General features: G+C 40.6%; 1 protein-coding gene, 2 long non-coding RNA genes and 1 pseudogene across 6 annotated transcripts; 1 reads left to right on the forward strand and 3 right to left on the reverse strand.

The window, feature by feature from the left end:
* Window positions 1-41,987: 41,987 nt before the first annotated feature.
* Window positions 41,988-53,153, forward strand: LOC134735937 (uncharacterized). The gene is made up of 3 exons (XR_010119545.1): window positions 41,988-42,437; window positions 49,993-50,143; window positions 50,652-53,153. It is a non-coding gene; the product is annotated as an uncharacterized lncRNA (long non-coding RNA).
* LOC134735938 (uncharacterized) lies at window positions 44,764-48,361 on the reverse strand. The gene is made up of 2 exons (XR_010119546.1): window positions 47,027-48,361; window positions 44,764-46,556 (listed from the first exon to the last, which is right to left on the reverse strand). It is a non-coding gene; the product is annotated as an uncharacterized lncRNA (long non-coding RNA).
* Window positions 53,154-63,651: 10,498 nt separating the features above from the next.
* BTBD3 (BTB domain containing 3) lies at window positions 63,652-98,223 on the reverse strand. 4 transcript variants are annotated; one of them, XM_055265504.2, is made up of 5 exons: window positions 98,009-98,223; window positions 71,393-71,660; window positions 70,816-70,906; window positions 70,158-70,276; window positions 63,652-67,630 (listed from the first exon to the last, which is right to left on the reverse strand). In XM_055265504.2, the coding sequence occupies exons 1-5, from the start codon at window positions 98,193-98,195 to the stop codon at window positions 66,598-66,600; spliced, it is 1,698 nt and encodes a 565-aa protein (XP_055121479.2). In that variant the 5' UTR covers window positions 98,196-98,223; the 3' UTR covers window positions 63,652-66,597. The 4 variants fall into 4 exon arrangements, with proteins under 4 accessions (XP_055121479.2, XP_055121481.1, XP_055121482.1 ...); XM_055265506.2 differs by having other exon boundaries at window positions 71,393-72,133; window positions 98,009-98,136; XM_055265507.2 differs by lacking the exon at window positions 98,009-98,223 and adding an exon at window positions 71,983-87,780.
* A 41,986-nt stretch (window positions 98,224-140,209) lies between these two features.
* On the reverse strand, window positions 140,210-140,456 carry LOC129474507 (anaphase-promoting complex subunit 13-like; annotated as a pseudogene).
* Window positions 140,457-144,179: the final 3,723 nt, after the last annotated feature.

Below are 144,179 nucleotides of genomic sequence, written 5' to 3' on the forward strand. Positions count from 1 at the left end.
ACAGACATTTATTATTGGAAAAGAAAAGAAAATATTATGATTTGTGCTTATACTGTACAGAGAAGGAAGAAACGGGCTTTTAAATAAAATGGGGAAATATGAAAGCCTTGTTCTACAACAAGACAAACAGCAAAGTCACATCTACTGCTAATCTCTGACAGAGGCATATTTGAGCCAATAGCTGGATGTTCATTATTATATTAGAGGAGGCAGAAGACTGCTTGCCAGTCCTGAAATTCATCTCCACCCAAACTGGGAAATTCCTGTGAAGGTATAGATTTCATTTATACATTTGATCGTATTTACCAAACAGAGTGGAAATGAATTTGCTCTAGAGGAAATAAGTAGTCTGAGTCCTGAGAGTAAATTTCTTATTTTCTCTTCCCATCTTCCCCGGTTCCCTCTCAGTCCTATTGCCCAAGGCTTTGTCAAACCCAGGTCCAATATGTGGCTGCACTTAGGAATTACCTGGAGAGTAATTTAAAAATATGTTGCTCTGAGACCCACCTCCCACTTGCCGAATCAGAACTTGCAAAGGGTGAAACACAAGGCTTAATATTTTTCAGACATTCTTCAGGTAATTCTAGCTAATAGCCTGGTTTGAGAATCACTCCTCTAAAAATGACTCCGCCAAGCTCATGAATTACTTTAATACAAACCTACTCTTGTCTCCTTTAAATAAACAAGGGGGTGCAATGAGAGGAAGATTCTCCCTTGAATAAATAAGTAGAAAAGAGTTGAGGATCTTAATGCAAATACTCAATTGTCCTCATTTGTTACTTGTTAGATTACAGAAAATCATTCAGTCTCTGGGCTTTATCCTTCAGCTGTTAATTGGCAAACTTAGATTAGATGGCTTGAAAACTCTCTATGTATCTGTCATGCACCAGTCCCAGAACAAACTCTGAACTATTTATATCCATATATCTCTCAATTCTTAGCCAAAGCCCTGCCACTTTTAAAATACATTCCTTAAAGATGAATGAGCCATGTCTTCAACTCTCATCCCTATGGTTCAACTGTACCTTATAAAGGCAGGAAAAAAAAAAAATCAAAGAGGAAAAGGAGAGGAGGGCAGGTCATGAGTAGAATTTTCACTTCAGGTTCAAATTACTTCTTGAAAATCCTCTATCCTCAGTAACTCAAAGTTATTATGTTTTACACTGCACAGGTGTGTGGCACTCAAAAGGTATTCAGAGAAGTCTTGTATATAATATTTGTTTGACCAAAACTAGTAAACAACTACATTCAAATATGTCAAAGAATAACCAAAGCCCAAAAATGTTCTCCGTTGAGGCTGAATGCATATGTAAAGCAAGGAAAGCCATGCCTTTCTTTGGGGAGTTCAATAGGCCTCTCCAGTGGGCGGTGTGAGGGCTGGACAGAAGGCAAGGAGGAAGTCCTTCCAAATAAGAGAGGATTTGACAGGGACTTTGTGACTGATTGTAGAAGATGGAAAATTCTCTCCTGAGATCCTGAGATGGGTCATTGTCACTGTATGATGTCATCTAGATGGGCATTAAACTGGACTATAATTCCCATCTGGGTCTGAGATGAGCTGTTAAAGGCTCAGGCAAGCTTTGGGTTATGCAGGGGTCAGGGCTTTCACTGTATGTGCCAGGTCCAAGCAGAAATTTTCCTTAGCTACAAAACCAGATTGTACTGTATTTATGGCTTTATATCCTGCCTTTTGCACCAAACAATAGATGGTAAACATTTTCCTCTACCAGAATACAATCAATCATCTTCAATGTTATTTTTAATAACCACAAAGTATTCCATTATAAAAGTAGGCCATCGTTTTCACATGGCCCATTGTTGACATTCATAGCTGCAATGCAAAGTCTCAGAGCTCAATTTTGTATAGACCCTCATTTATTTTCTTTAAATACATTTCCAGAGATGCGATCACTTAGCCAAAGGTGATAAGCATTTTCAAATCTGTATTTACTGTCCAAATTGTCCTCTAGAAATGGATTATCATTTGATACTTCCACCAGCAAAAGACATGCTACATCATTCATGTGTGAGATCAAAGGTAAGGATAAGCAGGGAACTGGGAACACAGTGGGCTTGTGGGACTCTGGTCCTTCCCCAATTGGAAATGGCTGACCAGTGGGTAGCCTGATTAAGGCACTGTCGGTTACTGTCAGAGTTAGGGCTCCCCCAGAAGCAGACCCTGAGATAAGAATTCATCTATAAGTGGCTTACTTTAGAGAGTAATCTCAGAAAATGCTAATTGTGGGGTGGAGTGGAGAGGAGGAAATACATGAGACAGGGCATGAAGGGTAGTGAAGAAAGGGTGTGTTAACAAGCAAGTTACCGCTGTGAGCAACTGGAGGCTGATTTTTCTGGGTAAGTCTGGAAACAATGTAGAAGACACTCTGCAGAGTTATCTCCCTGAGGATGAAGTCGCTGGAGTGTTCATTCTCCAATTCCCACCAGTCAGTGGTTGAAGACTGCTCTGAAAGGAGTTGATTCTGCAGCACTTCCAGCCTGCCCTGAGCATAGCCAGGCAAAGTGATGCACAGCCAGCTGACTCTGAAATGGCATGGGTTGCAGTAACCATACGGGTGATGCATTTATAGCAGAGCTACGTGGCTCAGTTACACACTGCTCTGCAATTTCTAGCCAGTCTCCTCTGTTACTTTTTAGCCCCTCCACAACATGCAGAGTTTTACAAAATTATCCTCAGTGTCCAGGTTATGATGTAGCGTCGTGGAAGAGGGTGCATAATGATAGTTCACGATGAAGTATAACTTACATGCAGTGAAATGCACATATTTGGAACTTTTGCTTCCAGCCATAATGAGTAACAAGAACTAGATTTTTTTCTTTCACCATAAACTAAAAACACCAGAAAAAAATATATGAAACAATGGTTTTCACACACTGTACAACAGGCAGCACTGAACAGTGATTCTCGAGGGAGTGAAAGAAGGTAAACCTTGTGATTGTCCCAGCTTACTGCTAGGAGAGGGTTTTCAGGCTTCAGTACAGGGAGGGGAACCTACACAGAGCCAGGGGCAGGTAAAACCAAGAAAGTGAGAGTTTGCAAGGTAGAATGTGGGAGAAGAGAAAGAGGCACAGAGTGTTCCAGAGTTCTGCAGGCAGTTCCCACTGTATCTCTAGCTGAGTGCTGATTAGCCTATGTATGTGAGGAAACCACCCAAAGCTAGAAAAAGAACCACTGGAAAGAAGTAAATGGAACACTTCTCAGAGCTCCTTCAGAATCATAAATAGCTTCCATTTTAATAGCAAAATGAAGAAACTTCATGATACATGGGGCATCTGTCTGAGTACTGAGAAGGATATTGCCTCAGCAGTAGAATCAAATTAGCCCTAGAATAAAGGTTCTGGTATTGCCTAATAAAGCTTAAGGCAAGCCTCGAAAGAACCCAACTATTTCTAAGTATAACATTCAAGTATATTTAAAGGAAGACCAAAATAATCCAACAGTGTGTCTGACATCCAGTTAAAAATTACCAGGTATGCAAACAAGTATAGAAATAGAACCCATAATAAGGAGAAAAATCAACCTATAGAAATAGAGAAATGGGCCGGGCCTGATGGCTCATGCCTGTAATCCCAGCACTTTGGGAGGCCAAGGCGGGCAGATCACCTGAGGTCAGGAGTTCAAGACCAGCCTGGCCAACATTGTGAAAGTCTACCTCTACTAAAAATACAAAAATTTAGCTGGCATGGTGGCTTGCGCCTATAATCCCAGCTACTCAAGAGGCTGAGGCAGGAGAATCACTTGAACCAGGAGACGGAGGTTGCAGTGACTCAAGATCACGCCACTGCACCTCAGCCTGGACAACAGAGCAAGACTCTGTCTCAAAAACAAAAAAAAAAGAAATAGAGAAATGACACAGATTAACATCCTTAATATACAAGGACATTTAAAAAACTATCGTAAATATACCTCATGAATACCTAAAATGTATCTCTTGAATAAGAAGGTAGAGAAAAGCATGCAAAGCGACATACGAGGTAAAAGAAGACTCAAATATAACTTCTAGAGACCAAAAACACAGTGGAGGCTGGGCGTGGTGGCTCATGTCTGTAATACCAGCACTTTGGGAGGCCAAGGCTGAAGGACTGCTTGAGCCCAGGAGCTTAGGCAGCACAGAAAGACCCTCTCTCTACAATATTTTTTAAAAAATAGCTGAGTGTGGTGGTGCACACCCATAGTCTCAGCTACTCTGGGAGCTATTCTGGGAAGCTGAGGCAGGATGATCACTTAAGCCCTGGAGTTCGAGGCAGCAGTGAGCTATGATTGTGCCACTGCACTCTAGCCTGGGCAACAGAGCAAGACCCTATCTCAAAAAAAAAAAAAAAAAGAAAGAAAGAAAAAAAGAAAGAAGGAAGGAAGGAAAGGAAAGGAAAAGAAAGCAAAACAAAAGAAAAGAAAGAAAAAGAGAAAAACACAACAGAGAACAATGTCTGCAATAAAATAATTATACTGAGTAATATTAACAGAAGAAAAGATAAGTAAACTTTAAAATATAGTAATGTTGCCGGGTGCGGTGGCTCACACCTGTAATCCCAGCACTTTGGGAGGCCAAGGCGATCGGATCACAAGGTCAGGAGTTCAAGACCAGCCTGGCCAATATGGTGAAACCCCCATCTCTACTAAAAATACAAAAATTAGCTGGGCGTGGTGGTGTGTGCCTATAATCCCAGCTACTCAGGAAGCTAAGGCAGGAGAATTGCTTGAACCGGTACCCGAGAAGGGGAAGTTGCAGTGAGCCGAGATCATGCCACTGCACTCCAGTCTGGGCTACAGTGGGAGACCCTGTCTCAAAAAAACAAAAAACAAAAAACAACCAAACAAAAAAAAAACCTCAAATATACAAGATAAAACCCATAGAGAAAAATGCAAACCATTTTATTTGTACATTTTTGACTATAATATTCTTTCACAAAGTGTCTATTCAAATATTTTACCCATTTTTAAATCAGACGTTTTCTCTTATTATTGAGATATAAGAGGTTTTTTTAATATACATATTCTAGATACAAATCCTTTTTCAGATATGTTTGGGAAATATTTTCCCCCAGTTTGTGGCTTGCCTTTTTTGCTATTTTTCCTTAATGGTGTCTTTCAAAGAATAGATGTTTTGTTTTTTAGACTCACAATTTAATTTTACTCTCAAAACAGTCTTATTAACAAGATGAGTCTGGCATTGTTTTAATATTTTAGAAATAAGGAAGCCCATAGGTTCATCGCCTTGTTCAAAGCCACAGTTGGCCAGAGACAATGTCAGCATGAGAACTTCCGTTTTATGATTCCAGGTCTGTGGGAAATTTGAGTTTGTCAATTGAGCAGTTCTGGGATTTACAGTCTTGAATGGCATCTAAGGGAGTCCCACTTTCGGTGGTGATCTGCTTCTTCATAGGTGGAGGGGTTCACAGCTGTAGTTATAAATCTGTGTTCCAGCTGTGGCTGTCTTCCCACCCACGAAGGAGATGTGAAGAACGGACAGGAGCCACCAGCCGTTTCAAATTCTTTCAAGCTGAAAGTAATTTATGAAAGCTGACAGATAATGGTAGAGCAAGGTTGTGTGCCCTCTAACCTCCTCTGACCCCCCCAGCAACTTCCATTCCCTTTTCGGACTTCTAAAAAATCTCTTTTTAATGATATCCATAATTCATGAAAAGAAATGATAAAATCGAAACATGTTACCACTGGCTTATAAATGCCAGTGCTATTAATTATTAACAGACCAAGAAGGAAGTCAGAAATGATCCTAAAGGTGAGAGAGATAAAGGCAAGCATGTACACACACATACACACACACACATATACACACACACATACACACACACACAAGTTGACTGGAAACCTTTGTACTCAAAGGTTTCCAATTTGTACTGTGCATATTAAATGAAGATTTAATTCCTTTTTGCAAGCAGTTTAACTAAAATAGTGACCTTAGCAATTATCTAATGAAAAGCCCTCATGCCACAGATGAAAAACTGAAGCCCAAAGCAGGGCCTGCCCTGTGTTACAAGACAGCTAGTGACACAGCCAGCAGCGAGGCACGTTTCTGTTTACTGCCGGTTCTGTTCTCTAAGTAACACTGCCTCTTTTAGTGTTATTAGTGAGTAGTGCCATACTTGACACCATCGGAGCATGGCAAGTGCTTGCCAAAATAAAGAAAGTTGTCATTGTTTGCAAAGCCAGGGAATCCATCCCTACTTGGTTGGTTCCACTTACCCCATCTAAGCAGGTGGCTCCCTCCCCCAGGAGAGATGGCCAGTGTAGAATCAGACTTCACACGTCAGCCGGTCCTAACAGCGATTTACCCTAAAGAACTACCACATCCTCAACCTCTCCTAGCAACTAGTATTTCTCAAATGGAGATATATTTCTTAGGGATGTAGGGGTTGCTCAGAGCTTCAGAAATGCCTGACTAGAATGTGAATACTAGGGGAACTTGGCACACTTCTCTAGGGCTCACTTTCTTCATTTGTAAAATGGAACAAACAATTTGACCTTCCTCTTCAGGTTGTTCTAAAAAGTAAATGAGGGGCCAGGTGTGGTGGCTTATGCCTGTAATCCTAGCATTTTGGGAGGCTGAGGCAGGTGGATCACTTGAGGTAAGGAGTTTGAGATCAGCCTGGCCAACATGGTGAAACCCTGTCTCTACTTAAAATATAAAAATTAGCCTGGCGTCATGGCACATAGCTATGATCCCAGCTACTCGGGAGACTGAGGCAGGAGAATCATTTGAAACCCAGGAGGCGGAGGTTGCAGTGAGCTGAGATTGCACCACTGCACTCCAGCCTGGGCGACAAAGGGAGACTCAGTCTGAAAGAAAAAGAAAAGGAAAGAGGAAAGGAAAGGAAAGGGAAGGGAAGGGGAGGGGAGGGGAGGGGAGGGGAGGGGAGCGAAGGGAAATGAAAGGAAAGGGGAAAGGGAAAGGCAAGGGAGGGAAGGGGAGGGGAGGGGAGGGAAGAGGGAGAGAAGGAAAGGAAAGAGGGAGGGAAGGGAAGGAAAGGAAAGAGGGAGGGAAAGAAAGAAGGAAGAAAATGAGGTGATCCACTAAAGTTCCCAACACAGGTAGTTAGTTGAGGATGCTGGGAACCTCATGAAAGGCAAGAAGAGAGGAGAAACACTCAAGACAGTTGGAGAGGGCAGGGGTGCATGAGTAGCCCCAAATTCACTAGAGCCTCCTATACAGTTTTGTAGAGGTCCATGGTCCACACAGTTTTGTAGAGGTCCACACACACACACACACACACACACACACACACACACACACAGAACCTGGTTAAAAGACAATCCTTGGTTGGATGCAGTGGCTCATGCCTGTAATCTTAGCACTTTGGGAGGCTGAAGTGGGTGGATCTCTTGAGTCCAGGAGTTCAAGACCAGCCTGGGCAACGTAGCAAAATGCCATCTCTACTAAAAATACGAAAATTCGCTAGGCATCGTGTTCCGTGCCTGCAGTTCCAGCTACTTGAGAGGCTGAGGTGGGAGGGTCAATTGAGCCCAGAAGGCTGAGACTAGGTTGCAGTGAGCCGAGATCACACTACTGCACTACAGCGTGGGCAACAAGAGTGAGACCCTGTCTCAAAACAACAACAACAGCAAAACAAAACAAAAAAAAAACAGTCCTTCTAAGGAAAGAATTGCTCCTGCTCCCAGGGAGGTCGGTGAGGGTCACCTGAGCTATGCTTCCTTTGCTACTGGAAGTACGGGATTGAATCAGGTGGGCAGCTTTCAGTGATGAAGAGGACACTGGTTATTCTCCTCTCTGGAACCTTCTGGTTTAGCCAAACAAGGCAAGTTATTCTCTTATTTTTAAAATACAATGTCATGGTGTTTCTATCATATGTTCCCCTCAACATTTGAATTCTCCCAAAATTCTACAGAAGTACATATTATTCAACCTAAGGAATTTGTTTTCCTTTAAGGACAAAAACAGAAGTTTCAGAGAAGCCAGACATTAATGGCTCTTTTAGTCCGTGAGAAAAGATCATTTGAGGAAAACACTTGGTCTCCACAGAAAGCTGATGTTGTCCCCATTACCTTCTCCAACCCTCCCCAGCAACATAAGGAACCGTGTTTACACCTGGTCTTCTTCTCCCCCAAATCCTCCTCTAGAAGTGACCACTAGAGGCTGGTATTCTGCTTAGATGTCTTTCAACTGTAGAAAGAATAGGAAACATTAGCCTGCAGGCCCAGCAGCATCTACCTTCTCCTTTCTTCACTTCCAACCCAAAGGCCAGATTTACCCCAGGACTCTAACAGAATTTCAGCTCTCAGAGACAGAAAATAGAGATGTCAGAACTTTCAAGCAGCCTTTTAACTGGGCTTTTACTTTTAGCCATGCTATGATACCCCCCTGTATTTTCCTTTTAAAAATTCAAAATGTACTTGCTTTCTTCTCTTCATTGGCTCTATTTTGATTTTGAAAAGTACATGAATATGTAATACGACTTTCTTCTTATTACTCTCCAGCATAGTTTATATTTGAGGAAGAGAAGAGACGCTAACCAAAACTAATCACCGGTAAATAGACAACAGTGTGTCCATTTGGGACTGGATCCCCCAGCTCCACCTCACCCTGGTTTCCATGGGAAGTCTGGCATTAGGGAGAAAAATGCTTAGACTCTGGGGCAGGGGGGCGGGGCTTATGTGCTGGGCTTTGGCCCTCAGTGATTTCTACAGTAACTCCGGGGTGGATTGTGCCTTCTAGTTTTGGATTCACACTGGGAAGCCAATTAAATTAAAAGTCTATTCATTTCACTATATTTGTCTCCAGGCTGCTCAAATAGAAATGCAAATGATTCCTATTGAGTGGGTTTTCTACCTCAAAGAGAATGAGATTGTAACACCAAGCCCTGTGTGCTTCACAGAATCCGATCTGCCTTGAGAAGAAGAAACAGAAACCTCACCCTTAGGCTATTTATAGGCTTCTTTTGCAAATGTATTGAAAGTCACCCTAAATGGAGTAGTCGGCTTCTCTCGCTACTCACAGTTTCTCAATTCAGTTGTTGAAAATGGGTCTGCATTTACTAACATGGACACTACTGAGAGGGAGAAGAAAATTTTTCCCCCAAGCTTACCTCAGAAGAATGGGGAAAGGCTACAGCCTAAGTATGACAAATGCTGCTTCCTCGATATTGTTTCCTTGCACAACAGGCTGTGTGGCCTTGCAGGGAAGAAGGCTGCAAGGAGCCCCGAGCTGGGTGATTGCATTTTCAAATCCTGCAAAATGCAGACATTTTGCTATCCCAATAACACAAACCAAAGCGACAAAAGTGAATGCACTGGTCAGATTGGCCTGACTTACAACATGTGGCCAATGATGACCAGATCACAGAGGCTAAAGTGCAGTTGGCTTAACCAGTTGGGGCCAACTTTGATGCTGGGGGTGGGGTCCCACCTGACTCGGACATGAAAGGTCAAAGGGGAGTGAACATCAGGGAGCTGAACTCACATGTCTACCTTGAAGTCCACAGGTAGAATGACCTTTCAAAAATAGATTAACTGGTAGTTTGTCCAAGAAAAGAACTAGAAGCAACTAGAACGTGTAGTTTTTTTCCTGAATACATGTGTGGCATGTAGAGCATAAGGATTGTCCTCCACTAGTCCTTGTACAGTAGTAATTTCAATTTTGAACAGGTGAGCTTCCCTAGATGGAACAGGACTTTCAAACTAGCCTGTAGTCTACAAAATAATAGCCTGCAACCTGCCATTTGTAGATCATTTTGTGGTCTGTGCAGCCCAAATTGAAACTTGCCCACCATCAACGGCAGATGAAATGGTAGGTTGCCTGTAATGGCAGGGCTAGCAGTCTCAGGAATGGAGAGGATGTGGGTTATGATGGCTGCCCTGGCCTTCTTTATGGCTTATGGAGACCCATCTGGCAGGATGTAATAAACAGAATGAAATTTGAGACAACAAAAATGTCTCAGTGTTTACAAAAACTGAAAGCTATTTGCCAGGAAAATAAAACATTTAGAGCAAATTGAAAACCTTTTGACTTTATCTTCATTTTCATGAAAAAAAAAAAAAACCCACCTGAGGATTATCCAACTCAGTTTTTAAAATTTATATCCATCTACAAATGATTGGAAGGAAGAGAGAGAGGGAAAAGGAAAAAGGAGGGAGGGAGGGAAGAAGGGTTGGTACTCCAGAGACTAGAATGTGAATACTATTTGACCATCTTGGTAACCTGCCTCTCAAATTTCAAAATACACTCTTTATTTTTATTTTTATTTTTATTTTTTTCATAAAATAGAGCAAATATAAACCTGAGACCTAATCTTCTATCAGGCAAAATCGCCTCTGAAATTTCTGTTCTTTTCTGGCAAGTGCCCAAAATAGCAAATTGGATCAAAAATGAATGAGCAACTTTTTATTCTGTTTCTACTATCCCCTAACAAAAGCAAAGTCACCAAAGAATGCAAGCAAACATGTACCAGGATGTTCATGGCGGTTCTATTCATAATAGCCCCACACTGGAAACAACCAAATGTTTCTCAGGAGTAAAATGAATAAATACATTGTTAAATATTCAGACAGTGGGATATTAGACAGCAGTGAGAATAAACTATTATACAATTACATGCAACAATATGAAATAATCTCACAAGCATATTATTTAACAAAAGATACAATTGAATACTTATAATATGATTCTATTTATATTAAAGTTCACAATCAGGCAACCAGCCTACGGTGACTTAAATTAGTGATTACCACTTGGGAAAGGGGACATGTGAGAACCCTTGGAGTTTCTGTATGTTCTATTTCTTGATTGGGATAACGGATACACTTGGTGAAAATTCATCAAGCTGCACACCTATAGCTTATGCTTTTTTTTGCACGTATGTTTTACTTCAATAATAAGTTCACTTTAAGGTGCACATGATACAAACAAACTTTGGGGGTTGATGGCCATGTGCTATATTTTGATTATGGTAATGACTACAGGACTATATGCATTCATTAAAACTCACCAGACTGTATACTTAAAATTAGTGAATTGTATTATATGTAAACTAGGATTAATCAAAGTGATTTTTTAAATCTCAAAAAGTCTAGGAAAAATAATTCCACTCTTCATACCCCAAAGCAGTTTGTGAACAACTCAGAATAAAAGCAAATGCATGCATTTATTCCGGAGCTTTATTTTGCAAGAGAAACAAATGAGTGGCCCAAATGCTTAAATGTATATAAATGATTAGAATATAAATCCCTAAAAGTAGAGATCCTATTTATTTATGAATCTTAGCATTAGCTAATTGGAAAACCAAGGCTAGGGATTCTTGTAATTCTAATTCATAGTCCTATAAAATTTCTTCCAGTGTCGCTAATGTGCTGTATCAGCACATTTTCATAGCTGCGTATAAGAATGCTGCTAAACAAACAACCACAAAACCTTGCTTATTGTTTACACATCTGGAGCCAGCTGGGGTTGCCTAGGCAGCTTGCTCTGCTAAGCTCCCAGGGCTAATGTCTGGCATTAGGCTAGATACTGGCTGATCTAAGCTGGCCTCAACTGGAATGACTCAGGCAACTCTGTGTAGTTGTGATCCTCCAAGATGGTCCTCAGTGACTTTTCCCTGCTGATATTCATGCCCCTATGTAGTCCCTTCCCACATAAAATGGAGCTGTCCTGTGTAACTAATACAATATTCCAAAAACAACAGAGTCATTTTAAGGATTAGTCACAAAAGACGTTGTAGCCTCTACCTTGTTCTCTTGGATCATTTAGTCTCATGGAAGCCAGATGCTATCTTATGAAGACACATAATCAGCCCTATGGAGAAATTCACATGGCAAGAAACCAAGCCTTCCACATCCAGCACCAACTTGACATTCACATGAATGTTTTGGAAATGGGTCCTCCAGCCTCAGTCAAGCCTTCAGATGACTGCAACCCCTGAGCCAGAACTGGCCAGCTAAGCTGCTGCTGAGTTCCTGAACCACAGGAATCCTGAAAGACAAGTATTTATTGTTTTAGGCTGCTAAGTTTGGAGATAAATTGTTATGTGGTCATAGATAACCAATATATCAGACTCTGTACCACACAACTCTCATCCTTTAATTGGCTGCCCTGGATACATTCTGTGGTGATAGCAGAGATGCAAGAGAACAAGTGAAGACATGAAGCACTTTTCAAATCTCTCCTTGCATCATGTCTTCTAAGATCCCTTTGGCCAAATCAAGTCAGATGACTGAGTCCAGAGTTATGAGGCAGGGCAGATTAGCTCATCTATTGTAGGAAGATACTGCAAAGTTACATGGCAAATGGCATGGTTGGTGGTCTTAAAATGTGTCCACAAATTCTTTGACACTGCCACATTCAAAAGGTAGTGCTATTCTCCTCCTCTTGAAGGTGGGCTGGACTTAAGACTCACTTCTTTTTTTTTTTTTTAGAGACAGATTCTCACTCTATCACCAGGCTGGAGTGCAGTGGCACAGTCTCGGCTCACTGCAACCTCCACCTCCCAGGTTCAAGCGATGCTCCTGCCTCAGCCTCCCAAGTAGCTGGGACTATAGGCACGCATCACCATGCCCAGCTAATTTTTGTTTTGTTTTTGTTTGTTTTTGTTTTTGTTAGTAGAGACAGGGTTTCACCATGTTGGCCAGGATGGTCTCGATCTCTTGACCTCATGATCCGCCCACCTCGGCCTCACAAAGTGCAGAGATTACAGGCGTGGACCACCATGCCCGGCCAGTGACTCACTTCTAATGAATAAAAAGTGGTAGACGTGATGGTGTTGGACTGCCCAGGCTAGAAATAGACTGCCTGTTTCTCTCACCATGGACTTCTTGCTCTGCAGAAAGCCCTGCAGCCACTTGCCATGAGAACAGTGGAGCAGACCTGTAGAGAAGTCTACATGGAGAGAAACTGAAGTCAAATACTAACAATCAGCTCCAACTTGCCAGCCATGCTGGAAATGAATCCTCCAGCCCGAGTCCAACCTTCAGATGATTGCCACCCCTGCACACATAGCCATTGCAAAAGCCTAAGTGAAGCCATTCCTGAATATTCCTAACCCACAGAATCTGTGAGAGATAATGTAGTTTTATTATTGTCGTAAGCCACTAAATCATGGGATAATATATTAGGCAGTAATCGATAACACATGTAAGGAAGGATGAAGAATTAGAGATTTTTTTTTAACTACAGAATCAGGATTCTTAGTTGCAAACAACAGGATCCACTCCAGCTAGTTTAATCAGAAAAGAAACAGTAAAGAGTATTTAAAAATCTCTAGGAGAATTAGAGCATCAGGTCTAGAGGCTACAAAGGCAACAACAATTCAGAAAGCACCTCTGGTACTTCTGCTTCAGCCAGGACCTAATTTCTGCTGCAGTTGGATAAAGATACTTCAGCTCATACCACTGAAGTTGGTAGCCAGGTGCCAGAATTTCCACCATTAATGACTTAGAAAGCTAGATTCCTGCACCATCCCCTTTATTCAAATATGGATTCTGTGAAGCACCAGCTTCATTATGCTGCTGTCTTTCAATCAGAAGTCTTGCATAGGTGCATCTGCAAGGGAGGATGGGAAGAAATGAGTTGTGGGCTCCGTTCTTAGGGAAGTGTTATTTTTAAGGTAGAAAATATCCCAGTCATAGAAAAGGTGTTTCAAACAGTGGAAAATTCACAAATGCTCATGTCTTGTCCTCATACAAGATCATTGTTACATTACTAAAATGTAAGTAGTTGGAGAAAATATTGACATGTCTTTCTATCTCCTGGAACCTAAAGTTGTTAAATGAATTTCATTTCCAAAGCCATTTCCAATTAATTGCTAATGACTGCCTAGGGTTACATGTTAAGACATACTCTGAGGTTACACCTGGGCTCAGCTGGAAAGAGATCTGAAATCCAGATGTGATGAAGCCATGGGTGCTGCATGGTTGGTGTTAAATAGCAGGTACCTGCAAAAGTAAACATCTTTAGGCTCTGTGTTTCACTCATTTCAAAAAGGGAGAATCTGAACATACCTCATGATCTATTGTAATTGTTTAGGTTAAAACTGTTCCCACTGATCAAACCGTCTTTTCTTAATCTCACTGAAATGTCACACAAACCAATTCATGTTCTTTTTCTTCGTTCCAGTAATTGGCAGAACCCACACCTTCAAAACAGAGACTTTGGCTGGATCTGGCCTCCTGCTCTATCTTCCTCTCACCTCCTCCACCTCCATGTCACCTACTGAGGGATCGCTTGAGAACACCAGAATTTCAGAAGACAGAGTCTGAACATCACTGACCTTTACCATTGGTATAACCAACTCTTTACCTCCCAAGGCTCGCTCATTTGTACTTATTTTTTCTCATGTCTCTCAAATTTAGCCAACTGGTATGAATAAACTGGAAGTAAATGGTTCCACACTGTAGGCTTTCCATTTCTCTGTGTGGATGATGTGATGTTTCCCTGTGGGAGTCAATAAGATTCATAGCGCTAGAACTTGGCTTGACTTGTTGGCTCTCAGTCACATCACACATACCAGCTTCAGGAATGGCCATGATGAGGTTCCATTACATTGTTTCACCTTCTTCCTTGTACTAATAGTAGACTTCCCTGTCTAAGACTGAATATCACACCTATTGTGTGAAGGGTTCAGTAGGACAGACTCCCACATTTTCCTCCATCCTTGGCCACTGTTGTTCTGAGTGTCCTCAGCAGTGGCCTCTTCCTCCTTCCGCCTTCTTCCTCCCCTTCTTCCTTAGAAGCAGGGTATTTGCTTGTGCAGTAGAGCAGTGCGTCTCAGACTGTAATGTGCCCATCAATCACCTAGACATCTGTTTAAATGCAGATTCTATTTTAGCAAGTGTGGCCAAGATCCTTCATGCCCATAAAGCTCCCAGGAGATGCTAATATTCCTAGTCCAGGGACTGTAATTTATGCACCCATGTTGTAGAGGACCCAGTCTTACCCCCAATGGAAGGAACTTACTTGCTTTGCCTAAATCTGTATTTGTACAGAGTTTCTTCTTACCTCTTTCTTCTAGATCATATTCCTTCACCATCCATCCCCTAGACTTGAGTGTTCATTTCCTGTTCCACCTTCAATGACACTAATTTTATTCCCTCACTGAACCAATAATCCTTGAGCACCTATCATGAGCTAGATGCTGTGCTGGGCACTAGGGATATATCCACACACACGACAATACCCTGAGTATCTTTGCTCACATGGAACTGATAGTCTAAAGAGAAAGACAATAAATAAATAATTACTCAATGTCTAATTGTAATTGTAAGGAGTGCTAAGAATGAAAATTACAAGATGCTTTGCTTTGAGAGGGAATTTAACCAAGGCTCCTGGGTCCTTGGGGTTTCCACTTCACATGATTTCCTCTGGTTTTGTATAAACTCAGCCTTCTCTATGATGAGGCAGTGCTAGAAGTTTCCCTCATGACCTTGTGTCTTCCCCTTGACCATGGCCACGAGTATGAATTTGGTGTTGCATGACTGCACTCGCATTTGGCAGAAAGATAAGCATGGCATAGTGCTTATGATTGGGAGGTGAGTCCTGGGTTTCCAGAGCTCTAAATTAGTATTGTGTTACCTTGTGTAATTCTTGCCCCTCGGCACCCCTGAGTAATGGACCCGGCCATCTGTAATGGCAAGCTGTTCCCTCCAAGTTCTGGAAAAAAGTCCCCTTCCCTCTAAAATGACAGTATTTGCAATATTCCAATTTTCTCCCTCTCATGACCTCTTTTGCTGATGTGCTACCTAAAACCATAACTCAGCTATTGCCAGCAAATTACCACTGATTTCCACCAGAGTCTTAACTTTCATGCATTAAGAATGACAAGGTCCACATCCATTTGCCTATGAGAGAGTCTGACCTCATCGGGCTCAGGCTCAGGCGCTGTAGCTGCAGCAGCTGTTCTTTCCAGATGCATGGGGTGTCAGTGGGGAAGAAAGGGAGAAAGGGCATGGAAATTGCAGAGCCATTGTAATCTGTATACAATGATGCCTTCCATGGCTTCTCCCCGAAAGTTCATTCCTGTATAGTGTTATTTTCAAAGAAATAATGATCCATCAGCTAAACATACCTAAAATGCCAGTTGAATCTTTCCTGAAGTCTTTTGAGAGGGGATTCTATTTGTCCACTTTAAATTTAAAGACAACTGAAAATCGTATTTCCTGATATTTATATTTTTTTAACATTTCACATCTACAGAAGCTACCCCAATGTCCTCTCCTTCTTCTCTCTTAAACTCTCCTAACTCTCCAACAAACCAGAGCCAATTGTACTTCCAGACGCCTCATTCCCACTCTTTTCCATCCCTGGATCTCTTCTGCCAACCTCTTGAGACACTGGCTTTCCTCTTTCTCCAGTGTGGGTAAGCACAGCAGAACCTGGCCCTCTCAGGCCTGTTGCTCTGCCCAGTGGCCTGATTCAGTCCAGATCTAGTGACAGACCTAGAATTCTCCCAACCAGGAGGAAGAGAGCACGGGTGTTCATTCTCTCACATCATCTGAGCTTGGTTTCATTACTTACTGCCACATCATTAATACAAGGATTTCATTCCTTTTTATTTCAAGGAAAAGGGGCAGGGCATTTATTATTAAAATTCTAATGTTTGCTGATTAAGAAAATAGAATGTGGCAAAAAGACTGGTGTGAAATCTGTAAAGTTTTTATTCAACTGATTAGCACCTACTATATATATATATGACAGACAGAGAGAGAGAGTCCATATACAATATGTGATATACAGTTGACTCTTGAACCATGTGAAGGATAGGAATGCTGACACCCTACACAGTCAAAAATCCATATATAGCTTTGTTTTGGTTTTTGTTTGTTCGTTTTGTGAGACAGGTCTGTCTCTGTCACCCAGGCTGGAATGTCATGGCACAGTCTTGGCTCACTGCAGCCTCGACCTCCTGAGCTCAAGTGATTCTCCTGCCTCAGCCTCCCACATAGCTGGGACTGCAGGTATGCACCATCATGCCTGGCTAATTTTGCTTATTTCTTGTGGAGGCAAGGTCTCTCTATGTTGCCCAGGCTGGTCTGAAACTCCTAGTCTCAAGCAATCCACCCACCTCAGCCTCCCAAAGTGCTGAGATGACAGGCATGAGCCACGGCAGTTGTCATCCACATATAACTTTTGACTCCCGCAAACTTAACTACTAACAGCCTACTGTTGACCAGAAGCCTTACTGATAACATGAACAGTCGATTAACACATATTGTATATATTATATGTATATATTATACACTGTACCACTACAATGAAGTGAGCCAGAGAAAAGATTATTAAGAAAATAATGAGGATAAAATATATTTACTATTCATTATGTGGACATGGATCTTCATACAGGTCTTCACCCTCACTGTCTTCATGGTGAATAGGTTGAGAAGGAGGGGAGAGAGGAGGGGTTAACCTTGCTGTCTGTCTCAAGGGTGGCAGAGGTAAAAGAATCCACATATAAGTGGCCTTGCACAGTTCAGATCCATGTTGTTCAAGAGCCGATTGTACATCCAGATTCAGACTCCCCGTAATAGATCCTGAAAAGAATCCTCCCATGGCCGCCTCACCACCATCACCTCTCCACAACCCACAGGCTGAGAATTAACTTAGCTAATACTTATCACATATCACCAGCGTTTTAAAATTTTACCTTAGCATATGACTTTTCATGAAATCTCCAAATAGTTTGAAATTCGGAGCAAATACAACTCTTACTCCTAATATTTCATAATTTTAGAAATATTAAAGGGATAGAATTTAATCAGGTGTCTTTGACATGCATTTGACTTTTCTGTTTCTATAGAAAGCCCCATAAAACTTTACACTGGCAGTCAGCTCTGAGCCATTACTCGTGCATGCTAATTGTGCACAACATGAATGGAGAATGTGGATGGCACTGGCCTTGCAACCTGCAACTTTGTTTCATAATCCCTGGTTCACCAGCTGGGACTTCGATGGGGCATTTTACAACACAGACTTTGCTACCCTGTGAAACATTTTAATCACATAAAATATTATGCTGTAGCACTGTAAGTAATACCAAGCCTACCCTTGACATCTGGGCTTTAATTACCTCTTTCATCGCTTCACTGCCCATTTAGGAGTCCTTAGAAGGCTTCCTTCCACTTGAATAGGGGTGAGGAGTGTAACCAGCCACGCCTGGCAAAAACACTTCCAATTCCAGTTAAACAACTCACCAAAGATGGTGTTGGGAAATTCTCCCAACTTCCTTGTGCTCTTTTTTAATCAACAGAGAAAGGACATTTCCTCAGTCTTCCAAGCAGTTAACATTTCCCCATTCTAGATAGAGTCAATAGACTCTGGAAGGCTATTGCAGATGCTCAAACCAACTTCCCCCGTACACCAATGAAATCTTGAGCCACAGCCCCATAGTGGCCACCTAACCTGCCTCAGTTTTACTAAGGAGAACCTTGGCACCAGGAAAATAGCCCTAGTTCCCAACCTTGGGGAGATAGTAGGGATATGTCTGGGCCAAAACTTGAAATCGACAATGCCATCTTGCCCCTACCTAGTTCTGTAGTACCTGCAGGCTAAATAAATTCCCTGGCATCCCCTTAAGTGTCCATGCTCACTGTGATCCCAGAGCAGACACAACCCAGACTTTTCCCCATGGCCTGTAGTTGACCACTAGGTGTTTTCGCCGATCTTTCTGGTGAATGGAAGAGCAATATGTAGCATGAATACAAGTCAGCCAATTGCTAGGGTGAAGAAAAACAAGGTCCACTTTCACTTAGCAATGACTTCTGCAGAAAATACAAAAGGAGCCCACTCGAAAGGGAAGGGCTGACACCCCTCAGGTCAGGGACTAGCTCTGTCCTTGCCATTGTCCCAGCAAGGCTGGCCTCTGGTGGCCTTTGTGCGTGTTCTCCTGAGGTCAAGCAGCAAGATGGGAGTGCACCAGGCATGGATAAGAGCCAGGCACACTGAGGCCCTGACAACATACTGCTGATGTGAATGATATCTCTGTTGCAGCCACAGCCCTCTTGATTCAAAGGAGCTCACCTGCTTTATGTGGATGCTTTTGATTTTGGCAAGTGTAAAAATAGAAAAAAGTCAACCCACTGGAACAAGAAGGGAGGGAATGCCTCTCTCTCCCTTATTCACCAAGCCTAGACGGGCTGGTGTTGTTTGAGGCCCTCAAACACTCAAACGCTAAGTGGGGCATGGCACGATGCCCTTGGTCCCCAAATCTGCCCCGTATCCCAACCTTCTAGGAGTTTTCAAAACCCCAGTGCCCAACTCTTGCTTCATGCCGATTACATCTGAATGGCGAGGCAAGGGAGCCAGGCATCAATTTTGTTTTTGTTTGTTTTTGTTGTTGTCGTTGTTGTTTTGTTGTTTTTTTTGAAGATTTCCAGGGGGTTCCAACATGCAGCAGTGTTTGGGAACCACTGGCAAAACAGTTACGAGCACAGACCTTGGGGTCAGACTTGGCTTTGAATCCTGGCTCTATGACTTACCGGCTGTGTGACCTTGGGGGCAGGCTACTTAAACTCTCTGTGCCTCAACTTTCTTATAAAATACTGCATTTCACAAATAATAATAGTATTGAACCCAAGAGTTTTTATGAGGATTAAAGGAGCTATTCCTTGCAAATTATTTAGGTCAGTTTCCAGTGTTTGATAAATGCTATAAACATTAGTTAAAAAGAAAAATACACATACCGAGTTCCTCCCTGCCTCGGCCTTTTGCTCTTGCTGTTCTCTCAGTCTGGACCTCCCTCTTTCTGACTGTCATGTCCAACAGGCAGTCACCTACCTTAGTTATACTATGTCTTAGTGTCCTTTTCCCTCTCATGCCTTCAGTGTAGATTTATTACATGTATTTTGGTTGTTTCCTCCAGTGGAATGTAAGCCCTAGGAGTGCAGGATCTGCCCTGTCTCTAGAACAGTCCCTGAGTAAATGACACACTGATGGAATGTGAAGATTGAGATGGATTTAATTCCTTAGGAACATATAGAAAAGACATTAGGATAAAAAGGCCCATGCTTTTGAATAGAGACCTTTCTACAGACCACCAAATGCTGATGATGCCGATAGATGCTTGGGGTTTACTATGGATGAGACATCATGACTGCGAAGAGATACAGGTATTAGCATCCCCAATTAAACCTTGCGTAATAAGAGACTTGCTTATAAACAAGAAATGTTGCCTCTCCCTGAAAATCTAGACCTGCTGAGATTCTGCAGCACATAATTGCCTCATTTGAATTCTCTCCTTTCATTTCAGTAACTAGTTCTTATCTATTTTAGTTTAAAGCTTAATTATCTATTTTCATTTCTATAAATTGCTCCCTCCCCAACCAGGGTCTCCAGTTCTTCCTCACTGCTGGGGGTATGATAAAACCATCTTTAAGAATTTTCAACTGGGTGAGACGCATCAGGGCCTGGTGGTGAAGAGATTTATATTCTATGTAGATAACATTGTGGAGATTTGCAATGCTGTTCCATAGGTACCAGAGCAGTCTCTGTGTATCTCATTAGGATTTGACATTTCCATTGATGTTAAATTATCGTATACATGTGTTCCATTTCATGGAAGAGAATAAATCCTAACCTGGGACCCCACATCATCCTGAGTGTGATCTGAATTACAAACTTGCCTCCCTTCACAGAAGGTGCGCTATGGATTCCTGTAGACTTCAGCTCCCACCCATGCATGCTTCAGATCGTAGCTACAAAGTAGCTGACGGTGGAGCTGGGACTGAGGAACCTAAATCCATCCTCAGCTGAAGAGTGTAAAGTCTATGAGGTTTTACTGAAATTGCTGAACTACTTATTTACAATAATGTTTTAGAAACAAATATGTGACAATTTAAACTTTTCTCTCCAATTCACAGTAAGAGGCAACATGGCCCACACAGACCAGTTTCTTCTTCTTTTTTTATTTTATTTTATTTTTTGAGACAGTCTCACTCTGTCACCAAGGCTGGAGTGCAGTGGAGCGATGACGGCTCACTGCAGCCTTGACCTCCTGGGCTTAAGTGATCCTCCTGCTTCAGCCTCCCCAGTAGCTGGGGCTACAGTCACATACCACTATGTCTGAATAATTTTTTAATTGTTTTGGTAGAGACTGGAGTCCTACTATGTTGCCCAGGCAAGTCTCAGACTCCTGAGCTCAAGTGATCCTCCCATCTTGGCCTCCCAAAGCCAACTATCAATAGTTTCTCCTACAGGTTTGTGGCAGGCTTGGCTGAATTAACCAGAGGAAACATAACAAAGTGTCCCCAGGCTTCAGCCCAGGCTCTCCCCTCCTGGATCTCCCCTACCTACAGTGTCCAGGACAATGATCCTTCTTCACCTTTAGACTCAAGTACCTGGAGACTCTCAGACTCTCAGGCATCAAGATAAGGGTCTGGGAAGCCCACCACTTGGTTTAGTACCTCATGAACAACATTCAGTGGGAGCTGAGAACCAAAATAGGTTTTGGGTAGAAAATATGATGTCTGACAATTTGTGAGACAGTCACATTTGAAATTTTCAACTGGAATTTTGCTGTGGAAGGTTGCCTAGCAGATGTGACCCAGGCAATACCATTCTTACCTTTGTTTGTTTTTCTTACCTTTGTTTGTTATTATTCACTGAGAGTCCAGGGCTCTGTCCCCAAGAGGCCACCAAGAGATATTGCTGTTGACCTAAATGTTGACCCGTGGTTAGAGACTACATCTTGTTCTCTTAGCTGCTTTCTGCTCTGCATGCATTTTGAGGATTTTGTCTGCATTTCTAGATTATGTATTTGCCCACCAGGCTGAATGATCTCTGGGCCTCTTCCCTTGCCCCACATGACTACTATGTGGTGCCATTTCAGTCTCAGACATTTAGATCAGTACCTCCCAAAGTTTAATATGCACACAATCACCTGGGGATGTTTTAAGATGCAGATTCTGATTCAGGATGTGGGAGACAGCACCTGAGACTCTGCATTTCTTCCAGGCTCCAGGAGGTGCAACACTGCTGATGGAAACCACACGTTGAACAGCACATACCCATAGCTTCTGTAGTCCCCCTCCCCAAACCCATCTAAATTGAGTCATAAAAAATAACTTTTTTGATTATAATGGTTCAAATGAGAGAGGAGGTGTGTTTTCATTCCAGGCATATTTTTCATTTTATAAGAGGAAGAATGCTTCACCAAAGGAGTGATGTGAGCTTGTGAAATTCTAGTGCTGGAGGTGGTTTGAGTTGGGCCCAGAGGACTTCCTTCTCAAATCATCTGAAATCCTGATCATTGTCTGTATCTCGAGGCCCCACTTACATTGAGCAGTGCCCAGGCAGGAGGCCAGTGCTGGAGGCATACACCAGTGTGGCTGAAGCACATGCAAAGGGGAGGTAGGGGTCCCCGGGTGAGGGGACACAAGGTCTTTCTCCCTGCACAAAATAAACTGTGGATTTGTGCTGTGGGTTTTCCGTGTCAGGACCACAGAGCAGGAAAGTGCACATAGTCACCTCTTCTCCAGGCTTAGCTGACCATAAATTCTGCTTCGAGACCAGTTCCCTACGGACACATTACCAACAGAAAAGGCATCAGGTGGCAGGAAATAGTTAAAATTAACTCATTGCTTTATCATCCAGTGCAGCGGATGGGGAGAGTATACATGAGGCTTCCCAACTGCTTTTCTCCTTTTTATTCTTCTTAAGGATCATTTTATTTATAGTTGGGAAAAAATAATTACCTACAGCTGGATGTCTCAACTGCAGGGCACTTAAGGCAGCACTTCCACCCACCAGGTGGCTCCTTGCTGGGCAGTTCCCTGGGAGAGAGTGCCTGGCCCTCTTCTCCTCAGCCCCATATCCTCCCAGCACTGTTTAATCCTGAGAGGATTCAGGTTATCAGCCAATGACCTTCCACACAAGCCTTCTATGACTTGTCTGGGATCATTAGATTAATTTCTTCAATCCATTGCACTATCAAGTAAGAGAATTTAAAAGACAAATAGCTCCCCTTTGGGTCCTTCTTGGAATTCTGAGAGATGGACTCTCTGGAGGGATTCGTTTAGCAGAGTGCTTTGTAGCTATGAAGCTCCAGACAGATTCACATTGGAATCCTAGTCTGCAGGTTCCTTAACTTCTCAGTTTCCTCATCTGTAGAATGTGGATGATCATAATGCCACTCCACTGGTGTAGAGATTAAACAAATGCATGCAAAGAATTTACTCCTATGTCTGAGCAAAGGAGGTATTCAGCAAACAAGAGCAATTATTAGATGGGTGGTGGTGAGGGATGGATAAATCAGAACCACAGAATTAAAGCAGTAAGAGTCCTTGGAGATCATCCAGGCAAGTGCATTGCAAAGTTTAAGAAGCATAAGAATCACCTAGAGAGACTAGATTTCTGGCCCCACCCAGAGATGATTGGATTCAGTAGGTCAGAAGTAGTGCCATGAATTTGCATATCTAACAAGCTCACCAGGTGATGTTTTTAGTACCATGTAGCTCAACCCATCCTTTTCCTGATACAAAAATACCTCTTCTTACCACTCAAGTTCCTGTAAAATCACTTGGAAGTTCTATTGGACAACTCCTAAGATAGTTGAAGAAAGGAAATGAATCCTTGCTGGTGACCTATAATGAATTAAGAGCTTTAAATATGTCACTCTGCCCTCACAATAACATGTAATTACCTAGAGTTGTTCCTGGTTTTTGCTTGTTTATTTCTTAAGATGAAACCGAGGCCAAAAATAACTTAGGTGACTTAGACACTGTCATACAGTAAGAATTTGAACCCAGTCTCTGAGGCCTGAGTTCTTGAATCAGTGATGTTCAATTATATCTGGGAACCCCTACCTCACACCACCTTTTGTTGTTAGACAACTCTAAAAAGTTAGGATACATATTTGTTTGTATACTGAGCTGCAATCTGCCTCCATGGTCCTAGTAATGGCTTCTGGATCTTCCATAGAGTATAAAAGGACTTAATATCACTTGGTTAGAGACAGGACAATCATTTGCTTTATTGCATGATGGCATAATGGTTAAGTATATAGCCCACAATGTAGAGTTTCTGGGCTCAAATTTTGACTCTCCTGCTTCTTGCTATGTGACTTGGACAAGTTTCTAACTCCTTTATGCCTCAATTTTCTCTAACCTGCAATATAGGACTAATATTAATACTTTCATTAGAATCTTGTTGGGAGGAGAAAATAGGCAAATGCATGTACAGAGTGACACAGTAATTTTGGCTTTCATAATTTCAATCCATAAAGCCCTTTAAAGTCCTCACAAAGCCTTGAGTAACTGTAGATCTTAAAAATTAGGTCAGATTTTTTCCTACTTATGATATGAATACATTTAGCAGTGTCTTTTAAAAAAATTTCACTGATGATTAGAAGTACTGGGTGAAAAAGAATGTCAAAGGTAAGTGTGCATTTCATAAGCAGGAGACCTGTGTTAAACCAACCAAGGTGCTGCAGAATTATTTTGTTTTTTTGCAGAGGTGATTCTGCTTCTTTTACTTGAAGGCAGAGAGATGGAGTCATTTGTGGTACTAAGTTAGCCTCTTCATGTAAGTCCCAGCCAAGAGCCTCCTAAAATTCTAGGAGAACCAAAAAAGGCGGAAAGATCAAAATTACCTAATTACCTAATAATTAAGATATAGAGAAATTGTTACTGCTTTTCAAAAATCATTTTTTAACTAAAGAAATAATATAAATGGTGAGGCAAAGAACACAAGTATTATTTACATCTCCTGCCTTAGATGGGTTGAAAATAAAAAAGCCTTCAATTTTCCTCCCTTGCCTGTGTCCTTGCCTTTGGCAATGTGAATTTTCAGCTCCTCCTGTCAAAGGACGGAGTCTACTTCCTCAGCCCTTGAATCTGGGCTTGACCACGTGGCTTACTTTGGCCAATAGGATACAGCAGACACAACACAATGCCCGTACCATGCCTGGGCCCAGAAGACTTCACTCTTCTTGAAATAATTTTGCCACCACCTCATGAATAAGCCCAGGCTACCCTGCTAGAGGGCGAGACACGTGGTCCAGATACTCCATTGCCCCAGACAAGTGAGCAAGGCCATTCAGGACTAGAAAGCCCACAGTCATCTTACCTGGTTACAGACTACTGAGCAAACCTACTCAAGACCATCAGGTCTGGCCTAGAAGAGCAGAACCACTGAGCTTATATATGCACTCATGAGAAATAATAAGGGCTTATTGTTTTATCCTTCTGAGTTTGGGGGTAGTTTGTTTCACAGCAAGAGCTAACTGATATGTCCCCTACAGAGTTTGTAGGAATAAAATAGCAGCAACAACAACAACAACAAAAAAACCCTATTGAAAGCAATAATAGTACTGCTTATATAGTTTGAACTATAGAAAGCTGTCAATATCAGCCATTTTCGACTGAAAAAAATAGCAATTTCTATGGAACAACCAATTATTAAGCACTTCTCACATGTCGGGCACTATATTTTACATAGATTATTTCATTTAACCCTTACAACTCTATGAAGCAGATACTACTATCCAAATTTTACAAATGAGGAAATACAGGGCTCAACAAACATCTGTTGAAGGTATAAATAAAAGAAGAGGCAGCATCGTTCAAGGTCACATGTTCAACACCTGCTAGGTTAGGAATCGGAGCTTAGGTTGGCTGGATCCCTCTACCAATGCATTTATTATGACAGGAAGCAGACGGTAATGACAGTGACTGCCATCACTAGGCAACAGGCTGTTCTACAACCTCTACATGACTTATCTCATTTAATCATCACATATAATCCTGGGAGGTCGGTGTGATTTATGTGTGGGGAAGTCAATGCACTCATAAGTTCAATAATTTAACCAAGGTAATGCAGAAAGTAAATTTCCGGGTCAGAATTCGAACCCAGCCGGGGCTCCCAGTCAACTACACATGGCATCTTTTAGGGGAATTGAGGGAGGAGGAATGGAAGAAGAAAACGGAGTTCTTCATAAATAGAACCCTGGTAAAGTTTTTACATCTTTTAACCTGACTTAAGTTTCTATTAGCCCAGACACATTGCAGTTTAAGAAAAGAGCTTATAAAGGCTCTTTCTTCCCAAGAGGGTGTGAATAGTGTTTTCTCTTCTATTTCTACATGATAATCATGTGTCACACAGGGATATGCTCTGAGAAATGCATCGTTAGGTGATTTCATTGTTGTGTGAACATCACAGAGTGTATTTTCACAAACCTAAATGGTAGAGCCTACTACTCACCCAGACTATATGGTGGGTTGCTCCTAGGTTACTATATGGTTTATTTCTCCTAGGTTACAAGTCTGTGCAGCATGTGACTTATTGAATATTGCAGGCAATTGTAACACAATGGTATTTGTGTGTCTAAACATATCTAAACATGGGAAAAGTGCAGTAAAAACAGGATATTATAATCTTTATAATCTTACGGGAATGCCATCACATATGTGGTCCATTGCTGACAGAAACATGGTTATATAGTACATGACTGTATTATATGTCAACTTTTGGGAAACTGGGTTAATCTCATGGAGACACGGCAGGTGACTCTTCTGTGGGGTCACTGGAGAAGCCCCACAATTCTCTACAGAAGCTAGCCACTGCAGTCTGAGATTTCCCCTATCAGTACGAGACTTCTTAATTAAGGCCTTATCTCCAGAAAGCCCTGAAAGTTAATACTAATTAATTAGTATTATGCAAACTTAAGTTCGGGGACACAAACTAAGGGCCAATAGAGACCTGATGCATTAAGACAACAATGAATGTGGCCTGGTGTAATGCAAGAGCGGATGATGGGGACTGTAGCAAACTAAAGAGTGTATGTCCCTTCGAAATGAGAATGCTGAGACTTAAAGGCAATTGTTACCATTGACAATGACAGACGTTTTCATTTTGCAAAAGACAAAACATTTAGATATCTGTGGGTAATTTTCCTTTAAAATATTACAAGGAAAGAAATAGATTCTAGGGCTGGAATTGGCCTGCAGAAGGTCAGTTTGCAACTCTGTGCTTACATCAATGTATCGCTCTTTAGAGCAGAGCTACACCAAGTGTGGTCCCTCAAGATATCAACATCAACATCAACATCACCTGGGAGCTGGGTAAACATGCAGGACCTGAATGGCTGGGAGGGTGACCCAGGTGTCTGGGTTTGACAAGCTCTTCAGGTGATTCTTACATCTATGTAGATGGTCCAGAAGCAAAAAAGATCAGCTGTGTAAGGCATAGGGCATCTGAGACAGGGTCTGGACTGATAGGGAAAAAGTCTTCCATCCACAGAGCCAGAAAGAAGAAACAGAAGGGGCCAACAAGACCTGGGAAGGCTCCTGAGAGCTCTGCAGGCAGCACTGTAGCCTGAGCTGCCCAAGGGACCTTGCACAGCCTCAGTTGTTCCTCCTCCAAAGCCAAGATACCAGACTCAAGCCTGGTACCTCCTCCCCTCCCAACTCCTGAGAAAGTGACACTGTGTCCCCATATTTGCAGAGCATTGTCAACGCTAAAGCTGTTCAAAAGCATGTCTTCAAAGTTGTCGCCATTCTCAACTAATTAGTCAAAGGCTCCCATCTGCCTAGTGGCTCACCACACTTTTTATATTAATTTTCGTATGTAAATACAGTGATTCTGGGGAGAAATGATGTCAAGCAGAGTGATAGGTACCTCACTCAAGCCAGAATAGGATGCATCCTTAACACGAAACCTGCGAAGTCCCCAGAAAGATCATGTTGAAATAAGCTTTTGTATTTGGGCTTCTCCAAAGCTTAAAAATAACTTGAAAGTCATAGGAAATGTCTGAGATATATACATGTACAGAAAGGAGATACTGACCTAACCTCCCTGCTATAATCTTAACAGTGTAAGAAACTGCCCACCAAGCCAATCATTCAAAGCACAATTCAATTAATTTTTCCTTCTTTCTTCTTTTATTTCCTCTCAAGTTTTGCTTAGCCATGCAATCTTCTTTTATTCTTTCCTTCTTTATATTATTTGCTCCCTTCTTTTTAAAGAAGCTGAGTTATCTTTCAAGAACAAATTCTATTGTAGCAGTGACCTCAAGGACTATGAGGCGGTAGATTAAAACCTGGTAGTCACTTAAAATACTGAGGATGATTTGAAAGAAGAGGTCAATTATCTAATATTAATTCAGTAATAACTGGAGAGACATTATTCTTATTGCCCTCTTCCAGGCAGAACTATTTAGTGCCTTGTGAAGTTCTTTGCCACTGTAAGATGGAGTAAAATAAAAATTGGATGGAGGTCAATTCTAACTCCAGGACTGACCCTATATTCAGATTCTACCTAAAGATATTTTTGGGTTGGAAATTAGACTCAGGGGTCAGGTAATTTCCTTCCCTCCATATCAGATAGCTATTGCTGCAGACAAAATATGCCGACATTTAATGGCTTAAGAAAACAACCATTAAGCTAACAATTCTGTGGGCCTCATCTGTGGTTCTGCTGCTCTGCGCTGGGCCTGACGTGTGGCTGTGGCTCCTGGCTTCCTAGTCTAGGATGGGCTCCCTTTTTGTGGACCACAGCTGCCTACATAGACCTCAGCTTTTGGAGAAACTCATAAAGATGGTATGGCAAACACTGTGGGTGCCCTGCCCAGATCCCCAGGGTCCCTTTTGCTGGTTCCCGTGTCCATGCCCCTGTTCAGCAGCGCTTTGCTGCTAAGGGGTGACCAGTACTGAAATCCTCACCAGCACTGAGAACCGGAAGTTGCTGGGAGTGATATCCCCTGGGTGACATGTAGCCGAGAATGTAAAAACCCAGCTCTCTTACTTCGATGGAGGTAAATTCTTAGGTATAATTGATGCTCCAGAACCTCCCACAGGATGAGGCTGAGGCTGGGAACTTGCCTGAAACTGCACCTTTGCTCAGCCTCTTCCCCTCCCCTGTCTTGTCTTCCTCGCTCCCTCCTGGGATTGCGCCCTTAATAGATCGTTGGCTCATGCACCCTTGTCTCAGGGTCCACTTCCAGAGATCCCCACCTAAGAAAGATGGTCTAACCCACATGTTTTCAAACTGAGCAGAGAGCAGCTTGTTTGTGAGATCTGTATAGTTTCCTGGGCTTTGGTACCAGCTCCAGCCTTTGCTGATCCTCTCTTCCCTCACCACCTCTCCTTCTCTTCCTTTTCTTCTTTCTCCTCTACTCTCCCTCTCTCTTCCTGCACTTGCCCTTCCGCCTCCCTTTCTCCTCTCCCTCCTCTCCTTCCTCCACCTAGTCCTCTTTTCCTCCCCTCCTCCTCCACCCTCCTTCCCCTCTCTTTCCTCTAACCCTCCCCTTCTCTTCCTTTCTCTCCCGTCTCCCTCCTCTCCCTCTCTCTCCAGCTCATCATCCTCACCATCATCTTTATAATTATCATTATCTTCTCCACGGTCCCTTTCCTCTGAGTCTTCTTCCTTGTACTCATTTCTGTTTGTTTTCACAAGTAAAGACTTGTGAACCAGCGATTTGGCAAAACACACGTTTGGACTGACAGTTGTGAGGTAGCTGCTGCAAGGCATTTCCGTCAGCGGGAATGCCGTCGCGGAGATTCACGGCCCGCGAAACCGGAAGCGCGGCAGCAGCAGCCCTGCTCCTCCAGAGCAATTGCATTGGCGTTGCAGTTCACAGATCCGAGGGGCTTGATTTATCGAACGGGAGATCAACGTGAAAATGCTGTCAGGTTTCTGGAGCTAGGAAGATATTTAAATCACTCCACTCACGTACATCATATTTACGAAAGGAAAAGGAAGTGGGTAGATTATAAATTAGAAGGACCTGAAAGGAAAACTCTGTCCTTTCCAAACTCAGTCTTTTAGGAACTTCCTTCCAAAAGGCTAAGCTCAATGGTAAACACCTTATGTTTGGTTGAGTATACCTTCATTTCTGGCTTTCAAACAGCTATTTGGGAAAAAAAATAATAATGCCTCTTTCAGGAATTCCACGTGTGTTCATCCAGGTCTGCCCAGTACCACGTATCCCCTCCCCAGACCCCACCTAAAGGAAACCGCCAAGTCCAACACTTAAACCAACTGAGAGCTGGAAAAAGTCAACAAAATCATTGCATTTCTCTGTTTCTCTCTGTAGATAAAAAAATCTGAGGCCCACAAAGGCAAGGGTTATACAGAGAATCCAAGAAATAGACTAAGGGCCAGCACTGGTCTGAGAGCCAAGAATCCCAGATCAGAGGCTCAGAGCTACTAAAAGTTTCCTTTGTGACCTCACTTTACCTTTTGAACCTCAATATGGTTGATCTCAAAAATAGCCACAGTGGTGCACACCTCTTTATATCAACACACTTTGCATGTGACTCTGCTGTGTCTCCTATCAAGATGTGGATCTGTTTCCTGGTTCCTTTTTCTGGGCTGGTCTTGTGATTTGCTTTGGCCAATAGAATGCAGCAGATGTGACAGTATGCCAGTTTAGGACTTGGCCTCAGAGGTTTTGCACACTAAGGTTTCCTTACTTGGCACCCTCCCAGTCACCACATTGAAAGTTCAGGCCAGCCTCCGAGAAGATGACAGGCCATATGCAGCAGAGATGAGCCACCCAGCTGAGGCCATCCTAAACCAGCCATTTCCCAGCTGAGCAGAAGCTGCCCACAAATGTGCAAAGTTAGCCCAGGAAGATAATAAAAGCTGTCCAGTTATACTCATCCTAAATTTGTAACTCACAGTATCATAAGCTAAATAAAGGATTATTATTTCAAGCCACAGTCTTGGGGTGGTGTGTTATGTAGCCAAATTTAACTGACATACTTGGTTTTTTTCATCTGTACAACAAAGGGATGAGACACATATCCATCTCATTTTTCAGGTACAGTTCTAAACATCAAGTCCACGGAGGGTTAAGCCCTGGCGCCAAGCTGTCCAACATGGTAGCCAGCAGCCACAGGTGTCTATGTAAATGCAAACTCAATTAATAGAAATTAAATAAAAGTGAAAATTCCGTTCTTCAGTCACACTAGATGCATTTCGAGTGTTTACTAGTCACACAGGGCTGGTGGCCACTGTCCAGGAAGCACAGTCACAGAACATTCCCACCATCTCTCACAGGTGTGTTGGACATCGCCGTTCTGGAGCCACAATGCAGGCCGGTGTCAGAGCTGAAATTAGAGGTCAGACCTCTGGACCACCGCTCCAACGCTGCCTCCCCAACGGCATCTGGCTCTTCGGAGGCTACCCCTCGCATTGCCTTTGAAAATTTCAAATCTATATTTTTAGTCTTCTGCTTTAACTAAAATATCTAAATCACCAAGGAGTCACGGAATTGACTGCAAACATGTTCAGTATTTTCATAAGAGAGTAGGGAGTGCAGCTCTTAACGAGGTAGGTGAAGCCTCCAGACTGATGCCAAGGCTTCCTTCCTTCGGCGGATTGCCCTAGTTTTTATTTTAAGCTTTTTTTTTTTCAGTGTTGATAAGGTTGATAGCTAACTTTATCTGCATTCAACTCTTAACAAGGATTGATGGATTGATTTTTTTTTTTTTATGTGTGTGTGTGTATATGTAGGAGCTTTCCTCCCAATTCTCTTTCCACTTTTTCTTTTCCCGTCTCCAATGCTCAGGGCTTCCTCTGACTTCAAAGAACTAAAAAAGACTCAGAGGAAAAGGGGTATCTGACCTAATTAAGTGCATAGATTGAGATTTTCATTCTTGGTTAATGAAAAATTCCCTTTTCTTCACAAGCCTTGTTCTGGTTTCCTGGATAAAGGGGACTTGGAGAACTGCCTTCATGCTACTCCTTGGAAAAGCATTGCCTCTGCCAGAAGCCTGGGGCAGGGAGGGTACAGGAGTTCATGGGACAGCAGAGGCAGGAGGGGGCCATTGAGGGCGGTGGTCGAGGAACTGCTGTGCCTCAGTTTGAGCCCCAGCCTGGCTACCTCCTACCTCCAGTGGATTCCTAGTCTAATTACTTCATCTTTCTATGTTTCAGGTTTCACATTCGCAAAGTGAGGATGGCAACTGTTCTTACCAGTAAGGGTTTGATAACTGAATACAAGGAAGCCTGGAGAAAAGTGCCTGTCACCAAAACGAGCTCAGGACAGTCATAGTGGACATGTCAGTGCCCTGTGCAGGTCCTTGGGGACCTAAGGTACTGGTTGTGCACATGCATCCTCTGGCTCCCATGTGTTTTGCTGCCAACAGCTTGCACCTGAAACTTTCTTCAGAGGCTGCCCTTGGGCCCCCAGAGCCACTTCATCTGCACAGACAGACAGGGAGCCCAAGTGCCAGGTGTTATCCCAAGCAGGTGGTTGCTGATGGGGGCAGGAGTCAGGACGCCCAGTGCCCTTGCATTCAGACAGACAAACTATGAAGTGTTACCTACACCCCAGAGCTCCCCTCAGGACCAGGCTGAGGCTGGGGCCATGTCTATAACTGCTTAGTTGCATAATTTCTTCTTCCTTTCTCTCCTGCTTCCCCACTTCCAGGTCCTCCTGAGAACAGTTGCTCCATAAGCCACTGGAACAGGAATCTTTATGTCAGGCTCTGCTTCTGGGGAACCAAACCTAAAACTGTAGTAACTATCATGATTGTATTATCACAACAATTACTATTACTGCAGTCATATTTTAAAAAGTGATTTGGGCTCCTAAAGAAGATGATAATTTCTCCAAATGTGCAAAACTCAGCACTTTTCAAAGCACACTCGCTTTTCCCTATTTCAGTACATTGTTATTACTAGGCTCTCTGGGGAGAAAGAAATTAAGTGAAAAATCTGATCCATCCTCTTTTCTCTTCCCACTGCCAGCTCCTTCCAGCGTGGCAAGGACCTCCTCTGCATCAGTACAGATATCCCACCTGATGTAACTGAGCTTGATCTTCCCCTGGTTCTCTTCCAGTTTCCAACTCCTGGGCCCTGGGCTGCACACCCATCAACGTGTCTCACCCTTAGAAAGACAAACCCTAAAAACAGACTCCTACAGACCCTGGATAGCAGAGTTTCTCAATCTTAGGCCTACTTGGAAATCTCTTGGAGAGCTGATTACAACCCACATTTCTGGGCCTTACTCTAGAGATTGAGATCCATCAGGTTGGAAGGGAGCTCATGGCATATCTAACAAACTATTAGGTGACGCTGCTGCAGCTATCATGCATATCCGATTGGAGTAGCACTGGCCTCAAAGACACTCAGCTACTTGTGGAGGAACATAGCTGGAGGGGGCCAGAGAGGGACTGTTTCTGTGCAGGGCTCAAAGCAGGGCAATAATATTTCTGGCCAGGCAAGGACATCTACTGTCATGTCAGGGGTGTATGAAAGGCAGGGTTTGCAAGATGGCAAAAGCATATTGTATTCATTTCCTGTTGCTGCTGTAACAAACGACCAACCAATAACAACTGAAAGCAGTGTTAAATATATGACATTACAGTTCTGGAGGTCTATCGTCTGAAATGAACCTGAAGCCAAAGGCTTTGGTAAAGAACCCATTCCTTGTCTTCTCCAGCTCAGGACCAGGCTGAGGCTGCCCACATTCCTTGGCTCCTGGCCACATCACTCTGACCTCTGCTTCCATTATCATAGCTGCTACTCTAACTCCTACCTCCCTCTTATAAAGATGCTTGTGATTACACTGAGTCCATCCAAATAATCTCCCCATCTTAGGAGTAATCTGCCCCATCTCAAGATCCTTAATTTATTCATATCTGTAAAGCTCCTTTTGCCATTTAAGGTAACATTCATATGTTCCAGGGATAAGGACGTGGGCATCTGTTGGAGCTTTGGAGCTATTTGCAAACACGGTCTCACCTCTTCCTTTATAAAGCGACACATCTTTCCTTCAAATGCTTCCAGACACCAGGCCATACTCCACCCACTGCCTAACTATGTCTACGGCTGACAGAACTTGGAGGTCCTGATGGCTCCCTGCTTTCCATTCCTACCCCCACCTCACTGATTACGGTATTTCTCCTTATTTGTAAAAGCCCTATTCTTTTCCCTTTTTCCCTAAGGCTCCCCCAGTTCTCTCTACCTAGAAGTTATGATCAGAAGCATCACTGCAAACGTATTAATTCTCTCCTAGCTTCATCTGTCTTGGTTTTGAAGCTGTGCTTAGCTGCAAGTTGTTCAAGGAAGAGACCACAGGCTCTTCTCGTTCTTTTGCTTTCTTTCCAACCCAGCGTAGCCATAGTAGGCCCACGTGGCTGATAAATACTCGGGGATGGAAATGTTATTAGATGAGTGTTGTGTGGTTTCCTTTTCCTGCCTGATGTTCCTAAGTGACTGTTTTTCAGGTAGCTTGAGGTACTCACTCCATGATGTGCTAATTGCAAAATGGTTCTATTCTTTCCTGATTTGTGTCTATACTCTTCGCAATCTGCCCTTGTCATTTCATTGCCATAGGCCCAGACGGAACAAGATTCCTATTTTTGTATAAGAAATATGTGAACCGTCTACATTTCTACAGACATTTCTACATAGGAAATGTCTCCTCTCTGTAAGAGAGACATTTCTAGCCTGCAAATGTCTCATAGGTGGCTACCAGAATACATTCAAAATTAGAAAAAAAGTTACTTTCCATTTCAGACTTCCAGGATAGTTTGTAATACTAGATTTGACTGGAAGGGAGCATAAGAAGACCTTGTGGGATGCTGTTATCTGGGTGCTGGTTGCACTGAGTGGGTTTAGTTTGTAAAAACTTCATTGAACTGTACACTTGACATTTTACCTTTTCCTGTAGGTGTATTATACTTTAATTAAAAGTTAAAATAAAGGTCTGGCACGGTGGCTCATGCCTGTAATCCCAGCACTTTGGGAGGCCAAGGCAGGTGGACCATTGGCCAGAAGTTCAAGACCAGCCTGGCCAAGATGGTGAAACCCCATCTCTACTAAAAATATAAAAATTAACCAGGCGTGTTGGCGGGAACCTGTAATCCCAGCTACTCGAGAGGCTGAGGCAGGGGAACTGCTTGACCCTGGAGAAGGAGGCAGCAGTGAGCCGAGATCGTGCCACTGCACTCCAGCCTGGGAGACAGAGCAAGACTCCATTTCAAAAACAAACAAAAAAAAAAGTTAAAATAAAATGAGGCAAAATGAGGCTCTTGTTTAGTTTGGACCTATGACCATGACATGATACAAACTGAAGGGTGTTATGAATTCAACTCTCTACTCCAAAGCCTAAGATAAAAGGGAGAGTTAGGCACTCACCAATCAGCCGTAGTTTCCTTTCATCCCCATTGTCCTACATTTGATCCATTATCTTAGTTGCTTGTTTCCTCCAGGTATCTGAGTGGGTCAAGTATTAAAGAATGTCTCTTGTCAAGGCATGTTATGGAAGTATCTTCTACTTAGATTATTGGCTTGTGTTCACTCATCTCAAGTTTCTAGCTCTTTCTCTTTTAACTATTTTGGCAGTAACAATTGGGTCACTCTACCAGAGTGTGAAGTAGAAACGCAGCTTCCTAATGAGGAATCTCACTTCCCAGCTGTCCTTGCATCCAGGTATGACCAAATGACCAGGTATCTCCCACAGACCATGAGTGGAAGCGATGAGTGTCCCTTCTTTTTCAGGTCTTGGGTTAAGAAGCAATTGAGGCTGATCTACAAAGACTCCAAGGCCCAAGCTATGGAGGCTGGACAGAATCTGGGGTCATGAATCCACATGCAGTGAACAGCCTTCTGCTGATGGGACCACCCAAATTGGACTCTTAGGTGAGTAAGCAATAACATTCTATTTTGACAAGCCACTGAAATACATTCGTTTCTGTTGCTAGAGTTACCCTGATTAATACGCTATTGCATCCTATGGTTATTCATGCATTCACTCATTCAATAAATATTCATGAAATCCTCTCACATGCAAGGCACTGTGCCAGCTTTCTGCCTTCAAGGATCTCAGACACTGGATTAAAAATAAGGGCAGGCTACTAATGTTTGTTTGCCTTATTATGTGGCAGACTATGCGTAAGTTACTTTACATAAGGTAAAACATTTGATCATCACATGAATTTTATAATATAGGCATGATCATCCCTAACTTATTAATAAAGAATTTAAGGCTCACAAAGTCTGAGAAACTAGAAATTGTTTTACTTAAATACCTGTGTTTTCCCAGTACATAATACTGCTTCCTAGAAGGGTGGTAAGACACATGCATAAAAACTGTTGGACAAGTTATTGGGGATTAAATGGCATAAGAGAGTAATGCTTAAAAGCTATGGATGTTTAGACACCACTAGCTATTTTGATATCACAGTCACACTTACCCCAGGCAACACTGTCCATAGCCTCATCGACTTCTGTCTGTGTTCTGGTTGAGCCCCATCCTTGACTTCTCTGACAATGAAGCTTTTGGGGTCAGAAAGGTCCATATTAGGAACCAAAAAAGAGCCCGCATCGCCAAGTCAATCCTAAGCCAAAAGAACAAAGCTGGAGGCATCACGCTACCTGACTTCAAACTATACTACAAGGCTACAGTAACCAAAACAGCATGGTACTGGTACCACAACAGAGACATAGATCAATGGATCAGAACAGAGCCCTCAGAAATAATGCCGCATATCTACAACTATCTGATCTTTGACAAACCTGACAAAAACAAGCAATGGGGAAAGGATTCCCTATTTAATAAATGGTGCTGGGAAAACTGGCTAGTCATATGTAGAAAGCTGAAACTGGATCCCTTCCTTACACCTTATACAAAAATTAATTCAAGATGGATTAAAGACTTACATGTTAGACCTAAAACCATAAAAACCCTAGAAGAAAGCCTAGGCAATACCATTCAGGACATAGGCGTGGGCAAGGACTTCATGTCTAAAACACCAAAAGCAATGGCAACAAAAGCCAAAATTGACAAATGGGATCTAATTAAACTAAAGAGCTTCTGCACAGCAAAAGAAACTACCATCAGAGTGAACAGGCAACCTACAGAATGGGAGAAAATTTTTGCAACCTACTCATCTGACAAAGGGCTAATATCCAGAATCTACAATGAACTCAAACAAATTTACAAGAAAAAAACAAACAACAACCCCATCAGAAAGTGGGCGAAGGACATGAACAGACACTTCTCAAAAGAAGACATTTATGCAGCCAAAAAACACATAAAGAAATGCTCATCATCACTGGCCATCAGAGAAATGCAAATCAAAACCACAATGAGATAGCATCTCACACCAGTTAGAATGGCCATCATTAAAAAGTCAGGAAACAACAGGTGCTGGATAGGATGTGGAGAAATAGGAACACTTTTACACTGTTGGTGGGACTGTAAACTAGTTCAACCATTGTGGAAGTCAGTGTGGCGATTCCTCAGGGATCTAGAACTAGAAATACCATTTGACCCAGCCATCCCATTACTGGGTATATACCCAAAGGACTATAAATCATGCTGCTATAAAGACACATGCACACGTATGTTTATTGTGGCACTATTCACAATAGCAAAGACTTGGAACCAACCCAAATGTCCATCAATGATAGACTGGATTAAGAAAATGTGGCACATATACACCATGGAATACTATGCAGCCATAAAAAATGATGAGTTCATGTCCTTTGTAGGGACATGGATGAAACTGGAAAACATCATTCTCAGTAAACTATCACAAGGACAAAAAACCAAACACCGCATGTTCTCACTCATAGGTGGGAATTGAACAATGAGAACTCATGGACACAGGAAGGGGAATATCACACTCCGGGGACTGTTGTGGGTCGGGGGGAGGGGGGAAGGACAGCATTAGGAGATACACCTAATGCTAAATGACAAGTTAATGGGTGCAGCAAACCAACACGGCACATGGATACATATGTAACAAACCTGCACATTGTGCACATGTACCCTAAAACCTAAAGTATAATAATAATAAAAAAAGAAAGGTCCATATTAGCCACCAAAGTGTGATGTGGCAAAAAGCACCAAGCATAAGGACTCAGTCAATCAGAAACCGCTACATTCTTGCTGCACATAGGTGACTCCTCCATGTGTTGCTTTCCTAAAATTCACTTTCTCTCTCTACAGAAGCATCTTGGTAAAGCCTGTCCTCCCTTCCTCCCAGAATATGGGGAGCTGGATGAGACTGCATTGAAAATGTATAAAACCATAGAAAGTATAAATCAGTTTTGTTAATTATCCTCGTTCATTCACTCAACAAATAATAATTCAACACCTCCTCACTTTCTGATGATATGCTCAAATTTTCTCTGTATCTTAATTAAATTTTGGGCACAATCTACTCAGAAATATTCTCAGAATCCTATCTTGGCTGTAAAATCAGAGGCTTGGCATAGCCTTCGATGTAAATACCAAGGGAAAAAAAAATCGCACGCAGTTAACAGTACACAAAATCTTCAGATCTGAGACCTTTCACCATGATTGGATTAGAGTTTGGCAGAGGTGGACAACCCATGGACTTCCAGGCTCCCTGTTTTAGTTAAAAGAGATACAAATTGCTTCCCCAGTGCATCTTTGCAGGGGAAGCTCCAGGATAAAATGCTGAGATCACATGAATTCATCTCCAAGCAGAAACCTGAGGCAGATGCCAATTTTTTTTCGTATCATTTTAATGGGCTTGATTTAAAAAGGCAGCAGCATGTTTGTGCTGAGGTCCTTGATATTTTACATTGGTTTCCATAATGACTCTATGATTGAAGAATATGCCGACTAAGAACCAAATGTTACTTAGATATTTAAGGTTCCGTTTTGCATAGTTACCCAACCTTCTCTTTTATATACAGCTTTGCTTTTTGACCGGCTCAGAAAAAAAATTTTCTGTTTTATTCATTGGAGAGTCAACAAATATTTGTCTGAGCACCCGTTAAGTGCCAGGCACTGAGCAGGGCCCTGGGGAAAACTGTGATATGCAGGTAGGAGTCATTGCTCATGCTGTGTAAGGAGCTTGACTTTGAGGCTGCCAAAGATGCTTCTCTATCTTTTAATTTGCCCATGATCTTCCTAGACAATGGACTCCTTGAAGACAGTCTAAGTTCTACCTATTGCAATGTCCCTAGTGAGAACTACAATGCCTGTCTTGTGGTGTGGGTTTGGTGCTGAGCACATACGTATTGAATGAATAACTGAATGTTTGACAGGATAGTTTGCCTGAATATTATAAAGGAACAGTCTACTTTATATTTCATACAAATAGCCTCAATTTTGTTGCCAAGAGCCTAGAGATAAAGAATAAAAGGACTGAAATACTCTCTCAAAAACTCTTATTTCTGTTCTACAAGGGAAAATGCATTTGTCTATTTATTCATTCAACAAATACTTATTGACTGTCTACTATATGCCAAGAGTATTCTAGGTCTAAGGCAGACAAGCTCATGCAAGAGCAGAGCTAACCCACATTTAAGTAGGAAGGATAGGCTATAAATAAATAAATCAACAAATAAATAATGCAGTATTTTGACAGTGATAAGTAGTACTATTTAATATAAGAAATAAACGAGGAGATCTGATCACTATTGAATCACAACAAATCACCCCAGAAGTAAATGGCATCAAATAACCAGTTTATTATGCTCACAGATTGCGTCAGGTCAAAATTTGGACAAGGCACATTGAGAATAGATTGTCTCTATCACAATATCCAGAGTCTCAGCTGGGAAGATTCTAAGGCTGGGGTACTTGACCCCTGGGGGCTGGAATAATCCATCAGAAGGCCCCTCATACTCATCTGGTGGTGATGCACATGGACATACATGGAGACTGCTGACTGGAACATCTCCATGTGACCTTTCTATGTAGTTTGGGCTTCCTCCAAGCATGGTGGCCTCAGGGTAGCCTGTTTTCACACATGCTGGTTAAGAGTTCCAAAAGCAAGAGTCCCAGCAATCAATGCAGGGCCTCTATGCCATTAATAGCTGGACATCATAAGTTATGGGAGTTACGCGGTGTCATTTCTGCTGCGTTTCATTGGTGTCAACAGTCTTCAAGGTTAGCCCAGATTCAAGATGTAAGGGCTTGGACTCTATCATGGTTTAAAACTACCACACAGGCTTATGTGACCAGGAAGTTAGGGAAGGTTACTCGCAAAAGGTCAATTTTGACCTAAGATGTAAGTGACAAGAAAGCCATCCATATAACAATATAGAGGAAATAATTTTCAAACAGAGAATATCATATCCAAAGGTCCTCAGATAAAGCCATCTGGGGTGGGAAGCCATGCCTTTAGTGAGCTTAAGGCTCGTTTGCACACGGCCCCCAGTTTGGAGACAATGCCAGCCAATCAACCACAGAGGGACAATCTGGGATTATCAAGCTCATGGTTACTCAGGCTGTAAGACTGGATGGGCTATTCCATAATTCTAGAATATTCATGATAGGAGAGCAAAGGCTCACTGTCCTTGTAAAAAAGGTTTCAACTGCATCTCCTCTGAAGTGACAATTCTTGTGTACCTTTATATCCAGAAGAGGAAACAAAATAACTAGGGTTCTGTCAGACTTGTGCAAAGGTCAGGTCTCCTCAAAGACACATTAGGAGAAAGGCCAGCCTGGCAGCTTCTCAATGCCCCAATCTAAAAGATGCACCAAAGACATTTCTAGAGATAAAATTGTTTTAAAAATCAATGCCACAACTTTATTTACCAGAATTCCTCAATGGAGAAGGAAGCATCCTTCCCCTGTGATGTCTCTCTCAAGGAGAGGGGAGACCATCAGTGTGACCCTCTGGGCCTTTCTCGCCAAGGTAAGTGGAACATTTTTGGAGCAAGAACTGGCATTGCCTAGCCCAGCCCCTTCTTCTCTGTCTTTCTTGGAATTGAGCTGCTTACAAGAAGCAAGCATTTAGGCCGGGCACAGTGGCTTACACTTGTAATCCCAGCACTTTGGGAGGCCGAGGCGGGCGGATCACAAGGTCAGGAGATCGAGAACACGGTGAAACCCCGTCTCTACTAAAAAAATACAAAAAAATTAGCTAGGCACGGTGGCGGGTGCCTGTAGTCCCAGCTACTCGGAGAGGCTGGGGCAGGAGAATGGCGTGAACCCGGGAAGCGGAGCTTGCAGTGAGCCGAGATCGCGCCACTGCACTCCAGCCTGGGTGACAGAGCGAGACTCCGTCTCAAAAAAAAAAAAAGAAGCAAGCATTTGCTCAACCCCTTATAGTAAGGAGGTCTAACTCAGTCCATCCGACCGTGTCTGAGATTAAATCTCAGTCTGAGGCTCAGTATCCAGAAACCCACTTTCCCACAGATATAAGCCATGTCCTCCAATATCAGCTTTATTTTAGAAAATCCGTCTCTGTCTGCAATGTTTAATCTTACTTCTCAGTTGTTTCAGAACTTGAGAGGAAATGAGAGATATTCTTTACTGGCTCCATCCTGAAAAACTGTAGTAACCAGAGAACTAGTCCAGGAACCTCAAGGAACATAAAGGAAGTATCACTGATGGATCATAATAACAAACAGAAAAGCTTGGGATGTGTCTGCAACATGGGCCACGGCACATTCTTGTGAACAGAGCAAGTTGCAGATGTCTGTGTTGGTCGTGGGACTTGGCTTTATCACTTTGCAGCTGGGCCCTTAGCTACTATGATGCAGGCAGGGAGCTTGAAGTCTAAAGTGCCAGCTTCACAGGCTTTCACCCTTGTGGAGGCTTTGTCTATAGGTGAAGGTGTATTTGTGGAGGCAAGGCTGTGAGCAAAAGTGAGTGCTTCGGCGAAGATGCTGACCTTTGGGTTTCTCCAAGGCACAAGCTTAATTATATGGCAGGTGGCCAGTGAGCATCAACCAATGGAAGGGGTCCAGACAAGCAAATGCTCTTCTGGCCTTTGCAAGGAGGAGTCTCAGTAAAGGCATGGGCTGCGTGGTGTCCTTGGGAAAATCTGAAGATTCTATGGTGCAGGCTACTGCAGCTTGTTCTCATAAAGCATCTATGAGGTGCTGGCCTCACCATGCATCTAAGGGCCACTTGGGGAAGAGTACTTCGATGGCTGCAGTCCAGTAACAAGCCATGGTCACTATGTCAGTTATATAATGCTATGTAACAAACTTGACAACGTTATGGCTTAATAGCTGCTTATTATTTTTCATGAGTTTACAGATTGGATGGACAGTTTTGCTGGTCTGGGCTTAGCTTGGCTGAGCTCGGCTGAGCTTGCTCATGTGTCCAGCTGTGGGCTAACTGGTCAGCTAGGATGGCCTTAGCTGGATGACTTGTCTCTGCTCCACGTGTTTCTTGGAGGCCTTCAGCAGGGTAGCCTGGGCTTGTTCTCACAATAGTAGCAAAGATTATAGAGAGGAAGTAAAAAGGTACAAGTGCTTTTTACAGTCCCTCTTTGCATCCCATTTGCTTACTGTCCAATTGGCCAAAGCAGATTGCATAGCCAAGCGCAGAATCAATATAAGTATTTAATTCAATCAAGCTACCTCTGTCACTAACCTGCGTTTTAAGGTGGTAGGACCTGTTAGCTGTAGGGCTGTGGCTGTGTTGAATGGGAGGCTGGCTGGGGCTAGAGTGAATAACTGAAGACAACCAAGGAGAGACTGAGCACCTTCACCAGTTGCCGCCTTCCCCTCTGCCATTTCTCCTTACAACAGGCTTCAATACTGACACAGTGTTTACGGAATACCATGTTGAAGGTAAGATGTTATGAGCTTACCTCAGTGCCTACACTGCTTCATCCAGTCCTGGCTCTCCTCCGTGCCTGAATCCAACACAGAGTCGTGAAATCCCCAGGTACGTGACTGACAGCAAAGGCTTTGGAGAGGGCATAGCCTGAATCCTGTGCCAGTTCCAATCTAACTGACTTAATGCCTTCAAGTTCACTTTCCTCATTTTTAAAAAGGGGGAGGAGGGAAAGCACTCCCTCCCTGTCAGAAAGAAATTGGACAATGGACAACACAGGGCACTGAGTAAATGCTCAATAAATTATAGCATTTACCATTGTTATGATTATCTAAGAGGACAATGTAAATTTCCTCAAGAGTGGACAGAGTGAGAAAGGAGTAGGGCAAAGCAACTCCATTAACAATGACAGATATTAATGGAGCAGATTCATCCACAGTAGAAAGGGCTTGATGTATATTTAAGCAAACAGCCTCTACTGGGATGCAGGAAGAAACACTGTTCTCAGGAGGGAGAAGAAGGCATGTTTTTGGCTGATGATAGTTCATGAGAGAAAGCTGACTGGTTGATTTGAGATGGGTACTGCCCCGCCCCCCACTTTCCAACCCTCCAATGTCATCCCCCTCCAGGAGAGCTTTGATGAAAAAGACCACAGGGACTGGGTCTTTAGGTCTGGGGCATCTAAGGAGTAATGATACTCTAGGTTCACTCTTTTTCTTACTTCTGAAAAGCTGAGGCCGAAAGACCTGAGCAGCCACAGAAAGTAGATACACAGCTTCTGATATTGGATAGGACTTATGTCAATTCCGTTAATAAATGACATAGGGATTTGATTATATGGCTACCACAAATAAGTATGTATATTGTGCCTGCATGAGGCCAGGAGGAGCCATTCACATGATAGTCTACAGAAACAGTGCTTCCAGGCTTCATGTGGTGCACAAATCACACAGCTACGCATGGTTGCCCTGCTTAGGTAGAAACATGTAAATTATAGAGCTAATGTGGAAATTCTCAGACACCTGTTGGTATCAGCCCTTTGTCTTTGAAACATTGACAACTTTCTCTAGACTAGACCTAATGGCAAACCTGATGCAAAATTTGGAACGTCAATTTGCCTTCCTGAGAATTAGGACGGACCTGAAATTGTGTATGAGCTCTTATCCTCTTTCAGTATTTCCATCCTGGTTTGGTTCCTAACACAGCAAAAAGAAACTGTCACCCTTTACCTTCAGCGTTGTACCATTTGGTTTTATTGCTGCTGTTGATGCTCCAATTGTACTCTAAAGTTTTAGAAATCCATTTATTATTTAAATGAATGAATCGTGGGCCAGGCGGGGTGGCTCACGCCTGTAATCCCAGCACTTTGGGAGGCCAAGGCGGGTGGATCACCTGAGGTCAGGAGTTTGACAGCAGCCTGCCCAACATGGCGAAACCCCGTTTCTACCAAAAATACAAAAAATTACCTGGGCGTAGTGGCAGGCGCCTGTAATCCCAGCTGCTCGGGAGGCTGAAGCAGAAGAATTGCTTGAACCCAGAGGGTGGAGGTTGCAGTGAGCCGAGATCGCGCCACTGCACTCCAGCCTGGGGAACGACAGCAAAACTCTGTCTCAAAAGCAAACAAACAAAATATATGTGTGTGTGTGTGTGTGTGTGTATAAATGAATCGTGAACAGTGGTGAACCTCAATGCTTAGAAAACATGTATCCCAAAGTCCTTTGTGAATCTACGCATTTTCAAATACTACTGAAGCTATAATTATCAAACTGGATGGGGAGGGTGTAAGCTCCATGCCCCCCAGAGAGTTTTCTTGGAATCTTGAAGAACTGTGAACTGCACAGTTTAAGAAAGTGTATTCAACATACCAGTAGTATTTGTAATAAAAGTCTTAGAACACAGAGGTCAGCAAAAACCTTAACTGGTGGGAATAGAGAGAAAACAAACTGAGATAGCATTTTAGAAGACATAAGTTAAAAAAAGAACAGTTTGAGGAACTGTCTACTGAAACATGTAATTTTTCCCATAACAGACAGTAAATTATAACTGAAAATTGTAAGTGATGCTTTCAGACTCTTGAATATTCCATAAGTATAGGACTAAAGTCACAGATATGAACTTCTGTTGAATAAGGTATTTCACTCTGTAATTTATGTGAAACTTTGACTTTCTTAAAAAGAACTGCCTCCTACATATCTTTCATTCTCTTCACTTTCATTGACATTCCAGCAGCCAAATTTCTTGGGGGAGGAGCCATTTTAAGGGAGAAGCAAAGCTATTTATTGTTTTGTTGAATTGCAGTATTATTTATTTCTGTTTTCTATTGTTTAAAATTTCATGATATGTGTTTTTCTTCTTCTTTTTTTTTTTTTGTTTTATTTCCATAGGTTTTTTGGGAACAGGTGATGTCTGGTTACATAAGTAAGTTCTTTAATGGTGACTTGTGAGATTTTTGTGCACCCATCACCTGAGCAATATACACCATATCCAATTTGTAGTCTTTTGAGTTGCAGTATTATTTAGATGTCTCTATGTTCCAAGGAGAAAACTCCAAACACACAGGCATAAGTAATACCAGAATTTACTAGATTAAGCATCTGCAAAGTCCAGGGCTTGATCCAGATGTCATGAGGGTTGTGTCATTTTTCTTCTGTGATTATTTTGTTCTGTCCTTCCCTGTACATTTACCTTGTTTTCAGGCTGTCTTCCCTCTTGGTATCAAAAAGGCAGTCAGCAGTTCTGAGGAATTCCATCCACTTCCTTGTTCATATCCAAAAGTGAGACAGAGTTAGTCCTGATCTATGCATTTCACTCTGACTCTGATAAACTAATTGCAAAAATGGCTCCAACATTCCGCCCCTCCCTGAAACCATGTCCTTTGCCATGTGAGCTTGTGGTTCCTCTCACCATGAAGCAGGGTCTATTTTTCCACCTCTTGAACCTGGGATGCCCTCACGACTTGCTTTGACCATTAGAATATGTTCAAAATGACAACATACTAGTTCGGAGCTTAGGCCTCAAGAGAATTGCACATTTTCACTCTGTCTTAGAGTTTTTCCTTCACCATAAGCACAAGCCTAAGCCACCCTGATGTGGAATGAGAGACTACATGGAGCAGAGATAAGCCACCTCAACTGGGCCTAACCCAGTACAACCTGTAGACAGCCAACCTCAAAACACACGAGGGCCCAGCCTGGGAGAACAGAGCTACTTTCTGATCCGCAGCTGACCACAGACATCTAGGTAAGCCCAACTGAGATCAGAAGAACCACACAGCTGACTTACAGAGTCATGAGTTGTAACAAATGCTTATGTTTAACTGAGTTTTGGAGTGGTTTGTTACACAGCAATATCTAACCGATAACATAGGTCTTTTAAGGCTGCCTTGATTGCATTATTTTAAGTCACTGGCTCACTTCTAAACCAAATGCTTGGACCTAGTCCAGTCAATGCCCACTTGAGCTGTAATGGGGAAGTGCAAGGAGAAACTTGAATGAATATCAAGAATTATTGAGAGGATGGGGGAAAACTGGGGACGGTGCAATCACTGTGGACAAATGGCCTGTCCACTACTATCACTTCATAAGAGTTCCTAGGTGAAGGATGATGGAATAATATGAGAATGACAGAGTAGCCACACTGGATTAAGTGACTCCTACCCAAAAGCCAGCATCACAGCACATTCAGATTAAATATCCTGTCTCAACAAAAGTACAAACTACCGACTACCCTGAAATTTCAGGTTGCTTGAAAATCCTTGAAACCACAAGGTCAAATCTACCGACATCAATGTTTTAAGTACTAACGGTTTCTCACACTCCATATAAAAAATATTGAGACCAAATCCCACGCCTTCTAAGCTCAGAAAGCCTTCAAAAAAGAGAGCCGCCTGTACTAAGTAGGGCATGTTTTCCCATGAGGATCCAGCGTAGGCATTCAAGGCCCATAACTCACACATATTTTTTTGTTTTTCTGGATGCTTCCTGTAACAAGGGATTCCTCTTGCAATACATATCAGTGTAATGAAACCACTTGGTAACTCTGCTTGGAAACACCATCGAGTGTTGTTTCAATATGTTTTTTAACATTTATGTTCCAATTTTCTTTAAAGCAACGGGGACAGGATTGAAAACATCCTAGAAAAAAAGAAAAAGAAAAAGAAAGTATGTGCATTAGAAGCCTGCTAACCTAACAGGTATAAACAGTGTAAAAGAATCATCCAGGCCAGGAGTGGTGGCTCACCTCTGTAATCCCAGCACTTTGGGAGGCCGAGGCGGGCGGATCACGAGGTCAGGAGATCGAGACCATCTTGGCCAACATGGTGAAACCCCGTCTCTACTAAAAATACAAAAATTAGCTGGGCGGGATGGCGCATGCCTGTAATCCCAGTTACTCAGGAGGCTGAGGCAGGAGAATTGCTTGAACCAGGGAGTCAGAGGTTGCTGTGAGCCGAGATTATGCCACTGCACTTCAGCCGGGCAACACGGTGAGACCCCATCAAAAAAAAAAAAAAAAAAAAAAGAAGAATCATCCAATACAAAATAGTAATGGAAGTTGGACTTCAAAGGGCAAATAACTACCATTAAGAGAAAGGAAACAGCATTACCTTCCAATGGGGAAGAGATGCTTCTGGCAGCAAACATCTCATGCATTGCATTTCCTTTTTTGAATCTCCCTTCTGATCTTGGAAGAAAAAGCACTACAGAATGTGCGTGCTGGGAGAAGTGATCTGCAGTCCTAAAACAATTTAATAGCATTTTAAAAATAGTATTTGTAAGTAGTCAGGTTTTATTACTAGACAGCATATCCAAGCTTAGGGGGACCCTCTCATAACTGATAAAAGAAGGCAACTCCAAGGAATTTTCCCATCAAAACTGACCAGATAGATTGGACAAGATTTAACATCAAATATTATGTGTAAATTTAAGGACTCATCCATAAAACTAAGGAAAACTGGATTATATGAAACAGCTGTGAAAAACAGGAACATGTGAATAAAGGTTTTGGTATCTTAACATTATCCTATAACTTTATTTAAGGAGATCTTAGTAGACTCTTGGTACATTCATAGTATTCATGGTCCCAGTTGGCCACATCTGCCTATATCCATGCACTTAAGTATCACGCTACCAGGCAACTCTGTGCTTGACCAAGCGATTCCCTTTGGCCAATGAGGCAGAAGCAAATTTGACAAAAGCAGAGGCTTGAAAAGTGCTTGTTTGTTTTCTCCTTCTTTCCTGGGTTCCTGTCACAATGATGTTTGCAAGGTCAGGCTAGCTTGTTTTAGCCACATGAAGCAGAATGAAATTATCCCGCCCTAGTAGGGTTTCAACTCCCAAGAATACTGCATCCATAGAATCCGTGAGAAGGCAAATCCTTAAAATCTTTAAAGAGCCTTTTTTCTGACCTCATTTCTGGTATCGAAATCTGTAGTAGTTATTTCTTGCTGCATAATAAATTGCCCTAAAATGTAAGGGCTTAGAAAACAACAAACATTCAGAAATCTGGGTGGATTTTAGCAGGGTGGTTCTGCTTTGGGGTCTCTCAATAAGTCGAAGTCAAGATGTTGGCTGAAGCTGCAGTCTGCTGCCTGGGGCTGAGCGTCTACTTCCAGGAGGGCTTGCTCTCAGGACTGACATTAGAAGACCTCAGGTCCTTGCTGGCTGTTAGGAGAGGCCTCCATTCCATACCACTTGGATCTCTCTATAGGATGGCTTGTGCATTGAGTGGCTTCACAGCATGACCACTGGCTTCCCATAGAGCAAGTTATCCAACAAAGCAACTCAGAAGCTATAATGTCTTTTATGACCTAGTCACTAAAGTCACACACCACTATTTGTGCAATATTGTATTGGTTTCATAGGTCAGCCCATTCAGTGTGCAGGAAATCACACAGTGGTTTGAATACCAGAACATGGAGATTACTGGAGGCCATTGTAGGGGCTGCTTGATGATTTTGTAAATTTAGACTTTCAAGGATAGTGCTCCAACAGCTGTATGTTTCCTTCTAGATAACACTCTTGCGTTACCTGAATATCTCTTAGGCCTTACCAGCATGCAGCTCCCAAAGGATGCTACTTCAACAGTTTGTTCCAAAGTCCATGGACTCATTGGCTACCACAGCCAAATGACAGGATTCAGCTCACGCCTGTCCTGTATCTCTCTAGCAGGCACCAGAGTTGGCAGCGGTTGGTCTTATCTTGTCTCACATTCAGTTGCTTCTCTTCCCTTATTGGCTCATACAACTGTATCTGCACAAACCTATCCTGGTCACTTATTCTCTCTGATGTCACTGATGTTGCTGCCACCGCCATCTGAACTCCCATCCCCAGATGTCCTAGGTACCCTTGTATTAAAGAGGCTTACACTGGGTCATGCTTTCAGAACTACAGGCCCCTCCTTGAGCTCTGGTGCCCACCTCTCAGGCTGAAAAGAGCTTTCTCTTCACATGCATGTGTGCATGTGTGCCTGTATACATTCTTGTGTGTAGAGAAAGCTGCTTGGTTCCTGAGTGAAACGTATTTCCCTATTTTAGTCTACCTCTCTCTCTTTACTATGGTACAGAAGAACTCCACCAGTTGGAGCCCTGAGACTAAATCTAAGACTTCTGCTGTCCTCTTCCAACCCAGCTACTGATTATGACCAATAACCTTCCTTATTTATCATGATTTTTCCCCCTCTTGACCCCATGACATTTTCTGCAATCTACCTTCCACTGCCCCATCTTTCAAGTCTATCAGATGTGTCTTTATATGTCTGAACTTTGTGTTCATAAATTCTTATTCTCTTTCTGGTGCAAGTAAATGTATCTATTTGATAAACAGATATTAATAATACTGAACATCTTCATTATAATCTTTCATAAAAGTAACTATTCAAAGACAACTTAGTTTGGGGGTGATTTGTTACATAGCAATAACTAACTCACATACAGCTCTTCTAAGAGCATGTTTACATGCTGTTTTTTTATTTTATTGTCCTTTTTAGTGTTCAATTATTTCATGTTTATGGGACGTTTTGTTTAAAGACTTATTTTAAATGGGAGATTCTCCTCCAACACACACCTCCTTCCTTTTGTGCATACCTCCTGCTGTCTGCGTTTCTGCAGAACAATCCAGAACTACATCTCAGAGGGTGGTGCAGAGCTGGGGGTGGCTTGGCCCAGCTCTTTGTCTCAAGGCTATGTCTGTGCTATTCAACTCTGCATATCTGCAACTGCCAGGAGCTATAGTAAGAGGCAGCTGTAGTTGGATGGGTGATTTTTCCTTTCTCCTTTTATGAGTTTGAGAACCCACTCTCAGCCTCTGGCTTCAAACAGGTGGCTTCTCCAGAGAAATATCTCATGGAGCATGGACCTTTCCAGGACCTGCTGTTTGCATTGAGACCCGAAGATAGCAAAGCTGGAGCTTCCAGCTTCCGCACTGTGTGTGTGTGATTCCATTCCTTTTTCCTGGACGTGTTTATTCTATATTTAATCCCAACTTTGTCTTTTCAATTATTCTATACTTAATCCCAACTTTGTCTTTTCAATTTTTCACTTTTAATATGTAACCTTTGTTACTATTTGTTTAGAGAACCAGGAAGAGGAGTGGAAAGTGATGAAGCTTTCACTCAGTGCACCACACTGACCTGGAAATCCTGATTCCTGCTTTTGAAAAATCTTCCTGGCTGCTAGAGTGGATGAGGTTTGAGTACCGGGAAATGTGTTAGGAGGCTGTTTCAGGTAAGAGACAACTGCAGTGAGGGCTCACATGAGGGCAGTGGAGTTATGGAGAAATGGACAGATTAAAGATATGTTTTCAACGTCAAAACAGCAGGATTTGCCAGTGGACAAGATATGGGAAGGGATGGAAAAAGAATCCAGGATGATTCTATCTTAAGCAGTTAGGCTGGGAGTTATATTTTTTACTAAGATTGGGAAGATGAACAAGTTGTTTTTATTTGCTTTGGTTTTTGTTTGGGAGGAGTTGTATTAATCAAGACTTTCATTTTAGAAATGAACATTTTTAGTTGTCCACTTAGAGATCCAAACGGAGTTGTGAGAAGGCAGCTAAACATACACGCCTAGAACTCAGGTCCTGGTGGAAGACATACATTTAGAAGTCATTATATATCCTGCCCCAAAACTTAGTGGCATGAACAGTAATCATTTTATTCTGCTCTCAGATTTGAGGGATTCATATTGGACAGGGTATGGTGAGTACAGATCCTCCATGTTCCCTGATGTCTAGGGCTTCAGCTGGGAGTAACTTGAATGGCTGAGGCTGGAACAGCTGAACCTGGAGGATCCACTTCCAAGATGGCTTCCCCTCTCCTGTGCCTCTTCCCTGGGCTGAAGGCCTGACTCAGCTGGAAATGTTGACCAAGATGCCAATGTGAAGTACTAAGGTAGCCCATCTCTTATAGGACTATGTAGCCCTCCAAGAGCAAGTGTTCCCAGTGACCAAGGTCATGGCCTTTGATGACCTAGCCTTAAAAGTCACACAGCATCACTTCCACTGGAAACTGTGAGCCACCTAAGTTCAAGGGAGTAGACGTTGACTCTACCTTGTACAGGATGGAGCAGCAAAGAATTTAGGATCATGCTTAAAGCTACCGCATCTTACTCATCATCTCCCTCACTAGAAATTAAGCTCTATGACACAGGGACTTCTGTATCCTATGTATTAGTCACAGTTCTCTAGAGAAATAGAACCAAGAGGATACACAGAGAAATATATAAATGGAGATTTATAGTACGGTAGAGTAGCTCACACCTGCTAGTAATCTCAGCACTTTGGGAAGCTGAGGCAGGAGGATCCCATGAGTTCAGGAGTTCAAGATCAGCTTGGGCAACATAGCAAGACAGTGCCTCTACAAAAAAAAAAAAAAAAAATTAAAAAATAGCTGAGTGTCGTGGTACATGCCAGCTACTTGGGAAACTGAGTGGGGAGGATGACTTGAGTCCAGGAGTTTGAGGCTACAGTGAGCTACGATGATGCCACCGCACTCCAGCTTGGGAGACAGAGTGAGACTTCATCTCTTAAAAAATAAAAATAATTTAAAAAGAGATTTCTTATGCGCATTGGCTCACGTGATTGTGGAGGTGAGAAGTTCCGTGCCAGCTGTTTGCAAGCTGGAAAGCCAGAACACTGGTGGTATAATTCTGAATCTGAATGCCTGAGAACCAGGAGAGCCACTGGTTTTAGGCCCAGAGTCCAAAGGCCTGATAACCAGGAACTGCAATGTCTGAGGGCAAGAGAAGTCAGAGGTACCAGATCGAGAAGAGTGAAGGAGAATTCATCATTCCTCTGCCTTTGTGTTCTATTCAGGCCCTCAATAGATTGGATGATGCCCATCCATATTGGTGAGAGCAGATCTTCACTCAATCTACTGATTCAAATGCTAATCTCTTCTAGAAACACCCTCACAGGCACACCCAGAGACAATGCTTTACCAGCTATCTGGACATCCCTGAGTCCAGTCAGATTAACTGTCACACCCTAGTACGTAGAAAGATATATATTTGTTGAATGAATGAATGAATGAATGATGGATATAAAACCATGGAACCAGATGAGATCACTTAGGGAGACAGTACTAGAGGAAAGATTACAGGGCTCAATACAAAGCCCTCAGGGACACTCCAACATTTAGAGAGTGTGATCAAAGAGGAAGCAATAAAGTTATTTTCCATGGATCATCTGAGCCCCTCGAAAATTAGTCAAGGAGACATGCCTACCTAGAACTTATGCTTCAACCTCTCCATTATGCAGTTGAACAGAACCTGGCATTCTCTGTCCTTGTGGTCTTGAGCTCCCTTCCTCAAAAAGACAGGCCACGCAGCCATCATGTGCACCCCTAGTTCCTAAGGTCAGTTTTTTGGTGTTGGATTGGGAGGCAGTGAGTTGAACGTATGATCTGGGGAGACCATACATAAGTAGGGAGACCCCCTGTGCTTTGAGATAAAGTCAGAGGTGGTAAGAGAACGGGAGTACGCTATGAGCAGGGGCCCAGGACTCAGGAACCACCTCTCATCAATCACCATATTCCTTGGTGCAGAACTTGGAGGGGCTGAGGATTCAAAACTTGAACCTGGCTTCCCAGGTTGCTACAAAGTCATATTTGTCAAGGCAGAATACTAGAACATATTTTATTTAGCAGTTTTTTCAGCTTGATTAGGATGCTAGAATATATTTTATTTAGCAGTTTGTTAGCTTAATTTATAACTTTTAATATTTTGGCATACGTAGGGAGACATTTGTTCAATTGCTCTTGGTTCTTTAACTGTTAGAGTTGGGCATAGTTAGGTGAAGGGTCTGAGGTGGGACAGTGTTGCTACCTCCAGAAGCCAGGATATCTGAGCCTCAGTTCCAATCCATGGAAACCCATGCTGCACTGGCAATTAAAATTTGCAAAAATTGGATTATGTTGCCACCAAGGGAACTGTGAGAATGCTCTAATAAAATCATGATCTAAACTTCCAGACCTCTCCCAGATATGATTAACAAAGATCGAGAATGCTTTTCTATTTAATTAGGGATTTTATGAAGTAGGAGTCCTCAAGTAAGCAGCTATGCATAAATCTCAGTCTCTGCATTTAATGGGATGTATTATTTAAGTTTTAAAATTCAGGAGTCCAGTGTTTGTAAAAACATTAGTCTATGTTATAAGATGCTACAGCTTGGTTGATCACAGAGACCCCTTTGTTCACAGAAGTATCTGTAACAAGCCAGGTTTACTTTCAAACATATTTTCAGCTATGTTATTGGAGTGGGTCCTGTTAGCATTGCAAATTAAATTTAGGGGAAACACTGTCTCTGCTCAGGAACTGCATGCCATGTATGAATTCTTTGATTCAATCCCTACCACAATTTAAAATATTTTTTCTTATGAAAATTTTCAAAGATAAAGAAACAGAGATTGTAAAATGAAACAATGTACCCCTCACCCATTTCAACAATCACCAACATTTCCTTCAGTTTTTTGTTTGGTGATCATTCCACAATAGTCTGAAGTAGATATCCTCTTTTTGACTGAAGGCAATGGGGTTTTTTCTTGGTTTGGGGTTACTTTCATTTCTTCTTTTCTTTTCTTTGGCTATCTGAATGAGTTTCATCTTCCCTCTTTGTGTCAACCAGAATGATGGGGACCTGCTCCCCAATGAACATCTACAGATAAATAAATGCATTAATTCCATGTATGGGTTTTCACAGCATTGATGTTTGGCTACTCTTCTCCCCTGATTATTGCATAAATGCTTCCATTGTAAACCAGAAAGGAAAATGCTTCTAGGAAGAAATTGGAAAGGTGACATCAATTTAACAAAGCCATTTGGGGTTAGCACAAAATGACAGGACAGCAGGAAGCAGTTAAAAAGCTTCCCCTGACAAGAAAAGCTAAATGACTCAGAGAGCTGCTCCCAATCAGACATGCTATTGACAAGAGACTCGTTCTGAAAATGACCTATGAAAGACTGCATTCTGACCGCACACGATAATTTGTTTTTCTAACCAGGGTGACTTAGCAGGGGTTTGGGTAAACTGCATGGCTCCTGTGCAAATGACAGTCACATGGCAAAGCCCGACACCTGGCTCATTTTATTTATTTAGGCTGTAAGAAGCCACTTGTCATGTGTCCGGTGACATTAAGCTGTTTCTTCCCACCCGTCTCCATCGTTGTGACAAGATGGCCCCCACGGGCTCATCCACCAACCTGGTCCCTCCTTACTCTCCCACCTGTTGTGGTCTTTTAGCTTGAGATATGAGTGCCATTCTGCAAGATAAATGTTCTTTCACCTTCAATCTTTGCTGATCAATGTGGGGATGAAGATGGGGAAGGAAGTGGGACAGGCTGCCCAAGTCCAAAGGCTGTAAAGGGAGGTCAGTGAGCAGCACTGGTGAGGCCCCTGAGGCAGGAAGGGTAGAAAGGAGGGGTGAGTGTATCCAAGAGGACCTCTAGCTCCCCATGTGAGGCTGGCTTTACCCAGCCTGAGAGAACAGCAAAGCGGATAGGAAAGAAAACTTTGACACCATCTTCTGGACTCCGGGTATTACTCAGGCTGCTGTGAGCAAGACCGGGCACTTTCTGGTGAGGAACAAAGCCCACACATCCTTTCAGCTGCTGTAAGACCTGAGGGCAGTGCTCCGTGGAGAGGAGTCAGGAGGGGCCTGGTTTCTCGCCTCTTCTCTTTATCCTGAATGGCTGGTGAATCTGGCCTGCACTCCAGGCCCTACTTGGAGGCCCAGCAGCTGAAAACCCCTCAAGGAAAAGATCTACAAAGATCACTCACGGGACTCCAGCCAAGGCTTGGCAAATCCACAAAGGCTCCTTACAGAGTTTGGGCGGTAGGCCACCAAGGTCTAACAGAGACACCTCCCTACCCCTGGCAGCTTGTCACTGTGCGACATCCCCCCACTTCACCCAAAAGAAGCTGACTCCTTTCCTTCATCCCTCTTCCAACAGTTTTGCATCTCAGAGGAAATGGTCTGGCTCTCTCTCTCTCTCTCTCTCCCTCGCTCTCCTCTCTACTCTCTCTGTGCTCACTCCCTTTTCCACCCCCATTGCTTTCACGATTTATTTTGCCTGCAGCTACTGCTTGGATATGGTTTATTCCCACCAACACTCATGTTGAAGTTTAACTGCCAGAGCAGCAGCAGTAGAAGGTGAGGCATAATGGGTAATTTTGTGGTCACGGGGACAGATCCTTCACCAGTAGATTAATGCTGTCTTGTGAGAATGAGTGAGTTCCTGCTCTCTTGGGAATGGATTAGTTACTGCAAGAGCAGGTTGTCGTAAAGCAAGTTTCTTCCTCATGTGTGGTCCCTCTTTGCACACACCTGCTAGTCTTTCTGCTTCTCTGCCATGTCTTGATGCAGCATATGGTTCTCTTCAGAAACTGAGCAGATGCCAGTGCCATGCTCTTGGACTTTCCAGAATCATGAGCTAAATAACCTATTTTCTTTATAAATCACCCAGCCTACCATACTCTGTTATACCAACACAAAATAAACTAAGACACTTGTGCTATCCTGTTTCTAGTTAGGCCACATCCATGCTCCTTTCTGGAGTTTTCTTGAGTCAGATGTGACTTGCATATATGGAAGATTTGGTTTTACTGATCTAATAACTATTCAACTGACATGGTGGGTGTTTCTTTGCAACTACAGGATAAGAGTTCAGTCCACTTACTACCTGCACTCTGTCTCCGTAAATGAGACATTAAAGAATGACAAGAAGACCCACCGCAAACATCCAAAAAATACCAAGTAGAGCTTTCTTGCACATATATTGTGTATACATTGGACCATATCAGAAATAGATGTAACTACCTCTGCTTGGTTACGCTTTCTTGGGGTGTTTTTCTTTATGGGAAGTTCGGTTCCTCTTAAATGTAGCAGGAGAGGTTAACAAAAAGGGGGTGAGAAGCTTCAACATTCTGCAGCTGGGAAGAGATCTGTCAACTGCAGCCCTAGTTTTCTGATTGGGGTGAGTGATGGAGACAACCTCTGAGAAGCCACCATGGCATGTGACTCCCATTCACATTGAATGCTACCACCAACACAACTGTACCTACAGTCACGGCATTTTCATAGGAGGTAAAACCACTCACTGGTGAACTTGAAAATATTTGAACTATATCACAATTGCTCTATTTTAATATATCTTTAAGATAAGTGTTAAACATATCTTCATTTAAGACAGATAAAATAAGTGTTCAAAACCCAAACAAGTTAAATTTCTTGGGCTGCCCTCTCTTGATTTCTGGTAAACCTATGTGGCAAATAAAATCTCAAATTTGGGGTAGGAATGGAGTGATTTAGCAACTCTGTAGTTGACTTCTTGGCTGTTTAATAAGTAAATATGATTCCTCAGTAAGTGCTATAGTCTGAATGTCTCTGTGCTTTCAAAACTCATATGTTGAAATCCTAACCTCCAATGTGATGGTATTATGAGGTGGAGTCTTCAGGTAGCAGGAGGTAGTTAGGTCAGGAGGGTGAAGCCCTCATAAATGGATTAGTGCCCTTAGAAAAAAGCCTGCGAGACTCTTTGCCCCTTTCACCCTGTGAGGATACATCAGGAAGATGTCACCTGCGAACTAGAGAGTGGACTCTCACCAGACATTGAATCTGCTGGCATTTTGATCTTGGAATTCCAAGCCCCAGAACTGCAAGAAATCAATTTCGTTATGTATCAACCACCTAGTTAGTTATTTTGTTATCATAGGCTGAACTGTCTAGGACAGTAAGGAATGCAGGATCTAAGACACTCTAGAAGTTAAAACTTCCTGTTCTGTGGAAGAAGGACAGTGAGAAAGCAGCCAGGGCTTCCCGCTTCAGAAAGGGAAGAAAGACAAACAAGATCAATGGCATTGTTGTACCTCCCCCAAGACCACAGAGCAAGGAGCTGACATGCAAATGCACGTGGAAATTGTCAAAGGGAACCGAGACACACTTGGTGTAGTGTAGGAAAGTCACATAAGAAACCTATTCTGTTGAGGAGCCCTTGGTGATATGGTCACAAAATGCAGAGAAGATTAAGGAACTCCTTGTCAAACACTGCTTAGGAGTAAGGATGATGTGCCCAGACCAGCGGCTTGTGAACTAGCCCTATCTAGACTTTCCCCATGTGCTGAGCATTCCCAGGTTGAACACTGTGAGTTGGGCCCATGCCAAGGAACCCTGAAGAGAAGAAATGGGAGAGAAGCTCTAAGTAAAAAGCTGTGTGAGGCTTCTTGCTAACCTGAGCCCCATCCTTCCTCCCTCTTCCAGCCAATCCTCCTTCTGCAGTTCTCTCTGACTCCAAGGGTTGGCTGGGCTATTTTCTTTCAGCACACGGTCTCTCCCCATCTTCCTGTACCTGGAAGAAGCACATGGACCATGTAAGGTTTCCTTTGGGGTGTTGCTGTGAACAGTAATAAAACACAGAGGAGAAAAATCCTTCCTCTTCACCTCCACAACCTTTTCTGGCTTTACTAGGGCCAGGTTTCCTGAGTTAAATTGTGCAGTGATGCGAGCAGGGCAGTATATGAGAATGGAAGTAAGGTCATAAGTGACAAGATAAAAATTATATCTAATGAGGTGTTTACTAATTCCAAATGCAAGTTCCAGCTTGAGGAGTCAGAGCTTGGGGGTGAGACACAGTCCAGTGAAAAGCTACAGCTGTGGCTGGCTGGAGGGTTGGGGCCTGAGAAGCAACTCTTATCAGCAGAATCAACTAGTTACATGGGAGGAGAACTGCCACATGGATATTTGGACAGTTTATGCTGAGTATGAGGGAGAGTTCTCCTCCTCTCCTCTATAAAACCAGTAAAATCTTCAGTTCACTAACGCTTTTTGTGCAAGTAGATTTTCTGTGGATAACTTCAAGTGGCATTAAATGTAGGGTCCAGGTTGAAAAGGAGCAGAGTGTCTATCTGTAGGCTTCTCCAAGCCTAGGTTAAAGTTGTGGCTGCTTGACTGTATATATGGCCAAATATGCCATCCCTCTCTGTACCCACAGCCCTGTCTGTGTGACTTGCAGCCCTTTTCAGTAAAGAAGTCTAATTCTCTACCCCATGCACCTGGGAGGCCTTGTGACTTGCTTTGGCCAATAGAATGCAGCAGAAGTGACAGTTTACGAGTTTTGAGCCAAAGCCTCAAGAGGCCATATGTGTTTCTTCCTGTTGCATGTGGTATTTTTGTGCCTCCACCATAGCCATGAAGATGTGCTTGGGCTAGTTCGCTGGAGGATGAGACAATCGAAGAAACCTGCCCTAGCAGAAGGCAGTCAACCCTCACGCATGTGAGTAAGCCCAGTCAAGACCTGCAAAGCTGCCTAGACCACCTGTGGAAGCACAACTGCATTGCAATATGCGACTGAGGTGTTGTGTTTGTTTTGTATTATGTGGGCAACAGAAGGCTGACACAAATGTATTTTAATTTCGACATTCTGGGTGGTAGGTCAGAGGCAAGAAGGAAAAAGACAGAGATTGGGGCTACAGAATAGGCTGGACAGGGGCCCCATGAAGCCTACTGGGCAGATAAGTCAGCTTGGGTTTGGAGGCGGCAGAGGACACACTGCAGGCCAGCACCTATCTGGAGGAAGTGCAATGGTTACAGAGACAGTCCCAAGCATAGGCAGGCACTAAGACCAGTTCATGGTGATCAGACCATTAAGTAGGTGGTATGTCAAGTGCATGAGTTAGAATCAGCACACTGCTGATCAGACTGGATCTCTGGGCCTCTGAGAAGCAGATGGAAGGATGAGGGTATAGGGAGATGAACAGGTAGGAGCCAGGTCAGCTAGCAGCGATCAGGATCAAAAAGTTAAGAGTCAGAGACTGGACCTTTGATAATCAGCCTCACTGCACCCTGGGTATCTTATCTTCACTCTTCTAGGATCTTCATCTTTCTCCCCATCCCCTGACCCCTGTGGTCTTCATTGGCATGGCTCTCACCATCCTAACTGCTCCTCTGGCCTCCAGCATGATCCAGTCTGTTTTTCCCAGATGCAGATGGTGGTTTTGTTGGAGTTGGCTGCAGGGTCATGGGTTCAGGGTATAAGCACCAGACTGATTTCTCAGAGCGTGTGGTGCCAGGGTCCCCAGCAAGAATCACAGTGCTAAGCTGGAAGTCCATGTGGCGGCGAAGGAAGGTTCCAGGATTTGTCTACATCAGGGTTCTCAACCTTTCACGCGCATTAGCAGAATTCTGACTACCCCTCTCCAGCTTCATATAAACAAACGGGACTGGCTGCGCCCAAGACCTCCTAAATGAGAATCTCTGGGGACAGGTTGGAGGATGCTATCACAGGTTTACTTTGCAAAATAGAGGAGAATCTGGTCCTGAAAAGGGGACACAGAATTAGCTTCTGGGATGATAGAGCCCTAGGGAAATGAGGTCCAAGTGCTGGCTCATGAACTGAGACTGTAGATGGGCACGTTGGTGGGGAAGACAGAGATGAAGTACCAACAACCATGGGGACACCCAAATAAAGTTGTGAGTGCTTCGGGCACACCTGTGTTTACTTGAATAAAAACAGCCATTCAAATATTCCCTGTAACATTCACATTACTTATAATAAAAGTCAAACCTGCCCTCAACACATAACAAATAATGTCAATGCTAAAACTGATTTCAATCTCAAAATATTTGTAGAAGGGGCTATATCTAGAATTGCAAAAGGCTGTAAGACACAAAAAGACCTTATTTTGACTCTAGCACAACTAGTAAAGGTGATATTAATATTTTTTTCCTGCAAAATAGACTCCTCTTGGAAAATGTCTCAAAAACTTGTTATGCACACACACGTTCAGCTTTTACAAAGGAATTTTCTGAGAAATCCTACACAGTTCTCTAGCAGAGAAGCTGTCTGATGTGCTAGAATCCATCTAATCAGAATAAATCATTTCTATCTCTCATTAACATGACAAAATTGAAATATTTATAAGAAGTATAGTTAGAGTATGAGAATTCCTCAATAACCCAGCTCTCTGTAGCTTTATATTCTCCCTATTGACCACAGCAATTTCAAAAAGCAACAAAATCACTTTTTAATTGTCTGCATTGATCCAAATTGTTAAAAGTATGTATAAACTATAAGTAAACTGGTTCTCATAAATGCAAATGAGGCAAATGCATGGGTTTAATCTGTGGCTTTTAACATTTTTTCACTTAATGAACACTTATGTGGCACTTCCTCTTTGCCAGGTACTATTGTAAGTGCTTTAGAAATAATGTATTCCATAGTCATAATGACCATTTTGAGGAAGGCACTATTGTTACTGCCATCATTCTTGAGGGAACTGAGGCTCAGAGAGGTGAAGTAACTGCCCCAATGTCACCTGCGGTTAGAGCCATGGTCAAAACCAGGCCGTGGTCTGGCTCTAGGGTTTGAGCTATCAACCTCTACCCTGTCGATTCTTGTTTTACCTTCTTCCTAAAAGATTGTAAAGATACAATCAAGGGTGGATATCTATATACCAACTATCTACAGAGGGTGGTAGAGAAAAAACTGTTTGCCTTCCCTCTCCATAGGATAAATGTAAGACAAAAGGTTGCGTCCCACTTCAGCAAGCCCCTTTCTGACTGGATATTGAGAAGCCCACTGCACCCTGGGGATCTCCCCTCCACACTTCTAAGACCTCCATCCTTCTTTCCATCCCTGGCCCCTCTGGCCTTCACTGGCATTGGCATGGATCTCTCCACCCAAACTGCGCCTCTTTCCTCCAGTCTGATCCAGTATACCATTCCCAAGGCCGTTTCTAAAACACAAAACTATTGTTTTCTGTAACTCAGATCTCTATGTCATTGATTTATTTTGTGGATAAAAGCCAGATAGTTTAGCCTTATACACGAAGTGCTTACTTCATGCCTCTGCCCAGCTGATCATCCTACTCCAAACCTGGCACACAGTAGGTGGCCTCATTCTTCCACAGGTTCCCTCTACTGAACTGTATTAAGCTGTCTGCCATTCTGTCCCCACTGATATTTCCTCTTCCAGAATTCCCTTCATCCCCCTTTCCCCTCATGACAATTTGCATCACCAGTCTTCACAAAGATCATTCTAGTGCATCCTTTACAATCCAACTTAAGCATCATTTCCTCTGGGAAACTTACTGTTCTACCCCAAGGCAAGCCACATCACCTCTTACTGGTCTCTGACTCTCCGGTATCTCTGTGACTACCTGGGATGAAGCAAAAGATCAATAAATGATTAGTGAATGAACGAACGGTGGGTTGATCCCTTGAATGATTCATTAAACCTTCTGTCTCTTCTAGGGAACTCAATTATGCAAAAAAACAATATATTCTTCAGTCCATTAATGCCTCCAAATGTTCTTGGACTTTTTCTTGAAGACTGAAGATCTACGACAGCCTTTAATTTTGAATCAATTAATGTTCAATGCACTGTATCAACACAATTATAAGGGGTGCTGAAATAATTTAAAGTTTAGTACTGTTTAAGACAAGCACAAAAATGAAAATTCCCTAAGACAGCTAGAATGTCTCTCAAAAGCACATTTTTACATATTCTACAGTATAACAGAATGCACCCTCTGCTTCAAGCTTTTAAAGATTATTTGTGCTTCCCTAGTCACTATCTTTCTTTTGACTTTTTGAACACAGTTTAGGGAAGAAACTTCATATTGTATAGCCACAGTAAAGGCTGCTACATATCAAAATATTTTATAGACTTTCCTAGTTTCTCACAAAAGTCTTCATACTTCAGGCCGCTCACTGATTTGCTGCAGCACTCCATGTCAAAGCTAACATAGAGGCCACTAGTATGACTTATCTTTAATTTCTTTCAGGTGTAATTTTACTCTAAAACCATTGAAATCAAACAGAGTTTACTAAATATAAAACTGCCCACCAGTCATAAAACAAAAATGTCTTAATTTGAAGTAACTTTCCGTACTGTTGTCACATGAAGTGAAGAAGGACATCATCCTCATATAACTTTGAACACATGCCCACTCTGATTACTACCAACAGCTTAGAGAGATCTTAAGAGTATTGTTTAAGGGTTAGTAGTCTAATAGATAACTTTTATTATGTCCTACATACAGATGTATTTAAAGTACAGGTTTGACAAAGAGTGGGTTGTTTTGTCTCACTACCTGTCTTGAGGTTAGGGACTTTTTAGATGGCAGAGCATAAAACAGCAGCATCTGCTAGTAAAACTGTCCACTGGACACTGAAGTAGATGGGCATGTAAACAATGATCACGAGGATAGTTAGGGTCGGCAAAAATAGGAATTACACCTTCCCTACTGCCCTTCATATCTCAAAAAAGTTTCAGAGGCAACAGGGGGAGATGTCCAAGTTCGGAAAGTGTACTCAAACATTCTCCGGAGACCAATCTGTAGCTGCTAGTGCCTTACACTGCTTGAAGGGCAGCAGGGTCAGCCAGTCTTCACTTCTTCTTCACAGGTATTTCATTCTCACCTACCTGGCAATTTCTTAGTTGAGAAACTTTTCACCAGTGTTTATGTTGGTTATGGAAATAAATGAAGAAACTATTTTTGGAAATTTTCCCTGGTATTAGTTTTTTAGAACACATATTCTGAAAAGAAGAGGATAAGTGAAGCGTAGAGCAACGGGAATAGTTGGTCAATAAATGCAAATGGCTCCATAAAAACGTTGAAATGTACTAACGAGGAATCCACAAAGTGTGTTCATCTTCACTGAAGCACCTCAAAGGCACTCAAAACCCTGCTCTAATAAACACTTAACCACAGGTTTTCAGGGCAACTTGCTTGTTTTGGCCTCCACATTTTATACCGTTTAGGTCCTCAGAAATGCTTTTCTCCTTCTTGTTTTCTTCCAAGTGTAAGCCCATGGCTTTCACAGGCAAGTTACAGAGTCAACTGGGAAGACAGCGTACTTTCCTTGACATGTAGATCCCAAGTCCCAACAATGAAGGAGGATCGTTCCCAATTGTCTTGGAATAATGAAAATAAACATATATGGATTAAGTGGCAACAACGAAGAGATAATGGCTAAGGCATTCCAGGATTAAAGATCTCACAACTCGGGTTGTAACTGTGATTAAACTGATGAGAGTGGGGAGTTCCAGTGCCTTTGTTCTTTGGAGTAATTCCAAAACTCCTCTGGGCAGGTATGCTATGGAAACTGAACCCCGAGTACATGAAGTGGTTAAGCAAATATACAGGGTTTCACACTAAACTGCAGGAGAAAAGCATCAGAAACTGCAGAAAAAAAAAAGTGTATGTGCATAATTATGTATGGGTATGTGGATGTGTGTGTATATAAATACTTGATATAAAGAAATATAATGGAAAACTAGTTGAGCACATAAAAACTATATACAAAATTCTTACGAGCCATTTTTTAAATTCCTAGACTTAAGCTACTGTAACAAAGGAAAAAGCAGCACTGGTCATATCAGAAGCCAGATGTCATTCGGTATCAACACCCCCCTTCGTACAGGAAAGATCCAGACATTTGAGCAACTATAGCTTCAGAATACCGGCCAACCACAAATTCCATAACAGAAATATAACTGCATCCATTCATTCCCTCTCATTAACAGTCAGGCTTTGAACAATGCAAGTGATTAACACATTCACTGTTCTGTTATCCTTTTCCCTCAAATTTTTACTTCTTTAGGGATCAAAGATATCTGAACACTTAGCTAACAAATGCCTCTGCGAAACCATCTCTGCAAAATGTAGTGGGCATCAAAACTGCCAGAATGAATTTCTGACTATTTCAAGGGTGTGACAAAAACACTAAGGAAAACAAGTCTATGAACTAGTTTTATTTTATTTGCATTTAACATGATTATACACATTCATGTGTCTAACAAGATCTGCACTGTTACATTAAAAATACAGTACAATAACATTCAACATGAGGTACTTCATATTTATATATTTTTCCTTCATAAATAATGCTGTAAGCTACTAAATTCAAGCACACTGATGCACAAGTGGCTACAGTGTCTTGAATTAGCTGAGCTTATTTAAACACCTTAATAAACAAAAAAGACAGTTCAGTGCAATAATTATGTAGAAATTAGACCATTTACTTAAATACTATTTTAAGATATGCTTAAAGAATGTCACATTAGAACTGCTAGCCTAGTTCCCCTTTATCCCCAGGATGAACAACGACAAAGACTGCCAGCCAGATACATTGGGGAAAAGCATCTACAGTGTATTCTGCTTAATGAAGTTGTGTTTATAGAATAGAGTTGCCTGCTTTGTTAGAACAATGGTTTCTAGTTTTAAAAGCTACAAAATCCAAGATTACAAAAGAAGATAAAGCAAGCACATTAGCCTTCATTCCATTTCATCGAAAATGCATAAAGGAGAATAGGGTTTAAAATGTAAAATTTCTTATTCTAAATACAATTTTCAAATTTTACCCACAGCTCTTGGCACCAGCCAATCAGATGGTAGATTTTTTTTAAAGTAATAACAATTAACATAAAATTACATTATTCTATACACAGTGTACAGGATTTCACACGACTTTCACCAGCAGCTCACTAGTCACATGGAGGCAGCTAGCAAACACGGGCACTGACAGTGAGTGTTAGTGAGTGAACGCACTGCACTTGAAGACTATCACACCCACCTCAACAATCTGATAGGATGCAATTCAAGTTTCTTCTCCTCTGGCTTACAAACAAGTGCCTTCTTAGAAGGTCCACCAACTTGCATGGTAGCTATGAGTTACTGGAATGTTTAACCATAATTTAAAAATCAAATCTTTTGTAGAAGTATGCTTTTTAATTGAAAATGTACCTTTGTACACCAATGCTCTGCCAAACTACCTGTAATGTCCCTAGTAAGAAATAATTATAATTTTAGAAAGTTGTCCTGGAAATACTCATCTATAATCACCAGTAACAGCTTTTCATCATCTATGCTAATAGATGTAGGTAATGGCAAGAGTGATTAAAACATTTCCAATAATCCAGTGTTCTCCTCCCTCAGGGAAGCCAGCTGAAGGCAACAAGCCCACATCTACAGGGGAAGAAGTGGCCCAGAGGCACAGTGAATAAGTAAGGGCAGTCACTCATGGGCCTTGCTGGGGCCAGCAGGAGGACCATTACTGTCCCACCTCTTACTAGCCAGGTAGAGAGGAGACAGTTCCTGAGCTGGCAAACACACTTGCATGCGCATGGGTGCGCAGGCAAACACACACCCCAGGACTAACTCCTGGCTCCAGACAAGCCAGTTTCAGGCTTGCAGAGCAGGAGCAGGAGGCGGTCAAGGACCACACTCTGGGTGGCGGGGGGGAAGCCATCTCAGGATCACACTGAGCAGAAAAGCTGCCCAGAAACATATGGATACTTCAACTGGAAGTGAACATACTGGACACTGCCAGGGACACAGGCACTAAACCAGCACAAGCCAGCAGCGAAGGACAATTTTTTAATAAGCTTTTCCCTCCTTTGTTTACATTATCTGTGAACAAGTAAGACAGCTAGATGTGATGCTGATGCAGTGAATATTAGGTATAATAAAATGTGTCACTCCAGACCATTTTTTATAAACCCTGCAGGCATATGTTGGCACTTTAAGATGGCCAGGGGCCAGATTCTAGCAGTCTAGGAACAGGACAAAATTAAAATTAACAAAGAATATAGTATATAATCAAAGTGGATCAGGTAAAGTATATTTCAAATTTTAAAAAATGAACAAAGATATCTCATTACATTAAATGTAGTGCTACAAAACTAGTTGCTACTCCATTTGTATAAAGAATTGTTTGGTCCTCTTTTAATGGGGAAAAAGAAAATAGAAATTCTACACAGTATGACTTGTACAAATAAGCAAACAGTGGGGATCAAAAGCTAAGTGGAGAGAAGAGTTTGGCTTTTTCAAACTGCATATTCTTATATGCCATCAATTAAATTATTTGTAGTATGAGTCTTTTTTAGGCTTCCTTTTTAAACTGTCTTACTTTAAATTAGTAGGAATTTAACTTTTTTCTACTGACAATAAAATTTAAAAATTTACTTCTAAAAGAAGTATCTGTATTGAAATTTTTTGTCTTCTAAACTAAAAGAAAATAAATCTGCTTGTAGAAGTCATGGCCTAAACAAATGCCCCCAATTCCTTATTTTCCAATTTTACATTGATACTCTGAAGTGTTTAATACCTAACAATCTTATGAATTTAGAATTTTTTTAAATCCCAGAAGCAACAAATGTAAAAGGAATAAAACAAGAGCCAAACATGACCACTGTCTACTTTCTAAATTATTACTCATTACAAAGCAAAACTTCTTTCAAAATTGTACACTGAGGTTTATCTGTTTTGGGGGGTAAGAGGAGTTCTGTTTAAAAATAACTCTTGTTATCACTTTATTTCTGTTCATCAAATAACGTCCAAAAGGAAATTCAAGGTGATCCAAAGTTATCTTCAGAGGGACAAAACTGAGAGGGTGGTGGAACGCTTGGGAAAGCACATAATCTCCCCAGGTTCATAGAAGCAACTCTAAAAACCTTCACGAAGCCTTAATAAGAACGTTAGCTCTTTTAAGCACATAGTTAAAAGCGGAATGCTGCATTTTTGCCTGTACATAATTAAAAGGCTAAAAGAAATTAGAACCTGTCTACCGCTTCATTCATTACAAATTACCGGCACTGATCACATATTTGCAGATGAGCTAAGCATCAAGCAAGCTGGAACCAGATGTGCACTTTGGAGCTCACGCTGCTTCAGGAAGTGAGTTTTCAAGCATAGAATATAAGTTCAGGGATCTGCCCTCCCTGTACCCCAGTGCCATTGGTGCTATCTGAGGAGCACTGAAACTGGACAGTCACTTTGCCACACTGAACTTCTGTCATGCCTTCTTGTCCAAAGTAGCTGAGTTCATTGCCATCCAGTATCACACTGGCTGTGTAGAAGGTGTCTGGCTCGATCTGCACTGGGTATTCAAACCATACCGGAAAGGTATTGCTGGACCCATCTGAGAAGTACTTGCTCAAGTTCTGCCCCAGGACAACGCCCTGCCGCTTAAGTTCAATCTTGGCACTGTATTCTGCAGAACCACAGCTGGAGCCATACAGCCCAAAGCCAGCAATGAACACTCTTTTATCAACTGCAAACTGGATGCTGTCACAGCGACCGCGATAGCGCCACTGGTTGCTTCGATAGGCACACGACTGGAAACGGTGACAGCGCTGGGGGACAAGGCCCTTGCGGGCTTTACTCACAAACTGCAGCTCAGGCTTTTTGGCTGCAGTATACCAGAGGAAGATGTCGTTGGTCTCATTGAGAGTCAATACTCCGGACTGTGCAGCACCATTTGCAAAATCATCAAGGGCCATTGTGGGTATGCGGATCAAGTAAAGTGCCTTTCCTAGGACCTTGCGTTTATTTTCAATGCTCAACGCGAGATCTTGTCGTTGGCATTCTACTTCAGCCCAGTTGAGAGCTGCCTCAAAAACCACAATTTCTTTGGCATTCAGAGTTTCCCTACGGAGAATACTTTCTAGTGTCTGGAAGTCGATATCGCAGAATCCCTCAGACTTGAGAGCTAACTCTGCCTGGGCATCAATCACCTCCCAGCAACGCTGGGTCAGGTCTGGCTCCTCGAACAGGCAGCTCTGGGAGAGGAGCACACAGGCATTTTTGGCACTCAGGCTGGTCTCCAGGAAATTAACACAGGCCCTGGCAAGGTGAGGGACGATGTACTTTTTGGCAGCATAAAGTGTGGCCAGCACTGTGTCAGCAGCCAAGTCAATTTCATCACAATAGATATATCTGTAAAAAGCACGTAACACGTAAGTGGAATTTTCACAAAATGAGTACATCCAGCAAGAAAAGATACAACCACTTTCAAGTTTGTTCCGAGAACATCATCTTATGTGACAGTTATTACAAACATATTTGGAGAGTAAAGGAACATCTGAAACATATTAATAAATTATTAATATTTTAACCCAGTAGTAAAGTTTGTACAATTAATGATACTAACTTTGTGCTACCATTCTAGCCTCTATTTTATAAGCTGCATTCAGTGCCATCTCAACAAAACAGAAGCTATTGAAACTGAAAAAGAACTGCATATTGAATAGTCAACATTATAAAAAAATAGCAAAATTCTATTACATATACTACATTATATTTAACCAAGAATAATCTCGTTATGGTTTAAGAGCAATTATTGCATCTTCGTGCTTTTGGAGTTCTCCTAAACACAAAATAAAACCTGAGATTAAATATTTTCCAAATAGTTCCAAGTTCAATGGAGTATCAAGTATGGACTGCAATGCCCTCTTCCAGTTAACTTTACATGGAATCCAACAGACTTTTTATTTGTTTTTGTTTTTTAAACTCAAAACTCTTCCTTCTCCACACATTCCTTCCACCTTCAGAATTCAAGATTACATTATTTCCAGATATATTTAATTAAAAGACGAAGTAGGAAAGCTTAAATATGTATTATTCCTGTGCTTCTGTGAACTGTCCTTATTTCAGGAGATAAAACACTTCACAGGACACACTTTTTGGGAGACAGTGGCAGTCTCCCAAAGAGGCATGTAAAGGTAATCATCATCTGCTTCTCTTCCACCTGAGGTCTACAGCTACTTTATCTGAGTTTTCTTTTAGTTACTGTATTTCACCTTAGTGAAACACATGTAACTTAAGAAATTAGCAATAGCTTCTGTAAGAAAGTAAAAAAACACAAGGATGGCAATGAGAAAAATGTCCACGATCACAAATGAAACCTGCCTTTTTGCTCACAGGAACCTTTCTCTTCTCTGATAAGCTAAGTCACCTACTGATGGCAAGGCCACTTGATAATACACCTGCGGCTCAGTGATGCTCTGACCGCAAGCCAGGACCCTGGGGAGGATCCTAGAGCACAGTCAGCACTTTCGAACTCTTACCCTGCAACTGTCAAGGGAGCAGCTGTTCTCTTTTTCTGACAACCCCAGGAATACTGGCTACTCATACTCCATGAAGCAGGCCACCACTTTCACAACTACAGCACTAGACCAAATGGCACCTGACTCATTTCTGATCTTACCACATTTTGTGGACTGTACGTATAATTTTATAAAGCTGTATCAATATATACTGTAGGCAATGCATCTGTGGGAAAAGATACTTGTCAAATGACTAATTGAATGACTTAGATGAGAGGTAATTCTCTGCCGTTCTTGTTCATGTTTCCTAATTAGGAAATATCAGGAATGATATAATAATTGAATGAATAATGAACTAAATACTTTTAAGTTCTAGAACTAACTATAATACTTATTTTTCAGAAGACAGTAAACAATGTATGGCAACATTTTAACTATATGTAGGAGTATTGTCCAACTTGTTGACCCACTGAATACTTTTTTCAACAAACATTTTACGTATTCCAATGAACTGAAATCCCTAGAGCAACAGATAACCTTAAAGTGATAGACTTTGCTGTGCTAGAATAAAGCTTAGGAAAAATCATATAAATACTATTTAGAATAATAATTAGATTTTGATCACTTGGTGGACTACCACATTGTCTAGTACCATACATGATAAAGAAGCTGATTCTATAACGTGGTTAACATATACTGGTGCCTGCAGAAGACCCCCCAGACAGAAAACTATCTTTTTTATAAATATATAACGTATCTTAAAGTTTCATATTTCTATGTTACCAGTGAAAGTTTTTCTGTATAAATCCACATGAAACTGTACGAGACTATCCATACGTTTCTAAGATTTCCTCTCTAATATCAAATGCAAATACTTTTTACCCTTGAGAGTGTCTGATTTTATATGAGTATGTATATGCATGTGTACACAAAGATCCGATTATTTCAACAGATGTAAGTTTTTCATTTGCTCTTAGGAGACAATAACTCTTAGAATACTCAGAAATCTCCCAACTGGTGGTACTTAAATAAGGTACTTAATTTCTGAAATTGTGAAGCAAAAACATTTGTTTAAAGACTTTTTCACACACAATGCTTTCAGAGAGAACATCTTCTATTAGATAATACTAATACCAGAAAGTTATTTGTCTTTAATTTTAAGCTGTTAAAAATCATCACTATACATGCCACTTGCTCCCAAATTCTATGTCAAGGTGTGATTATAAATGCGCATAATTCCATATGCTTTCCACGGAAAGATAAAGTGTTTTTTTCCGAAAACATTTACAAGGTAAGCAGCACCCTCTTTCTTCATCTGTCTTCTTTTCTGTTATGCAGAACTTAAATTTAACTGTGAAACCAGCAGGGTACAAATACAGCATAAACAAACTCTTTCCAAACACACGAATGATGCTTACTTCAGCATAGCGAGAAAAGCAGCAGGTTCGACATCTGGTATACGGATTTCATCTTTGTCCTCTGCAAGTTCTCCGTAAAACATCGCATGGAACACAGAGCTCCCAACAGCTAAAACATACTGTGTAGAAAGGGAAATCTTATTTCATACAGTAAATTGAAGGCATTTCCAGCAAATCAATGCAGAAAAACAACCCTAGGCAATCAGGTTTAGTAAACATAGCGTACCTAAAACCCACTGCTTTGAAAAAGCCAAGGTACACAGGGTGCTTGCCATGGAAGCATAAGACCATGCTGCTAATTATTTCAAAGCTTTAAGAGATTAACACACATGTCCCCTCATTACTAAATACATACAATAAAGCTTACATAACTGATTTCTAGGAGAAGGGTAAACATACAACTTTTCTGACCTGTCACAACAACTTCCCATGTCTGGAGAGTTAAGAGGGGATGTGTGAGATATAAAGCAGTATAGAAGGAAACAAAGAAAAAATTAAGCGTGGCCCAAGCCCCCTGGAGAGGGTGCGCTCTCTCCCTAATCGAGTGAAACATGCACTGCCTGACATCGGCAAGCTGCCCACACCAAGTTACAGGCTTATGGAGAGGGTCCCTCTTTGTAAACGTCAGGACTAAACCGGTCATGCAGCTGTTGCTTACTTTGTGTCCTGGCAACCGTTGAGTCCCACCTGGTGGCCCAACCACAAAATGTACATCTGCCATCAAATCATTATTGAACATCACCGCATTTCTATAAACAGAGGCAACTCATTAATTCACAGCAGCCTGCATTTTTAATAGCCCCTTTCCCAACATACAAAACCCACAAAAGACTTGCAAGCTAAGCAACAGTTCAGTAACTTCAAGGCAAAACAACAAATAAAGGTTCTAACTAAACTGTTCATAATCATTGCAAACACATGAGAAGTAACTAAAGTTTAAAATAAAAGTTATACAAACTTTTACTAAAGCTAAGGACAAATAAAAGGTTCCTATTTTCTATGGCCCATAGACAACCCTGTCACTTGAATGTTACAGCTTGCAAAAACATTTTTATCTAAGAGGAAAACAGCTGTACTGTTTTGGAAAAGATACAAGGCAATTTTCCATTACCAATAAAAAGCTTCTGGGAAAAGAGGAAACACAGATTTGTGTTAAAATACATTACAGGTTTTGCAAAAGCAGAAACTTCAACACAGGAAAACTTTTAAAGTAAATAGACTAGCACGGCACTTACCTCTCTCTAATGGTGGGATAAAGACCCTGCCAGTTTGGGGCCGGGATAAGGTTGTTGTTACTGAGATTCTGCTGGTGGTACTGCTGGACGCTGGTGCTGCTGGAGTTGGCTGGCTTTTTACGGGGGAATATATCAGCAGCCATCTTCTTCTTTTTAGTCTTCAAGGTAATTATTTCATAACAAACTGGCGGCAACTTGCTGCTGTTGCTACTGCTGCTGCTGGTATTTGCTTTCTTCGAGCTTTTCTTGGACCTGTTCTTTACCGTCTCTGGAAGCATCAAGAAGAAGGTGAGACATTTCATGTTCTTTTCCTTGTCATCTACCATGAGTACAGTGTGTCTCTCTTTAGAGTTAGATATCCCAAATTCGTTTGAACATCAAGGAAAAGAGATTAGCCCGAGCTAAGAGGTTAACTGAAACCGACAAAGCTGATATTTTGCTGCTTTTCTCAGCCAGGCAAGGTGACCTTTTCACTATGTTGAATAGAAACTGGCTTTAAGTTTTATCCAGTACTGGGTCTGTTAAATATATCCCCATCATGATTCCTGTTTCTCTTATTTGCTCATAAAAATAACTGTTTCCTAGATCACCTGAAAATGCTACACTGTAAAGATGACAGGCACAGAGCTGTAGCACTTGTTTTCTGAATTAGGTTAGCAAGATGGGCTGGAGCTGCGTGAGTCTGTTCAGCCGGCTGAAGTTGTGTGGTGAATGGATCGGAGGAGAGTAGGTATTACAGCCCTGCAGATGGAGTCAGACAGTCAGTGCTCCGAGCCAATAGCTGAAGTCACCAATCATGATTGGACCAAGCAAAACAGTGACACCTATTGTAACATGCATAGTTCTGATATTAAAGGAACAGCAGCTGCATTTTCTTGTCTACTGTATATTTAAACAAGATAAATAACATATGAAATACATTTGACAACAGGAAGGGAGGAGTTTATGCCCACAGATTTCTCTTCAGTAGATATACATTATGTCCCCAGTTAAGCAGGATCAATTAACAAAGGGTAGGGACAGAGATCTATATTTCTACTAAAATCTTTTTCCCAGCAGCATTTAGTTTCAAACACTTAAAACAAAATCCTCCAGTCTATAAACTGAAAAGGGTTATTAATAGCAAAACACATTTATTACACTTTAAAGGCAAAGGACGTTATTTTTCTTTTTCTTAGCCTCTGAGTGCAAGTCATAATCTAGTGCTAAAGAAGAGAACTGAGGCCATGTGTTCAGTTTACCTCCCAATGTTTTCTAGCTTCTATAATGGTCTTTGACAGGAGTCTCAGGTCACAAAATACGGTTAATTAGATTAAGATTATACCCGTACACCTAAGTACACTGAAGCATAAGATAAACTCTAGAAGTAAAAACGAGATTTAAATAAAAACAAATCTGATGATCAATGTTCAAAGGCTGTAATTCACTAAAAATATTTCAGATGGGGCCATGTTCAGGATCTCAACATTCAACTTAACTGTTAAGGCTACATTTAGTCTTGTCTTAATTTTAAAGAATATAATCCACAACTTCTAACACAGAACCAATAACAAGGCTATTCAAAATGATAAATGTTCGGATTCCACCGAGTTAAAATGCAAACAGGTTCTCTCTGCTTTGAATTAGAAGAATATAAGCTACTATTTGATTTTTATAGGTGTGAATCCTACAACCATTTCTAGCGTTGGTGAGTAAAAAAAAAAACAAAAACACCTGCAATAGGTTCTACACATGCTTATTTATTGTAAACAGGGACTAATGAGAATAGTTAATCTCACCCCTATCTATTTGGATCACTCTCATTTGTTCAAAGCACAGCAGCCATTTGCTACCCCACAGGCAAATGCACCCTTCATGACCACAGCTCTCCTTGTTGTAACACTTGTCTGAATAATGACTGCCTGACACAGTGAGGGCTCCGCAAATAAGAGTTATGATTGTTATGGTTATCATTAATAATCTGCTAAAGGCAGTTACCAGAAATCAGTCTTTAAATCCCTAGAACACTAAATTGAACCAAGAAACATCCTCTTTATTGTTGTTATTGTTATTCTTAAAACCATTTGCAAAGCCTCTGTAAGAGAACCAGGGCCTGTAGCACAGTTACCTGTCTCCATTTTAGATGGATCCTGAAGCACTGCTTATTTATTATGATGATCATGTTCTCAATAGCAGAACACGCACATACATATAGACACCTCCAAGTCATCTTCATATGCACTTTAACACACAATGTTAGAGAGGGATCTAGAAATCAGTTTAAAAAGCACATAGAGAAAGGCATGAAGAAACAAGTAAGCTCCCATTGACCTAATTATTCGGAATAGGGTTAACACTAAAGGATTTCTCTCCCGCTCAAGTGCTACTGAACTTCCTGACCACTTCCTTGCAGGAAAGCCCCCATGCCAGGTAGGCCTTTCTGACTGGGATTAATCTCATAAATATTTCTAACAAATCTAGTATCTGGCTTTTCAGGTCAGAAGTAATCAATTAGAATGGAAAGGGAAACCAGCTGCTTTTAGGCAGACATACTATTAATTGGTAGCTGGATGGAGACAAAATAGAAAAAACATAAAACACAGATACAAGAACTTAGAACGGTTTGTGATCTTTACACATTTTGCATATGGCTCAATACCCATCACCAAGAAGTCTCCAAAAAACATGGCTCTTACACCACTAAGTTAAAGAAAAAAAAGTAAAGTGCATGTAACAGTTTGAGAAAGAGAATTATGCAATATTGTAGAACATGTTTTCTAAAATTGAAGATGTAAGTTATTTAGAAAAATAAGTTTTGTTGAAAATTCTGACAATACTAGTTAAATGAAGTAGTGCTAAATCTGAATCATCTACAACAGTGCTACAAAGAGGGGCATTATTACTGCAATGTGTGTAAGGACTGATGAGCAAGACTGTTTAAAATCAACACAGAAAAATTATCTGACGGCTACTTTTTCTTACCACGGTAATAAGGCAGGTAATGCAGGTTCTTGCTACTGAAAATGTAGTTGAAGGATCAGCAGCAGCATCTACAGGGAGCCTGTTAGTAACCCAGAATCTCAGCCAGACTCTGGATCAGAATCTGCATTTCATATGGTATTCAAGGTTGAAAAAAACCTCACATAGATAACTACAGACTACTAGATGTCTTCCCAATGATCCAGTACCAACATCTGGTGCCATATGTTGCATTCAACTATTAAGTCAATTGAAAATAATTCAAAATAATTTAATTTGGTTTGGACATTAAAAACTTAACAACCCCTCACACCTTGTTCTGAAATTCTTCTGATTAGGCCCCAAATGTCAAGTTCTAGGACTGAGGTGTGCAGACAGCCAACCGAGAGGGACCAAGATATTCTCTGGAAAGGAAGCACCAGCCCCAATTATTTTAAAAGATAATGACAGTGATGATTTCAGCAGGAAAAATAAGGAATTAAAAAACGTCAACTATGAAGCAGACAATCACTTAGTATTTTTAAATGGTCTACTTCACAATTACATTTCAACAAATTAGCAATGTCGCATGGTAAAATTAGCAATCAATCTAGTTCAGTCCTGGCTGAGCCACTTAAAATAGAGAAAGGGGAGTATTTGAACAAATCATTTAGCCTTTAAAGGCCTCAGTTTTCCTCAGCTACAAGAGAGAAGAGATTCACCCAGAATGAATGTTTTTCAAACTTTACACTCAATCCACAGTAAGAAATGCATTTTATATTCTTAGTACTAAACATAAACACACATATAGGCATACAAATGGAAAGACCTGGCTCAAAAAACAAAACCTACTCTTAGCATGTTATGATATACACTCTGATATTTTCTATTTTTTTCTTTTCTTTTTAATATTGGTCATAATCCATTCAACTGATCTCATGACCACAGTTTAAGAAACACTGGTCTAGGTTATTTCTAAGGGCATTTAAGGTTTAACACACTAGGTTCTTTTCTATCAAGAATTCGGACTAGGGACCACCAGATGATGACAAGTTCATGAAACTCCTCAAACTGTATGTGAAATTGGCAGTATGTGTGCATTTATTTTTCTAGAAAGAGAAGCCATGGCTTTCATCTGCCATGAGTAATTGCAACCCAGAATACAATAAAATGTTAGGGTTAAAATGTTATAAAACTATAAGATTGACTTGAATATACAAAATTTTGGTATCACTTTATTCTTTCATTTCTATAGTCTACTACATTAAATACAAATTATGGCTTCTTTTCCTCCTTGATTAAATAGTTAAAACTCCATCTGTTGAGTCTGTAACCCAGAAACATCACCCACTGGGTTGAAGGGTAAAAAAGGATAGCAGCCTGATGTCTACTGCCACATTTTACTCCTAAAATTTCTTTCCAATCGGCATTTTATCACTTGTTTCTACACTTCCTGAATTTTAGAGCTGTCTGCCTTAATGAGGTAAATAGGCCAAGAAGTCCATCAAGTTTGTATGAAAGTATTCCCAAAATAAAACATACTGACTATGCAGTGCATTAGGTGTTGGGCATACGGTGGTGAGCAAGACTAGAAACCAAACTTAAAAGGTTAGCTAATAATAGTGGGTTTCAGTTGATTTTATAATTGCCAGAAAGCTGAATCACTGTTAACCTATTTCCATTCAATTCCCAATAATAACAAAATTATCAACAGAATTTAAGCTCACTTAGATCATCCTTTTCACCACCGGAAGGTTTGTCAGCAATCCTACCTTTATTTAATACAATCTGACATATTCACTTTGCAGACTTGAATGAGGTTTGGAACTGAACGGGACTCCAGAAATCATTTAATGCAACTCTTTTTTCACAGGTATGGCAACTGGGTGTCAGAAGTATAAGGGGTTTGTGAAAATTCCACAGTAACGAAGTGGGGCAACACCTGGACTACGAGGCAGATCTCCTGGCTTGTCATGTTGTTTGCTTCGTTCACTCTAATATCCACCCATAGTAATTACCTCACATACTTACAGAATGCTCAATTGTTATATTTCTAATCTACTTCAAAATAAAAAGCTTTCTTTTAAAGCTTACAAAGATGAAAACCATGAACATATGTAGTCTGCACCCTTGTAGGGGCACACTACAGGTAAGAATGCTGAAAGGATACTTGTGGAATGAGATGGAAGGAAGGAACCGCAGTGACGACACTGCTCAAAAACAGAAGAGGCTCTCCAGGTAAAATAAAGTTAGAAACCAGCTATTCACGGTTAACACCAACTTCTATGTCAACAACTAATAATGCTGGCAACTCTTGTTTAACTTGCTCTAACTCTGGACTCCTTGTCTGGACTTGTACATGGTTTACTACAAGGCCCCTAAAAAGCAACAGCAGTGAGGTTAACAGAGGTTTAAACAAGGTAAGGTAGACTGAAGAAATACCTATCACTTCCAAAAATGATTAACATAACCTAACAGAGTAGAGTAGTTTAATCTGGTAAATTATATGGGAATAGTGTTTTGTTTTTCTTATTTGTCCCTTCGATACTGAGCAAAAATTATGCTTTTGATTTGGGAGGTAAAAAGATAAGCAACAAATGTTGACAGTTCCCAAAGTCAGCAGCAGCTGCTGGAAAACAGACTATATATGCTTTCTAAATTTGGAAATAAATATGGAGTCAAGCGCTGGAAGCATAGCATAGCAAAAAAAGCAAGACCCAATAACAAGTGACCTTAAGGTTAGTATTTGTGAGCCTCATTTTCCACATCTGCCAAATGGGGTAATTAGACCCAGCTTCTCCTTCAGGTTTATTGTGAAGGTAAGATTATATGTTTTGTGAAATCACTTTAGTCAAAAACACTCTACAAAAGTAAGCTCTCACCATTAGCAGCAATTATGCCCAAAGCAGGATACGTTTGTGATGCAATCATCTAAAACACAAAATCTCAAAGATTAATCTAGCTCCTCATCCTTGTACTCTTTCAGACTGCACAGCTACTGACATTTCATCCTATCTGCAGGCTTCCTCTAGCCCCACCTGTGGGCCAAGCAGGTCCCATTTTGCTGTGAATCTGATTTTGCAGGGAAGGTTCAATAATAATCAAGATTTGTGCTGTGCACTGTGATCGGGTCCGCACCCAATATCCAAATCCCACAGTGTTATTTCCAAACCTGCACTTGAACCCACACTTCAGGCTGGGTGCCCATTGTGGACTTCAAACCTCCATGAGGCCACCTGTTGGCTAATGCACTGCTGTAACCACCTCCTGAGACAGCCTCCTGCAAGTAGTCCATCTAGCCACCCAGCCATATCTCACTAGCAACTCAATTTGGCCTCTCTCGACAATGACCCAGTTTGAATTCCAGCACCAAGGGTGGTAACTAAGGCCAAGTATTTAGCCAAGGCATACCTCAGTGCTGTCCACAGGATAAGGTTCACGATCAGTTTCATTAAGTCACCTTTTCACCACAGAGCTCCAGTTAACCTTGAATTGTACTTTAGATTTGGGGTGAGCAGGGGGTGCGGGGGGAATGCCCAATGGTAGAATGCGGTAATTCTTAGAAGGCAGAGAACGATGATTCTTTTTACAATTCCATATGGCACTTACCATGACATTTGACGACTACAGCTCTTAAATACACACTGTGTCTCAGTGTGCGCCTTGTTTGGAATACTGAACAACTCATCTAAATCCCAAATTATTCTCTTCCATACATTAAGTGATCTTGAAAAGGGGTATATAAAGTTTACCAGTAGATACTCTGAAGATGGCTATTTAAAGGAATATTATAATTTCTTTTGTAAAGTTGAAGATACTTCAATAAAAAAGGCAATCAATTGCCAAGTTTTACATACTCTAGATCAAGTTTGCCCAACCTGCGGCCCTGAAAGAGGCCTACGATGGCTTTGAATGCAGCCTCAAACAAATTTGTAACCTTTCTTAAAACATTATGAGATTTTTTTTTCTGCAATTTTTTTAGCTCATGGGCTATCATTAGTGTTAGCATATTTTATGTGTGGCTCAAGACAATTCTTCCAACATGGCCCAGGGAAGCCAAAAGGTTAGGCATCTCTGCTCTAGATGATCTTATGGTACATTTCCTCAGGTGTATTGACTACATGATCGCCTATCTTTTCCAATTATAGGTTTCTAAGATTTAAAAAATCTGTATAATATTTGGCAGAAATAGCGATTTACTTAATATAATTTTCTTTACATTTTAATATGATTATGACCAATACCCAACTAAAACTCTATGTGTATATATGTAAGTGCCATATTTTATGGATTGTAGATTCCTTAAACTCTATGTGTATATATCTAAGTGCCATATTTTATGGATTGTAGATTCCTTGTGCCTCCCCCACCCTCGCCACTTTAACATCTCTGAAACTGGTTTGTGTCTTTTAATTGATGCCATCTCATAAGTGTAACTATTAGGCTTTTTTTTTTTCCTTTCTTAGTGGTACATAAAGTAATGGCATGTCTTACACATGATGGCACCCTACAGTCAGTGAAATACGGTAAAATGTGTACAATTCAACAGAAAGAAAGAAATCTTTTTTTTAGGTTGCTTAATTATTTCCTTAACCAGGCAAGATGATGGCTCAGAATGCTGGCTGAACTACATTAGAATAATTGAGCTTTCGTCAAGTAGTTATTTGATAAAGTATATAATCACAATTCTCAATTGAGACTGCTACTATGACAACCATTGATATGGTAGAATATCTAGATGGAAATCTCAAAATGAGAATTTGCATTGCCAGGACTGGTAAGAGTTCCAGCATTAATATAATGCATTTCTAATATTTTCTCATGCCACACAATTGTACATAAAACTGTACATAAAATGCACATAAAACTGATCAGTATAAGCCTGTAACTCTCTCGGTAATATTTGCTAAAGATATTTTATCAATCAATTCAAGATTTATTAACTTACAACTACTTTATACATAGGTTAAATCTGGAGCTAAATGACTCACTAGAAGATACTGCTTACTTTCAAACAAACAGAGTCCATATTAAAATGTTAGCTTAAGAGAGAGAAACATTATCATAATACAATGATCCCAATATATATATGACTCTCTACTAGGTACTTGAAAATAGTCTACCCAAAGAAAGGTAAAATCAAGGCTCAGGAGGTCCGTTTCAAAAAGGCCTGAATGGGGCTGTTCCAGCAAAGGACTTCAATCCTACTGGGAATGCTGGAATGGAACAACCTCACCCAACCATTGCTGTGGCTTTCTTCAGGTCATTTGTTGGCTTTAAATAACAGAAGAAGAAAATAATATGTTTTGGTCAAAGAAAAAAGTGTTTCCAAAGATATGTTTTACTTTGGCTAGTAATAGTTTTTGTTTTTGTTTTTTTTCTGATATTCGAAAGATAGTCACCAAGAACATATCAATCAGATCATCAAAGTCCAAAGCTTCTCTCGTTAACCAAAGAGTATCTTGTTCTATTTAGGAAAAACACCTTTTCCAAGAACACATGGGATGGGAAGAAAGAATCCAGACAATTCCCAAACCACCAGATATTCTACGTCAGTCCTGATTATTAGTGAGGTTCCAAGTGTCACAGCCAAATTTCCCCAACATCCACAACTAAGTTCTATACCTTTAGTCACTCAGTGCTTAGCAATAAATACTGCTCTCCTGTCCTTCAATTTACTGCCTCCCCACCATCAACATCAAAACACCTGAATGATATCAATTATCTTAGATTTTAAATTGTGCTCACTGTAAAATGAACAGGACAGGTTGGGAAAGGCAAGGCCAGAAAAAACTTTTTATTTTTTTTGTTTGTTTTGTTTTTTTTTGTTGTTTTTTTTTTTTTTGCAAAACCACATAGAAAAGACCAGTTATAATTTCACATTTTGACAATCACTATGCACATATCCACAAAGTCTCAATTAATCACTATTTAATGAAATGCTTTCCTTTGTTTTACAATGTATGCGACCAGAATGAAATGTAGTTATTTTGGGCAAACAGTACAAGATCTAACATTAAGAGGTCTGCTATGCTGAGTGAAATCTGAGAAATCTTGCTGTGGGAAAACATAAACATCCATGAAGTTACAAAGTAGCTTCACACTCAATTTCTAACATACCTTCTCTCCAGTAGATACTACCAAATAAAAATGAAAAAAGGCACATACATTTCTAAAATAAATAATAATAATATTCCCTAACAAAAAATTCAAGTAGAATTAGAAGGCTGTGACAGAGCATTATTACAGAAACCAGTTTCTGGCAAAAACTCAAAGTAAATGCTCTTCTAGAACCAAATTAAAAGATACATTTTATGCTACTTTTTTTTTTTTTTTTTTTTTTTTGAGAGGGGGTTTCCGCTCTTGTTGCCCAGGCTGGAGCCCAATGGCACAATCTCAGCTCACTGCAACTTCTACCTCCCAGGTTCAAGTAATTCTCCTGCCTCAACTTCCCAAATACCTGAGATTACAGGCATGCACCACCACGCCCGGCTAAGTTTGTATTTTTAGTAGAGACGGGGTTTCACCATATTGGTCAGGCTGGTCTCGAACTCCTGACCTCATGTGATCCCCCCCTGCCTAGGCCTCCCAAAGTACTGGAATTACAAGCGTGAGCCACCGCACCTGGCCGTTTTATGCTACTTTTAATTAGCTTAAAAGGACACAATCCCCATCAACTGTTGTGAAGTACACAATAGAAAGACACAGTATACTTTAAATGTTGGTATAACCTTAAATATAACACCACCAAGTAACATTCACAAACTACCATCATTTGCTGCAGGAAATAATAATTCGACGCTGATAAAGTACTTCTTTGTTGCTTCGACCTCTCATGCTATTATAATCAGAATAAAAATTGAGATTCTATACCTAGCTTGATCACATGTATTAGAACTAAGAAAATAGAGTATTTCAAAAAAAATTCAATTCTCTAATAATATTCTCTAAAATAAAAATAATTATTTTTTTAATTAAGAGCTACTATATAAGTAGGTCAGTACTCGAACTGCCCAGAGATTTAGAGTAAAATAATCTAATTGCTCATGAAATAATGCTAAAAATAAGTCTCACTTAAAGTGGGGACTATTCATGAAAACATGTTCTTAAATTTGAGTTTCTCCAATCTCTGCATCACATAATAGGGAGGACAGCATTTATAATACATAGGAACTTTAACCATAATAAACAGATTAAAAACATTAAAGTCAAAATACATCTTCAAAGAGTGGCAACTCAACTGTCAGTACCTTATCTAAAAAAAAAAACCACAAAGAGAAGCAACCACTCCACCGTAGTTAACAGAGACATGAACCCATACAAGATCCATGGTGATAACAACTGGAATCAGACCAAGGAAGGATAATCTCTGAAAATGGTGATCACAATTTATATCTGAGTCAGGTCTCTCTGCATAAGGATTTTACTTGTCATCTGCGGAGATGCCATAATTTCTATTAAGAGTTCTGTATAGGAGACCTAGGTGATGTCAGCACTGATTGAAGTAATACCCTCTTGTAAAATTTAAAATACAGCATCGAAAATGAGACAAAAAGGCATGTGGTCAAATCTTTATAATGCTCTTTCTTCCCTAAGGGGCTATCATCTAAATTGAGGAAGGTCTCTCTCACATGCCAGAGGAGTGCAAACAAGCATCCGCCCCGGAAGAAGGGAAGAAATTCCGTCTCACGTTTCCCAGTGAGAGGAAGCAAGGCTTGCACTGCATTTTGGATCTCCAAGACCTGGCTCAATTCACAATTAGATCTTTTGACTCATCCTCTTCATTCACCCACCCTGCAAACCAGACTATTCCCACACTACAAATGGGTCTACTGCTTCCTGCCATCCTCACTGCCCTTTCTTCTGTACAACCCTACTTATAAAAAGCCTACCCACCCATCCTTCAAGATGCAGTCCAAAGGACGTTGCCTGATTAAAGTGTGCTTTCTCTGAGGACTGCATCTCCATATCTGCAACAGTGCCATGCCCACGAACCTGGCTTTCAATGGTTACACAAGAGGAGGTTAAAGCCCAACACTTCCAAGTCCAATTAGAACTCTAGATCACACTTGTGGAGTGCAACTGGTTCTAGACCAAAATGGTCTGAAACTAAGGTCTACAGTGTTTCTAGTTGACTGAGATGCAAGTTTAGACTAGGTAGAGTGGCAAAGAACCTGAATACCTATTAAATGTGTCCTGGGGCTCTCCTGAACATGTGTAAGCAGAAATGCAGTATTATAATACTACATTAATCTCACAGCTAATCCAACTGTAAACACAAAGCTCAACTTAAAGCAAGTCCCTACATGCTTAGAGTAAGGCTTTGCTACATTAAAAGTCTAAAATTTAATGTAATACAGATATTCACAGAGAAGTGCGGGTTAACCACGAACAAGAACTGCTACCAGGACAAAGCTGCCTTTATCAACCGGCCTCATCTCATGGCCTGGCATATTTATTTATAGTGCTAGTAAAGAATTTTAATGATTTAATGAACTGGAAAGGATGATAAATTCTCAGCAATTCATGTGAAAAGAGGAAAGCAGTCACATGAATAATCCAAAAAAAAAAAAGGATAATTAAAAAGACTTTCTAATGTGGTCCTGAAATGTGTTTCATCTGTACTTAACATTGAATCGATGAATTTCCACTACATTAGACACACCCAGTCTTCAAACAAAGTAATAAAATGGCCTTGTGTGTATAGGGCAGTAGGAAAATGCATGCCTCCCCTGCAAATAAACCAGAATTTTAAGACGGGCGATGTCTCATTTCAGATTACTGCAGAGCAAAAGCAGAAGTAGAAAAGTATACTGCTTACATGCGTGAGTCTCCGTCTCACTTCACTAAGAAGAATCGGACAAGTAATCAGGTGTTTGACTTTTTTACAAAAAATAAAGAATTCTCAACTTCCATCTATATATTCCCTTACAACACTGAAGTAACAGGCCGGGTGCGGTGGCTCACACCTGTAATCCTAGCACTTTGGGAGGCCTAGCCAGGTGGATCGCCTGAGGTCAGGAGTTCAAGACCAGCCTGGCCAACGTGGTGAAACCCCATCTCTACTACAAATACAAAAATTAGCCAGGTGTGGTGGCACGTGCCTGTAATCCCAGCTACTTGGGAGGCTGAGGCAGGAGAATAGCTTGAGCCTGGGAGGCAGAGGTTGCAGTGAGCACAGATCACGCCATTGCACTCCATCCTGGGCTACAGAACAAGACTCTGTCTCAAAAAAAAAACAAAAACAAATGGAGTAATAATAAATGGAAATTATGGTATCAGTAGTGGAATAACTTATTTTTGGCCAAAACTGGAAAGTATCTTGCTGGGCCACTGTGTTTATGGAAGCTTTACCACCAGCAATGATTTTAAAAACCATTAAGAGTGTTGAAAATGTAAAGTCATAGTTTTGAGTTTTGTGTTGGCCAAAATAAATAAATAAATAAATAAATAAATCTGCTCGAATTTTTCAATAACGAATTCACTGGCTATAAAAGTATATTTCTTAGAAGGCAGGGTGAGGTAAATTCATTCCATGTGTGTCTGTTGTTCAATGTGTATATGACTTAAAAGTATGAAGCCTTTTAAGCAGTTCTGACTTGCACTGGTTAAGAAAGTATCTAAGTAGAACAAGTGACCAAATCTCTCTGCAACCTCCCAGCAACATCTGCTAGTGGTGATGCAGAACAAAGGCCACCATGGAAGGGATCATTTGCTCCTAACAGAAAAGGCAAGAGTTTCTCCAGGAACTACAAAACATAAAATTGCTCCATAGTCTGGCTCTGTAACTTTTCTTACTACTGATGCTGCTGGTTTCTAAGCCATCTGAAGGTCACTCCAGTGACTCTGAGCAAAAGTGAACAGTGCCAAAGGAGCAGTAAGGTCACCTTACTTTTCCCCAGTCCTCCTCACCCACACCTGAATGATGGGGGATTTAGGCATAGCGGTAAAACGGCCTGGGTAAATGCAAAATAGCTATTGTGCATTCCCCTTTGCTATAATCAATGTATTGTTTCATGGGGAATCTCTGAGAAATGCACCAGTAAAACTTATTGATTTTATTAAACTTCAGCTGTTGAGTAAACACTTTTAAAATATTCTATGTCATGAAATTGGGAAATATGCACAAGGCATTTTTGGTGAAATTGAAATAGAATGGTTTCCTTGAGAAAAAACACGTGTACAACTATTTGTGTTACAAGTCAAACCAGCAGCTTTTTTCTTGAAATGCCATTGTTACTTGACAGAAGAAGCAAAGTATGCTTATTCAGACTAAGGTATTTGGCAGACATTTTCTCGAAAATGAATGAAGTGAGCCTGTCACTGCAAGGAAAACTGACAGTATTTATTGCTGATAATAAAATTCAAGGCTTCAAGCAAAAATTAGAATTTGGAAACCTTGATGACACCACCATGAGCCTGACAGCTTCCCGATACTCAAAAGACTGTTCTGATAAGAGCAGTGATATTAAATGAACATGATTTTTGATACTGTATAATGAAATGTGTCAACACTTGAAAGATTTGCATAACTCAGTGAACCAATCTTTTCTAATAAGAATGCAATTACAATATAAAATTATGCATTGGTAAAAGATCCAAAGTACAATGGTCGACCAACGGATTTAAAGTATAACAAGAGTACAAAACGTTCACTGATACGGTTTTAGATTCCACACAGCAATTAACCTTTAAGAAACTACTATTTATGAAGCTTTGGTGAGGTATCAAATATCCACAATCATCTGAAAATGCTATTAAAATTTTCTTTTCCAGCTATACATCTGTATGAGGCCAGATTTTCTTCATATGCTTCAATGAAAACAATTATTTTTAAATAAACACTTAATTTTTTTCTTTAATTTCAACTACAGTAAATATTAATAGATATGACCCCTATAAACAAGTTTTCTGGGCTTGTTTATCCCAGCATTTTGGGAGGCCAAGGCAGGCAGATCACCTGAGGTCAGGAGTTCGAGACCAGCCTGGTCAGTATGACGAAACACTGTCTCTACTAAAAATACAAAAAATTAGCTGGGCGTGGTGGCAGGCACCTGTAATCCTAGCTACTCGGGACGCTGAAGCAGGAGAATCGCTTGAACCAGGGAGGTGGAGGTTGCAGTGAGCCAAGATCATGCCACTGCATACATCCTGGGCAACAAGAGCGAAACTCCGCCTCAAAAAAAAAAAAAAACTAAGAACAGTCAAAGAGCTAATATTCCATCTGTTCAATGGCACTGTTTGGCATCTCGTCAATACCCCAACCTCAGAAAATTCACAGAATATAGGGTGCAAGATCATATTAATTGACATCCTCTTTGAAGACACTAAGAAAAAAATTGTAAATGAGATTTGAGGTGGACAAGTATCCCTATAAACTTCACATAAACCAGCAAGAAAACAAACATCTCTCTCTCTCTGAAAATTTGCTTTCTCCTACATCATATTTCCTTAGGAGAATTGCGGATAGCAATCTTTGGTGTTCTCCTAAAGCAAGCATGGCTGCCAATGTTTAAGATAATTTGTTAACTTTTTCCTTTCATTTAAAGAGAAACATATCAGGCAGAATCTGACTCTTCCTACAGTGCCATTTTAATATTGTATCTACAGAGTATGGCATTTGATACCATACAATACCAAAATCTTCCTATATACTAAATACAAGAAAATACTTTGTTGCAAATAAAGTTTAGGTTAGGACTTTGTAGAAGTCCAAAAGAAATACTTAATCTACCAGCAATAACATTTTATTTAAAAATACGGGTAACCCTTGAATGCTATGGGTTTGAACTGCTCTGGTCCACTTATATCTAGATTTTTTTCAATAACTGTATTAGAAAATTAGTTGGAGATTTGTGTAACAATTCAAAAAAAAACAGATGAACTGCACAGCCTAGATATATTGAAACTTTTTATGTTTTATATTTCATTAATGGATAAAACATGTAGCTATGAGTCTATTTTATCATTTACTACCATAAAATATACACACATCTATCAGTTACCAAAATTTATGCACACAAACACATACTGACTGTATACAGTGCCATTCCCAGTCCAGAGAAATGTAAACAAATGTAAAAATGCAGTATTAAATCATAAAGGCATAAAATTAACTGTAGTACATACTATTCTACTGTAATAATTTCATAGCCATCTCCTGTTATTCCTGTGGTGAACTCAAGTGTTGCCAGTATCTGCCTAAAATGCCATATGATGCTAATCATCTCAGCATGAGCACTTTCTCTCCCCAATATATTGCTTATGGCAGTAAAATGTGATCTCTGGTGGTTCTTGCGTATTTCTCATGTTTAGTGCAATACAGTAAACTACGAATAACACCGTGAGACCCATACAAAGTGCCACTAGTGATGCTGGAAGTGCTTCCAAGAAGCACAGAAAAGACACTACAAGAAAAAAGTTGAATTGCTTGACATGTACTATAGATTGAGGTCTGTAGCTGTGGTTACTCACCATTTCAGACAGATGATTCATCTTGTAAACAGATGATGTAAACTTACAATATTGATGAATACAGTACAGTTCTATAAATGTATTTTCACTTCCTTATGATTTTCGTAACATATTATTTTCCCTAGTTTATTGTAAGAATGTAGTATATAATATATATGACATACAAAATATGTGTTTATTGACTGTTCATGTTCTCAATAAAGCTTCTCGTCAACAGTAAGCTATTAGTTAAGTTTTTGTGAGTCAAAAGTTACACATGGATTTTCAACTGTGCGGGGTGGGAGGTCGGCGGGGGTGGGCATCAGTGCCTCTTTATGCTCAAGTTTTTCAAGCGACTAGTCTTTTACTAGAGCTAGTATCCAAACACTTTCCCATCTTCACTCTTAAAAAAATTTTAAGAGGTTGTACATTTTAGTAGGATCCTGATCCTCACAAGTACTTCACACTCAGTAACTATATAATACTATAGAAACACTGCAAAATCAAAATATAGGTTGTCCTTATCTTGAGCATCTCATTTTCCTATAAGCCAACCCAAACACCATTATATATTGACATCCCTAACCCACACCCACCTAGTCAAATCCATCACTGCCTGGTGATGACTTTGAGTATATGCTAGGAGATATTTGCTACCTAAGAGTTCAGAACTGATTCTGACATTTTGGGGAGATCACTGATAAGAGAAAGTAGCTAATAAAGTAACAAAACATTTCAAGTACACATGAGCTGATCCCACAGAAATACTTATTGAATGGTATTAAATTAACTAGACAATCTACTAATTTAAATAAATAAATTATACAGCATTTATTAAGTAGGTGCTGAAATCATCTTGGGGAAAGGTAAGGAAGCCCACTATGAGAGACTGACTGCAACTGCATAGGGATCAAAAGTGACTGCACGAGTGACTGCACATGTGCATGCTCCCTCCACTGTTGACCACTTTCAGTAACAGCCCATTCTCCAACAGATGAGCTCCAGCTTCAAGCACTTATTCATCCTGTCTCCCAAGGCCACAAAAGATGGTGAACAAAAAAACCACAGGAAGAGACATAGCACTCTGGAACGCACCTCCACCAACACTGGTGTCTAAGTAGTGGAGTTGGGAGGTGCTGTGCAAGAGAATGCTACCAACAGTTCCCTGTAGCCTGAACCTGCATCCTGAGCAGAAGGAGGGACTTTTGTAGCTTCTCACCACTTTTTTCTATTGAAAATAAGATTTATTTTGGGAAAAGTCACCTTATATAACCTCAATTAAGAATTTTACCAATTTCCAGATTTTCTAGGAATACAGATCATTCTCCAACAACACATTAAATTTGTAGATGGATTTTGGCCAGGTGCAGTGGCTCAAGCCTGTAATCCCAGCACTTTGGGAGGCTGAGGCAGGCGGATCACGAGGTCAGGAGATCGAGACCATCCTAGCTAACATGGTAAAACCCCGTCTCTACTAAAAATACAAAAACAAAATTAGCTGGGCGTGGTGGCGGGCGCCTGTAGTCCCAGCTACTCGGGAGGCTGGGGCGGGAGAGAGGCGTGAACCCAGGAGGCAGAGCTTGCAGTGAGCCGAGATGGCACCACTGCACTCCAGCCTGTGCGACAGAGCCACACTCTGATTCAAAACAAAACAAAACAAACAAAAAAAAAAGTAGACGGACTTTATTTGACTTTTTCCTACATTCTCCATGAACAAAGGTATGAAAATAGGTGGCAGTCTACATTAGAAGTCCTTCTCTATCCACAGAGACCTAAAGTACAACATAATAGCAGACGGCCAAAATTAGTCCCTCACTATAGAGTATGTTTGCTGGTGATGGGTAGGCAAGACCGCCACTTTCAAAAAAAACAGATTAGTAGAAGAAATTAGGTGGCATTAAAAGACAAAAACTCTCACAAAGGCAACAAATACTTACAAGAGTCTCCAAAGCAGGTGTAGAACTTTAAACAAGATATGTTTTCCAACTGGGCTGTCCATTAATGGCCTAAACTGAGGGCAATGTGATTTATCATCAGATAGATACGTAGGTCAATTTTTTCCATTCAGCCTTGGCCAACAGTACTGAATATTTAGGGTTCAATATAAAATGAATTTGCAACAGTACTATTTTCAAAAGAATGAGTCTTCAGGACAACAAAAAGTAGATCTAATCAGAGTTGCAAAGGCAAGGGAAATTTATCAGGTAGAATAGATGCATGCAAAGCAATGGAACTTGGGAAATTTCATTTCTAATGTGTATGGTAATCATCGCTAAAATGTTTACAGCTAATATGGGGAATGCTCTTACTGATATAGCATCATAGAAAAATTAAGGAGAGATCAAATATACACAAGGAGCTAGGTATATCTTGAATTATTTTGACAGTAAAGTTGAAGAAAATTTTCACATTTTTGTGTATAGGTAACAGCTATTGGGCTTATCCATTTCTAAAGACACATACATCATGGTTTTTATTTATTGTGTATTCTTCAGTTGCATAAACTATCTCTAAAATAATCATCGTTTTTTCTTGCAAATCACAGCACTTGCTTGCACAGTAAATTGCAACAGTAAAAATCTACAAATGTTTCTTGCTCTATTAAGAAAGAGAAGGAAAGGGAGTCTGACGTTTTTGAGATACTCTTGGATTTGAAGGACACAAAAGGAGCCTAGAAACACAATAAGCGAAACTTTAAAATGACTGCTTGGTAAGTGCAGCAAACCACCATGGCACACATTTACCCATGTAACAAATCTTCATGTCCTGCACATGTATCCCGGAAGTTAAAATAAAATACAATTAGAAAAAAAAGAAAAGGAAAGAATGCAAATACTTCAAGGGTCTGAGACACGAGGAGCCATGGAAAATAACGGGAAGTATCCAAGAGATCAAATACAGTGCTCATCCACTTCTCAGATCTGTGTGAGGACTAGAGGGGGCATAATTATTTAATATAATTCATATGAAAAAATAAAAATCAGGTATTTTAAATCAATAAAATAAAATGACTGCTATAAGGATTGCTGTAGGGATGACTACAACATTCTCTTGTCTGGAAAACTGAAGGTAAAGGACTGAGATCCTCTGATTTTGTGGATTTAGTAAAAGATTCAATTACGTGCATCCAAGTGGCTCTGAGGATTTCAAAATCACCTTAGAAGTTATTTCAGCAAGAACCTCATAGGAAAAAAGACTAGAAGGGGCCATGAAAGATGTCCCAAACAGCAAGAAGGCATTAAAAAGGGGAGAGCAAATGGTTATCACCCACATTAAGGGGCAAATATTTGCAGACTGGTTAAAGAACAAAATATAGTAACAGTATATCACCAATATTTACCACGGAACCCAGGTATGTTCTGAAAAGCTCCCAGGTGATGCCACGCCTATTGTTGATTAAAAACTGAAATATAAAGAGAGAAGATTCTAGAATACAATTCACATCATTCAGATGTGAATCAGGGCACTTGGCCAGGCTTTTTTGTCAGTTAAGTGACCTGGTCCTATCCATTAGTACAGTTTAGTACTTTACAGAGAGCACCCTATTTAATTCTCATAACCACTCTCTGTATTATCATCTCCATTATAAATTATAAATGTTCTTGAACTTCTCCCTTGCTGGTGGGATGAGTCAACGTTAGATCCACAAATGCTAAAACACTATGCATATGTTGCTTTATGGGAAATTCACTGAAAAAAAATTGGAGAAGGCAGACTACATTCATTCATTCAAAAAATATTTACTGAGCATCTTCTATGTGCTAGGCACTTGGGACACATTAATAAACATACTCGCCCTCAAGGAATTTATAGTCCAGCAGAGGTAGGAAAGAGAGGCAATTCACAAATAGGCAAATAAACAGTAACTTAGAAGGTAACAGATGCCACGGAAAAATAAAATGCAGAGCACTGCAAGAGACATACAGGATGCAGATTGCAATTATAACTAGAGTAATTGCACAGGCAAAATGCTATTTTAGTGAAGACCTGAAAGAGGTGAGGGAGTTGACCATGAATATATCTGGGAGCTGGGAGGGTAGGATAAAATATTATGGGCAGAGGAAAAAGTCCAGTGCAAAGACCTAAAATGGAAATGTGCCTGCCACGTTCAAGGATTAGCAAGGAGGTAAGGAAGGCTGGACTGGAAAGTGCCGAGTGGGAGACAAGTGGGAGAAGAGGTCAGTTAGTAAGAATCAGATCATGCAGGGCTTCTTAATTTTTATTTATTTATTTATTTTTAGACAGAATCTCACTCTGTCCCCCAGGCTGGAGTGCAATGGCACGATCTCAGCTCACTGCAACCTCTGCCTTCCAGGTTCAAGAGATTTTCCTGCCTCAGCCTCCCAAGTAGCTGGAATTACAGGTGCATGCCATCACATCTGGCTAATTGTTGTATTTTTAGTAGACATGAGGTTTCACCATGTTGGCCGGGCCGGTCTTCAACTGCTGACCTCAAGTGATCTGCCCACCCCAGCCTACCAAAGTGCTGGGATTACAGGCGTGAACCACCATGCCCGGCCCAGATCATGTAGGGTTTTATGAATCATTATAAGAAAACTGGCCTTTATTCTGAGTGACATGGAAGCCACTGGAAGGTTTTAAGCATAATTTGACTTATGTTTTTAAAAGATCACTCTGATGTTAAGCTGATGGAAAATTAAAGAGAAGCCAGGGAAGGAAAAGGAGACCAGTGATCTGTTAGGAGCCCACGGCAATACTCCAGGCAAGAAATGCAGGAGACTTGGACAACGATGCTGGTAGTACGGATGGGAAAAGTAGTTAAACTGATTCTGGATACATTTTGAAGATAGAACACCAGGATTTGCTGACAGCCTGGAAACAGAGTTGGAGAGAAAGAGAAGAGTCAGGAGGATTCCATGTTCTTTTTTTTTTTTTTTTTTTTTTTTTGCTTAAATAACATGAAAAAAACGGAGCTAACACCCACTAGGTTGGTGGTGCAAAACTAATTTGCCATTAATGCAAAAAACCACAATTACTTTTGCACCAACCTAATAAACTGGGGCAGGCTGCAGATGGAGCAGGTTTCCAGAGAAAGATCAGAAATTTTGTTCTGGCCATATTTAGGCTGAAGCGTCTTTCACATATTCACGTTAAGAAGTCAAAAAAGTAGTTGGAGATGTCTGAGGTGGAAATATACATTTAGGAGGCTACACAGTATTTTATTAAAGCCCTGTGACTATTTGTGACAACAGGCTAGCGAGAACTGAGCCTTGGCACATTCTAAATTCATAGGCTGGTGAGAAGAGAAAAACCAGCACAAATTTAAAAACAACTGAAAAGAAACCAGAGGGCCAGCAGTATAGAAGGGAAGGCAACAGTGTGTGGTGTCCTCAAGAATCAAATGAAGGAAGAATATTAAAAAAGGAGGAATAACAAATTACATCAAATACTGCCAACAGGTAAAGATGTGACTTGAGTGTCAGATATAACTTGGAATATTTGCTTGTGAAAAATCCCTAGTGACATCTCCTATACCACCCCAACCAAGACAATATGCTCATGCAATGAATGTGTTATCCTTCATTCTTCCCATGCATTCAATTTGTTTTTCTAAAGAACCATCCATAAGGAAAACTTTGATCCAATTTAGTATTTGGGACTCAAATCAGTAGACTCTTTAGAAATACCAGTAGATAAACTGCAGATGCTAATGATCACTTGCTAATATTCAATTCCCATGTCTTAAAAACGTAAAATTACCTCTAGGCAACTTGGAAATGAAAGAATAGATTTTCTTTGTCCTGATGAAGAACTATGATAAACCAAAGAGCCAATATTCTACTATTCTTTTCCTTATTAAAATAAAGAACAACAAAAGTTTGTATATTATCACCATTACTATTCGATAATGTTCCAGAAACATGTTATAACGTTACAGAATGCTAAATCTAGTGCAAACTGCCACAGAACCAAAATAAAAGTTATAACTATTTAAAAGTAGATACAAGTGTCATTATCTGCCACTCATATAACTTGGGAACATACGAAAATAAACTGCGAAGCTTTTAGCCTAAGTGCCAGCTACAAAATAAATACACCAAAATCAACCACCGTCTTAGACTAACAGCCAATTTGAAGAGCCCATCACAAAGTAACAAAAACAAATACCTAAGAAGAACTCTAACAGGAAACATTAGGACTCAGATGAAGAAAACAACTCTGCTGAGAGATAAAAGGTCACGAATAATCTTTCATGACCCTTAAAAGAAACACTGATTACAGATGGCAGTCCTTGCCAACGAAACAAAATGCAACATGATCCGGTATTTTTTTAGTTCTAAGGATTCATCTTCCGAGCCTTCCAGATTAAGATGGCAAATTTAACACACATATCCAATTACACCCTTTCCCTAAACCCCACTTAAGTGACAGTAAGAGATCTTTCTAGAAGACATAGAGACCCGAGGACTTAAAGAACTGTAATGGAAACTACAAACCATGAAAGTGGGAAACAGATGGACAACCCTAGAACCCAGCAAGACTAGAGATTTGTTCTTGGAAAAGTAGGTGAATAGGTAAGTCTGCATGGTGAAACTTCTCCAACGTGACTCTACACAGAGAATGCTGAAACCCCAGCCAGATTCCTCCATGAACACTGGAACCCACACTCTTTCCTCAGTGCAAAACTTTACTGAAAGACAACTCTCTGACCAGCCCAAGAAGACCCTACAAACGGCCCCAGTGAAAAACGCAGGAGAAACAGCAAACAATCCAAAGTAGCTGCCACTGGGGAGGGAGAGTAAGGGATGGGGAAGAAGAGGCAGATGAAAGACCATTTATTTTACAATAAGCCTCCTAGACTTTTAAAACTGTGCAATAATCTTTATCTGAAAGGACAAGTGCATAGAATTGTAACGTTGAAAGGATAGTGACTTGCTCTGCCAGATATTTCTAAGTATTCTAAATCTATGATTAAAAAGATGTGGCATTGATTAAGACTAGAGGATCAACACACAGACGAGCACGACCTAAAACTGAAGCAGACCTCAAAGTCAGTCAAGATCTCAAAAAACTATAAAGACCACAAAGCAAAGAAGAAAGGAGGAACTATTTAACAAATGGTGGTAGAACTCCCTAACCAGGGAAAAGGAAGAGGAGGCAGCAGCGGTATAGGAGCACTTCATATCCATGTACAATTATAGAATTAAATGTAAAAAGACCTAACATATTTCCAAAATGTTGTTTCATTTATCTCACCTTTCAGATAATCAAATTTAATACATGCATACAGTTTTAAAGTCTAAAAGCCTTATTGTAAAATGAGTGGTCTTCCTCATCACCTTAGTCTTCCTCCCCGTCCACTTTTGACTGCTTACTGCTTCTCCTGAGTTTTTCACTGGGGTCATTTGCAGGGTCTTTCTGGGCTTTCCAAGCATAAACAAATACAAGGAAAAAATCATAAAGGACAAGGTAGAGACCTGTTTATATAGAAATAAAAATATTTTATTGGTTGAAAAACGCCAAAAAGTGAAAGAAATAATGGCCTGTGGAGAAGAAAAAAAAAAAAACTAAAAATATGATAAAGGTGCAATCTTCTTTAGATAAAACAGGTATTTCACTTTTTTAAATCACCACTTAAAAGTAAAGTAGGCAAAGTACCAGAAGAGAGCTCCCAAAAAGGAAAACAAAAGAAAAAAAACAGATGATCAATTTCAACAGTTACCAAAAAAATAAACTAAAACATCATATTTTTATAGAAAAATCAGGAAAGATGATGAACACTGGAGTGCTGACATACTACAAGTAGACCATACACTCTGTAAGGGAATGTTATGGCATAAGCAATTTGGCAACAAGCCACAAGAGTCATAAAAGAGTTGACCTCTGCCCCAGGATTTCTACTGCCATAAATCCAACTTGAGTAAGTCCAAAATACTTAAACTTTCAGACAAGGGCATTTTTCTCAGCTCCACCTGTGTGTCCACTCTTACTGAGCCTACATCATTTGGTCGACCCTGCCTGCTGGCCTTCCTCTACTTAGTTCATTCCATCTCACCAAAACTCTATGGTACAGGCACCATGACCCTTATTCCAAGGAAATGCGATTAAAGAGGTAATTAAGGTCACTTAGGAAGTGGCCATGCTAGGATTGGCAACCAAAGGGTTTAATACTGTATTCTCAAGCCACTAAAAATAAAAATAATATGTAAAACAACAGAAAACTAGTTCAATAAACTTGGGTGTATTCATCATTAAAAATCTTATTTTCAAAGGGTTTACAGAAAAAGGAAACGTCTCTAATATTTACTTCATATTAAATAAAAGTGCAATATTTAAAACTACAGATAAAATTAAAAGCCAATTTTGTTTAAAAGTATGTCTATCCAGACAAACAAAAAGGGTAAAATGGAAGCACATCATCTAATTACCAGTTGTTTCTTTCTAGATGATATGACGGTGATTTTTACTTTCTTAATTTTTTTCAGTGATTCCCAAAATGTCTCCCAACATGAAATACTTTTTAATTTTTAAAAGAAACAAAGCAACAACAAATTCTCAACTGTATTTGCTTAATTTGAATAAACAAAGGACATGTCGATAAATGTACATTAATGCACACCTTCAAGGAATTTGAGACTGGACAACTACGCTGAAAGAGATACTAAATTGAAAAGCCTTAAAGGTAATTTTTAAATGTGTGATGAAAGAAGGGAAGATTAGGTGAGAGATTATTATTTTAGCAGCCCAGCATCACTGCTGGAACTACAAGGTCCATCACATGAGAGGGGTTTCCATCAGTATTCCTTTCTCACAGTAAATGGAAAAAATTCACCTTACAGGATTTGCTTGATAGCTCAGTTAACAGAAATTTAAACAGCACATAAAATAGATTTTAGTAAGAGAAAACCATTTCAACTCCCAACACAAACTCAAAAATCATTGGAATCCTAAAGGCATTTTGGAGCAAAGTTTAAAATATTTTTTTAAAAACACAATTAAAAACAAATATGTAAATGGTCTATTTCTGTAGTATTTTATTCAGAAGAGTTTTAACAGTTCCTTGCAAGGCAAAATGGAATTAGATGTCTATAGCAAACCTGTTTTGAGCATTAAAAAAAAAAAAATGAACATTTTTTTCAAATTGATCTTTGGATGCATGTGTTTGGGCAGGGGTGTTTGGGCAGGGAAGTAGGAGAATGTGTAGACTGTGCCTTTCCTTTGGTAAAGTATAGTATTACAAGCAGTTTAACATTTTGTAAAGAATGTTGGCAGAGTGCTTTCTAGGAACAAAACAACTTAAAAGCTAATCATGGCATTTTTGCCACAAATTATCAAAAGTTTCTCCGCACAGATGTGGAGTTATATTTCACTTTTTAACTTTTTAAATGTAAGGTGTAACTTAGGGCTTTAGAGAAATAGTGCATACAATTCTTAGGCATGTGCATCTCCAAGAAAACATGCCAAAAAAGAAAAAGAAAACATTGTTTCCACTTCATTTTGGAAGTTTGTTAAACAAGTCATCAGTCCAAGGATTGGGAAAGAATGAGAAATCAAGAAAGAACATGGCTGCTAGCAGTTATCATCCCATATAACAGCATTAATAATCTGTAAGTATCTTAGAAAGAAAATCTTGGAACTGCATAAGCTCACCCTTACCTGCGCTGAGGCCAAGAAATGAAAAAGGGTGATTCAAAAATTCTTCCGAAAAGGAAGAGCCCTATTCAGAAACCCAAGGGTAAGAGGACCCGCCCACTTCCCCTGGAGGACTCGTTGCTATGGGAACCCGCAGTAACCCTTTAAAGCCAGTAACCTATGGGGGAGGAAGATCGTCCCCGAGGTTAAAGTTAAAACGGGATCTGACGGAAGGTTGAGTGGGGGACTGAGGTAGGGTTAAAACAAAGGGAAAGCCCTTGGCTGGGCAGGGAGTCAGTGAAAGCGGGCTTAGTAACCCCAACAGAAATTCAAAACAGCACTTAGAACAACTGTTTTGAGTGCTGGAGTCACATTATAGTTCACAAAGTTTGAACGATTAGAGATGCTTCCCTCTCTCCCTGGTGGGAAACAAACCCCCCTTTGTGAGTTCCTGTCTAGGAAAACGAATTTGAGTTTCATCTCACCAATTACAAACCGAATGCTACTACTATGTGAAACTAAAGTCTTGACTTTCTTACATTAAACCAGTGTTTCCAAACTCGGCTGCGCGATCACCTGGGGATCTTTAAAAAATACACTGTGTTAATTGGTCTGGTGTGCGATTGGGCTTGAAGAGTTTTAAAACTCCCCAGCGACTCCTCTGTGCAGCCAAGTTTGAGGAAACTGTATTACAGGATTTGGCGAGGTGGCGGGGAATATTTAAAAAAGAAAAAGCACCGTGATCTCCCTTGGTCTTTTGAGGACTAATAATAGAATTAGCTCGCTTTCACCAGGCACACACAGGACAATGGGTTGCTTGATAAATAGGGATCCCCAGCAGGCCCGAACAATACTTTCTTTGAAAAGGCCAGGAGGTAGAAGCCTTTTCTTCCCAAGAGAGCAAACATCCTTCTTCCCGAACACCAAACTTCTACGTCTATTTTAAGAGCAAACGGGCCACGAATGCCACTCAGAACTCGGAGGACGAGTCCAGCCTCAGGAGGAAGCCGCCCCCGCCATCGCCCGCCGCCACTCGCTGGGTTCCCGCGGCGCCTGAGGCCGCGCAAACCCGGAGCGTCGGTCCCCGGAGTGCCCCCCGGATCCCGCTCACCGCGCCCCGCCGGCAGCGCCTCAGGAAAGTTACTTAGGGGAAGTTTGCTCCGCTTCCCACCGCGCGCCTCCCCGGGAGAGGGGCGCGGCCCCCACCACCTGCTAGGCGCCGAGGCTTCCCGACCGCGCCCCCTGCCTGGACCTCCGCCACCTCCGGGGTCGCGCACCCCGCGGGCGTCCGCACGGTCAGGCGGGCTCGTGCGCCCCTCCCCGCGGTCCCTCGGCTGAGGCGGCCCTGCCCCTCCGCCCGCGGCACCAGGACCCCCGCGCGGGCCCGACGCGCCCCACTGGGACCCCCCTCGGAAAGCCAGCCCGCGCGGCCAGCGCCTGTCGAGCCCGGGGGACGGATATGGGATCCCCCGGACCCATGGGTCCGAGGCCGACCTGCGGCCCCCGGCCCGGCCTCTCCTCGCTTCGCTCGGCCCCTCCGGCCGGCCGCCGGGCGCGCGCCCCTGCCCGGGCGGTCCCGCGCTGCGCACGCGCGGAGGCGCCGACCCGCTCGCCCGCGGCGCCCTCACTCACCGCCCGCGCTCCTCCTCGCCTCGGGCGACGCGGCGGTCCGCCGTCTTGCCCCGTGCCCGCTCCTCAGGCCCCGGCCGGGGCACTCGGAGATCCAGCGCCCGGCGGGCTCGGCGGGCACCCGCACGCAGGGCACGCTCTGCGGGAGCGAGCGCGCGTGCCCGATCACCGGGAGGGAGCGGGGTGGCATGGGCGGTGCTCCCGGAGGCGGCCTTGGATACGGGACATGCGCAATGTCTGCCCTTTCCTCAAGTAGGAGTGAGGGGTTGGGGGAACCCTGGCTTGGAGGAGGCGGGGAGGGTGGAGGAGAGCCAGCACTCCCGCATCTCTGAGAGGCCACTTCGTCCTTGTCCCACAAACTGCATTTTTTCTCTCTGGGTCATTCATCAATGAATGTATTAAGCATTTATTGAACACTTGCACTGGCAGAGTGGATGTGCGGGATACAGGGCATCCTCCGGTATTGGGGGGCCGATTGCATTTGGCTTTGGGGCTCCTTTTCAGTCACTGATGCCAGCCGTCTCTCTAACAGATAAGGAGGGTGCATAAATAGAGATCTCGTAATACCTAACGACTACACTCTATAGTGATCTGAGGAAGGAGAGTAGCTGCTGGTTGGGTTGATCATGAAAACTTCGTTGAAAAGCGAAAAAGAGGAAAAGCTGAACACGAAGGCATAAGTGGCAAAAAAAAAAAAAAAAATCAAACAGCATATGAATCCATGCACCCTGTCGGGGACAAGTTTAATCTGAGTGTATTGTTCTTAGTGAAAGATGAAAACGGCGGCCGGAAAGGTAGTTGAAGCTCATTTGGAAATAATCTTTAATGCTTAGTAAGACTTCAGCTTTATTCCATGGATAATTGAGAGGCACGGAAGAAGGGAAGAAGGGGAGCCCGGTGGTGGCTTGATTAAATGCAGAATTTAGGAATATAAAGTGAAGACTAGAGATCTGAAATTATGTAATATATGTTCTAGGTAAGAAGTAGTAGGGTCGTAAGTTCAAGGGTTGGTATCAGAAATGGAAAGGATCAAAAAGTTTCCAGAGACTATGAAGGACAGAATGACTCCCTTACTTATGTCACTGCCTCCTGGGTAGAGAGATGTTTATCATGACAGGTGCCTACTTCATTAGATTAGATCATCATCCTTGGCAAAATGTGTATCAGTGGATAAATCAGACCTATACAATACTGTTAGGACCAGTAGATGCTTCTTTTAGCATGAGTTTGGCCCTGGGAGAACATATTTCTGCTCAATTGAAAAACCATTGATTTGAGAGACAGCATACATAGTGAAAGACACCTGGGCTTCGGAAAAGAAAAATCCCTTTGATAAAGTCCAAATACCTCATAATACACTATATTGTCCAAATTGCTTATTATTTGCGAGCCTTACTGTGTTCATCTGTAACATGGGATCATAATATTTACCTTGTATAATGGTAAGTTTTATGTGTCACCTTGGCTAGGTCATGGTATCCAGATATTTGGACAAACATTAGTCTAGATGTTTCAGTGAAGGTATTTTTTAGATGATTTTAACAATGAAATCAGTAGACTTTAAGTAAAGCTGATTACTCTTAATAAAGTGTATGATTTTCATCCAATCAGCTGAAGACCTTAGTAGAAAAATGCTGACTTCCCCTAAGCAAGAAGGAATTCTGGCAGCAAACAGCCATTGACCTGCACCTTTTCCCTGGGCCTGCAGCCTGCCTACCTATTCTGCAGATTTTGGAGTTGCCAAGCCTCCACAATCATATAAGCCAATATCTTTCTCTCTCTTTCTCTTTTTTCTCTCTCTTAAACTGGAAAAAAAAAAAAAAAAAACAAGAAAACAAATAAAAAAGAACAAACAGACAGCAGGTCCAAAATGGAGTCACTCATACTAGTGTCACATAACCAAACCAAAACTTGCGTTATTTACTTGCAAAATTTGACCTTGTGAGAAATCAGAGGAGAGATAACAGTGAAATCCAATTAGGCCAACAAGATTTTGCTTACATCTGTAGAAAAAAAGTGACCTTGAAATGACCAACCCTCTATTTGTTCTTTATTTCTGCTTTTCTTTTTTCTGCCATAAAACTCACCCACTCTGTTTAGCTCATCAGAGTTTCTTTCTACTTTGTAGACTGCATGCTGCCCAGCTCATGAATTGCTAATAAAAGCCAATCAGATATTTGAAACTCAATTTGGTGAAATTTTTTTAATTGACATATATTTAAAATAGATATATAGCTATATATCCATCCTGTTGGCTCTGTTTCTCTGGAGAACTCTGGCTAATACACCTTGAAAGGTTATGAAGATTATGTAAATTAATTCTCATCTGAAAAACAAGCATTATAATCTTTAATTTGTGAGGCTATAAAAAATTAAACACAAGTGCATAAAGTACCCAGTTAATAGCACAGTCTGAGTAAATGATAGCTACTATTACTTGTGAATGAACACTGAAAGGAAAACCAGACAAAGAGATAGGATAGATATTCGCACTTTGAAAGCCTTTTCTCAGTTCACTGGGTAATAAATATGTAAAAAGCAGATTTAAGAGGTAAAAGAAAATTTTGGTGTCCCTAGCTCTGACACACTAAAAATGTGATAAATATTGCAACTATTTGCCAATAAATTCCTTAAGAGCCATTAACTAAAGATAGACTCTAGCTGTACTCTCAAACACTAAACATGCAAAGCAGAGATATGAATTCATATCTGAACAGTTTACTCAAGTTGAAGTTCCAGTTGAATTCACTCTGCTTGCTACTAGGAAGGAGAAACCTGGAAAGAGCTTATTTTTGAAATAATTCCCAATCGCACAGAGTAGGTGCATGCTAGAGCACTCAATCAATGTGTTTGTTGAATAGGCTTCTGGGTGAGCTTATTGTTATGGGGAGTGTGCAAAAGTGGTTAAAATATTCCATTTATTCTACAAATATTACCATTTGTTATGTACTAGGCAGCATCCTGCCCTCAGAGAATTTATCAAATAGAATAGAAAAATGCCTAACTATAACTATAATTTAAGGCAGAATGTGACAAGTGCCTTAAGGGGAACATAAATGGTTGGGCCAATTGTACCTTGCTCAGGTAGTTAATGCTGAGGGCTCATTTTCCTAATCATGTCTCCATAGTGGTTCCCAGCTTTTCATATTTTCTTATGGTGAAAGCCAATGAAATACATGAGCGTCTTATAAATATGTTTTGAGCAAAGTTGGTAAATATCAAGTCACCATTCTCATTCCCCTGACTCTTTTGCTTCTGAGTTCACATTCATGGAATACAGTAAGAGAGGGTGAGGCAGGAGAAGCACAATCCATTCAAATGTAACAGTTTCTCCTTTTGTTCCTCATTATTTGTCTCGGCTGTTTCATTTAAGGCAGATTTAACTTTAGAGTGAAAAACAAAAACAAAAAATAACAGGTAATCTGACTTAAGATTTATAAGCAAAATACATCAAAACTAACATGAAAATAACAAAAGGTGGGGTTTAGATTTATGAAACGGTGATGAATGATTGAGTTGGAAACCATTAACCAGGTGGACAAAGATGACGATCATGTGTGTCCCATGACCAGCGTTGTCACAAGGTGATTCCTTTTTTCTTTTGGCTAAGAATGAAATATTCCACCATGCATAAGTACAAACAAACTCCAGGAGTGACAAAAACAAATGATTTGGGGAAAATACACATTTTAGTATATTTTAAATAATGAGTATGGTATTTTATTATGATAATTTGTGAATATATTAATTTTAAAATTTTGCCACAATGACTGGGAAATAAATGTGTCTGGAATTAAAGGAAGCCCTGTACTACAAAATAAAATGTTTTAGAAATTGAAAGAAATGGCCTCAAGCTGTGGATAATTATCATCTGATGTTCCATGAAAGAGTCATATAAGCAAAGCAACCCCCAAATTCTAAAGGAGCCAAGAAGCCAAAGAGGAGGCAGACAAATTTAGTTTGTCGGTGTTGGTGGATTTATTCTGAGACTTAGAGACAGAAGAATGGCCTTGGGTGGCCACAAGACAAGTAGATCTCTGCACCTGTTACTCCCCAGACCCAAGGCTTATCTACTATAGGGAAAATGTGTACGTATTCCAGCAAGACAATGAAAGGCAACTCTCCAAAACACGAAAGAATGCTATGTGTGTCACAACCTATAATTTTTGTGATAACATCAAGGTTGCTTTACTCTAAAAGCAGGAGTACAGTTTCTTATACTAGGGACAGTAAATAAAGTAGCAATCAGGTGGTGTTCACGGGACTGTGGCTGATCAGAAATTAACACTGGAGATTAGCATCCAAAATGGAGCCACTTTTGTCTCCATATCTGATGAATAATAGGATGATACTAGGAGATGGGAAATAAGTTAAAATATATCCTGGGCCAGAGTTTTAAAAATATATATATAAACCTGGCGTGGTGCCTTGCAAATATAATCAATGTGCTAGCTCTAAACGGTTTAAAATTAGACTGAAAACAGAATTAGCTATACATTATTCATATGCAGCATTCTCCCTTTCATGGTCTTTCTTTTTACTGATGCTATTCAAAAAAATTCAACCACGTCAGTATCACAGGTAGACTGTTGTCCACTCAATAAAGAGAATGATAATGTAGGGATTTCTTACTGCAAATGGTCCCCAACTTTTAATGATCAGATTTACAATTTTTTGACTTTATGATGGTGTGAGTTCAGTAGAAACTGTAATTTGAATTTTTTATTTTGATCTGTTTCCAGGCTAGCAATATTTGGTTCGATATTCTCTCACTATGCTGAGAAGTCAGCCACAGCTCCCAGTCAGCTACTTAATCACAAGGGTAACAACTGATACGCTACAGTGTACTACATTCGACAAATTATGTGATATATTAAATACTTTATTATAAAATAGTATTTGTGTTAGATGACTTTGCCCAACCCTAAGCTAATGTAAGTGTTCCAAACACGTTTAAGATAGGCTAAGCTAAGCTGCTATGTTTGGTAGGTTAGGTATATTAAATGCATTTTCCACTTATTATGTTTTCAACTTACGATGGGTTTATTGGGCTGTTACTCCATTGTAAGTTGAGGAGCATCCATGGAAGAATATTTGATCGTGAAAAAATCCAAATTTAATAAAATGGCTAGCAGGAACAATATTGATTATTTTTTACACGTTCTATCTCCCTTTTTCCTTTAAGATTTTATTCAACAAAATATGATTGGTTGACACACAACTTTTCAGTAAGATGACTTTTGCAAATTTTAATGACATCTGTAACTTGAATTGTATGTTAACTTTATGTAAGTGTAACATTTAAAATGCTAAATTGAGTATAATCATGACAATTAAATGCATATAAATTATTTTGCATAAGCAACAACAAAAGCAGGACAAGAAACCCACTATTGGCTTACAGTTTTTCTTTTCTTTTCTTTTCTTTTTTTTTTTTTTGAGACAGTCTCACTCTGTTGCCCATGCTGGAGTGCAGTGGTGTGGTCTCGGCTCACTGCAACCTCCATCCCCCACCTCCCGGGCTCAAGCAATTCTCCTGCCTCTGCCTCCCAAGTAGCTGGGATTACAGGGGCCTGCCACCACACCTGGCTAAATTTTTGTATTTTTAGTAGAGACGGCGTTTCACCATGCTGGACAGGCTGGTCTCGACCTCCTGACCTTGTGGTCCACATGCCTTGCCCTCCCAAAGTGCTAGGATTATAGGCATGAGCCACCCAGCCTGCCTGTACAGTTTTTCTTTGAAAATGAACCTCCTATAGAACATTAAATCCAGTTTTCTAGAATGCAAATACATACTTCATTAAATGAGTTTTTGTAAAATCACATGAATATTAAAATAAGTATTTCCATACATCATATTCTAGTTTAGTGGGGTTGTCTGGATTAGTGCTATTTAATGGAAAAAAAAAAATGTGAGCCGCAAATGTGAGTTACATAAGTAATTTTACATTTTCCACTAGTAGCATTTTAAAAAGCAAAGTCTCAGGATACAAAATCAATGTGCAAAAATCATAAGCATTCCTATACACCAATAATAGAGAGCCAAATCATGAGTGCACTCCCATTTACAATTGCTACAAAGGAATAAAATACCTAGGAATACAACTCACAAGGGATGTGAAGGACCTCTTCAAGGAGAGCTACAGGCCACTGCTCAAGGGAGTAAGAGAGGACACAAACAAATGGAAAAACATTCCATGCTCATGGATGAAGAATCAATATTGTGAAAATGGCCATACTGCCCAAAGTAATTTATAGATTCAATGCTATCCCCATCAAGCTACCACTGACCTTCTTCACAGAATTAGAAAAAAACTACTTTAAATTTTATATGGAACCAAAAAAGAGCCCGCATAGCCAAAAGACAATCCTAAGCAAAAAGAACAAAACTGGAGGCATTACACTACCTGACTTCAAACTATACTACAAGGCTATAGTAACCAAAACAGCATGGTACTGGTACCCAAACAGATATATAGGCCACTGGAACAGAACAGAGGCCTCAGAAATAATGCCACGCGTCGACAACTATCTGATCTTTGACGAACCTGACAAAAACAAGCAATGGGGAAAGGATCCCCTATTTAATAAATGTTGTTTGGAAAACTGGCTAACCATATGCAGAAAACTGAAACTGGACCCCTTCCTTACACCTTATACAAAAATTAACTCAAGATGGATTAAAGACCTAAACATAAGACCTAAACCCATAAAAACCCTAGAAAAAAACCCAAGGCAATACCATTCAGGACGTAGGCATGGGCAAGGACTTCATGACTAAAAACACCAAAAGGAATGGTAACAAAAGCCAAAATTGACAAATGAGATCTAATTAAACTAAAGAACTTCCACACAGCAAAAGAAACTATCATCAGACTGAATAGGCAACCTACAGATTGGGAGAAAATTTTTGCAATCTATCCATCTGACAAAGGGCTAATATCCAGAATCTACAAAGAACTTAAACAAATTTACAAGAAGAAAACAAATAACCCCATCAAAAAGTGGGCAAAGGATATGAACAGACACTTCTCAAAAGGAGACATTTATGTGGCCAACAAACGTATGAAAAAAAGCTCATCATCACTGGCCATTAAAGAAATGGAAATCAAAACCACAATGAGATACCATCTTACACTACTTAGAATGGCAGTCATTAAAGAGTCAGGAAACAACAGATGCTGGAGAGGATGTGAAGAAATAGGAATGCTTTTACACTGTTGGTGGAGTATAAATTAGTTCAACCATTGTGGAAGACAGTGTGGCAATTCCTCAAGGATCTGGAACCAGAAACACCATTCGCCCCCACAATCCCATTACTGGGTATATACCCAAAGGATTATAAATCATTCTACTATAAAGACACATGCACACATATGTTTATTGCAGCACTATTCACAATAGCAAAGACTTGAAACCAACCCAAATGCCTATCAATGATAGACTGCATAAAGAAAATGTGGCACATATACACCACATGGAATACTATGCTGCCATAAAAAAGATGGGTTCATGTCCTTTGAGGGACATAGATGAAGCTGGAAACCATCATTCTCAGCAAACTAACACAGGAACAGAAAACCAAACACTGCATGTTCTCACTCATAAGTGGGAGTTGAACAATGAGAACACATGGACACAGGGAGGGGAACCACAGACACTGGAGCCTGTCGGGGCGGGGGGCTTGGGGAGGGATAGCATTAGGAGAAATACCTAATGTAGATAGATAACGGGTTGATGGGTGCAGCAAACCACCATGCACATATATACCTATGTTACAAACCTGCACGTTCTGCACATGTATCCCAGAACTTAGAATAAAATAATAAAAAATAATAAGATACAAAATTATCTATATATGATCATAGAACTATACACAATATTTGCATACAATAAAAGAAAACAAAAAATGAAACAAAAAAGTAAAACAAAACAGATGAAATAAATAATGTATTTAACCCAAATATCAACATATTATTATTTCAATGTGTAACAAGTGTAAAAAATTATTAACAAGATATTTTACATTTTTTTACACTACGTCTTCAAAATCTGGTGTGTATTTTCTACTTACAGCTCATCTTGACTCAGACTAACCATATTTCAAATACTTACTAGCCACATGTGACTCATGGCTATTGTATTGGAAAGCACAGATCTAGGACTAAGTTGTTGATTCTCAAACTTGGCTGCACATTGGAATTATCTGAGAAACTTGAATTTTTTTTTGGAGATGGAGTTTCGCTCTTGTTCCCCAGGCTGGAGTGCAATGGCGCGACCTTGGCTCACTGTAACCTCCGCCTCCCAGGTTCAAGCGAAACATTTTTGATATCTATATCACAGTTCCATAATTCCAGCATATTTGTTCTGGGGTGCTACCGGGGCATTGAGAGTCTTTTTAAAGGTCTTTAGGTGATTCTAATATGTAGCAAAGTTTAAGAATTGCTAGTCTCACTTATTTACATATTTAGAAAAGCATGATCAGAACTTTGATATTATGAAATCTGTGGCAAGTATGAAATCCTTGGCAAGTATGAAATCCTTGGCAAGTATGAAATCCGTGGCAATTATTCTCACATTTTCTTTATTTAAAACCAACATCATCTAAAAATCATGCAGAAACATACTGGTGCTGTAGCATAAATAGCATACATGGTATATGTACATCACTGGTATATTTTAATAAAAGTAATAATCACTAATAGAATGTCAATGCTTTGATTAATATGGCCATGGGTTCAAATGTAACATGAATGATTCCAAGTAAGGGTTTTTTCTTCTTTTTTATTTATTTATTTATTTTTTTTGAGACAAAGTCTCGCTCTGTCACCCAGGCTGGAGTGCAGTGGTGCGATCTCAGCTTACTGAAACCTCCACCTGGCCCTCAGCCTCCCAGGTAGCTGGGACCACAGGTGCAGACCACCACTCCCAGCTCATTTTTTAATTTTTTTGTAGAGACAGGGTTTCATCTTGGCTCTTGCCAGGGTTGCCCAAGCTGGTCTCAAACTCCTGAGCTCAAGGGATCAGCACTAGCCTCCCGAAGTGCTAGGATTAGAGGCCTGAGCCACATCATGCCCAGCCTCCAGGTGAGAATTTAGTCTCAGCACTTGAACTGTTGAGTACTGGCACTTCTGTATGTGCTCTATTGAGGAAGAAAAACTTTGCCTCTACCCTCAAGTTCAGTGTTTGGGGACATGTGAACTAAACTGAAACTGACATATTCGCAGGAAAATAAACAAAGTTTATCCATATGCATGTGGGAATGCACGAAAGTTGTGGCTCTATAAATAGCTAAAGATGAGGGTTTATATACATAATTTTATGGTGTGTGGAGAAAAGGCTTCTGTGGGAAAAACCAATGCGTTTCTAGGAAAACCAATGGGAGATAAAAGTTTGTGATGCTGTTTGTTTATGCAAGTCCAAATGGCCTTCTCCATTTTTTTCTTCATAGCCATAAAACTCCCTCAGAGAGGGGATTTATAGCAGCCTCATTCCCAGAATTTTTGTTTTTACTGAGATAAGGGAAGCCCTGGGAAGCTGCCTTTCTGTATCTGTTGAATCTCAAATATCTTTATTTTAAAACAATTTTTGTATCAATTTTGGAGGCTCAATGGGTCCCAAAGATTTTTTAACTTTATAATTGCTTAGCAAATCTCCTAATAGAAAAAGTGCCTCTGACAGTGGGTCAGGAAACCTTTTCATCATGCTTATATTTCTTTGATGTGTTAACTCTTGTGTCCAATACCCTGAATGACAAGTATGAAGGCTAACCCACATGCTTAACAAATATTTCCCATCTTATTTTCTACTCCAGGGATTATTCATTATCTGTACCTAGTAGGTATACTTAATATTGCTGAGTACTTCAAGACTTAGTGGCTTTAAAATCATCTTTATTACTTCCATTATGCTTGTGGGTCTGCTGGAAAGTTTTGTTTCTGGGCCAGTCTCCATTAATCTCTCCTAGGCTCTCAAGCATTGACATTTAGCGGGTGGGTACCTGGAGGCTAGGTGGTCTAGGACAGCCTCAAATGAAACAACTCAGTTCTGCTCCATGTGGTCTGTCTTGGAAGGCTGCCACTGCTCTGAGAACAAAGCCAGGCTAGCCTGCTGGAGCATGAGAGACCATGTGGAGCAGGAAGTACACGTTCAAGTCTGATTGCATCAAGTTTCTACTGTCTCATTGGCCAAAGCAATTCCCAAGAACAAGCCCAGAGTCAATGTGGGAGGACACTACCAAAGGGAATGGATACCGGTATTAGCATATTCAATCTACTACGCATAGTGCTTTATGCAATTAGCCCCACCATGTTTTATTCTGTCCGTTACAGTTGCTCTCATTCCGAAACATTATCTTAGTTATTGCAGTGTTGAATATCTTTTTTTTTTTTCAAACTAAATGTTTTCCCTTTAAGTTTTATTAGTATCCTATTGTTTGGAACTGTATTTTGTGGTTCAGTCATTTTTATACTTTTAAAACCCCTGTTTAAACTTGGTTATATGAATAAATAACAAAAATGAATGTAATCTTTGCTCAAGTAAGCAGTCAATAAACAGATGCAATGTGTTTAAAAGACTTTATGCTTTGTCTTGAGTTCCAAAAATGTTTAAAGGCAACCTAATTTCAAAAAGATTAAATAAGTAAGTCCTCACAGGCATACAATATTGATAAATGTTCCCTTCCTACCACTCATTGTCCATTCAACATTTATAGTTCGCATGTACATTTTTCACTGCACTCTTTCATAATCAGCTCAATTCATCCTGTAAAATCATTTCTGGTTGAATTTTGATGTGAACGTGCTAAAGAGTTGTATGTGGAGAGATTCTCAAACTTGGACGTTAGAGTAAAAGGCACTGTATTTTATCAACTGGAAATATGACTAAACTATGTTTAAAAAGTAAAACAAGTACATTTCCTCCTCTAGGATGACTTATTTTGTGTCTGTGGTGTTTCAGAATCCTATAGAATTATCTGTTCCCCTTTAAACAGGCATTGTAAATTATTTGTTCCTAGAATATAACCTTATAAGATTAAAAGAGCTTTGAATTACCATGCAACATTTTGTGCCTATCTGAGTAAATGACAAAATAGACTAAGAAAACATCACCTAGTTGTGTTACGTTGTTTACTCTTTGAAAATATGTATTGTCGCGCAAATCCTAGCAAGGAAAAAAAGACTAAATTCTCTTGTGTGTAACTGGAGAAAGTATTCTTTCTGAGCAAATAATACTTGGACCAGGAGAAGCCCAATGGATTTGGATTCTCTCAAGATGAGCTTCAGGAGCCCAATGTAACAGCACAAATGCGTATCCCACCACATCCTCTTGCATTAGTTTTCCTCAGAACCAACCACCTAAACAGGATTCAAGGGAAAGTAATTTATTCTGCAATGATCAGAGGAAACTCTGTAGCGAAGTAGGGAAGTGAAACAAACAAGAGGAGGCAACCATGTTACCACTGTGGCCAGCTGGAGCTCAATCCTGCTTGGGGGAACTGGCAGGGATATCCCGATGATCCTGATGAAGGGTGGAGGGAGCTGGAATCTTATTTACTAACTCCCATTCATCAAGGGACAAGAGAGCTGAAATCATTATCTGCCAGTTTCCATCCATGGAAGACCGTGGGTTGTTCTCAGAAAACTAGTTTCCTAGCACCTACATTCAGCCCCTGCTCATGAGCTGAACATGGTTCTGTGGCCAGAAAAAAAAAAAAGAAAAAGAAAAAGAAAAGGCAAAGAATTTTATTTGCTGGTAATTGGAAGTCATCCCTCTTGCACCTGAATGTATAAGGGACTCTTACACCAGTATGCACCAGGTATGCAGAGACACACAGCATAGCCTCATGAAGGTCTTTCTCAGGCACACCTATTACCTTATTCTCCTCAAGGATTGCTTTCTTTCCTATATTGTCTTTACTGCCCTCTCTGACCCTCTCACATTTTAACACCTTCAACAGAGGTATGCTCTGAAGGTGGACATAGTAGACAGTGACCCATGGCGCCCAGTGAACAAGGCAAAAATACAGGTTTGCCAAACCTTCAGGCTACGTGTGTACTCTCTGATCAAGGCACCTTAGATGCAGATGATTTCCAGAAAGTCTGGAAGAAATTGCATGAAGGTGTAGAGGTGCGGAAGCCAAAGGTGCTAGCAGATATTCATCTAGAACAGTGGTTCTCAATTGGAGGAGGTTTTACAGACTATCCAACACTTGCCTCCCCGCCCCCTGAGGATATTTGGCAATAGATGGAAATACTTGGTTTTGCTTGTCACAGCTGGGGGAGAAGTGCTACTGGCATCAGGTGCTTAGAGGCCAGAAATGCTGCTAAACATTCTACAAGGCACAAGACAATGCACATAACCATAGCCATCCCCAAAGTTCCATCGTGATGCTGTTGGGAAACCCTGATCTAAAGAAACATCAGGCCGGGCGCGGCAGCTCACACTTGTAATCCCAGCACTTTGGGAGGCCGAGGCGGGTGGATCACGAGGTCAGGAGATCGAGACCACGGTGAAACCCCATCTCTACTAAAAATACAAACAAAAATTAGCCGGGTGCAGTGGGGGGCGCCTGTAGTCTCAGCTACTCGGGAGGCTGAGGCAGGAGAATGGCGTGAACCCTGGAGGCGAAGCTTGCAGTGAGCCGAGATCGCGCCACTGCACTCCAGCCTGGGCGACAGAGCAAGACTCCGTCTCAAAAAAAAAAAAAAAAAAAAAAGAAACATCAGTGGAAGAGGAAGAAACTGCAGGTCATGCATTCCAGTTTTCTCTCCTAATCTTTACTTTCAATTTTTACTCCAACATGCAAAGTTTCCATTGATTTCTAAAGGTGATTCTAAGCATATTGGGAGGTACAAAAAGAAAGCTCATTGTGGTTTTGAAACTTTACTAAATTGAATAGGGGAGTAGCAGTCTAACCTTTAAAAATGTTTCCAGATGCTGAACATAGGATTGAAATGCTAAATGGAAAGAACTAACTATTACTGATTAGTAGTGCAATGGCAGAAAAGGGCAGTTTTCTTTTGATGTACCGAGTCATGAAGGACGTAAAGACGCTGACACTCAGTGATTAATTTCTGGAAATGTGGTTGAATGAATCAAATTATGTATCATTTGATGCCATTAAATTTGAGTTCCTGCATTATATGTGGACCTTTCACTTTTCAAGCATTCTCAGTGTGTGAAATTGAATGTGCCATTTACAAGCTATCATGTAATTTTCTGTTTTCTGAAACAAAAGCAACAATCTGGGTACATTAAAGACTATTATATAATTGACAAACCTGCTTTTTAAAACTTGATCCAAAACACTTACAATTACTATCATTTGCCAAAGGGAGGTATTCCTTAACAGTGCAAAATCATTTAAAAATTAAAATGAAAATCTTCTTTTGCTTTTGTTTCAATAAGGATAACTTCCATGTGTATACATTTACACCGTTTACAAAGCTTCTTTTTTATAATGCCCATTAACTCACTTGATTTTTAAATCAACCATATGAATAGACAGAACAGATAGCATTATCCCCATTTTTAAAACGAGAAAGCTAAAACTCAGAGATCATAATTTACTAGTTCAGCAATGAAGACACAGAGTGTCAACTCTTCGTAAAACAACCACATTTTTATCACATCATATTACTTTCACTTGATGTTTCATTCCAATATAATATACATGCAGATAGTGTACAAATCAAAAGCGTGCAACTGTGTGAATTTTCATAACCTAAAAGCACCCACGTAACCAGTACCCAGATCAAGAACCAGAGCATAGCCATCCTCTCCAAAACCCCTCGTTCCGCTTTTAGATACCACTGCCTATTTCTCTCAAGATAACCAATTATCTTCACTTCTGGCAGCACTGTTTCATTTTGCCTGTTTTTGAATTTTATATAAATGGAATTATATCGCGTGTCCTCTTGTGTTCTCTTCTTGGTCAATATTAAGTTTGTGGGCTTCATTCAGATTATTGAATGTGGCTGCAAGTTGTTGATTCTCATTGTTCTATACTATTTCATGTGTGACCATTTCAGAATTTATTTATTCATTTGATCATTTTGATGGCCATTTGTGTTGTCTTAAGTTTTTGCCTATTGCAAGTAGCAGTGCCATGAACTTTTTTTCTGTACATCTTTTGGTGAACATAGGTACATATTTCTATTGAGTTTATATCTAGGAGCAGAAGTGCTGGGTCAAAGAATATGCATAGATTCTGCATTAGCGGGCAGTGGCCAACAGTGGTTGTACAAATTTACATTTCTACCAACATTCTGTGAGAGTTTCTGTTGCATTTTATCCTTGTCAACACTTGGTATTATCTGTCCTTTTTCACCACAGTCATTCTCTTAGATGCAGTAGCACATCGTGGTGATATTTTGTTTCAATTTAATTTTAATAATTGAAACCCAAATATTTTGACATCACCAGCCTGTAGGTTAAACATTTATTTTAACACCAAAACTTGCTGCCCCTTGCCCCCACCTACATAAATGCAGGACGTTAACGCCCACTTTAAAGTCATGCAATTATTCTGGGTTATCCACTGAATCTGTAGAAATCTTCTTCTGGTCATTTCATCAGTATTTGGTATCCATAAGGCATGTGACAAATGCTTGCATCAGAATCATGAATGCCTAGCCCTATAAGTGAGTATTGTGCCCCCAAGAGGGATTTTGCCCAGTCCTTCAACTGCTGTTAAAGTCTAAGGCTACTGACAAGCATATGCCGTGTTCCATTCTGTTCTCATTTCATGAGAGCCATATTCTATGTTCCACGAAAAAGGTTGTTACTTGGGCTCCAAAGCATTACCTCTGCCTCCTTCCCAAACCCTGCCATGATCCAGCTGGCCAAACCCCATCCAAATCTCTCATTTCAGCTCATGCCTTGTGATCTTCTTCTCTCTCTCTGGGCTCTTCATATCTGATTATAAGAGGGAACTTGGAATAAACCTCCTCTACAGACTCTCTATCCATCTCTTCATATCTCACATTTCTGCCCCTGAAACTTACATATAAAACTTCTGTCTTGCCTCCCATGAGTGAATGCCATCATCTCCATAGTTCGCCACTCACAACTGGACTAGGTACATATTTCTCAGTGTAGGATAGCTAGGGATAATTGGCCATTAAAAAATTATATTTCCAATAAGAAAGATAATTTGGAAGTTCGAAAATCATGAGGAGTCCATGATGTAAATAAGTATCTCTGTACTTTCCCACTGATAAGTCACAGAGCTACTCAAGATGGATAATGCTCCAGGGAATGGAGGGAAATAGAAACTCTTTAAATTGGATATGTTGCATCTTCAATGCCTAGGCCACTAATGGCCAACAGGGCAGCCAGTATCTATAAAGAGATACTACTATAAAAATAAGATTTTAGTCATTATCTTCTCTAGTCCTATCTTTGCTTTTATTAAATGGATGGATTGTCACAATAATATTTTGTAAAGAACCACCTCAAAATTAAGTGGCTTAAAACAATAAGATACAGTTAACTGATGACTCTGAGGGCTGGTGATTCAGTCCAGCGTCATCTGGGCAGCTCTTCTAGTCTTGCTTGGGTCCCTCATATGTCTGGACTCTTAGCCTTGATTGGGATGACTGATGTGGCTGGTCTCCGCTGTAGGTAGTTTTCTTTCTTCCCTGTTAAGAGCAGGATAGCCTGGTCAGGTCCTTTCAATGGTTATGGTGAGGGCAAAAGTGAGCAAGCCTAGTTGTACAGGGTCTCTTCAAGACTCACTGACATTCCATGGACCAAAGGAAGTCATGTGGCTGGAGCCACAGTTCCGAGTAGGAGTATTGCAAAGTTATCTAGCCAGAACCATAGGCACAAAAAATGGGTGAAAAACTGGGCTATTTTCTCACTCCATCACACAGGTAAACTTAGACAAGTCATGTAATCAGTTCTGCTGTCAATACTATGGGGGTGATTATAACCCAGAAGCCTCTCTCAAATTTTTCTAATGGTTTAAAATGTGATAAATAGATTGAAAACACTTAAGTGCTTCAAAACTGTTAAGTGATATATGCATATGAGATCTTGTTATTATTATTTATATTATTCTTTTTATTATATTCACATGGTTGGCTCTAAGCAAAATCCTGAGATGAGTGATCTTGGCTTTCAGTGTTTCTGGGTCTGACAAGTGGCCTCATGTTCTATGATATTAGGCCTCTCAGGAGCTTCCATTATAATACTCTACCCATTTTTAGGAATCACCCAATAAAAGAATAATCAAAATGAACAAATGAATGAATGAAGAATGAATGAATGAATAAAGTTCTCAAGAAATGGCTAGTCAACCCTTATTCTTCCCTGCATTCCATCAGAATGAATTGAGTACCTTCTCTGTACAAAACTTCCTTAACCTGTCATTACTAAGTTCCAGGAATGCAAATTAGAATGGAGACAACCTCCTCCACGGAGGAATTCAGTCTATGGGTGAAAAACACTTCCAAACAGAAATTTCATTACTATATCTGGAGAACTACATTGGAGACATGTGCCAATGAAAGTGAGTTTTTCTGGGCCTTCCTGGAGAAATAAGAAGGTTTCAAAGAAGGCACTTTGGAGCTGAAAGGAACTGGAGGGGGTGTTCCCAGGCTCACAGGAAGGGGATGCACATTCCAATTCGAGGCAATGGCCTGTGGAAATGCCTCTGGGAGAGGCGGCATGTTTGGACATTGTTCAGTAAAGCTGGAATTTATGAGGATCATAGGTGTGATGGGAAATGAAGTTAGAGAGGTATGTAGGGAGCACCAAAGGGTTGACATGAGTGGCATGCTCTGATTTTAGAGTCAGACCACAATAAGGAAGTTGGACTGGAGCTGAAAATGATCAGTGACAGGGAGGACAATAGGGCTGGAATTTCAAGAGTTTGGGTGAGATATACCCTATCCCTGACCCTGGGCTATGACAGGAGGGATGAAGTGAGAGAGAAGGGTGGATATGACAGACACTCACTAGTGCTAATGGGAGAATGTGATTGACTTGATGAATAAGAGAGTTATACCCTCCCACAACAGGAGCATGAAAAGGATATTCAGCCAATCACTATGTGAGTCAGTCAACAGACTGACATTTACTGAGAGCTTACTTTGGGCAGACCAAGAAGTTAGTTGTTGTGGAGCGTCTATAAAGATGATGAAGATAAAGACCTCTGACAACTAGTAAAAATTAGCTGTATGTCACAGAATCAATACAAGAGACTTTATTAAGGAACATACAATGTGTGACGAGATCATTGAGAAAAGAGAGATTGGACCTAATTAACAAGCATTCATTTTAGGGAGCTGAGAAGCAACATTCTAACCCTTGCCTCTGTACATTGCCATAATGAATTCTATTTCGTTAATGAGAAACCAGCTAACTATATTTTATTCTCTCTAATATTTGTAAAATAAATAAGACTCAAAATTAGAGTTCTTCTAGAATCTTCTTACAGAAACGGCTGGGCCAGCACAGTGTCTTTGCTCAGTGATGGTTGCTTTGAGGGATGTGCTTATCTTCCAAGGGTTCCTTACCTAAGAAAGATTAGGGTAGCATAACTAACTCCGGGCAGATAGACTCAGGGAGAGATGAGTTAAGATTCCAGGTGCTCATTGTCTCAGCTTTGCAAAGCAGTGCAAGACCATTCCTTGAAGTCCTGCCAACTACCTTCAGAAGTGAGCTTTTGTGTTATTCTGTTCAGTATCTTTGGTTGGATTCTCCAGAAGCAGGCTTTGGGATGAATAGTCATGTTCAAATTATTAACAAAGAGATGTTCCCCAGGAGAGACCAGCAAAGGAGTGAAGGAAGCAGAGCAAGGAAGGAGAATAAGCCACACAATGGTGTGATTACAGGTGAACTCCCTGCTTCGCCTTGATTCAGTGGGGGAGTTCTGGAGAATAAATTACACCTTAGGCCTTGTCAAGCCTTGGAGCAAAGGAACGAGGCTTTTACACTCTGGGACCAATCAGTCTTTGGCTATGGGCTGCCTATGGTGAACATGCCATAGTCCCAGGCACTTCTAGCTTGCTATGAATGGGGAAAGTGGTTGCAGAGCTCAGGGGCAGCCTTTGGAAGGAGTTCCCAGGTGCAAAGTGTAAGAAACAAATGGATTTTAAATTGGTTGTGGAGGGACATGAGGAGTTTGAGGGACAGTGAAGAGGCAGTGTGTTTACTGAATTGTAGGTCCTATTGGAATTAAAGAATTGCCAGTACCAAGGTAGTAGGAAATGGCCTACAGAGAGGTAATATCCACTGAGAGAGTAGAACCCTTGAAATTGGGATGAAGGGGGTTTTCCAGCTATTGTTAATGAGAGAGTCTGGGGCAATCATTCTCAACAGAGAAATACTGTTCAGTCCTAGGGCATGTCTCAAAAAATTTCAGAGGCTTTAGTGGTTGTCAAAAGAGTGGGAGGTAACAGTGTCATTTAATAGGCTAGAGACAAATATGTAGATGTTTTCATCCTCACACAGTGAAAAAGTCGCCAGCAGCATGGCAATCAAATATTCCACCAGACATTCATTGAGGCAAAAAAACCACTTACCTTAACCTAGAACCTAACCCCATTTTACATATCAGCACAAATCATACATTTTGCATGGTTTTAGCATAGACTGATTTTTCTAGAAATGGAATGGTAGTGTAAGAAGATTGTACTTTGTTATTTGCAGAACTTTAACAAGAAATGTTCATCCTTTTCGCAAATCACAACACTGATAGTAACTGTAACTTGTGATAACTAAGTGACCAAAAGAACACACCAATTTTGTATTTTTTTGGAATTCATGGTGATTTTTTTGTGAGTAGGTACAGGAATAAACTTACGTGATCCTCATTTCAAGGAGAAGTTGAAGAAGGAGGAGAAGGAGAAGGATGAGAAGAAAAAGAGGAAGAGGAAGGAGAAGGAGGAGGAAAAGAAGGAGAAGAAGAGAAGGAACAGCAGCAGTTGCAGGAGGAGGAGAAAGAGGAGGAGGAGTAAGAGGAGGAGGGAGTGTGCAGAAGCTGGGGGGATAAATGCAATCTTGGGAAATTCAGCACAGTTCCAACAGTGTGTGTTATGCCTGGGCATGAAGGGTCCTACCTCAGCAAGATCAAGGGTAAAGGTTAGAGGAGGATCATTCTCCTGATGGCTGGTTAAATGTTTTTGTACCCTGTCTTTCTTTATTTCCTTCTTTTGAGAATTTGAAGGTTACTTGGGGGTAGAAAGGAATAAGGGCTATAAGTTTACTCACTTATCTAAAACATACATTTTAAGAATTTTCTCAGAGCCAAGTCAATCCTGAAGCAAATAATTTACAACTGGAGCAGAAAAGCATAACCTTCTCAGAGGACATTGACATTTACCTACAAAATATTGAGAGCGACTTTAGGCAGATTACATATACCCTCTTCTTAGGGAAAAGTGAGCTTGTATTTGTGGGGCTGATACATCAAAGGACTAAGTTTCTCAGCTGCAGAGCAGAGTCCAGTGACATCAAGTTGGATAAATGCTTTCATTAGAACTATGGAAACATCTGTGGAAACCTGTATGACCCCGAAACAGCACAGTAACTCAAGGTATGTCAACTTAGGTCATCTCTTTGGTCAGGTAGTTGGAAAGAACTTAGCAGAACGATGTTGAAGAAAAAAATAATTTCCTGAAATAAAATGTCTACAGAGAATGATAAGCTTATTTGCTATCCCTTTGAAGTATAATTGATATGTTAATCAGGGTCCATAGTGAGTTTTCTTTTCCTTCTCCTAGTAATATAAATTTATAAGGAAGTTCGAGATTGATTTATTTTCTTAAGGTAGGCAGGTAATATAATTGAATAAAGAAGGTAAGTTAGACATTATTAATTTGCCCTTTAGTAAAGGAAGCAGTTACTTTTCAGCTCCTGCCTATATTTGTCATGTAGGAATGAGAGGTCTCATCTTATCAGAACTTTTGATGATTCAAGAAAACTTGGAAATTTGAACACTCCCAGTGTTAAAATTTTCTCAACTACTAAAAATCTACTATGCTACCCAAACCTCATAAATAGCAAGGGTGTCATTTTATCACAGAATAAATATAACGTTATAGCTAAACTTTGAAGTTTTTGTTGTAATAAAGTTGATAATTAACTCTGTGATATTTAAGTAAATTTGATTTATTGCTCACTCTTATTTTAGCTTGGTTTTTTCCTTACCTCTGCCCACTTCTAGTGTTACATTTTTACTCTTGATAGAAAGTCAATGTCAAAATCAGTATGTGTCAATCCCTGCTTTGTTTTCTAGGGATTCCAATGTTGGAAGCATTTTTAGCATACAACAACATCCAAGTGGATTACTGTGAATGCCTAGACCTCTATGGCAAGCAGGTCAGTAAAAAGAACAATTCATAGAATCTAAAACTTGTATTCTGTTTCCGGTAGCCCCTATTTTCTAGTCTGTAAAGGCTGAGATAACATCAGATTCTATAAAACTGTCTTTGAAGAACTGCAGAACAGTCTCTTTGAATATGAATAACTTTAAACCATATGACCTAAAATTTTATGCTTCTCAGTGGAAAAGAGATATTTGCCACGGTCTCTTATTTTGCTCCAATACACATTGTGTTGTGGAAAAACTCTCCTAAACTAAATTTGTCCTCTGCTCTCACATCACAATAATCATCAACACAGAAGACCTATGTGACCAAAGGTGTGCGGTGTTTTTTTTCCCACACGCCAAGCAGTGGATACCACATGAATGTCCTTCAATGTAGTTCTGACACTATCTACCCAGAGATAGCATCAGATCCTACAGGTTAAGGGTTCAGTCCCACAAGACCATCCCCTTTCCCCCCAGTCTCAAGTCTGGGCCTCCAAAACTTCTGACCGACCAGCTTCAAGTTGGGGTTCCCACAATCCCCTCTTTGGATTCAATTAATTTGCTGGAATGGCCCACAGAACTTACGTTTACCAGTTTATTATTAAGGATACTGCAAAGGATACAGATGAAGAAATGCATTGGTACACACCCTCCAGGAAGCTCCACATCTTCAGCTATCCAGAAGCTCCTCAAATCCTGTCCTTTGGGCCTTTTATGGAGACTTCATCAGTTGTCCATGATGGAAGCATGAGCAACTGTGTCAAAATGTGATTGGACAAAAACAGTATGATCTAAACCCAGAAAGACCTGTCTGTTCAGATCCCTCTAGGTCTCTCCATGCAGCATTCCCTTCTCTAGACTATGGGCAGGACTCTCTGAAATGAGGGTCTTTTGACTCACAATCAGATTAGAGTCTTGCCTTGGGCAGGTCAGGAGAAGGCCAGAGTGAGAGATTCTGTTTCCTGAGGCCTAAAGTGCCTCAAGAGTATAAAAAGTACTGTAGAAGTTAGGAGCCAGGAACTGTGGATAAAAACCAACATATATATCATGACACCACACAAATTTAATTCAGTTAAACAATTTAATTAAAAAATGCAAAAAATTACTTATCAGATTATCAATGATTAAAAAGACTAAAAATAACTACTGTTGATATGGATTCTGAGTGTTGGGTTCTTCTTCACTCCTGGAGGTGTAAATTGGGGTAACTTTTGGAAATTCAGTTTAGCAATATGTTCAACAGTATGTATCAAATTTAAAAATACATACATAGGCCGGGCGCGGTGGCTCACGCTTATAATCCCAGCACTTTGGGAGGCCGAGGCGGGCGGATCACGAGGTCAGGAGATCGAGACCACGGTGAAACCCCGTCTCTACTAAAAATACAAAAAAATTAGCCGGGCGTGGCGGCGGGCGCCTGTAGTCCCAGCTACTCGGAGAGGCTGAGGCAGGAGAATGGCGTGAACCCGGGAGGCGGAGCTTGCAGTGAGCCGAGATTGCGCCACTGCACTCCAGCCTGGGCGACAGAGCCAGACTCCGACTCAAAAAAAAAACATACATATACTGTCTGATTCAGCAATTAAGCTTCTAGAAAGCTCTTTGCTGTTCTGCCCATACTAGTAAACAAAAGCAATAATTTAAATATTTATTAATGGGAGAATAGTTGAATGAGTTTTGGCACAGTCCAATCAGTGGAATAGTCTGCATTTACTGAATGTAAAATGATGTTTATTTATATTTGTTAATGTGAAAATAATGTATTATATGTGAAACAAATAAAGTAGAATTTAAAACAATGGTTTTCTTATGGCCCCATTTTTGTTAAAGTACTTATACCATTATGAAATGGTCAAGAGATGAAGCAGAGAGAAAGAGAAAGAGAGAAAGAGAGAGGGAAAGAGAAAGAAGGAAAGAATATCCTATATACTGGCAGCCCTTGCTTGGTATGGTAGTGTGACACTGTAAAAATGACTACACAAATTGTTTCTTACTATCTAAGTTATATACAGAAATTAAATACTAGTAAACCTAATACAGTCATGTGCGGCTTAACAATGAGAATACATTGAGAAATGCCTCCTTAGGCAATTTCATCATTGTTTGAAAATAATGGAGTGTACTTACACAAACCTAGATGGTATAGCCTGCTATACACCTAAGCTGTATGATATAGACTATTGCTTCTGTGCTACAAACCTGTATAGCATGCTACTGTACTGAATACTGTAAGCAGTTGTAACCCAATAGTACATATTTGTGTATCCAAACATAGAAAATGTAGTGTGTTGCAGTACATGGTAACGGTACGATGGCTATGATGTCACTGGGTGACAGGAATTTTTCAGTTCCACTATAATCTTATGGCACCACCATCATTGCGGTGCATTGTTGACCAAAATGTCATTACACAGGGCATGACCATGTCTATTTAATACCCTCTAATATAACACATTAGAAGCACTAGGAATTAAAGTGTTTTATTTATTAATAAAAATTATAGGCCGGGTGTGGTGGCTCATGCCCATAATCCCAGCACTTTGGGAGGCAGAGAAGGGAAGGTCACTTGAGGGCAGGAGTTCGAGACCAGCCTGGTTAACATGGCAAAACCCTGTCTCTACTAAAAATACAAAAATTAGCCCGGCGTGGTGGTGCATGTCTGTAATCCCAGCTACTCGGAGGCTGAAGCACAAGAATCGCTTGAACCCAGGAGGTGAAGGTTGCAGTGAGCTGAGATCGCACCATTGCACTCCAGCCTGGGTGACAGAGCAAGACGCAGTCTCAAAAAAAAAAAAAAAAAAATTATGAAGAGTAGTTTAAATAGTGCCTGCCTTCGGGTCATATAACTTATGATATGGAGCAAGCATCTTTTCTATGCCTTGGCCAATGGTCATATTCCCTTTAAGTTTGGATGGGCTTCCAACATGAAATCCTTTGCCCTTTCAATGTCATGAAATATCTCTGTGAGTTTCTTTAATTCAAGTATTTTTACTGGCATCACAGTCTCTGGGACATCTTCGTCCTTCCTATCACAACTACGCTCCTCATTCATGTCTATACGCTTGCCTCCACTAAGCTCCTATCCAGTGGCAACAGTACCAGTGTTCCCAGAGTTAGCTATTTCTTCTATAATTCCATTTACATTCTATTCGAACTGCACTTCTGACATGATGAGTTTTTGGTTTTTTGCTGATATTTCACTTTATTGGTCAATTCTCTCTTTCAAATATCCATTTTTATAAAATGTTACATGGGTTTATCACTGGGAGACACAGAGGCAACACAGCTATAAGCTTTGCTGTCTGTGTCTGAGCTGAATAACAAATGTGCAGTGACTAATTACCGACAGACTTTGAAAGAGGTGTTGTCTTTGGTTACTGATTTTTGAGGTGCATATGTTATGTGCAAAGGGATTGGTGGACAGAAGAGCAAGAAGTAAAGTTTGTAGCTCATGCAATTACTCACAGTTAACATAATGCAGTAACTGAAATTTCGACCATCTTAATAGGGGACTGACTTATAACTGAACTATGGTAACAGAAACTTTTGCATATCAGAACCAGGCATGTCAAGGACTGCAAGCCTAAGAAAAGCCTGGAAAAACATGCAATAAAATATCAAGAGGAAGTGGCTGTTCCTGGGTCTTACATTTCCGGATAGTTGTATTTTGTGTTTTTTAAAACATTCTTATTTGTATTTTAATATTTCCTACAATTAATATGTATTATTTGTATAATACAAAATAAATAACATTGAAGAAAAAATTTAGTACTTGCTTTACTTCTATAAAATCCAATCAATTTTGATGTGAATCAATAAACCTAATTTGATTCAGATAACTTGAGGATAATTCAGTTAATAAAAAGTTTTAAATCATTATTTTAACCTTCCTCACTGTGAAATTAGTTTTGATTTGAATGAGTCCATTGGATTAAATTAATTTGAAGAGAAAATACTGTATTACAATATTTAGTCTTTCTTTTGAAGAACATTGATTGATATGTTTCTCCACTTATTCTTGTCTATTTTATGCCCGTTAGTGATATTTTACAGCATTTTTCATATAAGTTCTCCATATACCAAATAACTGTATTTTTCCTACTGATACTGTGAATGGTGATCTCTCCTTTCTCATTAGATTTTTGCAATAGGATAGCTATTGATTTTGTATACTTAATCATATTAGTTGTCACCATACAAAACTCTCTTGTTAATACAATTTATAACTAAAGTAGACACATACTTAGTATGTCTATTGACAATCATAATTACTCATACGATGGGCAAACTTACCCTGTTCCCTTGTAAGGCTTATGTTTCTTTTTTCTTTTTTTTTTTTTTTTTTTGAGATGGAATCTTGTTCTGACCCCAGGCTGGAGTGCAGTGGCTTGATCTTGGCTCACTGCAAGCTCCGCCTCCCAGGTTCATGCCATTCTCCTGCCTCAGCCTCCCGAGTAACTGGGACTACAGGCGCCCGCCACCACGCCTGACTAATTTTTTGTATTTTTAGTAGAGACGGGGTTTCACCGTGTTAGCCAGGATGGTCTCGATCTCCTGACCCCATGATCCGCCCCCCTCGGCCTCCCAAAGTGCTAGGATGACAGACGTGAGCCACCCCGCCCGGCCAGGCTTATGTTTTAATTCTGAGCTGAATCTCATTCTCCTTTTCCACTCAAATATCCCCCTCTGTCCTGCCTCACCAAATTTCCTCTTCTACTGTATCATTCCTGTCATCATACAAACATCCGGTAAACTCACTCATATTAAAAATTAGATGAAATAAAAAATAAAATCCTTTTAACATTCTTTATTCTTTCCAACTTCCATCTGATTTCTCTTATCTCTTTTGTAGCAAAATTCATCAGAAGAGTAGTTTCTACCTGCTTACTCTCTCTCCTTGTGCAGAAAAGAGTTCACGTGAGAAGCCTGACTTTAAATGGCCTGCTTATAATGGAATTTGGATTTCAGGAGAGTCCCCACCACCATTAACCACAAGCGTGGTTCATTGTATACAGAATGCTTACATAAACAATATGGTTCATATCAAGACACCTACTGTCACTCTGGGAGTTTGGAATTTTGGTATGCATCAGTCAAAGACTGTCCACATAACCAGTGTCCGATAAAACCTTTGGGTTGTGAGACTCTAATGAGATTCTCTAGTTGGTAAAATTTCTCACAGCTCATTGCTGGGGGAATTAAATATGTGATTCTACTGAGAGAGAACACTTGGAAGCTCATGCCTGATTTCCCCCTAGACTTCACTCCCTACATGTCTTCCTTTTGCCAATTGTGTTTGTTTTGTGTCCTGTTCCTGCAATAAATCATAACTGTAAATACAACTATATGCTGAGCATTGTGCGTTCTCCCTGAATATTGTGATCTTGGGGACTCTGTTACAGTCCTCACTTCCCATTCTCTTTTGAGCCCATTTATTAAGCTTTTCATTTCAGTGTCTCTGTGGAATTCACTTTTATCAAGGTCGTAGTGACCTCCAGATTGTCCAGTCCAATGGCCATTTCCCAGTTCTCATCTTATTCTATCTTCAGCAGCATTTGAATCAGGCCATCATTTTCTTCCTTTTGAATTACTTTTGTTCCTTGATTTCTAGGGCAGCACATTATTCTGGTTTTCCTCCTATCACATTGGCATGCCCGTTTCAGCTTCTTCTTCTGGATGTTGCTCTGCTTCCCGAACTCTACATTAGAGATGGCAGTTTGGTTGGCATGATGGGGCTCAATGACTAATTTTTTTTTTTTTTTTTGAGACAGAGTCTTCCTCTGTCACCCAGGCTGAAGTGCAGTGGTGCGATCTTGGCTCACTGCAACCTTCGCCTGCTGGGTTCAAGCGATTCTCCTGCCTCAGCCTCCCAAGTAGCTAGGAATAGGCATGCACCACCATGCCTGGCTAATTTTTGTATTTTTTTTGTACAGATGGGCTCTCACTGTGTTAGCCAGGCTGGTCTCAAACTCCTAACCTCAAGTAATCTGCCCACCTTGGCCTCCCAAAGTGCTTGGATTATAGGTATGCACCATCACACTTGGCCTGAAAGTTTAATTCTGATGGCCCAAGAGAAGAAGAAGAGAAATTAAAGGCAGTTTAGAGAAAGAGGAGACATTTTTTTTTCACAAAGCTTTAGTACAAGGGGGAACAAAACTGACATACTACCAGAAATGGAAATTGGAACCCAGAAAACATTTTGTTTGTTTGTTTGTTTGTTTTGAGACGTTGTCTCGCTCTGTCACCCAGGCTGGAGTGCAGTGGCGCAATCTCGGCTCACTGCAAGCTCCGCCTCCCGGGTTCACGCCATTCTCCTGCCTCAGCCTCTCCGAGTAGCTGGGACTACAGGCGCCCGCCACTACGCCCGGCTAATTTTTTTTGGTATTTTTAGTAGAGACGGGGTTTCACCGTGGTCTCGATCTCCTGACCTCGTGATCCGCCCGCCTCGGCCTCCCAAAGTGCTGGGATTACAAGCGTGAGCCACCGCGCCCAGCCAGAGTATAAGATCTTAAAGGGCTTACACATTAAAAGGTAATGTCGCTGCACTTTTCTCTGAGAAGTTGAAGATCAGGCTATTGATAGGAGGAAGTTGGCAGGGAGTTGGGAAGGCCCAATGGGAAAATGCAGAAGCCTTGTCATTGAGGACCAGAGAGAGAAACTTGGCAGGATTTTTCAGGCATTGTTGAGGCCGTTTTGAAGCTGACATCTTTGCCTATATAGGAAAACCATTGTGTGAACTGTCGTGAAACTTTCCTGCTTAGCTTGGCTCTTGAGACATGTCTAGAAAAAGCAAAGAGGAAATGTTAGCTAAAAAAAGACTCTCCTGCAATTAGATTTATTTTCCTCCCTTTGTTTAGATGCCAGATTTTATTTCTAATACCTGTTTATGTTTTATTTCCTTTTGTGCAGTTGACAACAGATTATCTACTGAATTAGTTTGTTCGAATAATTTTCTCTTTTTCCTTTTTATCTCCAATATTGTTTTTATCTTGATTAGTTCAACTCTAATTAACTTTGTGTTCATTTTAGTGCTTTTTACCCTCAGCTTCTTTTCATGAATACCTAATTAATTTATTTTAATTTTTCTTGCTTAATAATAGAAAGCTTTTTAGATTATACATTTTTTTCTGAGGACAATTTTAGATTTATGCAGTTGATTTTGATACATAATGTTCTTTAATTTATAAAATGTTTTTAATTGTACTCTTTAATATTCTCTTTTGTCTCCTCTCCAAGAATTATTAAAAACAAGGTTTTTGGATTTCCAGTTAGTTAGATTTAACGATGCTTATTTTATCCTTATTGTATTTTTAGTTTTATTATGGTATGGTGAAAGCATGTAGGTCGCACAATTCTCACATGATCGAATTAATTAAGGTTATATTGATATCTATATATGCAATTAAACTTCGTAGCCATTCCACTGATAGACATTTAAAAATAATGTATTTTGTTTATAGGGTAAAAATTTAGATAACCATTCCTTTGAGTTTCTAATGTATACAAGGTTTTATATTAGGTACTGGGAATGAAGGGAGAACAAGACAGGATTTCTGTATTCATGGAACTTATGTTGTAGTCTGAAAGACAGGAGGAAAAAGCACATGTCTACTAAAATATTTACAAGCCTCTATAAGTGTTTTGAAAGAAGAAAGGAATAAATGCAGAGACTAAGCTGCACTCAATTTGTGTAGGGTTGTCTGGAAAGGCTGTCTAGAAGAACTGACACTCTGGTGGAGTCCTAAACAACTACGAGCTGCTGGCCAATTAGAGCTTTGAAGAGAGATCATTTGTTAGAGGGAGACTGGGAGAGGAAAAGAGATCTGGGGATACTGGCAAGGGAGTGATTCTATTGAGAAGTCATGGACAGAGAGTTGGACAGGAGAGAATAAAAAAGTTATGGGGTCCATATTTTGGCAGTCTCTGAAGAGTTAAGGAATTGTAGCAGTGAGGGGTTATGAGTTTGTGAGTGGGGTAGAGCAAAGATGGTACACAGAGATTAAGATGTTTAAAATTAAGATTTCAGAAGTAGTGCAGTTTCTGATGATGACAATATCTAAGATGTGACCAGTGGAGTGGGTGACTAAGTTGGACTAGAGAAAAGACATTGATGGTAAAGAGGTAAGGATCCAGCTCTCTGCAGGGCTGGAGAGTTCATCTATGTGAGATAACTGTAGAACTTCCTTCTGGCAGAGATGAACACCAAAAGCCAAAACAAGTTTATTGTCTATATTATTCAGACTCTCTCTATTTCAATTAAATTTTATTTAACTGATTTTTTGATTCTCAGAGACATGTTAAATTTTCCTACTATGATTGTGATTTGTGCTTTACACAGTTGATTCTCCCTATTTAAGGTAGCTATGCACCATTAATATGGTGCAAAGACAATTAGCAAACACTGAAACATTGCTCCTAGGGGAAATGTTGTATTAAGTTCCTGCAAGCTTCTGGTCATATTTTCATCAACTAACCAATATGCAATCGTGTTTTACATATGCTCCTGCTTCAAGACATCTTAGCTAATATATATATATATATATATATTTATTCATTAATATTGAATGGCCAACGGCACTATAACTCATGCGTTAACAAAGCTTATCTTACACACATATTTTCTCTATAAGGAACATTAAAGCCTTCTTTTTTTTTTTTTTTTTTTGAGACGGAGTCTCGCTCTGTGGCCCAGGCTGGAGTGCAGTGGCGGGATCTCGGCTCACTGCAAGCTCCGCCTCCCGGGTTCGCGCCATTCTCCTGCCTCAGCCTCTCCGAGTAGCTGTTACTACAGGCGCCCGCCACCACGCCCGGCTAATTTTTTGTATTTTTAGTAGAGACGGGGTTTCACCGTGGTCTCGATCTCCTGACCTCGTGATCCGCCCGCTTCGGCCTCCCAAAGTGCTGGGATTACAAGCGTGAGCCACCGCGCCCGGCCGAGACTTCTTGAGCTTAGAAGCACTAGACACTAATCTTGGGGGCCACTTTAAACAGTGAGATCAATAAGAAAAAAGCAGCCGCTTTTTTTTAGCTAGCATTTTAAATTGTTTTCAGCATGAGGGTCAGTCTGATTTTGTAATTTTCAGTAGTCCCAGTAAGAGAACTGGGCATTTGTTTTTAAAGGCATTTAAATTTATAATAAGTTTATGTATTTTTCATAACTTCTATAAATTAATTCATCTCATTTTGCTTTTGTGAATTTCCTATTCACGTCCACTGCTTTTTGTTGTTGTTGTTATTTTGTTCTTTTAAACTGGAAAATAGTACCACGAGTACTCTAAGAAACGTCCTGATGATATTTTCACTCACTGTGACCTCTGGTGGCTAATTTACATTTCAGAACCATGAGTAAGATCAAGATGGACACCACCCCCACCTTTCTCTGCCCAAGGAGACCTATTGAACAAGCCCATTCTTGCCTTCAAGCCCTGCTTCTCAGAGTTAAGTAATGTTTGTTTCATTCCACTAGATTCTCTTCTATTTCCTAGGCAGTCTGGTCTGCTATGAATTTTAGGTTTATCCATGTTTCCTTCAATTTAACATTCTCAATATTAAATATATATCTTAGTCTGAGAGCTCCCAAAAGCAGAACTTGGGATGAGGATTCAAAGGCAAATATTTATTTGAGAGATGATTCCAAAAAGCTGGATCATACATCGAACCAAACTCTATTTGCATTATGAAAAGAATATAAATGTAGATGTCCAGGACAGAGAGATTATAGTCAATAAGAATTGGGTTCTACCTAATGGTCAGATAAATGCTTAGTCCCTTAGGCTGCTATAGCAAAATACCATAAATGGAGGAGTGGCTTATAAATAGCAGAAATTTGTTTCTCACAGTCCTGGAAGCTGGGAAGTGCAAGATCAAGGTGTCAGCATGGTCAGGTTCCAACTTCTTGCTGTGTCCTCACTTGGCAGGAGGGGCGAACGAGCTCTCTTGGGCCTCTTTTATAAGGGCATGAATCATATCATGAGGACTCTTCCCCTGTGGTCTAATCACTTCCCCAAAGGCCCCACCCCCTCATTTCATCACCTTGGGGATTAGGATTTCAACATATGAATTTGTCGGGGGCAGAAACATTCAGACCATAGCAGATGCCAAGGACAAAGGGATTAATGAACAGCATTCTGTTTTATAATCACCAAGGTAATAATAATAATAATTAATACTTATCAAGCATTTACCATGACATTTTATTAAATTTAATTGATTTAATCCTCAAAAAAATCCAATGAGTTAGCTGTAGCAAAAGAAAGAAAATAAGGAAGGAAAGAAGGAAGGAAGGAAGGAAAGAAGGAAGGAAGGAAGGAAAGGAAGGAGAAAGGGAGGGAGGGAGAGAGGGAAGGAGGGAGGAAGGAAGGAAAAAAGAGAGAGGAAGGGGGAGGGAGAAAGGAAGGAAGGAAGGAAGGGAGGGAGGATCAAAGGCAAAATAAAATATGCATTTAATACAAGTGAATTTCTAAATTTAGTGTTTTATTTGGAAAGAAAGAATTGCAATTCAGGTCATATACACAGACCTGGTTGATGGTCTTTGGTGTGTCTGAAGAACAAAGAGGAGGTTGGAAATGTTATATTATAAAAAGGAGAATCACTACATACGCCTCTTTCAGAAAGTTCATTAGCACTGGTAAAATTTGTGGGGAGCTGGGAAGCTCTGATCGGTGAGTGACTCTGGTGGGTAAAACTAGTCTTTGTGTCGCAGCCCCTTGTTTCAGAAGCCATTAGATAAAACTGGTTTCAGGTTACAGTAGGCAGTTTTAGCAGCCAAGATTACACAGAATTCCAGTCTTAAAGCAATGTTATGTGCCCTGAGTGCTTTTCCTCACTGGCTTCTTGACTCTGCTTTGGTTGACTGTGACAAGAATGACCCAATTTCGTCTGATCAACTTTCACAGAAGGAAGGAAAGAAGAAAGGGAGGAAGGAAGAAAGGAAAACAGGGAGCTTAGAGAAAGGAGGGAGAAAATAAGAAAAGAAAAAAAGAGAAAGGTAGAACCTGGATGTAAGCCAGATTTCTCTTTTCTTCATTCTAACACCCCAGTTGACATAAGGGATTTATTTCAGGAGCACATTATGAGATCGAAAGGCAATTCCATTAGAGTGTATGGGTGTGTGTTTACTTGTAACAGCTCATAAATCTTTGAATCTACACATGGAGTGTGTGAGGTTTTTCTTCCACATCTCCCCTCTCAGGTCCCATGTTACAGAAGCTAGCATTTTCTTTTAACTTTATATCTTTGGACCAGACATAGATGTAACTGTTAACTCTCCCATAGTCTTTTAAGAGTTTCTTGCTCTTGGAGGCTTACTCCGTGTTTAAAATAGACCTAAAATAATAATCAGGTAATTTTTCTACCAATAAAAGGAAGATGATCTAAAAGATCAAGATAAAATGAGGGTATATGAATACCATTTTAGAAGGAAGTGATTTGCTCTTTTTATTTTAAGCATTGAAGTAGAAAGATAGGTAGAAGAAAGAAATCACCGAAGGAAATTAAATTAGGGACCAAGGAAGGGCAAGCGCATAACAACCAGCTTAATTATAATAATTTCTAGAAGCTCACTGTAGGATGATTTTAAAATATTAATTGGATTGCAACCGATCTGACCTAGTATGTCTTAAGTAAGTATCTTGGTTAGCAATCAGTCTGAAATCTTGAAGACTGTCAAGAGAGCATCTGCAATCTGTTATTAATGGGGAAAATATAAATTATTCTGAGCCATGGAGTATGTGGTTGTCACCGAGTATACCACTATTAGATATTTTAGAGGGAATAAGACAAATGGCACAATTAGGAGAAGCAAAACCTTGTAATTTAAGAAAATCTTGAGATGGATTTTTCATTTCGTACACAGGCTAATAATTAAAGTCTAATATATAGTCTTTATTTTGTTTTTGTGTTTTGATTTCTCACGGTGGTTACTGTCCTTGGCCTAGATTAACTTTTTCCTCCTGTGAATAAACATGAAATATCTATGAGGCACATAGTACTTAAAATGACCTGCAGTCATTATTTAGTCAATTCCTGTAGCACAACTTTAAGCTTTTTCACAAAATGAGTGCAGTGTGTTTGTATGGGTTTTTAATTGATTAATACCTTGCCATTTAAAAAATAAGGATTTAATGTAATTAAGTTACTTCAGATGGTTAAAAGCAGCGCTAATTAAAGTGTGGTCCCTAAACCCGCAATGTCAGCTTTACTTGGGTGCTTGTTGTAAATCAGAATCTCAGGCCTCACCCAGATGTACTAATTCAGAATCTCTGCTAGGCGAGGCCCTAGAATCTGCATTTTAAACAAGCTCTCCAGGTGATTCTTACATACAATAAAAGTTTAAGGCACAGGACATTAGAACTGAGTCTGCAAACATTTTCTGTAAATATTCATAAATATTTTGGACTTTGTGGACCTAAATTAGCTCTTTATAATGACTCAGCCCTGCCACTGGAGGAGTGGCAGCCAGCAACAATGGGTATGGCTGTGTTCCAACAAAACTATACTTCCAAGAACAGACTCTGGGCCAGATTTGATGCATAAGCCATAATTTGCCAACCCCTGGGTTATAGCCTGGAGTGTCAGTTGTTGCAGGTTTTAACATTCTGTTTGGAAGTTTGTAGACGGAGGTAGAACTACTATTACTAAGTACCTATTATGTACACGCCATCTCATATTTACCCAAACAACCTAACTACCATTACCACAACCCCAAACTACCATGACCAGCCATGCAGGTTACACACTGAAGAACAATAGTTGGTGGAATTTGGAATTATACAGTACACAACCAGGACAGCATTGTGTGGGGGCCGTAGGTTGGCATTATTATCTTCATCTTACAGATAAGGAAACCAAGAATCAGAAGGATTTAAAAATTTGCCCAGAGATACATTGGCTGTCAGTGTCAGAACCAGGATTAAACCTGGATTTGTCTGATTGTGGAGGCTGTGCTCTATCTACTCACTCTCTTGAAGACAGGTAACATAACTGACCCTGGCCATTGGCCATATGTATTTATGGTCCCAGTCACGAATGAAGAAATTTGCCACTGGATATTGGAAGACTGAGGAAGAAAGAAAGAAAGAAACTGGCTGGGCACCGTGGCTCACGCCTGTAATCCCAGCACTTTGAGAGGCCAAGGAGGGCAGATCACTTGAAGTCAGGAGTTCAAGACCAGCCTGGCCAACATGGCAAAACCCTACCTCTACTAAAACACAAAAACTGGCCAGGCGTGGTGGTGGGTGCCTATAATCCCAGCTACTTGGGAGGCTGAGGCAGAAGAATTGCTTGAACCTGGGAGACGGAAGTTGCAGCGAGCCAAGATTACACCACTGCACTCCAGCCTGGGCAACAGAGTGAGACCGTGTCTCAAAAAAAAAAAAAAAAAAAAGAAGAAGAAAGAAAACATGTACCAATGAGAGGTCTCTCAAGGAAACATCTTCAACAATAAATGAAAAAAAGAAAAACTCTCAAAAATTGCTTTGGGTCAAGATAGAGATTAGTATTATAGCAGGATGATAATAAACTCATTCTATCAGTTAGTTATTGACACATAACAAACCATCTCCAGACTCAGTGAATTTGTTATTACTCTTCTGTTCTTGGCTCAGCTCACTGATGTGTCTGGAGCTAGCCATGGGTGGGGCAGCAGCTCTGCTGGTCTTTGCTGAATTCTCCTTCATGTATAAGGGTTGGCAGGTTGTAGACTAGTCTGGGATGATCTCAGCTGTGACAACTGGACTCTCTTCCATGTGGTCACTCATCTCCTCACAGGTTAGCCCAGACTTTCAGTTATGGTGGCAGCAAAGTTTCAAGGGCGAGCAAGCAGATGTGTGTACATCTTGAAGCTAAGGCTTGAAACTGGCACACCATCATCAGGACTGAATCTCCTCCAATCGAAAGATATAACCTATTTCCCCACCTCTTCAGTTTGGTCTGGCCTTGTGATTTGTGTTGGCCAAAAGATTGCAACAGAAATGATGGTGAACTAGTCTAAGCATAGCCTTCAGGTGGTCTTGACACCTGCCCAGTCACTATGCCCAGGCTAGCCTGTTGAAGGTGAGGTGCCACATGGAGCAGAGGTGGGCTACCCCAGACTAGCCAGCCCCGACCCACCCACAGCTGATTAGAGATGCATGAGTGAGCAGGGTGAGACCAGAAGAACCACCACCCTGCTGAGCCCGGCCAAAATTGTCAATCCATAGAATGCTGGGCTAATCACTAAGTTTAGGAGTGTTTTCTTTAATTGCACAAAAACTGACTAATAAAGGTGTCATACATGTAAAATGGCCACCATTTACTGTGTATCTGTTTTGTATAAATTTTAAGGGTGAGTAGTATTTAATCTTGTACTCCAATTTGAACCTCAAAAGGTTGTCTAAATATCAACACAAATCCTGTAGCTTGCTGATGGATACTACTGAGTTTTGTCTGGCCTTGTGATTTGTGTTGGCCAACAGAAATGATGGTGAACTAATCTAAGCATAGCCTTCAGGTAGTCTTGAGACCTGCTCAGTCAGTATGCCCAGGGTAGCCTGTTGTAGGTGAGGTGCCACATGCAGCAGAGATGATTGATGTTTATTGATTCGACAAACATCTCCAGAAGTGCACTGAGAAGTTGTCAAGACGTAATTCTTATCTGCAAGAAATCATGGACCTGCGGGTAAGAGAGCTCCATAAATAGATACATGACAATCCAATATGATGCATGTTGACATAGAGCTGTGGAAGTACAAAGCTGTCAGAGAAGAGGGTGTGATTTACTTTGCTTTGAGAAACTGAGGGTGGCCTTTCAGAGCTGTTTCCTGGACAAGGGGAGTGAAATTTCAAACAGAGTAAATGACATGTGCAAAGGTGACTCGGTTCTAAAAAAAACTGATGGGTTTAGGAAACAATAAGTCTGGAATGAAGGAAATTTAGGAGCCTCTTCAGGTTCCAGGGTAATGAGTGCCTCACTTTTCCCTGTGTTTATCTCAGCCTTCAGGGTAGTAACTGCATACTTCAGATATTAATTCTCTGAATTACCTCAACCTTAGAATTGGCAATAACCTTGAAACTGCTAATATCTGGTTTTAGCTCAGTGCCCCTGTTGTGCTCTTTCTGTTTTCTAATCTGGTTACAAAAGTTTCCTTTGTTAAATCCTCTCTGACAATACTTAGTGTAGATTCTTTTTTCCTAACTAGAGCTTGACAGATCTAGTTTTCCAGGGAAATGATTCTGAGACTTACAGGAAAATCAGGAGGACAGTTTTGAACAAGGAGTAGGTAGGGAGAATAGGAGACTGAAAGAAATGGAAACCAGGACACTAATGGGATTTTGTCCAGGATAGAGTCATAAAGCACCTCAACCAAAGCAGGCGATGGGAGAGAACATTCACTCCGGCCCCAAATGAAGAAGCCATCTTTGATCCTTCTTTTTCTCTTTCAACACCCTCCATGTGCTCCCCCTCCTCCCCACGCATGATTGCATTAGCAGGTACTTTCAGCTTTCTGTTCCAAATCTGACAATGGTTCATCACATCTGCTGCAGCAATTCTAGTCTAAGCCAATACCATTCCTAGGCTTTTTGGCCACAAAATCTTCCCACTTTCTCCTGTACTCACCCGTTTCCCATATAAATCCATTATCCAGACAGCAGCCAGAGTCATTCTTGGAAAAAAAGATAATTCATACCATACTGCTCCCTGCTTAAAACTCTCTGAGCGATCCCCTGGTAATAGAGAGAAAATGGAAGGCTGCCCATGCACTGGCTTTACCTGCCTCCTTGGAGTCATCCTATTCCTCTCTCTCTCTTTGCCACTGTCCTCCATCCCCACTGATTTTCCTGTTCCCTGACCTCACTGAGCCACGTCCTCCTCTGAGCTTTTTACCCCCTGCCTAGAACTCTCTCCTGCTCTGTATCCTATGGCTATTTTATTGACACATCCCTTCAGCATGTGTATATCTGATGTCAGTAGGATGCTTTCTTAATGTTTTAAAGAAGTTAACTTCTGTTTGTTTTCATCATTCTGGTCTCAGTTCAGACATCATTTATTCAGAGCGGCCTGTCTTCTCTTTCCTTTCTGATGTAGATTCCACTTACCTTGTCAGATTCCATTATATCACTGTTTAATTTTCTTCATAGCATATATCTGCATAATGCCATCTCCTTTCCCAATTTCCTTTCTTCCTCCCTCTCTCCTCCCTTTTCTTTCTTTCTTCCTTTCTTCCTCTTTCCTTCCTTCTTTCTTTTTTCCGTTTTTCTTCCCTGTTCTTGTTTTCTTTTGTTTGTTTGTTTGTTTCGTTTTGTTTTGTTTTCCTGGCTTTCCTCACTATCATGTAATCTCCACATAAACATCCGAAGGACAGCGACCTAGGAAAATGCAACAAGCAGTTTCTGAAGGGATGAGTGAACAGTTTGAAGAGACATTTTTGAGGTAGATTCTACAGGTTCCAGCAACTATTTGAGTATAGGATAAAGGAAAAACAGGGGACAACTTCTAGATATCTTGTTAAGATCAGGCTGCTCATGGTGGTTGATAGATGACAATACTATCAACCAGATCAGGACTATCTTCAGAGAGTACGTTTTGGAGAGAAAAAGATGAAATTGATTTAGGACTATTAGAATCTAATATACTCTCCAGGATACCTGGGAGAGGTCCGCTGCAGAGAGAAAATTTGGGTCTAGACCTCAGGGAAGCAGGGAAGGCTGGAGACAAAAGTATTCATCATCATTATGATAGACAAACATCTATGCAAATCTTTATAACTTGGCAATCTGTTATAGCATGTACATTTATAAATGTAAACATTCAAGTATAAATATATTCATAGATATATAGAGATATTGGTATGCAAACATATTTTATAAATATAATTGTAAAAGAGTTTTACATTCCAGGACAGCAGAAAGAGAGAATAGGCCAGATAGAAAAAAAAAAAAAAAAGATAGGCTTTTCTTTTTATTTTAGAGATTTTAGAATCCTTTTGGAATTTATTACTTTGAGGCTAGTTCCAGGATATTTTTATGTCAGCATTCTGACATTTGGTATTGTGATAAACAGTTTGCATTTTTGTTACTTTGTTTTTATGTCCATTTCTTGGTCCTTCTGAGAATCTGTAGTTTTAAGTCGGGGATGTTTGAGTGGAATTAGTTCAGCAATCCTACTTGTCTCCTCTGATTTTCCTGCCAAATAAATCTTACCAGATCATATGCAAATTGATTTAAAATCCAAAGTGATACATGTTATATTTGAATGTTCTCATGGTAGAGTAAAAAAGCCTTCCCTCTGTTTTGACCTGGAGTGTTAGAGAAAGAGACATTCTTTATTTCACTGTTTGGAGAGGACATTGGGGTAAAATAACCACAGCTACCCTTAAATGAGCCAGTTTATCATAGGTCTTTAATGCATTTTGATATTTCTAATGTAACATAGTGTTTTCCTAATAAACTTGTTACAAGGAGTTACCACCTGACATGTGTCAACAGTCAGGTAAGAACCCTTCAGTGTGGGTACGTTCAGTGTCAATAGGTTGCATTCTTAATGTTTTAAAGAGGTTAACTTTTTTTTTTAGTACACCGAATACTTTTCTTGAAATAGATTTTTATAACTAATTTATTTGAAAACTCTAATTTTCTACATTGAATTCAGCAAGTGTTTACTTCCTGTATGTTAAACAATGCACTGAGTATAGCAGAAGGTGGAAAGGAAAACGACACCTAGACCCCAGCCTCCTAGACTAAAAATACAAGTGTCTGAGTCACCACAATACAAGGTATGCTACAAATGCATTATAATTACCACGCTTATATTATCTCCATCAATATCGGATTTACTCAGCAATTTTAGAAGTATTATTATTCAGAAAAGGAAGGAGGAAGAGAAAAAATAACATTGCAATTAAGAACACAGGCTGTACATCCAGATTTTCTAAGCTTGGAGTTTGGCGTATTAATCAAAGTATCATCTTTGCTGGACCAAAGATTCCTGAGGTTCCAGAAACTCAGCACAGTGTGATTTCACCCACATGCCAGTGCTCAGTGTGAGCGAGGAGGCTCTTCTGGCTCTCTCTGCCCGAAGAGGTGACTCAGAGGTCCAGTCGCTTTTCATGGTATGGCTTTGCCATCTTGGGGCCATTTGCTTCTAGAGAGAGAGAGAGGGAGGGAGAAAGAGAGAGTGAATAAAAAACCATGCTTCAGAAAGCAGGGATTAGGCCAGATAAGTGACCTTCATCACTTCTGGCCACATTCCATTGGCCAGAATCAGTCACTTGATAGATGAAGGGCAGTTGGAAATAAAATCTTCCTATGGCAACTGGAAGCAAAATTAAACAATTTAGTTAAATATGACATCATCTTTACCATACCTGGCTCTACCATTTATTAACATATAAGATACAAAACTTTCTGTTGCAGTTTTCTCATCCATAAAATGGAGATAGTAACAGTACTAACTCTGACCACATAGGATTGTTATGAAGATTAAGTGAGGCAGTGTATGTAAAATGCTTAAAAGAGTGCCTGGCACCATATACACCATGGAATACTATGCAGCCATAAAAAAGATGCGTTCATGTCCTTTGAAGGGACATGGATGAAGCTGGATACCATCATTCTGAGCAAACTATCGCAAGGACAAAAAACCAGACACCTCATGTTCTCACTCATAGGTGGGAATTGAACAATAAGAACCCTTGGACACAGGGCAGGGAACATCACACACCAGGGCCTGTCGGGCGGTGGGGGGTTGGGGGAGGGATAGCATTAGGAGAAATACCTAATGTAAATGACGAATTAATGGGTGCAGCAAACCAACACGGCACATGTATACATATGTAACAAACTTGCAAGTTGAGCACATGTACCCTAGAAATTAAAGTATAAAAAAAAAAAAAAAAAGAGTGCCTGGCACATAGCACTATTCAAGTGAGCTATTCCTACTTTATATGTAAATAAAATTACTGGAAAGGAGATACGATGGTCCATAGGATTTCAGAGTAGAATGAGATCATCTTTATGGCGGGGGATACGTGGTAGGCATAATGGTCCCTCAAAGATGTCCACATCCTAAATCATTTAGCCCATGAATATGTTATGTGACATGGCAAAAGAGATTTTGCAGACATGATTAAGGCTATAGGCCTTGAGACGGGGAGCTTATGCTGAATTATCTGGGTAGGCTTAACCTAACAGAGAACATTCTCAGCTGGAGGCAGATAAGATGCAACAGAGAGAAAGTCAAAGAGAATTGAGGCTTCAGAACAACTGGATTTGATGATAGAGGGTTCAGGGACCTCAGTAATACAACTGGAAGGAAATGAATTCTACCAACTAATCAAAAGAGCTTTAAAGTAGATTTATCCCCAAGAGACAAGAGCTAGTCTGGGCAACAACTTTTCCATTTGTCTTCTGTGAGATCCCAAGCAGAGGACCAAGCCAAGCCTGCCTGAATTTCTAACTACAAAATTGTGAGATAAATGTGTGTTGTTTTAAGTCACTATATTTCTAGTAATTTGTTACGGCAGCAATAAGACACTAATAAAAGGGAGAATCAATAAAGTAGTCATGATAGAAAAGACACTTGAACAGAGACTTGATTGACAGGCACGGTTTTCCTACTTGAATAAAGTGGGAGGACATTCCAGATAAAAGAAACAGCGTTGAGCAGAGGAACAGGGAAGATAGGGTGGGAGTTTATTAGAGTTGAGTTCCATGTGATATTAGGAACTTAGGAGCAATGATTAAAAATTGGTAGCTTGGGCTGGGTGCGGTGGCTCACGCCTGTAATCCCAGGACTTTGGGAGGCTGAGGCGTGTGGATGACGAGGTCAAGAGATCAAGACCGTCCTGGCCAACATGGTGAAACCCTGTCTCTACTAAAAATACAAAAGCTAGCTGGGCGTGGTGGCGTATACCTGTAGTCCCAGCTATTCAGGAAGCTGAGGCAGGAGAATTGCTTGAACACAGGAGGCAGAGGTTGCAGTGAGCCGAGATCGTGCCACTGCACTCCAGCCTGGCGACAGAGCGAGACTCTGTCTCAAAGGAAAAAAAAAAATTGGTAGCTTGGAGTTATGGTATGGAAACCTTTAAATTCCAGGCCAAGGAGTCTTTCCTAAATTCCACAGCAAATGAGGAACCACTGCTGGATTTTGATTGGAGAAGTGGTGTGATCAGAGACATGCATTAGGAAGTTGTCTGACAGTACACTAGATGGAAGGGGCACAATGACTAGGAGAATTGCTTATGCCATAAGGAGTGAACCAAGATAGTAGCTTTGGGAATGGAAAGGTGGGCACTTAGGGGAGACTGTCACTCAAGAGAGACTGTGTGAGGTTTAGTTCTCTAGAAGCGGGCCCTAAGGTGAGGCTACATGGGCAAGTAATTATCAGAGCATTGCTCCCAGAAGTCAGTAAGGTTGTGGAGCAAGCAGGACGTGGAAGGAGGAGAAGCCAAGCAAGACTGTGCTTTCAGGGCAAATGCCAGCCTTAGCTTGGTCGCACAAGGAGCTCTGGAGCACAAATTACAGTTCAGAGTTTGTTTGTTTTGAGAAGAGATTTCAATTATTCTGTGTTTTTAGTTTTTAAATAAAGGATACGGAAATATAAGCCATGGCTTCTTCCCAGAGTTTACAATCTGGATAGAGAACATGAAAGACACTGATTAACAGAGGCAAGTAATTTTAGGAGATAAATATACACAGATGTGTTTTGCAAAATACAGGTTCTTATACAAATATGTAAGTAAATACTGATTGCATGGTGGTTTGTTTTTATCTGAAAGGGCTTTGAGAAAATAAGAAATGCCATTAATGGATAAAACTAGCAGTCTACCTAGCCAGACCTGCTTTCCAGCAGCACCAATGGACATTGTAAGGAGAACAGGGGTAACTGTCAGATAATTTTGTAATTCACAGATTTATCCCAAGTTTGAAAATACCATGAAGAATCCTAGCAATGCCAATAATCAATGAATGGGATATCTACATATCCACAACATTTATAGGCTAAACCCACTCAGAATGCTTTTTGCTGAGGGCTTATGTTTATTAATAAGCCCTCCTGGTGGTTCTGCTGCAGGTTCAAGTCTGAGAAGCACCAAATTAAATGAGATGGCATTTAAGATGCAGCATAGTGTAATGATTAGGGACACAGGCTTTGGAGCCAGACTACTTGGCCCATTGTCAAGTTCTATACTGTGAAATGTTAATAACACTCTAATCATGTCTGGCTTCTGCCTTCCTCTTTTTTTTTTTTTTTTTTTTTGACAGAGTCTTGCTCTGTCACCCAGGCTGGAGTACAGAGGCGCAATCTCTGTTCACTGCAACTTCCACCTCCCAGGTTCAAGCAATTCTCATGTCTTAGCCTCCCAAGTAGCTGGGATTACAGGCACCTCCCTCCCCGACCATGCCTGGCTAATTTTTTGTATTTTTATTAGAGACAGGGTTTTGTCATACAGGCCAGGCTGGTCTTGAACTCCTGACCTCTGGTGATCCACCCTCCTTGGCCTCCCAAAGTGCTGGGATTACAGGCGTAAGCCACGACACCCAGCTCTGGCTTCCTCTTTTTTTTTTGCCTTTCCATCTCATACCTTCAATCATTTGTGTCACAGGACACATATAAGTACTTGGGAGGAGATAAATTTTGACGGTAAAGCAAAATCAGAGTTAAAGGCAAATGTTTAACCAATCATATCCAATTACAAGCTACTCAATGAAGAGTTTTAGATTTATAGAGCCAAGTATTCTGCACTCCTGAGAAATCTCAGCTTTTCATTCTGTAAATATTTTCATGTTGCATGTAGCGGCCACAAATTAAATAAGTATACATTTTTTAGTGTTTATTTATTACTCAAAGATTTGAGTTAGTAGATGGAAATAAAACATTTTGTATCTATATATATATTTTTAAATCCATGCATGAGAAAGGAGCCAAGTGTCAGTTTCCAGTGAGGGGAACGTTCTCATGGAGGTGCTGTAAGGTTAAGTCTGTCCACTTCATTTCTTGTTCTTTGGCAGATTCCGGGTGCCAACATTGTCTTGTTCCGGTTTAGGAAGCTCATTCAGTGGAACTGCAACGTCCTCCTATGGCAGCCTGTCTTCTCACCAAGCATTGTCAATCAAATCCAAGATTCTTCCGTCTCTTTGTACCTCACTGTTCATTTTCCTGGAGCTTTAACCTTGTCAGATCTGCACCTGCTGCACCACTGCACCAGCTTCCTCTGAACCATACCCTCAGCATCACATGACTCACACACTCTTCTCCCAGATCCCTGCATGTAGGTGAACTCATTTGCTCACATGGAAGGAAAGTCTGGAGAAGACCTCGTTTCTTTTCTTCTTTTCTTTTTTCTTTTATTTATTTATTTATTTTTTGAGACAGAGTCTTGCTCTGTCACCCAGGCTGATGTGCAGTGGTACCATCTCAGCTCACTGCAACCTGCACCTTCCGAATTCACGCCATGTTTCATTAAATAGAGACAGGATTATAGAAAGAATTAAAAAAATTCATGAGTGGGGAAGTTCAATAATTGAAATGAAATATTGACTGGAGAAGCTCAACAGCAAATTTGACCTGGCAGAAGAATCAGTGAACGTGAAAATCGGCCAATTGAGATTATCCAGGTTGAGAAAAACAGTTTGGCAGTTTCTCAAAACTCAATCATAGAGTTACTATACAACATAACAATTCCACTCCTAGGTATAAACCCAAGTGAATTGAAAACGTACGTCCACATGAAAATTTGTACATAAATGTTTATTGCACCACCAAAAGTGGAAGCAACCCAAATGTCCATCAGTTTATAAGTTGATTTTTTAAATGTTATATATCCACACAATAGAATATTATTCAACTATAAAAAAAATTAAGTAATGACACTGCCACTGTATGGCTCAACCATAGGCTTAAAAGCACTGTGCCGGCTGGGTGTGGTGGCTCACGCCTGTAATCCCAGCACTTTGGGAGGCCAAAGCGGGCAGATCATGAGGTCAGGAGATCGAGACCATTCCGGCTAACACGGTGAAACCCCGTCTCTACTAAAAATACAAAGAATTAGCCAGGCGTGGTGGCGGGCGCCTATAGTCCCAGCTACTCGGGAGGTATAAGCTACCATGCCCAGCCCTGGCTTCCTCTTTTTTTTTGCCTTTCCATCTCATATCTTCAATCATTTGTGTCACAGGACACATATAAGTACTTGGGATGAGATAAACTGGAGTGCAGTGGCATGATCTTGGCTCACTGCAACCTCTGCCTTCCGGGTTCAAGTGATTCTCTTGCCTCAGCCTCCCAAGTAGTTGGGACTACAGGCATGCATCGCCATGCCTGGCTAATTTTTGTATTTTTTAGTAGAGATGGGGTTTCCACCACGTTGGCCAGGCTAGTCTCCAACTCCTGACCTCAAATGATCCATCCACCTCGGGTGGGAATCTCTCCCATAGTGTTTGGATTACAGGCATGAGCCACTGTGCCTGGCCTGAAGACTTTGTTTCTACTCAGAGTGAGGGGGCAGTGGGTGGAATGAACGTGATGATGACAGAGGCTGGACATAAGCTTTCTTTGGTTTTGTTTGAAGTCGAGACAACTGGGCTTTTATCCTTCGGTACCAGTCAGTCATTGACTACAGACCACCCAGGGTGATATACATTTCCAAGCATTGGGAGGAAAGAATGCTGAGTCTCAGAGGCAGCTCTCAGGTTGAAACTATGGAAGCACAGCAGGCAGAATCAAAGACATGGGCACAGAGAACCAGTAAAGGGCCTTAGGACCTGGGAGCTCACCAACAGCATCCGCTTCAGAGGTGGTGCAGCTTGAGTGCAGGGCAGCTGGTGGGGTATGAAGATGAGGGTGGTGGAAAGGAAGTGAGAGCAGCACCAATCTCTGTGCCCTTGGTCTTGGGAGAATGGTCAAGCAAAGAAAGATAAGGAAGGTGTTGGGGTCAGTTTTGGATAGACAATGTACAAAACTGTATTTTCCACGAATCCATTATTGAGAACATCGGAGCTCAGCTCAACTTTCAAGTGATGCAAATGCCCTAAAACTTTGTAAGTTGTATGAACTCAGAGCCCCTGTAATGGTGGGGCTCCATTTCCCACCTCAGTGCATTAATTTCTTTTCATCTTCCAGAAAGGTCTACCTAATTTTTACACATGAGGGTGATCAAAGTGAAACATTTTTAAATGCTTTCAGTTACTCTGAGGAACCATAATTGGATGGCAATGTTTTATTGTTACTAACAAGGAAAGTGGAACTAGATATTGATTACATTAGTAAATTGTTCAAGTTAAACAAGAATGAACAAGAAACTGTTATGCATTTTATCTGGCCTCCAGGGTTAGTCTAAATGAAAAATATTACTTCTGTCTGTTAAAATATACGCAAGAGCAACCTGTAGTGACAAACTAAATTGTGATAGATGAGGGAAAAACAGGCACTTGAAGAAAACAACAAATATTTTCTAATCTAATCTAACTACTTGAATCTTAACTCTTGGGTGATGTTCTAATTTCAGTTTAACTTAACACAATTCCTGTTTGCTCATTATAGTCAGGAAGCTATTCTAGATCTTGTGGGAGATGGAGAATTTGAAAGCCTTGACTCCATGGACTGTTCTTAAAAGTTTTTTTCTTCTGAAATAAAAGTAGATATTTAAATATTCACAGTGTCATTAAGCTATGAGATCTTGGGCAAATCATTTCATTGCTTTATTCAAAATGCACTGATTTCCACCTACCATGTGCAAAACACTGTGCAGATAATGTGATCTTTAAGCCCCTCTTTAAAATGAGGAAGTAATAGCATCTTCCGTGCAGGGGTGCTGCGAAGATGAAATGACTGCTCCTCCAAGTGTGGTCCTTGGACCAGCAACTTCCACAAAATCTGGGCACTTGCTAGAAATGCAGATCCCTAGCTTCATCCTGGACCTGCTGAATCAACACCCATAAGGATGGAGTCCTGGAATATGTTTAATAAGCCTTCCTGGTGATTCTGATGCTGGTTCAAGTCTGAGAAGCAGCAAATTAAATGAAATAGCATTTAAGATGCAGCATAGTGTAATGATTGGGAACATAGGCACTGGAGCCAGACTACTTCCCTCATGGGCAAGTTCTATAACCTTGGGACCTTCCGTGAACCTCGATGTCTCTGTTTCCTTATCTGTAGTATGGCAGATAGTAATACAGGAGGTATGTGAGCATTCAGAACAGAGTTTGGTGCCTTGTACCTTTGGTACCATGCTCAAGAAACTTTACCTGTCATCATGGTTAAAGTGCTTACCTTGGTAAAAATTGGCAATTTTCTGGTAGATGGGGTTGATTAATACAGGATGTTAAGAGCTTAGGTTCAAACAGACTCTAGTCAATGTTGGCTGTAAGGCCTGAGCCAAAATACCTAAATGCTCAGCCTCTGCATCTCTGAAATGGACTGATACTAGCAACTATCTTCTGGAGCTCTTGTAAGAATGTCAAGGTGCCTGGGACACAAGGAAAAATGTAATCGCCAGTACTATTAGCCATTACATTTATGGTGGAGGAAAAATAATTTTCCCTGTACCCTTATGAGTTCTTAGCTGTGGACCCCTAAAACAAAAGACACATTAACAACAATAACTACAACAACAACAACAACAAAACAGTTTTTGAACGTTCATTTCATATGTACATGGAACATACCCAGGGATTGAGTAACTCTCATGAGATGGCTTAGAACGCCAGCCTATATGACATCTTCAACGAAGAATAATACATTTTTAAAGAAGTGACAAGACAAAAGAAAAGGACCTTGAGTCTCTAACAGTGGCAGATTGTGGGAAGGCAAATATATGGGAAACGAGTGGTAGGTAAAGACCAACTAGTAAAGTTTGTTCTGTAGACTCTTCTGGTGCCACC

The sequence above is a fragment of the Symphalangus syndactylus genome, chromosome 24 (assembly GCF_028878055.3).
Source record: "Symphalangus syndactylus isolate Jambi chromosome 24, NHGRI_mSymSyn1-v2.1_pri, whole genome shotgun sequence".
Classification (NCBI taxonomy): Eukaryota; Metazoa; Chordata; class Mammalia; order Primates; family Hylobatidae; genus Symphalangus; species Symphalangus syndactylus.

Excerpts from the sequence above, each read along its gene's own strand:
- BTBD3 (XM_055265504.2), bottom strand. The coding sequence starts at position 98,195 with ATGCCACCCCGCTCCCTCCCGGTGATCGGGCACGCGCGCTCGCTCCCG. Across the intron at positions 70,277-70,815 it reads AACGGTTGCCAGGACACAAA|TATGTTTTAGCTGTTGGGAG; the intron begins GTAAGCAACAGC and ends CTTTCTACACAG. Across the intron at positions 67,631-70,157 it reads GCTTTTCTCGCTATGCTGAA|ATATATCTATTGTGATGAAA; the intron begins GTAAGCATCATT and ends TGCTTTTTACAG.